A 144,179-nucleotide genomic window follows, 5' to 3' on the forward strand; every position below is an offset into this window, starting at 1 on the left:
TGAGCAAATTAAAAATATCCCTAGTGCCTACTACTAACGGGATGGCAGCCATAGGCCCGGGGGAGGAGATCCCCTCTTATGTAGTGCTGAAACAAGGGGCGCCACATTACTGGTGGTCCCTAGATCTGCCCATGCCTGACCCTGGACGCACAGGAGAGCAGCTCCTGCGCCTGCTGCCTGATCCTCAACCACCACACTCAGAAAGCCTCTCCCCAGAGCAGATGCATGTCACCCTCTATTATAAACACACTCCAGGTCCAGATTTTGACTATGTACGGAAGTTTGAGAAGTTAGGGCCACAGAGGATAACGCTTAAGACCCTTTATACTGATAGGAAAGGAAAGGCAGTCTGCTCTGTTAGTCTTCCTCCAGAAGCTAAGCGCCTCTTGATGGGATGGTCACCTAATCCTCATTTGTCAGTGTCTAAGACGAATGACATGTATTGGGAGGAGTTAAAGCAGTTTTTGAATAAAGCTGAGAGTAGTTGTGATTGGCATGAAGAAGAAGGAGGCTGGTTTAGTAATAGTGTGGGAAGCTGTTTTTACAAAAACTTAAATTGGGTTGTAACGGCCACTCCCCGTGCTCACATGGGGGAGGATGACCGAGAATGAGTGTTACTTCTGGAGGAGTTAGATCCGTGTTTGGCTGAGGTGCCTGACAGTTTCTGGTCTCGAAGCAAAACTGATGTAGGCCTAATGACCACAGCTCCAGAAGTTATTATTAATACACTTGAGAAGGGAAAGGATGATGTCATGCACGTCTACCTGGAAATCAGAAATTACATCGCTCCATCCAGTGAAACGAGACGTAGAGTTGATACATGTGAAGCTGTGACTAAAGACATTTCAAAAATCATTTTTGAAAGAACTGCGTGCCTAGAGGACTTTGAACAAGAAAATGTTAAACACAGCCTTCGTGAGTTGCTACATCAGGATTATGCTCACTCTGTGTACGGATCCACAGTTTCACGCTGTACTTCATCAAGCTCTACGGTCATGTCCATCGCAGCAAAGCGGGCAGATGCGGTAGCTGAATTAGCAGCCAAAGAAGTGGAATACTCAATGATACAAGAGATTGAAGCTAGGAAATATGAACTAGAAAAATTAAAAGCAGAGAAAAATCTAAAGGCAGCTAGAGCCAGACTGCAGGCCTATAATCAAGAAATAACTATGGAAGCCAGCATTCATTCTTCAGACTGGAACGCTGGGAAACAGCAGGATGTGAGAGTTACAGCACAGCAGCATGTGGTTCCATTTCCCATCCGATGTTCTACCAATGACACAACAACACGTCCTACTGACATCACGGCAACATCCTCATCGCCAACTGCTGACATATCTTATCTTGCTCAAGCTGTTCAAGCTAGCATATCCCTGAACAGGCTGCCTGCAACAGAACCATCTGTCTTTAGTGGAGATCCAATCCTGTTCATTGAGTGGAAGGCTGCATTTATGTCATTCATTGATGGAAAGGCCTGACTTTCTGACTTCCTGTATGCATGTCATCAAGCTATGCCTCATGTCAAAGGGCTTGAGATACTGAATGACTGTGATGAAAACCAGAAGCTTGTACACAAATTACCAGATTGGGCAGCAGCGCGGTGGAATCGTCAGGTCACACAGACACTGATTGAGACTCATGACTTTCCTAAATTTGTGGATTTTGTGACGTTCATGGCGATGGAAGCAGAAATTGCTTGTAATCCGGTCACCTCCTTCAGTGCTCTCCGTGCATCTGACCCCACTTCAGAAAAACAGAACCTCAAGGACATTAAAAGGAACAGGGCTAACGTTTTTCATGTTCAAGCAGCTACGGAAAATAAACAAAGTGACGAAAATGAACAGAGGCCCACTAAAGGAAATATTAAAATGTGTTTCTTCTGCAAAGACTGCAAGCATAAGATTCATGACTGTCCTAAATTTGTGGCAAAGGCATTAGAAGAGAAACGGAAATATGTGGAGGAGATATTTATTAATCCACATTTGACAGTTCTGTTTTTCTGTTCAATAAGAGGAGTGGTCTTAATTTTTATTAGGTTTTTATGAATAACTCCTCTTCTGTTAACTTCTGATTTATTTGATTTATATGTTCGAGGGGCAGACACAGTCTCTATGTGGTTTGAGAGGGGCGTCGGCTCTAAGGAAACTGCAGAGAGGCGTTTTAGACTGAGTCTCTGCATCCCGGTCCCCACCCTGGATTGTCAGGCTTTAGGTCGGCTAATAAACTCGGCCAAATTTCTAGAGATGAGAGCTGCACCATTCAAAGTGGGATGGATGCCATCTCTCGCTACCAGACCAGGTTTTCCCTAGAAAGTGGCCCAATTGTCTATGAAGCCCACATTGTTTGCTGGACAATACCTAGACAGCCAGCGACGGAACGACGACATGCGGCTAAACATGTCATCGCTGGTCAGATTGGGGAGGGGTCCAGAGAAAACTACGGAGTCCGACATTAATTTAGCACAGTTACACACCGACTCAACATTAATTTTAGTGACTTCCAATTGGCGTAATCGGGTGTCATTGCTGCCGACGTGAATAACAATTTTCCCATATTTCCGATTAGCCTTAGCCAGCAGCTTCAGATTTGACTCGATGTCGCCCGCTCTGGCCCCAGGAAACATTTGACTATGGTCGCTGGTGTCTCTATTTTCACGTTCCTGACTATGGAATCGCCAATCATCAGAGTCGGTTTCTCAGCGGGTGTGTCGCTGAGCGGGGAAAATCTATTAGAAACGTGAACAGGCAGGTGATGAGCCGTGGGCTTCTGCTTAGGAGTACGTTTCCGTCAGACCGTCACCCAGGCTAATTCTCCGGGCTGCTCCGGAGCTGCCCTTGGACCGCTAACAGACCCTGAGCTCGGTGGCTCCACACCAGCTAACGGGGCTAGGCTAGCTGGCTTTTGTTCGAAGGTGCGGAGCCGTGCTTCCAAATCAGTGATCCTCGCCTCCAAGGCTAACAGAACCTTACACTTATTACAGGTATCATTATCGCTAAAGGAGGCAGAGGAATAACTAAACATGTGGCACACCGAGCACCGAGTAGTGGGCCAATGCAAACTGCATTTCAAAGGGTGTCTGTTTAGCCCTATTGTACCACATCATGAATTTTACCTGCTCACTCTGGGACATTTTACCATAGCCGTAGGACTCCAGGTACAGACCTACATAAAATTAATTCTCAACTGTATTGAATTTATGTGGAAAGTACCCCTTGGTTAAATCGTCTTCAAATCCTAGAGCTGCCGGTGTTGTAGCCAGATTCATAGGCAGAAAACTGAATGAGTCTATACAGTGTTGCTGATAGTCCCTGTCGTACATGAGGATGACCCTGCTGCCCTTCATAATCACAAAAGGAGTGATGCGCTGGCGCACAAAGTATTCAAGTATATAAAGGTTGAGTAAAAAGCAAGGGTTTATCTTAATGTGTTTAGACTCACACCTTGCTGAGGAGTTAAAGTTCTGCACAAAAGTGAAGTGAACAATGTATTGCAAAGTTCTTACAGGCCACTGACACTGCCACAGTTCTATTGGATTAACATCAGGAAAAGTCCAGGCCTGGATGTTGTTAGTGGCAGGGAATTAAAGACGTGCTGATCAGCCTCATGGTTTCTTTTTCCTTTATTTTCTCTTGTGTCATGAAAACACTCAGTGATTGTTCCAATTTTTAAGATTAGCTAACGCTGTTTCTACACAAACACATTTCAGTCATCCATGTTTTCATTATATTTGCACATACAGTATATGTCTGAGTGCGTTTTTTTACTCTTCAAATTTATTTTCCTGTGTGTTTGTGTATTGGAATCTGATTGCTTCCAAAATACGGGGACACAACCTTGACATAAAACTCAACACCTCCCATGTGTGGATACATGTAGCTGATGCTCTGCTAATCTCCTGTATAGACACTGAACAATTGTAGACCCTATATCCTTCCTTTCTTAGTTATGAATTGCTTTACAGTAAACAGAAATAAATTTAAACTTCTGCAGTTTGCGTACAGGGTTGGTGGATGGTTGGTGGATGCCTTTCTTATTTTGCATCATCTTTACAAGCAGAAATAAACAGTGTTTTAATCTTGATTGAAATCAATTTGGCTGAGGAGGGGGTTTTTAAGTTTTTAAGTCAGCTGCAATGTGTGACAGTACATTGGTATTTTTCATAGACTGAGGCACTTCTCAACTTGTTCTCTGCAGGACTGCTGTTTATCTCTTCTTCATTAGATTTTGTACACTGTATAAGTGTATAAGAACAATCTGACAGTCTTAATGATCACCCAATATCAGCTATATACAGGGCCCTAATATCTCTGTAGCAGATGATCACAAATACCTAGTTTTTAACAGCTGTTTTAATGAAGCTGTTTTACTGCATTGCCACTGAACCTGCTTTATATTTTTCATGTTGTGGTGCAGTACAGGAGCCTCACAGCCTTGTCACATGTGTCCAGTAGAACCACTGTTGGATCAACTCTGTGTCAGCCATAGTGAGCCTGTTAGAAGGGCTGAGGCAAGATCACCCTTCCTTTGCTCTGGTGCTGCAGGATCACTAGACCCTGATGCTGCTTTTTCTAAACTGGATAGCAAATGTTTTTAGCTTTGGGCTTCATGGACACTGGGAAGGTCCTTCCTCCTCACTGATTGTAATGGCTGATGGCTTGTGCATGTTGTGTGATTCACCATTGGCACTCTTGTTTTTTAATTGTTGCTGCTTTTCTTTCTTTGTTAGCAACTGATGTCTGCCTGCAAAACTAATTACGCCCTTGGAGACAATAAAGATTGATAAGTGTGAGGGACTGAGTAATAAGCACGATCAACCAGCAGAGTTTGTGGGAAATGGAGTTTTAAAGTGTGAGATGCGAGTTTGTGCTTTGCTGTTTCAGATCATTAAAGTGTGTGTTTCTGCTGTAACCTCTCAGAGTCACGTCGCCCAATCAGAAGGAGAGAAAAAAATTGTGAGAAAGAGTCACATTCTCACTTTACTGACATTTAAATCAGGTACATCACACACAAACATGCACACACACACACAGAGTACTTGGCAGTTCATGGTGACTCAGCGTGTCTGTGGGTGGAGCATCTGAGTCAGCTTCAAACAACTACAGAGCCAGTAAAACATTCCTCCATCTATCCCTCCATCCCTACACATCCATCCTCCATGCACCAGGTTCAAGACAGCACTGATTATAAAAACAGATCTTTGCTGCACGTTGTCCTCGTCAGATCTCTTTGTCGTTGGGTTTTCTGGCAGATATTGTTGTTTCCTTCAGCGGACAAACAAACATTTGGTTACGTAACACAACGGCTCTGAGTTGAGCTTTTCACCAGTGTTATCAGTTCCCTTCCATTCGCACAGATTCTTTTATTAACGCACAATTAATAAAGTAGTCATTCATTTGTTTAGCTGAATGGCTGATTCACATTCGGGTATAATTTGTTTATTATAGTAATAATAGTGTAGTAATAACTGAGGATTTTCCCAGCATGCACTGAGGTGAAAGGTTGCTAAATGTGGTCAGTCATATAGAAAGTGCTCTGGTTGAAAAAATAATGGGCTAGTGAATGTTGACAGATGTTTTCACAGGCTTCTGTCATACTTCTGTCTTCATTTTTCACCTCAGTTTCTAGTCCATGTCACCATAGCAACATCAAACCCAAACACCAAACAAAGACAGCTGAAAACTTTCATTTGTGTGTGTGTGTGTATACATGTCTTTCTGATAGTTCTCAACCATCATTGTGAGGACATTTTGGATCGTCTTCTCACCTGAGGGCTGTTTGAGCAACTTGGTTGAAGGGTTCAGGGGAGAATCAATTTCCCATTTATAGCTATACATGTGTGTGTGTGTCTGTGTGTTATGCAACGGGCAGTAACTCTTACAGTCAGCCAACAGCATGACCAGACAATAAAGAAGGTTCATGGGGTAGAGAGAAGAGAAGCAGAGCCATCAGAGGCATGTCAGCCACTCAGACTGATGTAAGGGTCGAGCCATATGGGATGAGTGGCTCATTACAGATTGGAAAACCAACGTGGGAGGGTTGTGTACTCCTTATTTATACTGTCAATGGTACCTCAGACCTATCACAGTTCAAGCAGGGAGAAGATTAGGAATGGGGATGTCAGCCAGCTAAACATCAACTTACAAACAATTCCATGTTTTTTGCAGCAATTTGATTGTTTTACAAAAGAAACCAGCAGCTTCTATTTTGGCTAAAAATGATGTGGATTAACAAGAGGGACACACCCCTTGCTACTGGTTATGACAAAGAGGACAAAATAAAATAGTGGGGAGCCAGATAACATAAACACAGTGAATCAATTCAAGTGAAATATCAGAGTACATCAGAGACAGTGGTGTGGAAATCCCCTCCCAGTTCAACCTTTCCCTTCATGGTCTGGACTTCCTGCGTGGTTGAAGCTACGCAGGAAGTCAGGTTACCCGCGGTGAATCCCTCTCCTGAACGCAGAGAGGGGTATGCAGCATGTGGATGTCTGAAGCTGAAAAAAAGATCACAGTAACATAAGAAGAATAGAAGATATAGTGGCACAAATTATGAGGAAGCAAAAGTGCTGTGATTAAGAACAAGGTTCACATGCAGTATTGAAACCTAATCCACTCAACAGACAGAAGATGCATCATCCCATGTAAAGGTCCTGCATTTAAAAAGTCAGATTATTAAAGTAGAATCATGCAAAATCCTTCATTTACAAAGTAAATCGTAAAAAGATTTACCAGCATTAAAGCAATGTAACTGGGTCAATTAGAAAGTAGCATAGAATTGAAGTATAGTATAGTAGTATAGTACTTGGCAAAAGTACTTACTTACACACTACTGCTGGTCATCAGGGACCACAAAGTCAAATAAAATAAATCCATGCAGTTCACTCCCAGTGTTAACTCTAGTAAATGGAATACACAATTTATAAATTCACTTTTACTGATCAGCAGACTAGGAATTTTTTACAGGTCAGACACAAACTTGTAAACTTGGAAAAACACAATGTGATTCTCATGAAAAAAAAAACCCTCCACTTTTAACTGTGTGTTTAAGAGTGAATTCAGTGGAGCGACAGAGCAGATGTCTCCAGCGAGGTTTTCCAGGACCTGACTGCAGCTTTTCAGTTTCCGAATTCCATCCATCCATCCATCTTCTATACCTGCTTTTCCTGGCTCAGGGTCACGGGGATCTGCTGGAGCCTATCCCAGCTCTCTCTCGGGTGGAAGGCAGGGGTACACCCTGGACAGGTCACCAGTCCATCACAGGGCCACATATAGACACACAAAGACAGACAACCTCTTTCCGAATTCCACTCATATAAAAAGATTTCAGGAATGTTGCAGAGGTGCAGGAGCCAAGATTGGACAACAGAGGTCGTTTTATAATCAAAATAAATCTTGGTGTCAAACGTAACACCTAGATTTTCTGCTTCTCTGGAAATGAATGTAGAGGACAGATAACCTGCAGTAAGTCAGGGTGGGAGGTGTTTTAATCAAAGGTCCAAGTGTATTTTAGAACTAGCTACCTTTATTGCATTGCAAAAGTTCCTGTAAACATATCAAAGCTTGATGTAAAAGCCCTTTTGATTTCATAAAAAACTAGCGTAAGGCAGCAGTGCATGTTGGACTGAGGGTTTCTAAACATGCAAAACTACAATAACAGGCGCTGACGTTCACTGTCAGCACTCATTTATTCACAAACGTCTTTATTTTTAACAAACAAAATCATCAGAGAGCAGTATGACAGAGAAACAACAAGACAGCAAACACACCAATAAGGCATGGCACACTCTGTGTGTGTGTGTGTGTGTGTGTGTGTGTGTGTGTGTGTGTGTGTGTGTGTGTGTGTGTGTGTGTTGAGGTGTGGGTGGAGGGGGTATTAGTCACCAGAAATGGCACTCAGCCTCTCTCTCTTTCTCAGTAAGTGGGTCACTCCATCTGGAGCAGAATATGGAAAAACAGCAACACAACATTTTCTACCAAACAGTTTAGCACAAAAACACTTGTTTCTGTCAGTTTGAAGTCAGGCTGAAGTAAAAACACTGAAAACAATCAAATGTTGATGGGTCAGCTGGTTGGATCATTTATTTCTGTGAAATTCATATCACCACCAACCAAAAACAAATTTGATGTACCTTTTATATCCAGGTGAATTAAGACAAAGTTGTTTTAACAATAAGTTCAGAGTTTTTTTATGGAGATCCCTGAAAGTAAGAGATTTTCAGATGGATAGTTTTACTATGAAAACATTTTATAGACCTTAAATGTCATTATAAACCCTGAAACTAGGGTTTTTTGGGATTAATGTCATTATAATTGATGGTGTGTTTACATTGTATTTCCATTCACCCAGGCTTTGTGTTCATGTCAGATTGTCATTAATGCTGAACATCTGTCAGTATTGGTCATGAGTAAAAAATGATCTTTGAATTTGTTATGGGGTCAAGAATGAACTTTCATGTTTTGAATATTAAAAACAAAAACCTAAACTCAAATTCCCCTACAGGATTTTTTGAGTTTCTAGCCACATCTCATGGTCTTCTTCTGCAGATGTGTGTGAGGAGGTGTGCAGGGTATCACTCTACACTAACAGTACTCAATCTCCATCTACAGGAAGACTGGGTGGTGTGAAAGTAGTATAAGTGGTCTTTGAGCTGCTATTGTCTAAATGGAGCATATTATATAGGCCAAGCTATTGAAATGTAAATACTGATATACAAGGCTCTCACATGGCCTGGAGGGTAATATGTGACTCTTTAGCTCCTAAAAACTCCACAATATAGTATGTTCCCACAGCCTCTAACTGTGTCTGCTGGGCAGGTAGTGAACAGTGGACAGTTTTCACAGTTCTGCTGCTGATGGAGCAGGAAAGAGCAGTGAAGATGAACCCACACGCAATGCGGTTAGGTGATATTGACCTGTGAGTTTCTTACGACATACAGCATGTGACCCCATACATATAGACATTCAATATTAATATAGAAATATTGATTATAGCAATAAGGAGGCTTTTAAATTTAGATGAGAATTCATTGAATGTATTAATCAGCCTGAATGTAATGTTTGGTGGGAACACTATTCATACCATTAACTGCCTGCCATTTTTTGTGCTGCTAAGCTTTTAACACTGCAGCATGCAACTAAACTCCATACTGTGGATAAATAAATAAAATAAAGAAAAATCTTTTTCAGAAATGCAGCAAAATTGTTTTGATGTGGTAGTTCTTTGTGGGCACTCATTGCATGTCAGTCAGATATGTTCATATAAACATTTTTCTTAATATTGTTGAAAAGTAATGCATTCTCTGCCATTACATATCCTTCATAGCACAACTTTTTTGTTTTTGCACACTTGTGGAACATAAACACAAACTAAAATTTTGGGAAACAGGATTGGATTCTAACCTGGCTCATCAAGTTTGGCACAAAAACGTTTATAAAAATGTTCCTTGAATACAAAACCTCAGTTGTGCAACCTCTGCTGAGGTCTGCGTCATTAGATTAAAGGATGTACTATTATTTTTTTAAATTGTCAAACGTTGGTTTCATTTAGAGAGGTTTTCTGGACTGCCTATGTGTGGCTGATAACAGTCTGACTGATGTGTCATTGAAAGGTTTTCCATAAACATTGTCATTAACTGAGGTGACTCAGTTTGACTTCAACTTTGACAACAAAAACTGTAACCTATTACCTCTCTCCTACTTTGAACTGAGATCTCAAGCTCTATTAGATCTTAGAATTTTTGCTAATAATAATGTATTATGTATAATGTTTTAACAATGTATTCATCTTCAGTTAAACCTATGGTAGTAAGATGTCATACAGTTAGCGGTCATGAATCAACATTTCAGTTTGTGAAATCCCCTGATCACAGTGCTTTCCCTCTAAACATGTCAGCACTGCTTCCCTTCACTGTCTCATTCTTAATCATCATGTTTCAATGAAGGCAGGCATAGCAGGGCTGCGTCATTATGGTTACAATGATGAACATGGTTGAGGTTGCAGAGTGGTCATGGATAAAAGATACAACACTGATGGGAAACAGGACACAAATGGCTCCTAAGTCCTTTTTTTGCTGTCCCATCCATTTATCCAGCCCAACTTCTTAGTGTAAACTACATCACATTATATAGGACTGTACATCACCTGACTTCCTCATTTGGTGAATTACTGCATGCTGTCTAACTATAAAACCTAACTATGTGTGTAATAAGGGATGTTTTGTACAAGAGACAGACTTGTCATGTAGTATAGTAAGAAATATAAAAGAGGTGCTTCAGTTCTGAAGATCTGATTCACTGAAAGTGAAATCACTTCACCCTGATGACTCATCAATGAGTGAAACACACAGAGCACTCTGAGGAGAAATGGATAGATGAACCTGTAGTGTACTTTTGGTCTGAGTCTGTCTTAATGATCTTCAACCCCTTAATTCCAGCATCACTAATGAGAGGCTGTAAAACCGAAACCCTGACCCTAAAAGCCTTTGAATTAGATTATAACTTGTTATGGCTTTGTTACTTCAAGTGACCCCATCACTTTTCACACAGGCTGTTCATATAAACAGTTTCTTAAGATAAATCATGATTAAGTCATGCGATCATGTTAACTAATTTTAAATTGTCTTGCCGTGTGTCTGTGTTTTATGTATGTAAATTTATACTGTTCCTTGGTGTTGTTCTGTTTTACCTGCCTCAGGAGTGTCGTGGAAAAAACAGAGGCAAATCTCAGGTCAAATAATGGAAAATTTAATAGGCAAAGCAACAGGCAAAAACAACAGTCACAACAGAATATACGGCCTGTAGGACGGGTCAATACCGATTGACCACGAACACAGAAAATGATCAGCTTTTATATCAGTTGAACAGCATTAATTTACACATCAGTCACTCACATGTAAATCATGCTGGCAGGATGGCATACATAATATAATTAGCGTCTCTATTTTATTAACTGGCCCTTAAATGTGTGGGGACAGTATTCATATCAGCTTCTTACTGCAATCATCTTCTGATGGTTATCTTTCACTATTTATATAATTTGATTTTTACATTTTCTGGGGGTCCTGGGTGCTGTGAAAGGTTAGTCCTGTTGTAATTCAATTCAATTCAATTCAATTCAATTCAATTTTATTTGTATAGCGCCAAATCACAATACAAATCATCTCAAGGCACTTTACAAAAACTAAAACTAAAAACCCAACAATTCCCTTATGAGCAAGCACTTGGCGACAGTGGAGAGGAAGAAACTCCCTTTAACGGAAGAAAAAAACCTCCAGCAGAACCGGGCTCAGTTTGGGCGGCCATCTGCCTCGACCGGTTGGGGTGAGTGGATAGAGCAGAGAGAAAAGAACAGCAACAATAAACAACAAATAGACACTGCAAGTTGGTGGGGCCAGTAACTGCACATCAGCGATAAACAGCTCCAGGACCAGGGACACCTGCAGAAGGTACAGAGAGAGAGAGAGAGAGAGAGAGAGAGAGGGAGGGAGAGAGCACAAACTAGGGGAGAGAGAGAGCACAAGGTTAGTGACATTCAATGGTGGAATATACATGAGGTGGGAGAGAAGAGGGGGGGGGGGGGGGGGGGGGGGGGGTTAGGGTAGGGGAGCTCAGTGCACCGATGGTCCTCGGGCAGTCTAGGCCTATAGCAGCATAACTAACTAAGGGATGGTTCAGGGTTGCCTGAAGCCAGCCCTAACTATATGCTTTGTCAAAGAGGAAGGTTTTAAGTCTAGCCTTAAAAGTACAGAGAGTGTCTGCCTCCTGAACCCAGGCTGAGAGCTGGTTCCACAGGAGAGGAGCTTGATAGCTAAAGGCTCTGCCTCCCATTCTGCTTTTGAGAACTCTGGGAACCACAAGTAGGCCTACACTCTGAGTGGTGGTCTGTTGGGATAATATGGTACTATGAGGTCTTTAAGGTATGAAGGAGCTTGATTATGAAGGGATTTGTATGTGAGAAGAAGGATTTTAAATTCTATTCTATATTTTACAGGGAGCCAATGAAGAGAAGCCAATATAGGAGAAATATGATCTCTCTTGCTAGTTCCTGTCAGGACTCTGGCTGCGGCATTCTGGATTAATTGGAGGCTTTTTATTAAGATATTAGGACATCCAGATAGTAATGAGTTACAGTAATCTAGCCTTGAGGAAACAAATGCATGGACTAGTTTTTCTGCATCATTTTGAGACAGGATGTTCCTAATTTTGGAAATGTTGTGCAGGTGAAAGAATGCAGTTCTAGAAATTTGTTTTATGTGTGAGTTAAAGGACATGTCCTGGTCAAAAATAACTCCAAGGTTTTTTACAGTAGTGCTGGAGGCCAGGGCTATGCCATCTAGAGTAGCTATAATTTTAGAAAAGTTATTTCTGAGATTTTTAGGCCCAAATATAATGACTTCTGTTTTCTCAGAGTTTAAAAGTAAAAAGTTACTGGTCATCCAGGCCTTTATGTCAGTTAGACAGGCTTGAAGTCTGGTTAACTGGTTTGTGTTAACAGGTTTAATAGATAGATATAACTGAGTGTCATCCGCATAGCAGTGGTAATTAATAGAGTGCTTCCTAATGATATATCCTAATATCCTAAAGGAAGCATGTACAGGGTGAACAGAATCGGTCCTAGCACAGAACCTTGTGGAACTCCATAACTAACTTTTGTTCGTGTGGAAGGTTCATCATGGATATGAACAAACTGGAATCTGTCCGATAAATAGGATTGGAACCACTTTAACGCTGTTCCTCTGATACCAATCACATGCTCCAGTCTCTGTAATAAGATGTTGTGGTCAATGGTGTCGAATGCTGCACTAAGGTCTAGGAGGACAAGTATCGAAACAAGTCCATTATCTGAGGCTAAGAGAAGATCGTTGGTAACTTTCAACAGTGCTGTTTCTGTACTATGATGTGCTCTAAATCCTGATTGGAAATCTTCAAATAGTTTATTCCTGTGTAAGTGGTCTGATAGCTGCTTAGCAACAGCTTTTTCTAGGATTTTAGAAATAAATGGCAGGTTGGATATTGGTCTATAATTAGCCAAGACTCCTGGATCAAGACTCGGCTTTTTGAGTAAAGGTTTGATTACTGCAGTCTTAAAGGCCTGTGGTACGTAGCCTGATACTAGAGATAAATTTACCAAGTCCAATAAAGATGAGTTCATTAATGGCAGGGTGCCTTTAAGCAGTCTAGTCGGGATGGGGTCTAAGAGACACGTTGATGATTTCGATGAAGCAACTACTGATGTAAATTCAGAGAGATCTATAGGAGAGAAGCAGTCTAAACATAACTGAGGTCCTACAGATGATTCAAGAGCTACTGTAGTAAAAGATTCATTTATTGCAGGTATAGGAAGCATCTGCTGAATTTTATCTCTAATAGTTGTGATTTTATTTGTAAAGAAACTCATAAATTCATCACTGCTGAGAGCTAAGGGAACACTGGGCTCAACAGAGCTGTGACTTTTTGTCAGCCTGGCTACAGTGCTGAAAAGAAACCTGGGATTGTTCTTATTTTCCTCTATTAGTGATGAATAGTATGTAGTTCTGGCTTTACGGAGAGCTTTTTTATATGTTAGTAGACTGTTTTTCCAGGCTAGAAAAATTTCCTCTAAGTTTGTGGAACGCCACTTCCTTTCCAGCCTTCGTGATGCCTGCTTTAAGGTACGAACATGTAAATTATACCATGGGGCTAGTCTTCTCTGATTCACTAACTTCTTTTTCAGAGGGGCTACAGAATCAAGCGTTTCACGCAGTGAGGTTACAGCGCTGTCAACAACATGATCAATTTGGTAGGGAGTGGGATTGAAGCAGCTGCCCTCCACTATGTTTATACTTGGCATAGATGCAAATAAAGATGGAATCATTTTCTTAAATTTATTAACAGCGTTGTCGGATAAACATCTGCTGTAGTGGAATTTTCTTCCAGACGCTGCATGATCCATCATTTTAAATTCGAAAGTTATTAAAGAATGATCTGACAAAACAGGATTTGGGGGAAAAATTATTAGATGTTCAATTTCGATGCCATAGGTCAGAACAAGATCAAGGGTGTGATTGAAACAGTGGGTGGGTTTAGTAACGTTTTGAATGAAACCAATTGAATCTAATATAGAATTAAATGCAATGCTGAGGCTGTTATTTTCAACATCTACATGAATGTTAAAATCTCCCACTATAATGACTTTATCTGATCTAAGCACTAAATCAGACAGGAAGTCAGGGAATTCAGTTAAAAACTCTGAGTAAGGGACAGGTGGACGGTACACAGTGACAAGTAGAACTGGTTTTTGTGTTTTCCAGTTTGGATGCGAGAGACTAAGAGGGAGGCTCTTAAATGAGTTAAAATTGTTCTGAGGATGAAAGTTTAATAATAAGTTTGAGTGGAAGATTGTAGCTACTCCTCCACCTCGACCTGTGCTTCGAGGAACATGATATTTTTTATGACTGAGGGGGGTTGATTCATTCAGACTGACATATTCATCCTGCTGTAACCAGGTTTCAGTAAGATAAAGTAGGTCAATTTGGTGATCAGTTATCAAATCATTTACTAACAGAGATTTAGAAGAAAGGGACCTAATATTTAATAATCCACATTTGACAGTTCTGTTTTTCTGTTCAATAAGAGGAGTGGTCTTAATTTTTATTAAGTTTTTATGAATAACTCCTCTTCTGTTAACTTCTGATTTGATTGATTTATATGTTCATTACAAATAAAATCACAACTATTAGAGATAAAATTCAGCAGATGCTTCCTATACCTGCAATAAATGAATCTTCTACTACAGTAGCTCTTGAATCATCTGTAGGACCTCAGTTATGTTTAGACTGCTTCTCTCCCATAGATCTCTGAATTTACATCAGTAGTTGCTTCATCGAAATCATCAACGTGTCTCTTAGACCCCATCCCGACTAGACTGCTTAAAGACACCCTGCCATTAATGAACTCATCTTTATTAGACTGGGTAAATTTATCTCTAGTATCAGGCTACGTACCACAGGCCTTTAAGACTGCAGTAATCAATCCTTTACTCAAAAAGCCTAGTCTTGATCCAGGAGTCTTGGCTAATTATAGACCAATATCCAACCTGCCATTTATTTCTAAAATCCTAGAAAAAGCTGTTGCTAAGCAGCTATCAGACCACTTACACAGGAATGAACTATTTGAAGATTTTCAATCAGGATTTAGAGCACATCATACTACAGAAACAGCACTGTTGAAAGTTACCAACGATCTCCTTTTAGCCTCAGATAATGGACTTGTTTCAATTCTTGTCCTCCTGTACCTTAGTGCTGCATTCGACACCACTGACCACAACATCTTATTACAGAGACTGGAGCATGTGACTGGTATCAGAGGAACAGCGTTAAAATGGTTCCAATCCTATTTATCGGACAGATTCCAGTTTGTTCATGTCCATGGTGAACCTTCCACTCGAAGAAAAGTTAGTTATGGAGTTCCACAAGGTTCTGTGCTAGGATCGATTCTGTTCACCCTGTACATGCTTCCTCTAGGCTATGTCATTAGGAAGCACTCTATTAATTACCACTGCTATGCAGGTGACACTCAGTTGTATCTATCTATTAAACCTGTTAACACAAACCAGTTAACCAGACTTCAAGCCTGTCTAACTGACATAAAGGCCTGGATGACCAGTAACTTTTTACTTTTAAACTCTGAGAAAACAGAAGTCATTATATTTGGGCCTAAAAATCTCAGAAATAACTTTTCTAAAATTATAGCTACTCTAGATGGCATAGCCCTGGCCTCCACTACTGTAAAAAAACTTGGAGTTATTTTTGACCAGGACATGTCCTTTAATTCACACATAAAACAAATCTCTAGAACTGCATTCTTTCACCTGCGCAACATTTCCAAAATTAGGAGCTTCCTGTCTCAAAATGATGTAGAAAAACTAGTCCATGCATTTGTTACCTCAAGGCTAGATTACTGTAACTCATTACTATCTGGATGTCCCAATATCTCCATAAAACGCCTCCAATTAATCCAGAATGCCGTAGCCAGAGTCCTGACAGGAACTAGCAAGAGAGATCATATTTCTCCTATATTGGCTTCTCTTCATTGGCTCCCTGTAAAATATAGAATAGAATTTAAAATCTTTCTTCTCACATACAAATCCCTTCATAATCAAGTTCCTTCATACCTTAAAGACCTCATAGTACCATATTATCCCAATAGACCACTTTGCTCTCAGAGTGCAGTTCGACTTGTGGTTCCCAGAGTTTCCAGAAGCAGACTGGGAGGCAGAGCCTTTAGTTATCAAGCTCCTCTCCTGCGGAACCACCTCCCAGCCTGGGTTCAGGAGGCAGACACTCTCTGTACTTTTAAGGCTAGACTTAAAACCTTCCTCTTTGACAAAGCATATAGTTAGGGCTGGCTTCAGGCAACCCTGAACCATCCCTTAGTTATGCTGCTATAGGCCTAGACTGCCCGAGGACCATCGGTGCACTGAGCTCCCCTACCCTTACCCCCCCCAACCCCCCCCCCTCCCCTCCCCTCTCTTCTCTCCTCCCACCTCATGTATATTCCACCATTGAATGTCACTAACCTTGTGCTCTCTCTCTCCCCTAGTTTGTGCTCTCTCCCTCTCCCTCTCTCTCTGTTCTCTCTGTACCTTCTGCAGGTGTCCCCGGTCCTGGAGCTGTATATTGCTGATGTGCAGTTACTGGTCCCACCAACCTGCAGTGTCTATCTGTTGTTCATTGTTGCTGTTCTTTTCTCTCTGCTCTATCCACTCACCCCAACCGGTCGAGGCAGATGGCCGCCCAAACTGAGCCCGGTTCTGCTGGAGGTTTTTTTTCTTCCGTTAAAGGGAGTTTTTTCCTCTCCACTGTCGCCAAGTGCTTGCTCATAAGGGAATTGTTGGGTTTTTAGTTTTAGTTTTTGTAAAGTGCCTTGAGATGATTCGTATTGTGATTTGGCGCTATACAAATAAAATTGAATTGAATTGAATTGAGTATCTCCATAAAAAGCCTCCAGTTAATCCAGAATGCCGCAGCCAGTGTCCTGACAGGAACTAGCAAAAGAGATCATATTTCTCCTATATTAGCTTCTCTTCATTGGCTCCCTGTAAAATATAGAATAGAATTTAAAATCCTTCTCCTCACATACAAATCCCTTCATGATCAAGCTCCTTCATACCTTAAAGACCTCATAGTACCATATTATCCCAATAGACCACTTCGCTCTCAGAGTCTACTTGTGGTTCCCAGAGTTCCCAAAAGCAGAATGGGAGGCAGAGCCTTTAGCTATCAAGCTCCTCTCCTGTGGAACCAGCTCCCAGCCTGGGTTCAGGAGGCAGACACTCTCTGTACTTTTAAGGCTAGACTTAAAACCTTCCTCTTTAACAAAGCGTATAGTTTTGCTTGGCTTCAGGCAACCCTGAACCATCCCTTAGTTATGCTGTTACAGGCCTGGACTGCCCGAGGACCATCGGTGCACTGAGCTCCCCTTCCCTAATCCTCCCCTCCCTTCCCTTCCCCTCCCCTCTCTTCCTCTCCTCCCACCTCATGTATATTCCACCATTGAATGTCACTAACCTTGTGCTCTCTCTCTCCCCTAGTTTGTGCTCTCTCCCTCTCTCTCTGTTCTCTCTGTACCTTCTGCAGGTGTCCCCGGTCCTGGAGCTGTATATTGCTGATGTGCAGTTACTGGTCCCACCAACCTGCAGTGTCTATCTGTTGTTTATTGTTGCTGTTCTTTTCTCTATGCTCTATCCACTCACCCCAACCGGTCGAGGCAGATGGCCGCCCAAACTGAGCCCGGTTCTGCTGGAGGTTTTTTCTTCCGTTAAAGGGAGTTTTTCCTCTCCACTGTCACCAAGTGCTTGCTCATAAGGGATTTGTTGGGTTTTTTGCTTTTGTAAAGTGCCTTGAGATGATTTGTATTGTGATTTGGTGCTATACAAATAAAATTGAATTGAAGTGAATTAATTATCAGGTCACTTTATATGTAATATTTCTTATTGGAAGGTCAATGAAATGACTACAAGTGAGCCACACTTACGTTTCTACAAATGAATGAGAGCCAGACCCAGGAGTGCAGACTCAAACTGTGGAAGTTTATTCTCAAGATGCAAAAGACTTTGTAATGCAAATCCTAGACAACAGGACACCAAGACAAGGTGTGGACGAGTGGACAGGCAGGCAAGTGACAAGCTTCCAGAGGAGCTTCAGTGGATAGGCAGCAGACCCCAGGAGAGCAAGCAGGTAAGTGGCGATGCTTCAGATTATCTCCAAGGCCACCAGTGAATTTGCAGACAAAAGATTCTACAAAGAGGATGCTGGGCTGTCAAGTGCCACAGTCTGAGCCGGAAGTACAATCTGGTGACGAGTAGAAGTGAAACATCAACTTTTAAGTCACGCTGCTGATGAGCCTGATTGGAAGTCACTGTCAGTGTCCGACCTACACACACACACATAACTCTAAAGAATTGCAAAATGTCCATCAATACATGCAAAGCAGCTAACAACAGATGCAGTCTGGGTGTTTTACTCCTATGCTAGAGCGGTGGCATTGGGGTTTTTACATGGGTGTCATATATTTTTAAGAGTGCAGGGTATTTGAACAAGTAATATTTTTTTAATGATTATTTAGTATTGAAATATTTAAGTTGTTTAATTAGCATTCACTTATTACAGAAAATTAACAACTATAATTATTAACAATGTATTGTTCATTATTGCTATCTGTGCAGCAAGACATTTTCAATAACAGAGTGAACATTGTGTAAGGGCATGTTTATTGATTATCACCCTTTTTTTGCCCAAGGTTTTCTAATGAAGTGGCATTTTTGTATTAGTATTTTCCTGTAATTATAATAATGACAATCTAAAAGCTTCAGTGAATATCTGTTTCATTAAATCACCAGAAAGTATCCATCTGGTTCTGTCACATGTCTCATTTTACAGTAAAAACAAAACCTAGGAAACTTCCTAATAAGGAAGTGTGTGACATACTTTGTCATTACAATAATTCCCAAATTTCTCAATATGAAACCAATATGTTTTACCTGAAGTCCTGGCCCTGTCAACACTCATGCTAACATTTAGTGTGCTCTTTCAGACACCCTGCTAAAACCAGTGCGTTTTGTATTAGCAAGGTGTTCAACAAACTACACCCGTGACAACATGTGGCTACTGCCACGTGGGCAGCCGTAACTGTGAAAGAACAAAAAGCAAGCCAGCAGCAGGTGAATATTTCATCACTTATATATTAACACAAACATCTCAACATAGCAAAAGTGTGAAGAACACAAATACATCTGTTTAACAAAAATACTCATGATAAATAGAGACCAAGTGTTTGCCAAAATCACATTGTACACACACATTTCAGTATATTAATGACAATTTGTATACATTTTTTTTACAAAAATAGAGTCATTACAGATGCCAAAAGCCTTGTTCAAGTTTAAAAAAGTAAAAAATAATAAATATTTGCTTGATACCCACAACAATATTTCTGAAAGTCTCTTGTTTGTCAAACAGAAAACATATAACACCATCTTAAACTCATGTAATTCTTGAGTGTTGTAGCATTATAATCAGTTTTTCTGCTGCTCACAAAACCTCTTTGAATGTGTTTGTTTTTTTTTTTGGCAGTTACATGTTTTTCTATCTGCTCTGTTATATTGTAACATTACATAGACGTGCAGTAAAGTCAGTGCAAAACAGAATTCAAAAATATAAAGGGAAAATGTGTGAGAAACTAAACCAACACAGTGTGTGAACCACTGTCCTTAGAAATTAAAGACCCACTCTAAATTTTCACCATATTCACAAATAAAGAAATCCAAAACAAGATGTACAGTTATCAAAGAGTAATGCGCTCAGAAATACAATGTATGATGTGTTTTCAATATAGAAAAGAATCCTGGCTTCAGATGGGCTGTCGTACATGTAGACATCTGAAACAAAGTTCAACAGTTCAACTACAATTCTTCCAAATGGGTGCTAAAAGGAGTGTCCTCCACAAAAACCAAAGGACCTCAGGAGCCTCCTTAAGTACCTACTGGAGCCCCCTCACATCAGTTAATATCCCCTGAAGAACATCTACACCCTCAAAGTCCTCTTCTTTATTCTCCAGCACATAAGGGACCCTTTCAAGTATCCCCAACCTCATAACCTCTTCTAGGTCTTCTGAAACCCCCATAAGGACCTGTACAGCCTCCTTTTGAGGGACACCTAGAATGCCTACACAGTGTCAAATGACTCATAATGGAAACCAGGATACCCATTAAGGACCTCAAAACCTCATAATCCCAGCAAGTATTATTTTCATACACATGTACAGATCTGACATGTGTACAGAACAGGTCTGAGTGATTTAATTCTTATATACATTTTGATGTACAAGATCACTGTTTTGACCTTTTCCAATTCCATTTTTTACACTGTAAAACATGTCCAATTTATTGAGTAATGTAAAGCCAAATATAGATGGTGTGCAATAATAATAATAATAATAACTAATAAAGCAATCATTAGCACAACAAGAAGGTTCTGGTTTTGAAACCCACAACTTAAAGACATGTAGGTTAATTTCTGACTCTAAACTGCCCACAGGTTTGAATATGGGTGTGAGTATTTGTCTATGTGACAGCCCTGTGATAGACTGGTGATCTGTCAGCAGTAATCTGTTTGGTTGCTGTTTTCCCACTGAAGCGGGAGAAACACTTTTGATATTCAACTGAAATAATTTTGTTGCAAAATCAAGCTTAAAATAATTTTCAGTTCAGCAAAACCAGCAGTAGATGTATTTCTTCCTTTCAGAAATACATGGAAATCCATTACCAGCAGGGGGTAAAATGGATCAAATGCTAAGAATGATAAGAAAAACATGACTTCCTGAAGTCAAAATAGCATAATGAGAAAGTTTGTAAGTAAAATGATGTTATATCAAGTAAAAACCACTTCATGAGTATCATTTCTCATTATTCCTAAAATTTCATAACTTCTCTTCCTGACAGAAATAGGTACAAGGATAACCGGACAACATGTTTACAACATTATTCGAAAGGTATAACTTGTTTACACAGTATTATCATAAAATGATAATAAAGCAGATACTGTATGAAATGCATCATGTTCACAATAGCAATCTGACCATTTTCATCTGCATTTAAGTCCAAAATTTCTCCTGCTGCAAAAAATGTAAGTCAAAAAACAATTACACCATAACTACTTTATAAAATCTAAATTGTTTTGTCTTAAAATAAATTCTACCCCATGCTGAGATTTGATTACATTTGATAAGTTAAAAAAATATAGAGAGCTTTAAGTTCGATATTCTTCCCCAAATCAAATCCAACTGCCGACTGAACAATCTTGGTTTTGCACATGGTGACTGAATCCACATCCATATGTCCTTGCTGAGGCGTCAAACTTAAATTTAATTTAGTCCTGATTCCAGAAAGACTTAGACCCAGTGAGAAATATTTCCAGCAGCCGACAAAACACCAAACACCCGCGTGACTGGAAAGTTCTGAGAATTGATGCTTATTAATCTGAATTAACACAGTTAGATTATAGTGAAATACAAGAAGTTACAGATCAGAAGAAGCAATAACCATTTGAAGTGAGGTCTTCGTAGGATTAGAAAAATGTCAGTAAAAATGTCTCCTTCAATACACTGACTACTGTAAATTTTAACAAGAAAATTCTAATTAGTCCTTAAACTAATTAAAGGTTTTACTGATGGTTTTCCACATAGCTGACATCACTGATTTTAGGTTTTAAGTTTTAATCTTTCCTGACTATGATTCAGTGAAACTTTAAAACCATGCTAGTATAAATAAAAAAAATATTTACCACCGGTGAAAATTTGTTTCTGTTTCCAGTACAGTTTATTTGCTGAGATATAATGACATTGCAAAATAAAAAACATTATTCATATTGGTGTAATGTTTTAAATAAATGTATTGTGTCTGTTCACACACATACGTCTGAGGGTCAAACTCAGTCTCTTTAAATTAAACCCAACACTATCAAAATTCCAAATCATCCAAAGTTTGGATTTCTCCCATATCAGGAATTCATCCCTTTGTCTCCTCCCTCTACCAAACTCCGCCCCCTCTAGTTGAATGACTGGTTCACAAGGGCTCAGTGCGAATGCTGCTCTACATCTCTCTGTCCCATTGAGGCAGTACTAACACCAAGTCACTCCTTCACTGCTCGCACTGATCACAAGTGAGCACAAGCAAAAAGCCCAAATTTTGAACATTACCACTTTGGCTTTTCTGTTTATTATCACATCCTGGTTCTCCAGTGTCCCCCCTCTTCAGCAGTTGGACTCCTCGCTGCCAGTGCCTCCCCCTACCCCTCCGGATTTGGCAGTAGAGGCTGAGCTGACAGTGATCTGGCAGCCATTGGTAACGTGACTCATTACTTTCTGTTTGAGTTGAGCGACCTGCTCCCTCAGCATGGCGGCAGTGGAGGCCAGGTCTGAGTTTTGGCTCTTCAGAACCTTCACCTTCTCCTCCAGCCGTGAGATCCGCTCCAGCTTCCGCTTGCGACACTTGGACGCGGCAATACGGTTGCGGAGCTTCTTGCGTTCAGCCTTGATTCGTTCTTGTGTCTCCAGGTCAATTGGAGAAAGCGAAGGTGGAGACATGGGGTCACCTGGTGGGTGAGGCACCTCAGGGACTGTCTGAGGAGCATCTAGGCCTCGAGCATGCGACTGAGGGCCTCCACTGCTGCCATGACCTGAGGCACCACCATATGCTAATTGCCCACTGGAATATGCCATCTGGCCTGGGTTGTAGCTGCTGAGGTTGGTGTAAACGGGCATGTCAGCACTGGACATCAGGTTCCTCTGGTAGGATGTCTGTAGGGAGACGGTGGAGGATGAGGATGGAGACATGTGGCCACCTCCCACCAACTGGTTCTGCTTGTGAAGGTCTGCAAGTGCTTTGACGAATCCATCAGCGAATCCTTCTTGCTCATTGGTTGCCTGGCTGCGATAGATGAAGGGGTTTGTGGAGTTGGATACAGGGCTTGTGGTGACCAGTCCCTGATTGGACTGGATGATCAGATGCTCCAGGTCAGGGGATGCTAGTTTTAGCAGGTTCATGTCCGCTGAAGATGCTGCTGAGGATGCAGCTGATGCCATTAGAGAGCTGTTGCCTGAAAGCCCAAGGTTAGTAGGGTTTCCGCCCCTAACTCCTGTTGCACCACCTCCATTGCCAGAAAAGTGATGACTGCCCGCAACTGACATGGCCTTCTTGCTTAACAGCATCTTATTGCCTGGGTAACGCTCGTATTCAGTGATCTGGCCGAAGCCGGGAACAGCAGGAGTGTCGTCGTGGTAGAAAGGAGTATCCATCTTGGCTGTCACTGACGAAGAAGCATCTCAGAATGAATCTTCATAATCAGATTAAGCTGAATATCAGACGGGATTGAAACGTTCCACTGAAGTCAGCAGCTGAAGGCTGAAGGCAGGCTGAAGAGAGGAAGAAGAAACAAAGAGAAGAAGAGAAGCCAAGTTCCTGTGGGAAAACAAACACTCCTGTGAGAGGAAGAGGAGGACCAAGAAGACAGAAAGATTACTGATGTGGTGGTGCTGGCACTAATGACGCTACTGCTGTATCTGTGTGGTTATTAGTGTACCTGCGTGTTATTTACTGTGTGACGTGAGACGAAAGACAAATATCTAGCTCTACCATGTGATATTATTCAATAATAATACTGATTAATACTGTTAGTTCAATAATACTACTAATTAATACTTAGTTCAATAATAATACTAATACTACTACGTGCATGATGCTTCCACACTGGGGACACCCTTGTAAAAACTCTCAGTCATCCAGGTGAAGTTATCTGGAAGCTGAGCAACTGGGCTTGCTCAGTTGGTTCAATATTTATATAAATAATATAATTATCCAAAGTTATTTATCTGCACTCAGTCTCCTTTAATTTTATTTCAAGTTCATCTCCCAATATTTGCTGTTTCTTATTTTGATTTTTGTACTTTTCTATATACTTTTAACTTGTCTTTTATTTCTGTAAAGCACTTTGAATTACTCTGTGTATGAATTGTGCTATATAAATAAACTTTCCGTGACGTGCCTTGCCTTCTAGTAGTTGAGTTGAAATGTTTCACTACTCAGTAGCTTCTTTAGTCTAAGGGGAGCTACTGAGTACTGTAGTATAGTGAAAGTAGTGGTCCCAGGTTTCCTTTAAGTGTCTGTGTGGTACTGCACCACTCACACTGTAAATGCTGAGTACTGCTGACTGCCTGATTTTGACAAATGTACCACTGATGGTAGAAACATTTTTTCTGCAATCATGGTTTTACCATTCAGAGCTGGACAAAGAGCTATATATATATATATATATATATATATAGAGAGAGAGAGAGAGAGAGAGAGAGAGAGAGAGAGAGAGAGAGAGAGAGAGACATATATTTCCATGTCATGGCGTTCATTTGTTGACTCCATGCAGCAGTACAAATGTCTGAGAGTGAAAGCAACCCTGCTGCTGGCTCAGCTGTGGAGCAGTTGCTTCCAGAAAGGAACAACTTCTGTAATTGGGAAAGCTTTCATAACATTAATAGCATTACAGCTTGCTGTAATCATTCTTCCTGTCCACATTGGCTATAAAGAAATCTTTGTTAGGTAATTCCAATGTAAGTGAAGCCCCTCTTTGTGCATTAGCAGACAATAATTGACTGCTGACACTAATACAAGAAGGGAATTTGGTCCCAAAAGTGCTGGAGTCAAGTCAAAGTGCAGATGTGTTATATAAGAAGTTTAGAATATGTTTTTAGACAGAACAAGAGATGAGGGAGCTCTGTGACCATGAAAAGAAGATGTACATATGTGAGCATGTCATTACTGTGACCTGGACAAACATCACCCACCTTTCACGCTGAAAAAGCAGAGGCAGCATCACAATGCCCCACTCTGTCATCTAGTAACATGAGATGAGACGCGTGAGCACCGAGCTCAGGTTGATCATCATCACGAACATTTGCTTCCCGATAATGAATCACATCAGTATGCCAAGGAAAAAAACTCTCTGCATTTCCTGGCTAAAGTACAAATAGCTCTTCATGTATGTTCAGGAGAGGGACATAGGAAAATTTGACAGCACATTCAGTGGAGCACATCAGGTATAAGTTAGAGTGATAAGCAGCTGCATGGAGCCAGTTGATCAGCTGCTGAACATCTGTCTGTGCCAGTGCTCAGCGGGGTTTTTGGCAGCTCCGGCTCGCTCTGCACTGCTACAGTACCCTATTTATGAGTGCTGAATGTAACAGATCACACTGTTAATGCAAGAGATCTAGATCCACACTGCCCGCCTCTACCTTTCAATGCTCTCTGGTGGACACAAGCAGCAATAGCAACAGTATTTCTAAAGACTTGGAACAAATCAGTAATCACTTTGTTGCTCTATTCTGAGGTACTGTGCTTGTAGTTTACTTGAGCACCTCCTGTTTCTGCTACTACACAGACTAATTTTTACATTTCACAATGAATTACTGGACTTTTCACTCATTTAGCCTACAGCTGTTGAAATGTCTAATCAACCAATAATGAGATATGATTTATCTGTAAAAAGTCTTGCTACAAACCAGCTCCACCACCTACAGCATTAAAATAGTGCGTTCACAATGACAGCAATAAAACAATGATAAAATCCGTACCAGTAAATAAACATTCATCTTAAGAAGCTGAAAAACTCGTTGATGAGTGCGGTCTCCCCCTCCTGTCACCTGTCAGGACTTCACCAGACGGTAACCCTGGTCAGCCTGTTAAAGTTCCCGGTGCAGCTGCCGGACCGATCAGCCAACACAACCGCCCTGACTAACCAGCGGCCAGCACGGCGCGTCCTGCAGCGCGTCCTGTGCCACCCCGACACGACACGACGGCTCCGTGTCAACATGGACAATAAGACGTTTGAAGAAGGCTGATACTCACGGATAGAAGAAGCAGGGAGCCGCTTTGCGATCCGACAACAGACAGAGTGAGTCACACGGAGTCAGGCTGAGCGCACACACATATGCGCGCGCGCGCACACACACACACACACACACACACACTGTCATAAAGTGACTCACTCAGATGCTTTGTGTTCATTAGGGTATTAACACATTTCTAACGAATCAAATCATTTGATGTTTGTTCGTCATATTTATTAACTTCAGTGGGCCTATATTTAAATCTCACATTTTAAAATACAAGGGCATCATTTCACTTTCTCTGCTGGAACTGGGCATAAAATCCAGCATCATCATAAGAAGGGTCTGAGTTAGGCTCAGCTCAGGGACAGACAGCTAAATAGCAGAATAATCCATGGGATAATGGAATAATCATTTTACAAAGTGCACTATAAGTCAGTTGAGTCTGACTTTACATGGCCTTCTTATTTTTTACATTAGGCTTACTGTTGGTCCACGTTTTGCTGAGAAGCAAAATAACAGTGGGAGCAGCTGTAGTGATAAAAAGGAAACTTTTGGATAGTTTCTAATCAGCATCATCATCTTTAGATAGTTTAATGTAAATCAGAGCAATTTTCAATACTACGACTGTAAATTCCCCCCAACCCCTCCAACACATTGTCAAGAATATCACAGAATATCCTTTAATTTGAATTTAATTTAAGTTGATTGTTTTGCTCTAAAACAGTAAGGTACTAACTTTAAGACCATTGATGTGTGTAGTCATACAAAGTGAACTCCTCAGGTCATTATAATCATTTAATACCCAGAAACGATACAAGGTCTCTGGGAGCTCAGTGGTAGCTAATACATATAAGATAATAATGGATGCAGTCATTCGGCTGTGTATTCAATGAACATTATGTGTATTTGGCTGACTGATGATTGAACACATCAAACTTGACCAGATCCTGATATGAATCTGTTTGTTCTTATTGTCATTTTTGAGCCAAACAGTCTGAAAACCAACCAAGAAATAACCACTATGTGTGTGTGTGTGTGTGTGTGTAATGGCAGATAAGTGTGTTTACTTTGGCAGGGTGAAGTAATTATAGTTCTTGCTGTAGGTGGAGCAGCCAACACACACTCACACACAGCTGATGTGTTCGTGTCTGTTCAGAATCAGACGGAGAAGAGGAGGAGGAACAGAGTTGTTCTTCATTTGGAGGGAAACAGCATCATGTTTACTGTTGACATCTAACTTGTCCCGATGTCAGGCTCAGTTTGGTTTGATGGACGTCACCTCAGAGTGAATGTTTGTGGCCATTATGTGTAAACCAGGCCAACACTCTGTAATGATCTTCTGGACGCTGCACAGTTCATTGCACCAATTTTACATCTGCTACAGACGATCACTACTTGGTTGCAAATATTGGTCATTTCACATAAAAAACACACATACAAGTGACAAAATACCATGTACACATAGAGGAGAAGGAAATGAACACATGGAAGGAGAGAGAGCGGAAAAGAGGAGACGAGCCAGATCCAAAACATCTGGAATAAGGCAGCGTCAGACAGGGGAGAGGGCGAGAAAGAGATCCAGCACAGAGATCTATGGTGAAACGACAGGACAGGGACGTGATGAGAGAGAGGGAGGGATTTAGGCCCACAGCTTTCACACTCGTGTGTTTGAAGGAACCAGCAAACAGAGGGTAAGAGAGACACAGTGGTTTTCAGAAAGTTAACAGCAAACATGGACAATAGTTTAAATTATAGGTTTAATTAAATTCATGGACTGACCTGCGAGCAAGAGATAGCTAACAGGCATACAGGCCTAAAGTAATCAACGAGTAATGAGAGTTAAGGCCTAAGGTTAGCAGAGATGTTAGATTTTCATTAACAGCATGATAAAATCTGATCTGACATAGATCGAGAGCCAATGACGAGAACCAAATGTGCTGAATGTGGTCAAAATCTAGCTGCAGCATTCTGAACCTTTGGAAAGAGTTTAACACCCGCACACTGCAAACCTGGGTGCAGTAAGGGAGTCTGAATGACACAAAGACACTGGAGCCATGTTACGACAGTGAAAAATATTCATGCGCAAGACCAAGAGTCTTGGCTGTAGGACTTCACACAGAAATCACACAGTTGTCAAAGTGTTAATGTTATCTGATCGAAGTGGTGTCTGTGTCAGGCTGAGCCACTGAGCAGTGTCCCTGGGCTGCTCCATATCTCACAATAGATTATAATAAGTAACTCACTGCGTTATTTCCAATAACTACATCAGAGCCAGGGCAGAGACTCTAAATTGGTTTTCCAGTCATTCTAGGGGTATGCAGTGATCTGGGGTGTCAAAAGCTGAACTGACTGAAAATGCTGAAGAGCATTAGATAGGTTAGATATGTGGTTGAAAGCTGCTGAGAAACAATGTTTTTTAATACTTTTGAGAAGACGGTTAGAGGAGACTGGTCAAAGAGTCTCTGGATCAAGGTTTGGTTTCCAAAGTAGATGTTCAGCTACAGTAGTTAGTGAGGATAGTGCCAGCAGTAAGTGACAAACATTAGTCATCATCACAGTCTCAGAGCAGCCTCAGTTTAGCTGGTTGAGTCTGACGGAGACAGGTAGTAGAGGTTTGGAAGCCAACACCAGCTCAGACAATTATTTACAGTAAGATTATAGAGCTCGGCCATTTCTTGCATTAACACATCCAGTTGCCTGGCAACTAGATAGCGATGACAAGAGATGAGAGAATGTGGTCGGACAGTAAATAGTCCAGCAAGCATAATGAAAAGAGGACCAGTGTGTGAAACACTATGCAAAAGGCAGAAAGTGACTTCTAGTAGAGAAACTGTTTGTGTCCAGAGTAGCACTGACTTGCCTCTAGGCTTATTCAGCTGCTTGGCAAGAGTCAAACAAACGCAATGGAAAAACTCTCACCACATCTGAAAGTTATCAGCTGCCATGACATCATTTGAGCAATCAGGTGTGATGACATCATACTTTGCAGTCAGAGAGTGAGAAGGAGGCAAAGAATAAAGCAGAGACTAAAAGACTTAACTGCTTCATAACCACTTTAAATCAGAGACATTTTAACAGAAAGTCATTTTCATCTGCACAAGTTCCCAAGCAAACACATAAAATCTTACCAGAGCGCAAAGACACAATGTAGTTATTAGTGCTATTCATACCGGCTAAGTTGCTAACATGTACACGTACAGTGGGTACGGAAAGTATTCAGACCCCTTTAAATTTTTCACTCTTTGTGTCATTGCAGCCATTTGCCAAAATCAAAAAAGTTCATTTTATTTCTCATTAATGTACACTCAGCACCCCATCTTGACAGAAAAAAACAGAAATGTAGAAATTTTTGCAAATTTATTAAAAAAGAAAAACTGAAATATCACATGGTCATAAGTATTCAGACCCTGTGCTCAGTATTGAGTAGAAGCACCCTTTTGAGCTACTACAGCCATGAGTCTTCTTGGGAATGATGCAACAAGTTTTTCACTCCTGGATTTGGGGATCCTCTGCCATTCTTCCTTGCAGATCCTCTCCAGTTCTGTCAGGTTGGATGGTGAACGTTGGTGGACAGCCATTTTCAGGTCTCTCCAGAGATGCTCAATTGGGTTTAGGTCAGGGCTCTGGCTGGGCTAGTCCAGAACGGTCACAGAGTTGTTCCGAAGCCACTCCTTTGTTATTTTAGCTGTGTGCTTAGGGTCATTGTCCTGTTGAAAGGTGAACCTTCAGCCCAGTCTGAGGTCCTGAGCACTCTGGAAGAGGTTTTCTTCCAGGATATCTCTGTACTTGGCCGCATTCATCTTTCCTTCAGTTGCAACCAGTCGTCCTGTCCCTGCAGCTGAAAAACACCCCCACAACATGATGCTCCCATCACCATGTTTCACTGTAGGGATTGTATTGGGCAGGTGATGAGCAGTGCCTGGTTTTCTCCACACATACCGCTTAGAATTAACGCCAAAAAGTTCAATCTTGGTCTCATCAGACCAGAGAATCTTATTTCTCATAGTCTGGGAGTCCTTCATGTGTTTTTTGGCAAACTCTATGCGGGCTTTCATGTGTCTTGCACTGAGGAGAGGCTTCCGTCAGGCCACTCTGCCATAAAGCCCCGACTGGTGGAGGGCTGCAGTGATAGTTGACTTTGTGGAACTTTCTCCCATCTCCCTACAGCATCTCTGGAGCTCAGCCACAGTGATCTTTGGGTTCTTCTTTACCTCTCTAACCAAGGCTCTTCTCCCACAATTGCTCAGAGGGATTGGACGGCCAGGTCTAGGAAGAGTTCTGGTCGTCCCAAACTTCTTCCATTTGAGGATTATGGAGGCCACTGTGCTCTTAGGAACCTTGAGAGCTGCAGAAATTATTTTGTAACCTTGGCCAGATCTGTGCCTTGCCACAATTCTGTCTCTGAGCTCCTTGGGCAGTTCCTTCGACCTCATGATTCTCATTTGCTCTGACATGCACTGTGAGCTGTAAGGTCTTATATAGACAGGTGTGTGCCTTTCCTAATCAAGTCCAATCAGTTTAATTAAACACAGCTGGACTCCAATGAAGGAGCAGAACCATCTCAAGGAGGATCAGAAGAAATGGACAGCATGTGAGTTAAATATGAGTGTCACTGCAAAGGGTCTGAATACTTATGACCATGTGATATTTCAGTTTTCTTTTTTAACAAATTTGCAAAAATTTCTACATTTCTGTTTTTTTCTGTCAAGATGGGGTGCTGAGTGTACATTAATGAGAAATAAAATGAACTTTTTTGATTTTGGCAAATGGCTGCAATGACACAAAGAGTGAAAAATTTAAAGGGGTCTGAATACTTTCCGTACCCACTGTATGTTAAACCAGATTATCTGGATCAGCAATCTAGACAAAAAGAGTCTACGTTGCTGACTACAATGGTAAGAAAAGGTTGGTTCACTGTATATTCTTTATTTGGAAAGACTCTCTCAGAGAAAACAGAAGTCATTATATTTGGGCCAAAAAAATCTCAGAAATAACTTTTCTCAAATTATAGCTACTCTAGATGGCATAACCCTGGCCTCCAGCACTACTGTGTGAGTTATTTTTGACCAGGACATGTCCTTTAACTCACACATAAAACAAATCTCTAGAACTGCATTCTTTCACCTGCGCAACATTTCCAAAATTAGGAGCTTCCTGTCTCAAAATGATGCAGAAAAACTAGTCCATGCATTTGTTACCTCAAGGCTAGATTACTGTAACTCATTACTATCTGGATGTCCCAATAGCTCCATAAAACGCCTCCAATTAATCCAGAATGCCGTAGCCAGAGTCCTGACAGGAACTAGCAAGAGAGATCATATTTCTCCTATATTGGCTTCTCTTCATTGGCTCACTGTAAAATATAGAATAGAATTTAAAATCCTTCTTCTCACATACAAATCCCTTCATAATCAAGCTCCTTCATACCTTAAAGACCTCATAGTACCATATATTATCCCAATAGACCACTTTGCTCTCAGAGTGCAGGTCTACTTGTGGTTCCCAGAGTTTCCAGAAGCAGACTGGGAGGCAGAGCCTTTAGTTATCAAGCTCCTCTCCTGTGGAACCAGCTCCCAGCCTGGGTTCAGGAGGCAGACACTCTCTGTACTTTTAAGGCTAGACTTAAAACCTTCCTCTTTGACAAAGCATATAGTTAGGGCTGGCTTCAGGCAACCCTGAACCATCCCTTAGTTATGCTGCTATAGGCCTAGACTGCCCGAGGACCATCGGTGCACTGAGCTCCCCTACCCTAACCCCCCCTTCCCTTCACCTCCCCTCTCATTCCTCTTCTCCCACCTCATGTATATTCCACCATTGAATGTCACTAACCTTGTGCTCTCTCCCTCTCTCTCTGTTCTCTCTGTACCTTCTGCAGGTGTCCCTGGTCCTGGAGCTGTATATCGCTGATGTGCAGTTACTGGTCCCACCAACCTGCAGTGTCTGTTTGTTGTTTATTGTTGCTGTTCTTTTCTCTCTGCTCTATCCACTCACCCCAACCGGTCGAGGCAGATGGCCGCCCAAACTGAGCCCGGTTCTGCTGGAGGTTTTTTCTTCCGTTAAAGGGAGTTTTTTCCAGCCCATACTCGGCACAGATGTTCCTGTACACTATGCCGGCCACTTGGTTATGGCGTTCCATGTATGCTCTGCCTGCTAGCATCTTACAACCTGCTGTTATGTGCTGGATTGTCTCAGGGGCATCTTTGCACAGCCTGCACCTGGGGTCCTGCCTGGTGTGGTAGACCCTGGCCTCTATCAATCTTGTGCTCAGGGCCTGTTCTTGTGCTGCTACGATTAGTGCCCCTGTGCTGTCTTTCATTCCAGCTTTTTCCAGCCACCGGGAGGACTTTTCGATATCAACCACTTCTTGTATCTGTGGTGGTACATGCCGTGCAGGGGTTTGTCCTGCCATGATGGTTCTTGCTCTTCCTCCTCTGCATCGGTTTTCTGTTGCCTGAAATATTCACTAAGTATTCCATCGTTTGGGGCGAGCTCTGATGTACTCATGGATCTTTGATGTTTCATCTTGGATGGTGGCTCTGATGCTCACCAGTCCTCGGCCTCCTTCCTTCCTCTTAGTGTAGTCTTAGGATGCTGGATTTAGGGTGAAGTCCTCCATGCATTGTGAGGAGCTTCCTTGTCTTGACATCAGTGGCTTCTATGTTCTCTTTTGGCCAGCTTATTATACCAGCGAGGTATCTGATGATCGGCAGGGTGTAGGTGTTGATGGCTTGGACCTTGTTCTTCCCATTTAGCTTTTAGCTTAGGACTTGCCTTACTCTCTGTAGGTATTTGGCTGTGGCGGCTTTCCTTACGGCTTCTCCTTGGTTCCCATTTGCCTGTGGGATTCCAAGGTACTTGTAGCTTCCCTCAACATCTGCTATGCTGCCTTCTGGAGTATATATACATAAATATATATATATATATATATATACATATGTGTGTGTGTGTGTGTGGAAAAGGCTTGTGGGGCTGTGACCCCCAAACTGGGAGAGTGACTCCAACAGATCCCAGGGACTCCCAGGTTCCTGGGATCTGAACAACATCAGAGCTCTCAGTCCAGAAGAGCGCTGTGCTAGGAACAGCTAAGATACTGGGAAGACCCCTCACATCAGTGTGTAAGTAGAATAGCACTACTTAGCTATATGAGATGCAGCTAACTATGTATAGTTAGTTTAGTGGTTCTAGTGGTTCCAGACTCATCTGAAGGGTCCATAGATAATCCTGAAGGATTGTGAGGCGTTTCATGGAAGAGGAAAAAAAGAAAAACAAAGTTCTGAAATCAGTTTTATGCTAAAAGATTCTGAAATACTGAATGTTTAATGAAAGAAAACTATGGGTTTGATAGCAAATATCTCTTTTATAGAACCCACAGACACCTGAAATTTATCAAGGGGCCTCATATACAGTAGACACTGATTTTCTGTAAAGGGTCAAAACTAGTAAGTTCATCTGTCAAATAAATGTAATGAGCTAAAAAGTACAATAATTGACATGAGTACTTGAGTAACAGTTCTGACACTATCCACTCATATCAGTGATACAATGCTGGCTCCCTCCAGTGTTCACTACAGAAACTGTTAAAAGCAAGTAACAGATAAAGAAATGATGTAAAGTTCAGCAGAAGATTTAACAGTGCTCCAGTGAACACACTCTGGAGCAACCGGGAGGATTTAATCAAGAACAGATTTATTTGAGTAAATTAATGATTAAAAAACTGGACTCACAAAATATATAGGATACATGGAGCAAATTGTTACCATATATAAGGGCATCAGAAGTACTCTGTCCGTAAAACATCTCTAGTGAAAAGTTATCCTTTTATTACCATGCTGAAAGCCACAGCTGGATTTCCTGCATGGAATACATGGATTTCATATGTTAGTCATATGTTAATCAAGCAGCAAATGAATTCTTAAAGTGCGCTATTATACAGTGGATTGGATTTCAATTTTGCTTCATAAGAGATATTATTATTATCATTATTAAATGTTTTGTTTACTGGCAGAATTACCACACTTTTCATAATACTTAGGGCATATTGTGTCTGCATGTGGCACCTATTTGGAAGGTGACTGTGGTAACAAAATGTAAGTGGAGACACACGACATAGGGCTCTCTGGATTGTAATCTGTCTCCTCTAAGGTGGAAGGTTCTGTGTGAGTCTGAGGCTGGTATCCACCGGAGGTTCTCTCTAAAGATGTCCCCTCCAGAAGCTCAGGTCCCACGCTGGACTGTTGTTCCCCAGGCTGCACTAGCAGGTTGTATGATAGGTTAGGAAATACACCTCTAAATGGAGAAAGTGATAAACTCAACTGAGTTGGTGTGGCTGCAGTGGGTAAAGTGAGGGGTGGTTGGCTGCACCTTTTGAGTGGCTGGTTGTAGTAACCCTTTGAAGTTTGTGCAAAAACAAAAGGCATGTTGGCCTGGCTGAGATAATTATTTACTGTTGCTCCCGATTTACACTGCAGCTCAGGAACATCCATGTTTTCTGCTTCACTTTGGTGAGACTCATCCACACAGAGAGGACGACATCTATGCACACCCTGAAACACAGACAAAATGAGTTTATATTCATAGGAAAGATTCTGCTAATGGCTAATGCACCATGATAAGAACAAATGATAATCTATAAACTCATATAAAACATCATTTTATCACATACAAATATTGAACAGAGACTGTCATCTGTTCTGCAGGTATTTGGTCTTAAACCAAAGCAAATTTGATGACATGTTCATGGTAATCCTTTCAGAAGCTGTGGACACATTTTAATTGACCTCACAATGGTGCTGAAGGAAAAGTCATGGGGTCACCAAACTTTTTAGGATTCATCCTTCAAGGACCATGAGGCTGAAGGCTGAAAAGGCTGAAAACCTTGGATCATATACAGTGGGTACGGAAAGTATTCAGACCCCTTTAAATTTTTCACTCTTTGTGTCATTGCAGCCATTTGCCAAAATCAAAAAAGTTCATTTTATTTCTCATTAATGTACACTCAGCACCCCATCTTGACAGAAAAAAACAGAAATGTAGAAATTTTTGCAAATTTGTTAAAAAAGAAAACTGAAATATCACATGGTCATAAGTATTCAGACCCTTTGCAGTGACACTCATATTTAACTCACATGCTGTCCATTTCTTCTGATCCTCCTTGAGATGGTTCTGCTCCTTCATTGGAGTCCAGCTGTGTTTAATTAAACTGATTGGACTTGATTAGGAAAGGCACACACCTGTCTATATAAGACCTTACAGCTCACAGTGCATGTCAGAGCAAATGAGAATCATGAGGTCGAAGGAACTGCCCAAGGAGCTCAGAGACAGAATTGTGGCAAGGCACAGATCTGGCCAAGGTTACAAAAGACTTTCTGCAGCACTCAAGGTTCCTAAGAGCACAGTGGCCTCCATAATCCTCAAATGGAAAAAGTTTGGGACGACCAGAACTCTTCCTAGACCTGGCCGTCCAGCCAAACTGAGCAATTGTGGGAGAAGAGCCTTGGTTAGAGAGGTAAAGAAGAACCCAAAGATCACTGTGGCTGAGCTCCAGAGATGCTGTAGGGAGATGGAAGAAAGTTCCACAAAGTCAACTATCACTGCAGCCCTCCACCAGTCAGGGCTTTATGGCAGAGTGGCCCGACGGAAGCCTCTCCTCAGTGCAAGACACATGAAAGCCCGCACAGAGTTTGCCAAAAAACACATGAAGGACTCCCAGACTATGAGAAATAAGATTCTCTGGTCTGATGAGACCAAGATTGAACTTTTTGGCGTTAATTCTAAGCGGTATGTGTGGAGAAAACCAGGCACTGCTCATCACCTGCCCAATACAATCCCTACAGTGAAACATGGTGATGGGAGCATCATGTTGTGGGGGTGTTTTTCAGCTGCAGGGACAGGACGACTGGTTGCAATTGAAGGAAAGATGAATGTGGCCAAGTACAGAGATATCCTGGAAGAAAACCTCTTCCAGAGTGCTCAGGACCTCAGACTGGGCCGAAGGTTCACCTTTCAACAGGACAATGACCCTAAGCACACAGCTAAAATAACAAAGCAGTGGCTTCGGAACAACTCTGTGACCGTTCTTGACTGGCCCAGCCAGAGCCCTGACCTAAACCCAATTGAGCATCTCTGGAGAGACCTGAAAAAGGCTGTCCACCAACGTTCACCATCCAACCTAACAGAACTGGAGAGGATCTGCAAGGAAGAACGGCAGAGGATCCCCAAATCCAGGTGTGAAAAACTTGTTGCATCATTCCCAAGAAGACTCATGGCTGTACTAGCTCAAAAGGGTGTTTCTACTCAATACTGAGCACAGGGTCTGAATACTTATGACCATGTGATATTTCAGTTTTTCTTTTTTAACAAATTTGCAAAAATTTCTACATTTCTGTTTTTTTCTGTCAAGATGGGGTGCTGAGTGTACATTAATGAGAAATAAAATGAACTTTTTTGATTTTGGCAAATGGCTGCAATGACACAAAGAGTGAAAAATTTAAAGGGGTCTGAATACTTTTCGTACCCACTGTAGTTCTCACAGTGGCATCTGTCAGAATCTTAAATCTTTTCAGACTTCTTACATTACAAGAACCTACCGGTGATGCCAACCACTCATCTGTCAACACTGGCTTTGGGACTGGAGGATAAACCTTCTGGTGGATACTGTTGGAGGTAGGAATACATGCAAATCAATCTCAAATAAAGGTATGGCAACAACATGCAATGTTCACACCACTGTCAGAAGCAAAAAGAGAGAGCTTACCATGCCCATTGTCTGTAGCAAACAACAGTGAGGAGGGAAAGGAGACTAAAAACCGTGACCAGGGAAATGAAGACTGTCTTTATCAACTTATCAGCTGGTGAGTTCAGAAAAACAGGCCATATGAGGAACAAGTCAACCAAAGAAAAAGTTCCTTTGACTTAATAAAGAAAATGGATTCCTACCATCAGGTCAGAAAGTGAAAAGAAGCAACATACTTGGTGAATTCAACGTGGCAGTAATGAGTGTGGTGCCACATTCTCCCACTGCGGTCTGTGCCTTCACTGTGAAAGTATAGGAGCTTATTTTCAGGTTTCTTGCTGTCAGGCTGGTGGCCTCCGGGTTGCCTTAACCAAAAAAGAAAAAGACAAGCACAGTCACGGCCACAGCCTACTCCATCTAGTTATGTTCCTGTTTATGTTTGTCTGTGTATTTTTGACACAGTAAAAATCACTCCTAGCATTTTCTCCCTTGCTATACTTGTCAGTATAGCACTGCCTGCTGCAATGAAACCAGACATCCCACCCTAGAAATCATCATTTCAATAAAAGAACTCCATAGCATTATTTGTAGCCCATCATCTGAAAACAACTAGCCTTCACAATACCTGTGCTCACATTGCAGACAGTGTTATTGTTCTTGTAGTCCGACCAATACAGAACATAACCTTGGATGAAAGCAGTTTGTTCATTTAGAGATATTGGATCCCAGGATATCTCAAAATCTGAATCCTGCTGTTTCCCTTTCAGTGTCTTAAAGAGGCCATCTTCTATTCCTGGCAAAGAGACACACTGTTGAACAAAATGCTCAATGTGGTACTGCTACATTTATTAAGCAAACAGCATTGGCACAGTAAAGTTAAACCATTCCGTCGTACTTTCCTCTTTGACATAGCCCTCTCTTCGCTCCAGCAGCACTGGAGCTCCCTGGGTGCAGGCATATACAGACAGTGAATATCTCAGTCCCTCTTTAAAGTTTTCTGAGAAAGAGAAATAACGCAAGATGTGTGGTGACCCAAGGAACTGTAACATTATAAAGGTGCAGCTGTTTTGTGAATGAAGAATAAGACCTACTTGAAAATATAGTGGCATTTGTTTCATGAGGAGGCACTCTTAGCCACTCTACACTGCAACGCCCTGAGGTAGGACACCAGTCCACTACGTAGCCACCGCTGGCTTTAGGACTGGCAGACCAGGACAGGCTGAAGCTACCATTGCTGACAGTGATCCTGGAAGTGTTCACTCTGCTTATGCCTGAAAATGAAGACTCTTAGGGTTAGACTTGTCATGAATGTAAAACTGGAGGTCAATGTGCCTATTGTGGCTGAGAAGATAATATCATAAAAGTATTACTAATTTCATAAATGCTGTTTGTCACTGTAAAGAATAAAAAGACCAGAGTGTCTGTGCAGTTCTGTTAGCTTCATACCTGAACTGAAACACGGGGTGGTGACGATTGAATGGGAGGAGTTGCCATTTTTATTCCTAGCTATAACTGTGACGACATATTCTTTGGTGGTGTCCAGATTGAGGGCAACCTGGTGCTCTTTGGGAGCAACTGTGGTTCTGTTTTGTTGTTCTGGCTCTGTGGTCTCTACCCAGGTCACTGCATAATCTGTGATGGCTCCATGACTCTGGCTGGCCAGCAGCATCTGCAGAGAGGTAACACCAGCTCTTTAGACCATGCCCTCATCAACACCATTGTCTAACAAGACACCCTTTAATAGGCTTTAAAAAAATTCTCCTTAACTCTATTACTAATGTGTTATAAATTAGTTATAAATCATACTTAGACCCTCTTTTAAGGTTGTTACGCTGTGAAAAATCCCTCAGACTATTTTTAATAAAGGGCAAAGAAATGATTATTTTGACAACTTTAACCTCATATCACAATTTTTTGTGGTATTAGTTTGACTTTATTTTTTGTGTTATTGAAGCAGTTGAATAGATCTATGCTGGTTATTTCACTGAGTCAGTAAGTTATCTGTAATGATTATTATATAATAATAATATAATCATATTAATATTTAAGGGTTTTTTTCACCAGTTCATTAAACCTTTATGTTAGAAAGGCTGTTAATGCTTATCTGCCCTCTAGTGGCAAATGTGTGTAGCTGTGCTATTGAGCACATGAGCTACAGCGTAAGTTTTATTTATATGATCTTTCACAGTTATTTCTCTTATATAAATGACTCATCCATGCATTGGTTTCCATTGTTTTAACACCACTGTATTTGTAGTTGTCATCTCAAATCCTCAGTGGTTGCAGTACAAAGTTAAATTGTTATGAGTGGTCATGTGTTGTGAACAGCATGATTTTGCTTCAGATGCTATGCAGTGGTTTTCTAACAGGTTAAAGGTAAAACAGTCCACTGGGGAGGTTTACTTAATGAGAAGCTGAAAAACTAATCATCCTGCTGCAGGAGGATAAACTGCAGCCAGATTTTTCACATTCTGCCAGTCCAATATTCATTCTTTTTAATCACTAGTAATCTATTAAGCATTAGTAAATGGTTTTCTGATTAATTCACCAATGAATCTATTAATTTCAGTTAATTTATAGACTTTATAAAGGATACCTTGTTTTAAAGTGGAACCTATTGATCTGACTTACCTTCCATATGATAATAATCTGGTTTTCCTTCATCTGCATCCATACATCAAGAGCATCTGGAACTGTGGGACAAAAGTAAACACTGTCTATTAAATAGCCAATATCACATAAGATTTTGGTTAAACCTGCAGTTGACACTCAAATTCTATTGCATTAACTAGGCAGCAATAAAATACTGACCAAATGCAAGTACTATTTCTCCTTTTTTACTTAAATGTCCAACTGTTACTCCCTTGTTCCCCATAGTCTTGTTTTCTTCCACTGTACTCTTATTTAAACATTAGTGGCACTACAATTAGAGTTGTAGTTTTAACGTTTGTTGGTTCCTTTTTTTTTACATTCTTACCATCACCCTTTGTGTGGAAGTTGACTCTTGCGCTCCAGTCACTCCATTTCCACAAATGTGTTGTTCCACATCGTAGTGTCACATGATAGTCCCAGTCTGGTATCAGGTCATTCAAAACTGCTAATTTAAGGCCAACTCCAGCTTTTTCAGTCTGGGAACACAACATGGACACCATGATTTTACTTTAAAGGATTTTACTTTGAAAATCTTGGTACAGTAATATGTCAACTCACTATGGTACTTGTTCCATCATAGCTAACATTTAATTGGCATGTTATATTCAGGTCATTGTACTGTTGCACCGTCCACCTCCACTCCAGGCTGGCATTTCTGGCATTCACAGCTGAAGTTGTCACTTGCTCTGGAGCAAACATGTGCACTGAAGACACAGTATAGTTAGTAGAATTAAATCATTGGAAAAAGATATGAAAATTGTGATGAAGCTGTACCTCTTTTAGTCATATCTGCCCTGTCTGACAGCTCCAGCCTCCCAAGCTTGTTTACTACTGTTAACGTCCAGTTTCTCTCACCAACATCCACTTGGGCTTTTGTGGAGCAGATCCCACTGTACCCATGTGGACATGGACTACAAGACAAATGCAAAGAGAGTAGAACTTTTAATTCAGTTCATATAAATTACATATAAATTATTCCCCATAGTATAAACAGGACCAGCTTCACTGCAGAAGACAAAGACAAAAATATTTCATTTGTAAGCAACTCTACAAATAATTATTAATCTGAACAGCCACTGAACACTAATGTAAAAATAAGAATACCACTGTATTGATACCATTGAAATGTTTTATTTTGAAAAACATCTGTCAGAGTTCATGTGATTTGAATGCCCTTCTTTGGCATTTCCACAATTTACATCTGTTATTTCTGATTTACAGATCATGTGACATAACATAAAGTGAGCAGACCTGTAACATGATCCGGCATCAGTATGAGCGTGATTGTGCGCATGAATGGGTGAATGGGAAATAGTGTAAAGTGCCTTGAGTGCACTTGAGTGTAGGAAAGTGTTATATAAGACAATTTATCATTTTGATCATCTTTGATTTGAATTTCACCAATCCAATTTGAGCAACTTGATTTTCTGACTTAAGTCATGTGCAAGTGATGTTTAAATATGAACATTAAATGGGAATGCCAGTGTATTTGCACTGCACATCAGCTGGTTCTGTCACAGCATACCTTCCCAGAAGCCAATATGCTGTTGATAATTTGGGCAGGAATGTGTTTCTTCCAGTGTTCCAGTGACAGTCGATTGATTCCAGATTTTGCGTTTCACACTGAAGATCCTTATCATCAGGTGGGTCTGAGTCATGGCAATTATAAAAAAATAGCCACTTTAATTAAGAATTATTAAGAAGACATTTTAAACTCTAGCGTTACAAAAATCAGAACTACACTAGGTCATACTTACAGTCAACATAAGCACAGGCTCCATAGCGAGATGTGGTTGTATGACATTTTACATCAGTGCAACTGTTTTTCGATGCCTGGTTCAGGTAGACATTCAATTCATATGTCTGATTGCTGATCTTGGTAATGTTCATATCAGCAGTATTATAGCCAGTCAGATACATTTTGTCAAAAACTTGCCCTGCTGGCAGAACGCAGTAGAAGGTGACTCTGCTGCCGACTTTAAACACTCTGTCCTCTGGATAAATCTGTATCTTTTCGGAGGTCACTGCAAAAGTGTAATAACAGGACACAGTAAGCCTCTGAGGGAAGCCCTTCACTGTCAAATATGTAAGAAAATATGTAATTTGAATATTTCTAATGATCAAAACATTCAGCTAGCTGAACTTTAACCTGGGGCAATCTGTTCTTGTTTCCATGGGCTTTTCTGGTTTTTGTATCGGGAACTGAGCCTGACTGAAAGAGCAGCACACTCCAAGGCCAGATGGGATGTCCAAATCCAGAAGTGAGTAGAGCCAATTTGGTCAGGTGTCACAGCAACTTCATCCTAAAGCAATCCCATAAACAAATGAGGGGTAAATTTATTTGGCTATTCCAGAAATAGAAATGACTGCTATGGCAGTTAGCATGTGAGGTGTAAAATCAGCTCGTACATAATGTACTTGCGTGTCTGCTATGAGAACTGACAGCTCATAGGTCAGTATGTCATGTACTGCAGAGCATGAAGGGTCATCTTCCCATATTAACTGGATCACCTGGTCAGAGTTGCTAAATGTCAGATTCTGAGGTCCACAATGCAAAACACCTGAGGAGAATGAGCATACATTTTAAAGGATATGAGAAATGTGTGCAGGAAGGGACACGGCATGTTGGAAGTGTTGATGCCAGAGAGTGTTAGACCAGGCCTGTGGATGCCCAGTTTTCTTACATAACGTCAGTGTCTGGAATAGAAGTTGTATGAGCCCAAAAACACTAGAGTAAATTCTGCTTCTCAGTGTGGTCAGGATCCACATTCTGTGCTTTTTGAACTTTGTAACAGAAATCATATGTTCGTGGTCTGACCTCAGAGGGCATGAGAACTGAAGACAACTGGAACTTGCACAACTTGCACAGCCTGAGGGAATTTAATCGATGAGAAGGTAAAGATGTGAGCTTTTAATAAGTGATGGAATGAGAAAATGCTCTCTTTGCAGTAATGTGGATAAACATTAAAGCAAGGCCAGTGCCTAATCAGATGGCTTTCAGATTTTTTTATAGATGCTGAAGTTGGAGTCATAGCTAATTCTGTTGATGCAGATCATAAAAAACAGGCACAAATGTGTTATTTTTAGCCATGACAGAAGCACAGATCTAGGCAATATCAGGTTTTGGGTGTGTCCTTTTTTAAAATGTTTCATATACTGCTAGACAGTGCATATCTGGAAACATAACACAGCAGAGTAACACAGACACTCCAAGATGATAATGATAATGGCAAAGGTTTTACCTTTTGTCACAACAGTCTGTTGGTGAACAGCAGAAAAACTGCATTCCCAGCAGACGGAATCAACCAGAAATGTATGCTTGTTTGTGTGTGACTGGCCAATATGGCACAGTCACACATGTCAGATTGTAAAATAGCTAAACATCTATTTGAGTGATTACCACTGTTTTTTAATGAAATTCATGGTTCCCACAGGATCCAAATGATTTGGTTGATCCTTGACATCTAGAGCTACCGAGGTTTACAGTTGTAACTCAGTTAAGTGTCTCCTCTGGATGAAGTGCAATGAAATGTGGTGATCTGATCACAGTGCCATCAATTTAAAAAATTTACTTGTCTAATACTTTGATTTATGACTAACACTAATAGCAATCCCATCAGCCTCGGGTATAGTCTACCTTTTGTGCTAATAGGCACATTAAGGTGCTAACAGGCTAAACTGCTGTACCTCACAGAGCCAGCGGCTACAGGCACTCAGTCCTGTTGTATGGTTATTATACATCACAGTTTTTCACTTTGAAGAATATCTTCAAACATGCAAGCTATTACCAGGTAGAGGATGATATACTCACCATTTTCTTGGCCATCTTGTGCACTCTTGCAGAACAATGAGACCAGTAATAGCCATGTGATCATTATCATTATCTGGACAATGACTGTTATTCCTTAATGGAAAACTTGTCAGATGGTCTTCATGGATTTACAAGTTATCATAGAAAAGGCATCAATACTGCTAATCACGCTTTGATACCTGTGAAAATAAATATCTGTTAGACAATTCACTGAAATAATGTACATCTTCCAGAAGTAAAAATCTAAATACTTACTTGACTAGTTGTTACAGATCTCTTAATTCAACTTCACATTTATGAAGGATAAGAATCAAACAGAAAAATGAAACAGAAAAAACAGCCAAGTGTCAAGTAGCTCCCTGAAGCAACACTCCCTTTCAAAGTAACCAAAGATAAATGCTCTGACAACCCATTTGTTGCAGAGCTCCTAATGATTGCAAAATCCATGTGGACCTCTATGCAGGAAATGGAGTAGCTGCTTTCTGGTAATCATGAGTCACAGGAGCTAGATCAGACTTGCCCAGTATGCACTCAGTCTGTTTTCATATGTCATAAAAAGCTACTTTCCTACTTTGTCACAGTGGTGCAACCTAATCACAAATTAAAGTAAATTCTTTATTAAAATATTTATCATGGGTCACAGAGCCAGTCCAACTGAAAGAAATCAGGAATCTCCTCTTTTGGAAAGGCTCAAAGGCTTTGGAAAAATTATTTTGTTTTATGCAAAATACATACACACAAAGGCTCAAAGTTCCCCAAACATTTTCTGCAGTGAACGTGACACCAAAGTCAAGTAAACATAAAAGGTGAAGCCTCAGGAAAGAGCAGCACAAGGTAGAAGCTATGCCAAGGAAAGGTTAGCATTTAATAAATTACTGCACAACATTTCAAAACAGACAGAAACCCCCAGCCCCAATCAGCCTGTTCTGCTGAAAGCTGAACTAATGAGTGGTGAACCAGGGGCGTCTGCTTGGCCTTATGTCTCCTACAAATCTACAAACTAGTGGTGGAGCCTGACAGGAAGCAACATACAGTGGGTACGGAAAATATTCAGACCCCTTTAAATTTTTCACTCTTTGTGTCATTGTAGCCATTTGCCAAAATCAAAAAAGTTCATTTTATTTCTCATTAATGTACACTCAGCACCCCATCTTGACAGAAAAAAACAGAAATGTAGAAATTTTTGCAAATTTATTAAAAAAGAAAAACTGAAATATCACATGGTCATAAGTATTCAGACCCTTTGCAATGACACTCATATTTAACTCACATGCTGTCCATTTATTCTGATCCTCCTTGAGATGGTTCTGCTCCTTCATTGGAGTCCAGCTGTGTTTAATTAAACTGACTGGACTTGATTAGGAAAGGCACACACCTGTCTATATAAGACCACAGTGCATGTCAGAGCAAATGAGAATCATGAGGTTGAAGGAACTGCCCAGGGAGCTCAGAGACAGAATTGTGGCAAGGCACAGATCTGGCCAAGGTTACAAAAGACTTTCTGCAGCACTCAAGGTTCCTAAGAGCACAGTGGCCTCCATAATCCTCAAATGGAAAAAGTTTGGGACGACCAGAACTCTTCCTAGACCTGGCCGTCCAGCCAAACTGAGTAATCGTGGGAGAAGAGCCTTGATGAGAGAGGTAAAGAAGAACCCAAACATCACTGTGGCTGAGCTCCAGAGATGCAGTAGGGACATGGGAGAAAGTTCCACAAAGTCAACTATCACTGCAGCCCTCCACCAGTCGGGGCTTTATGGCAGAGTGGCCTGACGGAAGCCTCTCCTCAGTGCAAGACACATGAAAGCCCGCATAGAGTTTGCCAAAAAACACATGAAGGACTCCCAGACTATGACAAATAAGATTCTCTGGTCTGATGAGACCAAGATTGAACTTTTTGGTGTTAATTCTAAACGGTATGTGTGGAGAAAACCAGGCACTGCTCATCACCTGCCCAATACAATCCCTACAGTGAAACATGGTGGTGGGAGCATCATGTTGTGGGGGTGTTTTTCAGCTGCAGGGACAGAACGACTGGTTGCAATTGAAGGAAAGATGAATGTGGCCAAGTACAGAGATATCCTGGAAGAAAACCTCTTCCAGAGTGCTCAGGACCTCAGACTGGGCCGAAGGTCAGGACAATGACCCTAAGCACACAGCTAAAATAACAAAGGAGTGGCTTCGGAACAACTCTGTGACCGTTCTTGACTGGCCCAGCCACAGCCCTGACCTAAACCCAATTGAGCATCTCTGGAGAGACCTGAAAATGGCTGTCCACCAACGTTCACCATCCAAACTGACAGAACTGGAGAGGATCTGCAAGGAAGAATGGCAGAGGATCCCCAAATCCAGGAGTGAAAAACTTGTTGCATCATTCCCAAGAAGACTCATGGCTGTACTAGCTCAAAAGGGTGCTTCTACTCAATACTGAGCACAGGGTCTGAATACTTATGACCATGTGATATTTCAGTTTTTCTTTTTTAATAAATTTGCAAAAATTTCTACATTTCTGTTTTTTTCTGTCAAGATGGGGTGCTGAGTGTACATTAATGAGAAATAAAATGAACTTTTTTGATTTTGGCAAATGGCTGCAATGACACAAAGAGTGAAAAATTTAAAGGGGTCTGAATACTTTTCTACCCGCTGTATGGTCTAGGTTGGTCTGACCCAGCTCACAGGACCCAACTAGCTAAGTTGTTATCAATGGTGTGGAGACTTGCTTTCAGTTCAGCAATTCTACAATCCACTTATATTATACAATATACAAATATTAGCATCACTAAAAGGCAAAGAAAAAACAAAACGTGACACGTGAGAGGAGAGAGAAGGAGAGTACCTCTAGACTCTAGTGGAGGTGAAGTAGTAAATTAACTTTGGAATTTATAAGATGTAAAACAGGTACTTTAGTGGTACAGGTGTATGTTACAGGCATATTAAGAGGAAGTTGTACAGTGTTTACTGCAAGACAGGAAAAGCTGCTTTTTTTCATAGACAGCGAAAAGATTGCACACCCACAGGATAGAAAATGAAGAAGAAAGGAAGGAAGAATAAGAAAACATAAGGAATCTTGTATCTATAAAAATAAACAAATTTACAGTTTTGGATATAAAAGAAAAATAAGTCAATTGTTTCTTGCCATCTTTTGTAGCAATGCATACATTTAATGGAGAAGTAATGACATCTGAAAATTGGGGGATCACCTTGTTGTGGGTCTTTAGTTATAAGGATTCGTAAATATGTGACTTGATATGTATTACATTAATGAGACATTATGTAAAGGATGGTTAGTAGTTCACGTGTTTATGCCCCTTCAATTACAAGACAGATACAGCTATGTGACTGCTCATCACTGATTCGAAAAAAAGCAACAACCAATCACAGCCAATCAAAAGGCATTAATTGGGAAGAAATGCATTATGAAATTAAACTTTAGGAAAAATACACTTAAAAATAAAAACTGCTTAAAATAGAAGGTGACCTGTAATAAAACAGGTCTCCAAGTCAGTTTGGGTCTACATACAAACACAGACTCCAAGGCTTGCTGTTTATGTTTAAATATGTTTCTCCACAAGTCAGTGAGTGTTCTGGAATGGGCTGGGACTTCCCACAGCTGAATTCAGGGTGACTCAGTCTAACACTTGCTGACAAGCACCACGGCTTCCTGTGGCCACATGGAAAGAATAACACAGGCAGTTAATTACTGTGTGTGTGTTTACATTAGCATGGAGAGCATGGACTACCAATAAAAGTCTGTTTAATTACACTTTTGTAGTACAATCTGCTGAAATGTGTCAGCATTTAGGAAATTTCCATCATTAGTTGCTTCCTAAATACTGAACATCTCTACATTAAGTAAAACAAAAACTATAATGATAATGTTTTGCAACTAGTTAGAAAACTTTGATCTTGTATTAACATTTCTGCATTTGTTTTTGTTTCTTTGAAATCTGAAATGTATGGGTGTTTACAAGACATCCGCTCCTGGTGAGTCCCTGATACCAGACATAATGCAGTGCTGAAGACGACAATGTTGCTATGTGACAGCATACGAGAAATAATACTGTAACTGTACAGCAAGTACTTTAATAATATATTTAATTTAGGAAGAAACAAACAATTTCAACACCAACAATCACCCCCACATCCTCCTTGCTATTATGCAATGTCCCTACTGGACAATCCCATAATAATACATTTAATTTCCACATTCATAATAATTACCTCTTCCATTAAACCTACTGGCCATTAAGCTTTTTAGCTGGCCAGCACAAATCAATCAGTCATGTCTGATGATGATTTTGCAATTGAAAACAATTTTTAAATTCAGAAAACAACATGGCATGGTACTTTACAGAGGAAAGACAAGAAAACATGGCAACTTCAAACTGATCAGATTATTAAAAATTTTTGACAGGTTGGATTCTGACTTTGGTGACTCCTTGTGGAGGTAGCCCAGCAGATGTCATTTATAAGCATACAGATGAATAAACTAAGACCTTGGATTACTGTCTGTAGCAACCTGCAATTGATGTTGGATAAAAGTAACAATTCTCCAACATATATAACAGAACACTGTGAAGTCCTGCTAAAGTCCTGTAAAGTCCTGGACTGCTAAAGCATTACGACAAAGAAGAGGACTAGGGAGATAGTTTGAGATACAATTTGTGCTGCAACAACAAAAAAGTACACCATGACTAACATTTTACAAAATTACAATTCCCTGGTCTTATTCTGAATGCCTAACATATACTGCATTTTCCAGACTATAAGTGGCTTTTAGCAAAACCAGCTTTGTTGATCAGAAAAGTACATATATAAGTCACTTCAGTGTATAAGTCACATTTCTAATTATACTAATTATAGGCTAAATTAGCCTATGAAGAACGTAGGCTAGACATGACAACAAGCAACCTCTAGTGGTCTCTGTGCAGTACAACAATGCAACAATAAAATTGTCATCTAAGGCTAATATCAGAATAACCCACACTGGCCATGTTGACTATGATGAACCAACATGTCACCTAATGCAGCAGTGCATCAGAAGATTGAACTCTTTAATAATTCATCACTTACTAAAATATTAGTTACAGCTCTAGAATCTACTGGTTGGTTGGTTTAAGTCTTAAAAATAAAATATCCAACTATTGTTTTCTGTTGAAAAACATTCTAGGCTTTCTGTCAAAAAGGCTGATGCTTAATTTTGTAGGTAAAAAAAACTTCACTTAACTTACTTAACTTTAATTAATGTGTGCATTTTAACAACCAGAGGAATAGCACCTTCTAGTGACTGCACAGAGGCATCACGGCACTGTTTAAAGTGCATCATGATAATCAACAGTAAAAAATCAGAATACTGGATCAGACTGCCGACCTCAGATTGATGAGCGTGGGCAGTCATCCAAATGTCACTTAATAACCCTGCTAGTGGCGTTCCTAAAAAGTCTGACTTATCGCAGTCGTCAGTGAAACTAATCTTCTACCATCCCATTCATCTACATAAGCCTGGAGAAGCTTCACAGTTTGGCTCTTGGAGTTTGTTCCAGCAGTGTTCTCATGTCCAACAGCGCATCCTCCAGAGCCTGAGCCAGAAGTGCTCCATTTGTTTCTTTACAGCCATTGAAAGATGACACAGCAAAGTTGATGTGATCATTCATGGGGTTGTAGCAGACGCCATATCCGTTAGGTACAACAGGTCCGAAGCACATGACACAGTCCGTTTTGGATGGTACCTTGTGAAGACATGATAATGTAATGGTTGCTTAGCGATCACTTTTCGATCCACTACCATCACTTTTTTTATTATCAGTTTTTTAATTCAGTACTAGGTCATACCCTCATAGAGTGCCATTTTTCTACTTTTTCCTCAGTTTCACCCAGTGTGGGATTCAATAGCATTTTATCAGATCTATAATCCAGTTCTAAATCAATTTATTAAATCTGAATCTTTTTTGATGCTTTAACATCTGAATAGCTAGTTTGCAGGGAATTAAGATAATGAACAAATGTTACAAGTGTTATCTGACACTGTTACAAAGATACAGGTCACAGAGCAGATAGTAGATACTAAAAGAAAGGCTCTGTCAGTCATGCATCTGTCATGACTATCCACCTACATATGTAACATTTTACAGTTACTACATTAGCTTTGGAAAGGTTAAGCTAGTTCACCATGTCTGTCATTAACCACATCATGTCCTTGAAAAGGTCAACAGTATTTTTACTTAGATACCACAGATTAGGAAAAGGCAAATCAGGCTAAATGGTGACAGGGAAAGAAGGACTTAATAAGGGGTTGGTTGGCCATAAAGCTCAATCAGTGCAGGTATTTTACCATCTTGCCATCCTTACTTAAAGCCTGGCCCATACCTGACTTGTGGATAGGTGGTAGTGTAAGGCTTTATTATAGGCAGAATCTTTGAAGATATCAGGCACGGAGATCTTGTCCTCAACAGCCTGCATCTTAAGACCAAGGAGGTGTCTGTCTATGGCCTGGCCACTGATTGCCTGCAAAGAAGAAGAAAAATATCATGCACTAGATGTCACTAGATGTTAACTAGTGACAAATAAGGGTAGCAGTAAGGGTTATGCTATATTTTTCTTACCTGTCAATAATTAGCAGTAAACACAAAACCGACTGGACAAACCTTTTGTGCATTTTTTTTCATGATAATGAAAGAACAAATGAAACACTGTGGGTAATTGATGGTTTAGACAACAATGGCACAGAGCAACAGGATATACAATACAGTGGGTACGGAAAGTATTCAGACCCCTTTAAATTTTTCACTCTTTGTGTCATTGCAGCCATTTGCCAAAATCAAAAAAGTTCATTTTATTTCTCATTAATGTACACTCAGCACCCCATCTTGACAGAAAAAAACAGAAATGTAGAAATTTTTGCAAATTTATTAAAAAAGAAAAACTGAAATATCACATGGTCATAAGTATTCAGACCCTGTGCTCAGTATTGAGTAGAAGCACCCTTTTGAGCTAGTACAGCCATGAGTCTTCTTGGGAATGATGCAACAAGTTTTTCACTCCTGGATTTGGGGATCCTCTGCCATTCTTCCTTGCAGATCCTCTCCAGTTCTGTCAGGTTGGATGGTGAACGTTGGTGGACAGCCATTTTCAGGTCTCTCCAGAGATGCTCAATTGGGTTTAGGTCAGGGCTGTGGCTGGGCCAGTCAAGAACGGTCACAGAGTTGTTCCGAAGCCACTCCTTTGTTATTTTAGCTGTGTGCTTAGTGTCATTGTCCTGTTGAAAGGTGAACCTTCGGCCCAGTCTGAGGTCCTGAGCACTCTGGAAGAAGTTTTCTTCCAGGATATCTCTGTACTTGGCCACATTCATCTTTCCTTCAGCTGCAACCAGTCGTCCTGTCCCTGCAGCTGAAAAACACCCCCACAACATGATGCTCCCACCACCATGTTTCACTGTAGGGATTGTATTGGGCAGGTGATGAGCAGTGCCTGGTTTTCTCCACACATACCGCTTAGAATTAACGCCACAAAGTTCAATCTTGGTCTCATCAGACCAGAGAATCTTATTTGTCATAGTCTGGGAGTCCTTCATGTGTTTTTTGGCAAACTCTATGCAGGCTTTCATGTGTCTTGCACTGAGGAGAGGCTTCCGTTGGGCCACTCTGCCATAAAGCCCTGACTGGTGGCGGTTGACTTTGTGGAACTTTCTCCCGTCTCCCTACTGCATCTCTGGAGCTCAGCCACAGTGATCTTTGGGTTCTTCTTTACCTCTCTCACGAAGGCTCTTCTCCCACGATTGCTCAGTTTGGCTGGACGGCCAGGTCTAGGAAGAGTTCTGGTCGTCCCAAACTTTTTCCATTTGAGGATTATGGAGGCCACTGTGCTCTTAGGAACCTTGAGTGCTGCAGAAATTCTTTTGTAACCTTGGCCAGATCTGTGCCTTGCCACAATTCTGTCTCTGAGCTCCTTGGGCAGTTCCTTTGACCTCATGATTCTCATTTGCTCTGACATGCACTGTGAGCTGTAAGGTCTTATATAGACAGGTGTGTGCCTTTCCTAATCAAGTCCAATCAGTTTAATTAAACACAGCTGCACTCCAATGAAGGAGCAGAACCATCTCAAGGAGGATCAGAAGAAATGGACAGCATGTGAGTTAAATATGAGTGTCACTGCAAAGGGTCTGAATACTTATGACCATGTGATATTTCAGTTTTTCTTTTTTTAATAAATTTGCAAAAATTTCTACATTTCTGTTTTTTTCTGTCAAGATGGGGTGCTGAGTGGACATTAATGAGAAATAAAATGAACTTTTTTGATTTTGGCAAATGGCTGCAATGACACAAAGAGTAAAAAATTTAAAGGGGTCTGAATACTTTCCATACCCACTGTATAAGGGCTTTATACAAATATTCTACTTGTTAGCGTTACATCACAGATAATATCACCAGATTTCTTAAACACTTTACCAATACTCACCATGTTTGTATATGACTTGTGAGCTTTTATAGCTTTCCCCATTAGATCAACCTTCTCAGTGTTCTGTGAACAACAAGAAGAGGAGAGGAACATTTCAACATATCTACAGCCAATCACTGTTTAACAGTGTTGACTTAAAAACCACAATTATATTCCTCATTTTAAAAAGTAGTCATTAAAAGGTTGCAAGTGAAACCATGGGAAACATTTGGAAAAATCTCTCCCTTTACATATATATAAGTATATTTTAAAAAAATAAAATAAATACACAGACCCTTATCTAAGTTATGATGAGCGAACACAACCTATTTGAACCAATAAGACACAGATTATACAGATACTGTTATTGCTCATATAGTATACATCCAAATATTCACAATTTGAATTACACTAGTATTTGGCCCCTCATCTAACCTGTCTGCTGTGGTCATCAAAGGCCTTGACAAACGCAGCTGAGGCACTTGAGGCTGATCGGATGGTATCTGTGCGGCCCAGTCTGAACATACGCAGGGAGGCACTTTCATATGTGGAACAGCATCTTTGGTACATTCTGCCAAGAGGAGAGCCTTTGAGAAAATCTTTAAGAGGATCTCACTGTCCTAATTGAAAGCATCACTGGGACCTTGATGTATGAAGCTGCTCAAGGAAACACATTGGTCTTAATCTCGTCAAATCTCTAAAAACGATAAGGTAGATGTCACGTACAAACTATTTTAAGTGTTAACTATTTTGTTTCAGACCACAATAGAAGAGAGTTCCAGGTGTCTCCTAGAGTCATCTCTAACATTACATGAAGGAATTAAAATAATAACCCACAACACGGTGACCTCACTGTGAATACAAATGCTCACAATTTGTTCTTCCTTATGTTCACATTAAAACAGAACATATAATGAATACAATTTCAGCCATGCTATAATAAGATAATAAATAAAAATAAGATGTATTTGGTGATGATGCGGTGATGGTGAAAGAGCAATAATAACACAAAAAACAATCACATGCGTATCTGATTAACATACACAGATTTTTAGGAAACTCACTTTTCCTACTTACTACTACTTTTAATACTTCCTATTAAACACCTACTTTTTGTGTTTAATATATTCTTCTTATTTAAGATTGCCAGAGCCATATGAAGACAGTCCACCTATATGAATACTGGTCACTGGTCTCACCTGTAGTAGGCCAACTGTAGTGCCATTTGTATGAAGGCATCAGGGCTGATCTTGTGTGCCTTTGGAAGATTTTTCCCAAAGTGACTAAAAACCATAACTCTCATATCCAGATCTTGGGCCAGTCTGTGGTAGAAGAGATGCTATGACCGTGAGTTATCATATGGCAAGCACTGATATTTAAGGGCTAATTTATGTTTGTTGGTCTTTAACCTTAAGAGCATGGGTAATTTCTCAGTCACTCCTACATAACTTTAAATGTACTTCTGTGTGGTTATAAAAGCTTTCCTCACTTGTTCATACTGTGTTTGGCCTCCTCAATGTCCTTCTTGATCTCAGGAGTTATGTTGAAGTGTAGTTTCTGGGGCATGGGCAAAGGCACTTTGGGAGACTGTGCAGTTTCTGGCTTCCTTCTGTTACCATACGCAAGAGAAAAGAAACGATACATGAGTTTCAACAAAAACAAATGTAAAATAACAATGTCACCATTAGCTGTACATAATAGAGGCATGGTTTTGTAGGCAAGGCAAGGCAAGGCAAGTTTATTTATATAGCACAATTCATACACAGAGTAATTCAAAGTGCTTTACAGAAATAAAAGACAGGTTAAAAATACATAAGCAAGAATAAAAAATAAAAAGGCATGCCACCACTTTGTTACCATATTTGGCCCTTGTGATATCGACTATCGGACCACGCTGACCCATATTTGTGGGTCCCCTACTTTCAGTTTGTCCCATCCCTGATGGACTAAAAGTACCTCAACACAGACTATCTGCGGAGACGATCCTGAGTCCCGGACACTTACGTCTAGGATAGAGTAGACTACAGCTGGAGGTTGGAGCTGCATTTTGAAGAGTCACGATGTCTTATTGCTGATTTTATAGCAAGACTATAAAACAGATGCATACAGAGCTTAAATAGTCTCTGACCTACAGTACTTACGTATATTCGACAACATGGTCAATCAAGGCTACAATAGGTGGGCCTTCAGCTGGGGCATGCTCATAGTTTGCACCACACATTCCATCTTCTCCAACAATAAACTGAAACAAAAGAACACAATACAAAACAAGAACATGCAATAAATCCTGCACAAGCAATCTGTTGACAAGGTTAAAGGGATCTATAATCTAAGGCACATTACATTCCAAGCAAGGGGATTGAAAAACAGTGTGTTTAATGCACTTTGCTAACCAGGTTAGTGAGAGCAACCAGGTTAGGCAGGTAATAGGAGAATGCATTTACTGGCAGTATATTAACCTGGTGACTCTAAAGTCACAGCATCCCAATAATTAAGACTTCTCTCCTAAGCACAGAGCTTATTTTGGAAATATGGCTCATGTAACTGTATTAATGACATAATATTCTCTGTCTGTCTGATCCATCCTTACATTCACCAGTCAGCTGTTACTTTTCTTGTCTGCAGTCTATTGTGATGCATATGTGTACTTGTAAAAACTTTATTAGATATGTGGTTACTTATATAAATGACAGGTAAATCAGCATTCGTCAGGAGATCATCTTATTACAGAGACTGGAGCATGTGACTGGTATCAGAGGAACAGCGTTAAAGTGGTTCCAATCCTATTTATCGGACAGATTCCAGTTTGTTCATGTCCATGATGAACCTTCCACTCGAACAAAAGTTAGTTATGGAGTTCCACAAGGCTCCGTGCTAGGACCGATTCTGTTCACCCAGTACATGCTTCCTCTAGGCTATGTCATTAGGAAGCACTCTATTAATTACCACTGCTATGCAGATGACACTCAGTTGTATCTATCTATTAAACCTGTTAACACAAACCAATTAACCAGACTTCAAGCCTGTCTAACTGACATAAAGGCCTGGATGACCAGTAGCTTTTTACTTTTAAACTCAGAGAAAACAGAAGTCATTATATTTGGGCCAAAAAAATCTCAGAAATAACTTTTCTCAAATTATAGCTACTCTAGATGGCATAGCCCTGGCCTCCAGCACTACTGTAAAAAACCTTGGAGTTATTTTTGACCAGGACATGTCCTTTAACTCACACATAAAACAAATCTCTAGAACTGCATTCTTTCACCTGCGCAACATTTCCAAAATTAGGAACATCCTGTCTCAAAATGATGCAGAAAAACTAGTCCATGCATTTGTTACCTCAAGGCTAGATTACTGTAACTCATTACTATCTGGATGTCCCAATAGCTCCATAAAACGCCTCCAATTAATCCAGAATGCCGTAGCCAGAGTCCTGACAGGAACTAGCAAGAGAGATCATATTTCTCCTATATTGGCTTCTCTTCATTGGCTCCCTGTAAAATATAGAATAGAATTTAAAATCCTTCTTCTCACATACAAATCCCTTCATAATCAAGCTCCTTCATACCTTAAAGACCTCATAGTACCATATATTATCCCAATAGACCACTTTGCTCTCAGAGTGCAGGTCTACTTGTGGTTCCCAGAGTTTCCAGAAGCAGACTGGGAGGCAGAGCCTTTAGTTATCAAGCTCCTCTCCTGTGGAACCAGCTCCCAGCCTGGGTTCAGGAGGCAGACACTCTCTGTACTTTTAAGGCTAGACTTAAAACCTTCCTCTTTGACAAAGCATATAGTTAGGGCTGGCTTCAGGCAACCCTGAACCATCCCTTAGTTATGCTGCTATAGGCCTAGACTGCCCGAGGACCATCGGTGCACTGAGCTCCCCTACCCTAACCCCCCGCCCCCCCTTTCCCTTCCTTTCCCCTCTCTTCCTCTCCTCCCACCTCATGTACAGTGGGTACGGAAAGTATTCAGACCCCTTTAAATTTTTCACTCTTTGTGTCATTGCAGCCATTTGCCAAAATCAAAAAAGTTCATTTTATTTCTCATTAATGTACACTCAGCACCCCATCTTGACAGAAAAAAACCAGAAATGTAGAAATTTTTGCAAATTTATTAAAAAAGAAAAACTGAAATATCACATGGTCATAAGTATTCAGACCCTGTGCTCAGTATTGAGTAGAAGCACCCTTTTGAGCTACTACAGCCATGAGTCTTCTTGGGAATGATGCAACAAGTTTTTCACACCTGGATTTGGGGATCCTCTGTCATTCTTCCTTGCAGATCCTCTCCAGTTCTGTCAGGTTGGATGGTGAACGTTGGTGGACAGCCATTTTCAGGTCTCTCCAGAGACGCTCAATTGGGTTTAGGTCAGGGCTGTGGCTGGGCCAGTCAAGAACGGTCACAGAGTTGTTCCGAAGCCACTCCTTTGTTATTTTAGCTGTGTGCTTAGGGTCATTGTCCTGTTGAAAGGTGAACCTTCGGCCCAGTCTGAGGTCCTGAGCACTCTGGAAGAGGTTTTCTTCCAGGATATCTCTGTACTTGGCTGCATTCATCTTTCCTTCAGTTGCAACCAGTCGTCCTGTCCCTGCAGCTGAAAAACACCCCCACAACATGATGCTCCCACCACTATGTTTCACTGTGGGGATTGTGTTGGGCAGGTGATGAGCAGTGCCTGGTTTTCTCCACACATACCGCTTAGAATTAATTAATTAAAGTTCAATCTTGGTCTCATCAGACCAGAGAATCTTATTTGTCATAGTCTGGGAGTCCTTCATGTGTTTTTTGGCAAACTCTATGCAGGCTTTCATGTGTCTCACACTGAGGAGAGGCTTCCGTCCGGCCACTCTGCCATAAAGCCCCGACTGGTGGAGGGCTGCAGTGATAGTTGACTTTGTGGAACTTTCTCCCATCTCCCTACTGCATCTCTGGAGCTCAGCCACAGTGATCTTTGGGTTCTTCTTTACCTCTCTCACCAAGGCTCTTCTCCCACGATTGCTCAGTTTGGCTGGACGGCCAGGTCTAGGAAGAGTTCTGGTCGTCCCAAACTTTTTCCATTTGAGGATTATGGAGGCCACTGTGCTCTTAGGAACCTTGAGTGCTGCAGACATTCTTTTGTAACCTTGGCCAGATCTGTGCCTTGCCACAATTCTGTCTCTGAGCTCCTTGGGCAGTTCCTTTGACCTCATGATTCTCATTTGCTCTGAAATGCACTGTGAGCTGTAAGGTCTTATATAGACAGGTGTGTGCCTTTCCTAATCAAGTCCAATCAGTTTAATTAAACACAGCTGCACTCCAATGAAGGAGCAGAACCATCTCAAGGAGGATCAGAAGAAATCGACAGCATGTGAGTTAAATATGAGTGTCACTGCAAAGGGTCTGAATACTTATGACCATGTGATATTTCAGTTTTTCTTTTTTAATAAATTTGCAAAAATTTCTACATTTCTGTTTTTTTCTGTCAAGATGGGGTGCTGAGTGGACATTAATGAGAAATAAAATGAACTTTTTTGATTTTGGCAAATGGCTGCAATGACACAAAGAGTGAAAAATTTAAAGGGGTCTGAATACTTTCCGTACCCACTGTATATTCCACCATTGAATGTCACTAACCTTGTGCTCTCTCCCTCTCTCTCTGTTCTCTCTGTACCTTCTGCAGGTGTCCCTGGTCCTGGAGCTGTATATTGCTGATGTGCAGTTACTGGTCCCACCAACCTGCAGTGTCTATTTGTTGTTTGTTGTTGCTGTTCTTTTCTCTCTGCTCTATCCACTCACCCCAACCGGTCGAGGCAGATGGCCGCCCAAACTGAGCCCGGTTCTGCTGGAGGTTTTTTCTTCCGTTAAAGCGAGTTTTTCCTCTCCACTGTCGCCAAGTGCTTGCTCATAAGGGAATTGTTGGGTTTTTAGTTTTAGTTTTTGTAACGTGCCTTGAGATGATTTGTATTGTGATTTGGCGCTATACAAATAAAATTGAATTGAAAATTGAATTGAATTGAGAAATTTACCTTGAGAAAGCAGTGATCTCTAAAACCCTACCCCAAGTACAGTAACCAGATTTATTGTTTACATGACAGTTAAGAAACCAGCTTGTTGAGCAAAGTTCACCGTAACTACCTTAACGTTGCATGTAAATAAATGCAAGGAGCTCTTCATTTTTCCTGGCAAAAGGAAACCAGGGTTCCCTACAGGTCTGAAATAGGGCAGGTTTAGAGTATCTGGCCCTCTTAAAATGTTTGGGAGAGGGGCTGGACCAGGAGAATCCAGACTTTTCCAACTTCAACAATTGTTGAAAACAAAAAAAACCTAGGCCTTTTTAAAACAGGATGCTGCTTTGTTACTGGAGCAGTGAACAAACACCAAGTTTTAGCTTGTAGAGTTCTGTTTACTAACATACATTGTCCGTAAAACTTTTGTAAAATCTGTGAAACTACTGATAGTTGCCCCATCCTCTGTAGTGCATTTAAAAGCAGACAGAATATGTTTAAAGATGTAAGTTCAGAGGTGAAGTAGATGCTGCCCATGTGAAAATGTTGGTTTAGGGTTAGGATAAGGGTAATGGTTAGGTAAAGATTAGGGTCAGGCTTTGGGACAACATCTAGGTCAGCAAGAATTACGGAACACGGAACAGTCAGTTAAGAGAACAGAGATGTACCCAATTTAAATAAAAGTAAATGTGTATGTGTAAAATGCCTCACCTGCAGTGTCTTGTCAAACCAGCGGTTGCCACTGTTCCACTGGCTGCCTCCTCCATGCAGCATCTGGATGGCAGCACAGCTGTGGTGTGTTGCATCAGACACCTGAGGCATCGCTCCATCCAAACACAGTGTGAAGATGCTTCTTTGGATAGCTAACACAGATTCTTTGTTGGTCTGATCTGGACAGGTTGAGTATGAGTGTGCACGCACACATACAGACAAAATGTAAGCATGCTGTTATTATCTAGTCTGACTGCAAACTTTTATGCACACTGCTTTTTGGCAGTTTCATAGAATTGCAGCATCCCTTTATGGTGCTGGTTGTCTATTAGCTCACCCTTGATAAGACTGATGTGGGCCTTGCCCCAGGAGTCGCGATGCAGGGTGGTGAGGATGCCAACAGGCTCGATGTTGGTCTGTAGTGAAGAGCTATAAATCCTATTCAGCTGAACACAGAGCTGATCAGCTGTCAGTGGACTCCCATTACTGTTGTACACGTCCAGCACAAAAAACTGATTCCAGATAGAGAAAAGACAAAGTTTGGTCAGGCTTTGTATTTTTAGCTGATAACAGCCATTTTCACAGACAGCAGATTTAAATAATTAATGCCGATTCAATAAGTCAGACAAAAGGTATCATAATGCAGCTGGTTATTTTGTTTAGTGTGGACAGTGTGCACTCTGCAAGCAAATATCAATACAATTCATGGCAAATTACAGTTTCTTAGATAGAAATGCTGGGTACAAAAACTCAAACATGTCTATCTTGAATTTCCCTTCATGGATTAATAAAGTCCATCCATCTGTCAAGAAGTGAGTATCAGAATCTGTGAGAAAAATATGCTTGTATTCCTCAAATTAAAGCATTGTCCAAAGAATCACTTCAGTTGTTTTGTCCTAGCTCCACATTGTTGCTTCTGTTACTCTGGTGCATTGACAATTAAATGAATAATGCAGTTAACTGAAAATTCAAGTGATAATATAACAGATTGTTTTCCAAGAGACAAAGCACCCAATTGTCACTGTTCTACTAAATCTACTCAATTCAATTCAATTCAATTTTATTTGTATAGAGCCAAATCACAATACAAATCATTTCAAGGCACTTTACAAAAACTAAAACTAAAAACCCAACAATTCCCTTATGAGCAAGCACTTGGTGACAGTGGAGAGGAAAAACTCCCTTTAATGGAAGAAAAAACCTCCAGCAGAACCGGGCTCAGTTTGGGCGGCCATCTGTTTCGACCGGTTGGGGTGAGTGGATAGAGCAGAGAGAAAAGAACAGCAACAATAAACAACAAATAGACACTGCACAAACTAGGGGAGAGAGAGAGCACAAGGTTAGTAACATTCAATGGTGGAATATACATGAGGTGGGAGGAGAGAAGAGAGGGGAGGGGAAAGGAAAGGGGGGGGGGGGTTAGGGTAGGGGAGCTCAGTGCACCGATGGTCCTCGGGCAGTCTAGGCCTATAGCAGCATAACTAAGGGATGGTTCAGGGTTGCCTGAAGCCAGCCCTAACTATATGTTTTGTCAAAGAGGAAGGTTTTAAGTCTAGCCTTAAAAGTATAGAGAGTGTCTGCCTCCTGAACCCAGGCTGGGAGCTAGTTTGGAAACTCTGGGAACCACAAGTAGACCTGCACTCTGAGAGCGAAGTGGTCTATTGGGATAATATGGTACTATGAGGTCTTTGAGGTATGAAGGAGCTTGATTATGAAGGGATTTGTATGTGAGAAGAAAGATTTTAAATTCTATTCCATATTTTACAGGGAGCCAATGAAGAGAAGCCAATATAGGAGAAATATGATCTCTCTTGCTAGTTCCTGTCAGGACTCTGGCTGCGGCATTCTGGATTAATTGGAGGCTTTTTATGGAGCTATTGGGACATCCAGATAGTAATGAGTTACAGTAATCTAGCCTTGAGGTAACAAATGCATGGACTAGTTTTTCTGCATCATTTTGAGACAGGATGTTCCTAATTTTGGAAATGTTGCGCAGGTGAAAGAATGCAGTTCTAGAGATTTGTTTTATGTGTGAGTTAAAGGACATGTCCTGGTCAAAAATAACTCCAAGGTTTTTTACAGTAGTGCTAGAGGCCAGGGTTATGCCATCTAGAGTAGCTATAATTTGAGAAAAGTTATTTCTGAGATTTTTTGGCCCAAATATAATGACTTCTGTTTTCTCTGAGTTTAAAAGTAAAAAGTTACTGGTCATCCAGGCCTTTATGTCAGTTAGACAGGCTTGAAGTCTGGTTAACTGGTTTGTGTTAACAGGTTTAATAGATAGATATAACTGAGTGTCATTTGCATAGCTGTGGTAATTAATAGAGTGCTTCCTAATGACATATCCTAAAGGAAGCATGTACAGGGTGAACAGAATCGGTCCTAGCACGGAGCCTTGTGGAACTCCATAACTAACTTTTGTTCGTGTGGAAGGTTCATCATGGACATGAACAAACTGGAATCTGTCCGATAAATAGGATTGGAACCATTTTAATGCTGTTCCTCTGATACCAATCACATGCTCCAGTCTCTGTAATAAGATGTTGTGGTCAATGGTGTCGAATGCTGCACTAAGGTCTAGGAGGACAAGTATTGAAACAAGTCCATTATCTGAGGCTAAGAGAAGATCGTTGGTGACTTTCAACAGTGCTGTTTCTGTACTATGATGTGCTCTAAATCCTGATTGAAAATCTTCAAATAGTTCATTCCTGTGTAAGTGGTCTGATAGCTGCTTAGCAACAGCTTTTTCTAGGATTTTAGAAATAAATGGCAGGTTGGATATTGGTCTATAATTAGCCAAGACTCCTGGATCAAGACTCGGCTTTTTGAGTAAAGGTTTGATTACTGCAGTCTTAAAGGCCTGTGGTATGTAGCCTGATACTAGAGATGAATTTACCAAGTCCAATAAAGATGAGTTCATTAATGGCAGGGTGCCTTTAAGCAGTCTAGTCGGGATGGGGTCTAAGAGACACGTTGATGATTTCGATGAAGCAACTACTGATGTAAATTCAGAGAGATCTATGGGAGAGAAGCAGTCTAAACATAACTGAGGTCCTACAGATGATTCAAGAGCTACTGTAGTAGAAGATTCATTTATTGCAGGTATAGGAAGCATCTGCTGAAATTTATCTCTAATAGTTGTGATTTTATTTGTAAAGAAACTCATAAATTCATCACTGCTGAGAGCTAAGGGAACACTGGGCTCAACAGAGCTGTGACTTTTTGTCAGCCTGGCTACAGTGCTGAAAAGAAACCTGGGATTGTTCTTATTTTCCTCTATTAGTGATGAATAGTATGCAGTTCTGGCTTTACGTAGAGCTTTTTTATATGTTAGTAGACTGTTTTTCCAGGCTAGAAAAATTTCCTCTAAGTTTGTGGAACGCCACTTCCTTTCCAGCCTTCGTGATGCCTGCTTTAAGGTACGAATATGTAAATTATACCATGGGGCTAGTCTTCGCTGATTCACCAACTTCTTTTTCAGAGGGGCTACAGAATCAAGCATTTCACGCAGTGAAGTTAAAGCGCTCTCAACAACATGATCAATTTGGTAGGGAGTGGGATTGAAGCAGCTGCCCTCCACTATGTTTATACTTGGCATAGACGTAAATAAAGATGGAATCATTTTCTTAAATTTATTAACAGCGTTGTCGGATAAACATCTGCTGTAGTGGAATTTTCTTCCAAACGCTGCATGATCCATCATTTTAAATTCAAAAGTTATTAAAGAATGATCTGACAAAACAGGATTTGGGGGGAAAAACTATTAGATGTTCAATTTCGATGCCATAGGTCAGAACAAGATCAAGGGTGTGATTGAAACAGTGGGTGGGTTTATTAACATTTTGAATGAAACCAATTGAATCTAATATAGAATTAAATGCAATGCTGAGGCTGTTATTTTCAACATCTACATGAATGTTAAAATCTCCTACTATAATAACTTTATCTGATCTAAGCACTAGATCAGTCAGGAAGTCAGGGAATTCAGTTAAAAACTCTGAGTAAGGGACAGGTGGACGGTACACAGTGACAAGTAGAACTGGTTTTTGTGTTTTCCAGTTTGTATGTGAGAGACTAAGAGTGAGGCTCTCAAATGAGTTAAAATTGTTCTGAGGATGAAAGTTTAATAATAAGTTTGAGTGGAAGATTGCAGCTACTCCACGACTTCGACCTGTGCTTCGAGGAACATGATAATTTTTATGACTGAGAGGGGTTGATTCATTCAGACTGACATATTCATCCTGCTGTAACCAGGTTTCAGTAAGATAAAGTAGGTCAATTTGGTGATCAGTTATCAAATCATTTACTAACAAAGATTTAGATGAAAGGGACCTAATATTTAATAATCCACATTTGACAGTTCTGTTTTTCTGTTCAATAAGAGGAGTGGTCTTAATTTTTATTAAGTTTTTATGAATAACTCCTCTTCTGTTAACTTCTGATTTATTTGATTTATATGTTCGAGGGGCAGACACAGTCTCTATGTGGTTTGAGGGGGGCGGCGGCTCTAAGGAAACTGCAGAGAGGCGTTTTAGACTGAGTCTCTTCATCCCAGTCCCCACCCTGGATTGTCAGGCCTTAGGTTGGCTAATAAACTCGGCCAAATTTCTAGAGATGAGAGCTGCACCATTCAAAGTGGGATGGATGCCGTCTCTCGCTACCAGACCAGGTTTTCCCCAGAAAGTGGCCCAATTGTCTATGAAGCCCACATCGTTTGCTGGACACCACCTAGACAGCCAGCGACGGAACGACGACATGCGGCTAAACATGTCATCACTGGTCAGATTGGGGAGGGGTCCAGAGAAAACTACGGAGTCCGACATTAATTTAGCAAAGTTACACACCGACTCAACATTAATTTTAGTGACCTCCGATTGGCGTAATCGGGTGTCATTGCTGCCGACGTGAACATGCTGAAAACACCAACCATTGAAACACATTCAATATGCTTATTGCACTCAACAAAATCTCACAACTCAGATGGAGAAGTGGCTTGGCTGCTCACCTGAAAGTTGTGTACTACAGTGATGTGTTTAGGGGGTGGTGAGCTCTTAGCATGGTTCACCACAGTGTCTCTCTTCAAGCCAGGGATACGGCAGGATGATAGCACTTCATAATACTGATTCATACATAAGGGCTTTCCTCCCAGGTACTCCACTGGTAGTGTCTCACTGCAAAATATGAAATACATAAGCAATATCATTACAGTATAGGGCTTGATACACAGGCAATAATAGTGAGAAACTCTGTCACTAGAGATCGATTTTATATTTCTGACCTAAAAAATGTAAAAAGCATGACAGCTTTTCAGAAACATGTGAGAGCTCAAACTTCAAACTAATAAAAGTTGTAGGATGTCTGGGGTTATACATGCCTGGTAAAAGAAGATCCTTTTACACATAATACTCACTTGTCAATCATTGTCTTGAAGTCCAAAACACCAGCTATTAGTTTGGCAGCAAACCTAAACACACAGAATGATAATTTATTTGAATGTAAACTTGTATTTACATCCCTAAGATGGCTTCATAAAAGAAAAATAATGAAACATAATGCTAACCGATCACCTTATTTGTCCCTGCTTGTCACTGTAGTCCATGCGAGGCAAGACCAAGCCAGGACTTGAATGGATCACAACAGGCATCCGGTAGTCAAGATAAGCGACCTGCACCCACCACTCTGACAACTAAAAGGACACAGAGATATGTTTATAGGCAGATTCAATCAAAGATCAATATATTGGCAGCAAACTCAAGCCCACTAAAAGCAAATAAAAACTGGATACAAACCCTTGGCTTTGAGTAGGTTTACATCAGTACTGAAAGAAAGATGTGAGAGTTTTAACACGTAGCACCCACTTTCATGGGTTCAAAAGTAAGTGGGCATTTGGCTAATAAATGTTGCTTAGGCAGCTGTGTATTGTTTCATTGTCAGTTGAGAGAGAAAAGGGCCTGACTGAACACAGAGCAAGCCAGGGATGCTCCCCAGCATGTAGGTGAACATGTTTCCCTTAGTCATCAAGATTAGTGACTAGAACCTCAGAAAATTTAGCACAAGATGCAGTCTCTTGGTAAACTCTGTACAACGAGGGCCACATCTCCCACAGAGCTGTTTTTATAATGATATAAACCTTCTCAAAATAACACTGAGACTGAATGTAGTCTCCATTATTTTGTTTTAAAGCCAAGGTGCTGGCAGGGTGGCTGTCCAAATCAGTCTGGACTGCATATGTGTCAGTTTCAATATATTTTATTTGTATAGTGCCACCCCTCCTTGAACCACCACCATATCGTGGTGGAGGGGTTTGCATGCCCGTCTGATCCTAGGAGCTATGTTGTCCGGAGCTATACGCCCCTGGCAGGGTCTCCCAAGGCAAACAGGTCCTAGGTGACGGACCAGACTAAGAGCGGTTCACTGACCTCTTATGAAGCGAAAACAGAGGACCGTGACGTCGCCCAGCAATAGTTAGCATGACAGCAGTGGTCGAGGATGGGGACCTCGGCGACCCGATCCCTGGATGCTGAAACTGGCTCTAGGGACATGGAATGTCACCTCCACACACAGCCTGGGCTCTGGAACCCAGCTCCTTTTACCGGCCGTTTTTGGAGTCTCTCGGGGGGGTGCTGAAAGGTGCTCCTACTGGGGACTGGGATAATTCTGTTGGGGGACTTCAACGCTCACGTGGGCAGCGACAGTGAAACCTGGAGGGGCATGATTGGGAGGAACAGCCTCCCCGATACAAACCCGAGTGGTGTTCTGTTGCTGGACTTCTGTGCTAGTCACAGTTTGTCACAGTTCATCCATAACGAACACCATGTTCAAGCATAAGGGTGTCCATCAGTGCACATGGCACCAGGACACCCTAGGCCGGAGGTCAACGATCGACTTTGTAGTCGTGTTGTCTACAAACTCGGGTGAAGAGAGGGGAAGAGTTGTCAACTGATCACCACCTGGTGGTGAGTTGGATCCGCTGGCGGAGGAGGAGGCGGGACAGACTTGGCAGGCCCAAAAGTACAGTGAGGGTCTGTTGGGAATGTTTGGCCGAACTCGCTGTCAGAGGGGTCTTTAACTCATACCTCCGAGAGAACTTCTACCAGATCCCGGCGGAGGCTGGAGACATTGAGTCCGAATGGACCATGTTTTCCACCTCCATTGTCGACGCGGCGGCTAGGAGCTGTGGCCGTAAGGTTTCGGGTGCCTGTCGTGGTGGCAATCCCCGAACCCGGTGGTGGACACCAGAGGTAAGGGGCGCCATCAAGCTGAAGAAGGAGTCCTACCAAGCTTGGTTGGCTTGTGGGACTCCCGAAGCAGCTGATGGGTACCATCGGGCCAAGCGTGCTGCAGCTCAGGCAGTGACGGCGGCGGTATGGGAGGAGTTCGGTGAGGCCATGGAGAAGGACTACCTGTCGGCCCCAAAGAGATTCTGGCAAACCGTCCGGCGCCTCAGGAGGGGGAAACAGTGCCCTACCAACACTGTGGCAAAGCACCGGGGGTGGATGAGAGCCACCCCAAGTACCTCAAGTCTCTGGATGTTGTTGGGCTGTCATGGTTGACACGCCTGTGCAACATCGCGTGGCGTTCGGGGACAGTACCCCTGGATTAGCAGACCGGGGTGGTGGTTCCTCTTTTTAAGAAGGGGGACCGGAGGGTGTGTAGCAACTATAGAGGGATCACACTCCTCAGCCTCCCGGGGAAGGTCTATGCCAGGGTGCTGGAGAGGAGGATCCGGCCAGTGGTCGAACCTCGGATTCAGGGTTCCTCTTGGATCTGAGCTTTCTCCGCAGGGTGGCCGGGCACTCCCTTAGAGATGGGGTGAGGAGCTCGGTCACCCGGGAGGAGCTTGGAGTAGACCTGCTGCTCCTCCACATCGAGAGGAGTCAATTGAGGTGGCTCAGGCATCAGTTTCGGATGCCTCCTGGGCGCCTCCCTGGGGAGGTGTTCCGGACATGTCCCATCGGGAGGAGGCCCCGGGGAAGACCCAGGACACACTGGAGGGACTATGTCTCCCGGCTGGCCTGGGAACAGCCTCGGGCTCCCCCCATAAGAGCTGGAGGAAGTGTCCAGGGAGAAGGAAGTCTGGGCATCCCTGATTTGGCTACTGCCCCCGCGACCCGGCCCCGGATAAGCGGAAGAGGATGGATCGATGGATGGATAGTGCCAAATCACAATACAATCATCTCAAAGCACTTTACAACAAAACAAAAAACAAAGCTGATAAAATAGTTAATTACCCAGTTCTTAGTGTTGCTTGCTCTCTTTTCCAGGCCTTTCTGCAGTCGCTCTCCAACCCCTCCTGGTTTCTGAAACTCCTCCATCAGTTCTCTAGTGTGCTTCAGCTCATCCACCTCCATGATGGGCTCCAGGGCAGTGATATAGCGATCACAGGTCTGCTGCAACGGAGGGACAGGCAGGCATGGCAGACCACTCTGATGGGTGAGGTATCTGCCAGTGACACGAGTAGCTGATACAGGTTTCACCAAATGACACGGGTTCACTAAGCCATGGGGTTTCGCCAGCCCCACCTTTACCTGAGGGACAAAACAGTTCTATTAAGTTTTATACTGACTACTGTTGTTGGAATAGTGTGTTGTGGGGTCCTTGGCAATAATGTGACAGAAATCACCATTAGAGGGCAGTCTGTATTCACTTTCTAACAGAAGCACTAAGAAGGACAATGGTTATGGAAAGTATTCAGACCCCTTTAAATTTTTCACTCTTTGTGTCATTGTAGCCATTTGCCAAAATCAAAAAAGTTCATTTTATTTCTCATTAATATACACTCAGCACCCCATCTTGACAGAAAAAAATAGAAATGTAGAAATTTTTGCAAATTTATTAAAAAAGAAAACTGAAATATCACATGGAACCATCTCAAGGAGGATCAGAAGAAATGGAGAGCATGTGAGTTAAATATGAGTGTCACTGCAAAGGGTCTGAATACTTATGACCATGTGATATTTCAGTTTTCCTTTTTACTAAATTTGCAAAAATTTCTACATTTCTGTTTTTTTCTGTCAAGATGGGGTGCTGAGTGTACATTAATGAGAAATAAAATGAACTTTTTTGATTTTGGCAAATGGCTGCAATGACACAAAGAGTGAAAAATTTAAAGGGGTCTGAATACTTTCTGTACCCAATGTAGACAGACAGAGACAGTTACATAGAGACAGACAGACAGATAGATAGATCTAGATACAGATAAATAGACATAGATAGATACATAGATAGACAGACAGATAGATGGACACATAGATAGATACAGATAGATAAAGACAGACATATACATAGATAGTTGAATAAATAGACAGATGGATAGATGGACAGAGAGACAGATGGGCAGACAGAGACGGACAGATGCATATAGATAGACAGATACATAGAGAGACATAGATAGATAGATAGACACAGACAGACATATACAAAGTTAGATATATAGACAGATATAGATGGATAGATGGACAGAGAGAGAGACAGACAGACAGACATACATAGATACATAGGTAGACAGACTGATCGGATGGATGGACAGATACATAGATAGACAGATAGATAGATAGACAAGATAGTTAGATACAGACAGGCAGACAGACAGATACATAGATAGACAGACAGATAGATATAGACAGACACATAGACTGATTCAGATAGATAGAGAGAATTTTATTTACCTAATTTTGTGTAATGTTATCAGACTCGATTGGTTGATTGTCTTCATCGTTACTGTCATGACATTTTTCCTCCGATGTCAGTCCAACAAGTCAAGATAACTAGTTAGGTACCATTACTTTCTCGTGACACCACAGTCACCTTTGACCCAGTTATGTAGCAGGTGGCTAAGCTAACGCTACTTCGGTTCATTACGAGCTAGCTGCCTTTGATAACAGCTAATAATCAATCAGTCGTCCCCACCAGATCGATCACCAATCTGTAGCACAGTCTGCTGTCGGCTACAGCAGTTTGCAGCTCCATTTAAGTAAGGTTTTCAGTCAGTCACAGGAGGCTTTAGCGTAGTTAGCTATAACCTTACTGAGCTAGCGGCCCATTACTCACCATAACTCTGCTGCAGACGGCCCACATTGTGGAGGAAACAGCACACGGGGGTCTGGTCGCGGTCAGTCCACTTCACAGGGCTGGGTCTGGTTCTCTGAGGACTGGGTCTAACTCCCTGAGACCTGGCTCTGTTCTGTCAGGCCCACCGTAGAGAGACTAGCAGACCTAGCTCAGCTGTTCGGCTGCCAGGGTTGAGTTCGACTGTTGAGGACTGTCAGTCCAAGGGCTGATACCGAAAGAAACAGCGCTATAAAACATTATCCCATAACCATACACCAGTCTGTGTAATGTGCACATAAAGGGGTCAAGCTACGTTAAGGGCACTGATATTACCTTTGTGCTGAGGTCAGTTACATGACATATATGTGTCTACTTGCAGTAGTAACAGGTTTGGTAAAAGGTGCAGTACCCTGTGGTGCCACCGACTCGGCCGACACTAGGGGGCAGTAGTGAGCCGTGGTTGTCTGGAGTCAGCCTGACACCGACGAAGAGGACGGTGAGCGCTCGCCATGGCGGAAACAGAGCAGCGGCCAGGTAAAGCTCAGCTGACTGCTCCTGCTCGGTGCTTTGGCAGGACGTGGCCAGGACTGTGTCTTTAGCAGCTGCACCACACGACTACACAGGACTAACGACGGTTCTCTTGTTCTGGGATAAACCCGGAAGGCATCTGTCTCCGTTCTTCTAGGGCAGTGCTATCATATGCATTTGCTGGTGTGCACTGGGACTTATTCACTATGTTCTGGCTATTAATTACTCTTATTCACTATGTTCTGGCTATTAATTACTATTATTCACTATGTAGTGGTAAAGCAACCTTACAAAGTTTACTTACAAAGCACTGTTTTGGCAGCAATCTTAGTTCTGACTTGGAGGTTGGGCAGCACAGTGACTTCATTTCTCTCATCATCAGGACAAACCATATTTAAAAGTCTTGCACTTTCTTACTCAAACCAACCAGGCACCGACTCTGATAAGACAAGTATAGACAAATGCTCAATCCATTGATTGAACTCTGATACTACTGCGGCAAATTAGTTAGCGCATATTTAAACATGACTTGTCAAAATTGAAGTAGTAGAGACTGATAGGTAATTCATAGTCTGGGTTATGCTTTATAAATACTAAGTCCTACATTTCCCATAATGCAACTCAAAGTAATCTTTCTATTTGACCTTCCCTACCTGCCAAAAACTCATTTAAACTGCATGTTGTACAGGATTGATGTTATATTTATGTCTGCAGTCAGAACAGAATATGCATAACTTAGATGTCTGTGAATTTAGCTGCCACAAAACTATAAGACATTTGCTTCCATATTCTTACCGGAATGATTTCTGAGTTGTCTTTAAATCAATTTTTAAGAATCCACTCCTGAAGATGAAGCACCTGCAGACACAGCCAATGTTACCTTCATGGTGCCCAAGAAAGAAATCAGCATGGTGCCAGACATGGGCAAATGGAAACGGTCTCAAGTAGGTTCCTGCGTGTGGCTGTGTGCATGTATTTCATAATCTTAAAGGTTTTTTGTTTGACTGAATAGAAATGACACACAGATTGTGTCTAGGTCTAGTTCCCAGTGTAAAACTTTGACTGGGACCAGCACACATCTCCCTGGTCAGCCTGTAATACCTACTGGTTTCACCCATCCCTCTTTAAACAGGCATATGCTGACTACATGGGCTTCATTCTGACACTGAATGAAGCTGTGAAGGCAAAGAAGCTTACGTGTGAATATCAAGTGTCTGAGGTATGTTCTTCCTGGGTCTGCTTCTTCTTGTCACAAAGCTTTTAAAAGCCTGAAGCTAGTTCAGGTGATCTAGCTCAGTCTGGGTTTATGACCTCAGTGTACCTAACAATGGCCATCCTTGGTATCATGAAGCTGGTTATAAGAAGAGTTTTCCTATCCAGGTATGAATGCCTTCACGTGAAAGAGGCGGAATAGTTAAGAAAAAGAATCATGAATGAGGTGTTTAATATGAGATGCTATGGTGATAGCCATGGGCATTTTTGTTTATAGTGACAGCAGATATATAAAGTATATATACTTTATATATAAAGTCTTATATATAAAGTATATGGTATACAGTGAGTATTCTTCACCCTCTGTTTGATGATCAAACTATTCTGAATATCTGATGCATATAAAGTAGTTAATGAGAAGGTATATATGACTGAAACCTTACATTTCTATTTGTGAAATATTTAATAATCTGGATCGTTTTTCTAACAAATTATAACTAAGTGTTGGCAACTGATCTGAACAATTTCTGCTACTTTTTATTGTTTCTAACTCAACTCAGTAGCATGTTTACGTTAGACCTTGCCTAGTAATCACCCATTGATAAAGCACACGGTTGATTGTCTGTGTGGAGTTTGCGTGTTCTCCCTGTGCTTGCGTGGGTTTTCTCCAGGTACTCTGGTTTCCTCCCACAGTCCAAAAACATATATGTCAGGTTGATTGGTGACTCTAAATTGCCCATAGGAGTAAGTGTGAGTGTGTGAGGTTGTTTGTCTTCATGTGGCCCTGTGATGGACTGGTGACCTGTCCATGTTGTACCCCTGCCGTTAACCCAAAGAGAGCTGGGACAGGCTCCAGCAGATCCATGTGACCCTGGTTAGGAATAACCTGGTATAGATAATGGATGGAAGGAGGGACGGAATAAGGTTAGCTGCCACATAATTACAAGATGTCCATGTATCTCTCTTATCTCTCTATTTGTTATTGCCAAGCACACATTTTAACTTTTATGTAGCTGATCATAGTGCAGTTGCTGTCATTGACATATGTATATGTTTATACTATCAGATGACTTCACTCTCTGAAGCAGTGTTCTGTCTGAGATTTATTTTCCTATAAGAGAAGATAAGATAAACTTTATTCATCCCCAAAGGGCAATTCAGGAAATTCTTTATGCTCATTAATAATAATCATAAGGAGAAGAATATAAAAGTTAATTACCCTGGAGCTACAGTCATTGATGTCTTTTGTGACAGACAGTGGAGAAGTTGCTAGACCTTTTGGAGACCCTGGACCGATGGATAAATGAGACCCCTCCTGTTGACCAGCCATCACGCTTTGGTAATAAAGCCTACAGAACCTGGTTCGCTAAACTAGACAAGGTTAGTACACACACAATGTTTTTTCTCTTCACATATGTTCATGTGTTCAACCACATGAGCTGTAAGTAAAAGCTTTGCAGCTGCCAGGTGATGTTGTGGTGTGTGTGTCTCTGTAGGAAGCTGAGGCTTTGGTGTTGCCAGTGCTCCCTGCTGACAAATGTGCTGCAGCTCCAGAGGTAGCAGTCTATCTGAAAGAGTCTGTGGGCAACCCCACCAGGATAGACTATGGAACAGGTAACAGTGCTGTGTGTCCATGTTCGTTATTTATACTGTAGTTCTGTATCAGACGCTCTCACTGTGAACTTTAGCACAAGATATAACAAATAACAAACATAAAAATTTGTTCATAGGATTTCTACTTTTTGTACAGTAGTTCAGTTTAGTGGTTCCCAAACTAGGGCTTGTGAGATAATTCATGAAGTAGGAAGCAAGAAAAACAAAGCTACACAACTATTCATATTCATATCTTTGACATTTCTCTAATTTGTTATTTTTATGAGAAATGTGAAAATTTGACCTACTTTATTCTATTTTTTTGTAACATGAAATCATTTGAGAGACTAACAGAAAACAAAATGTGGTTTCATCTTTAAAAATGTATTTTAAAAGCTTATATTCAAGTAAAGCACAAATTGGAGTAGTAATAGTAATTGAGTAAATGTGCTGCCACATTCTTATCCCTACAACTTCCATACAAAACCACACCAAAGCTGTACATAGCCCCCACCACCTCTCTGTATTGACAGCTGACTGATTAAAGTAGAAGCGTATCAGTTCATCTCACATGCATGAGCTTGCATCAAAACATATTCTCACCTTTTATGATTCATATCTAAATGGGACTATTTTTAAACAGTTACCCATTCCCAATTTTCTAGTTTTGGGGACCAAACACTTTGCTCCAAATTCCTACTGGGATCTGTCATGATTCAAGTCAAAGTATGGTCCTTTCTAAAAATTGTATCACACAGCAGACATTATTATATGTTTGGCCACTGGGAAGTGATACTACACTGCCAAACTAGAGGAGGAAAAAGACGTGAGCCAAATGTTCAGCCTACTTGAATATTTTTAAATTGAAAGGAAGGTTGTAATTATGTAAGAAAAAAATTGTAAGCCTTGGTCATAAGTTATGTAAAGAGAAAAAAAAATTGCTTTGCACACAGAGTGTGTTGATGTTTGCGGATCTTCTCTGTATATGTTTGACTTCTCAGGTCATGAAGCTGCTTTTGCTGCATTCCTGTGCTGTCTCTGTAAAGTTGGAGCTCTCAGGGTAGATGACCAGCTGGCTATAGTTTTTAAGGTTTTTAACAGGTGAGCTCTTGCTGCTGTGGTTTTCATCATGTTTACTCCTACTATGTGATTAGTCTTTTTTGTTGGCAGTATTGGTCAATTGATCCACCATTTCGGCCCAAACTGAAAAATCCCAACAGTGCGTGCGTGCGTGTGTGTTTTTTTTTTTCAGGTATCTCTTGGTGATGAGGAAGTTACAGAGGACCTACAGAATGGAGCCAGCTGGAAGCCAAGGTGTGTGGGGGCTGGATGACTTCCAGTTTCTGCCCTTCATATGGGGCAGCTCCCAGTTCATAGGTAAGAGTCTGACTACCTGACTACATCAGGGCAGTGAAAACTAAAACTTAAAAAAGAAACAGCACAACAGAGCTGTCTATGTCTGAGGAGACACACATGTAGAGTCACTGCTGCTGGCACATGGTGCATGGGTATGGGTAAGATGTTATACTGCCAGTTTGTGCAGGTGATACAAAGAATTTTACATCATGTTGTGGAATCATTTACATTTAGAGTTTTAAAGGTATGAAAATGTGAAAGGTGACATTAGTAAATGCAGGTTTTTGCTTTGTATTATTTTACTTTAATTATGTCATAAATAAGTTTCATAACAAACTGTAAGAAGTGTCAGTTCTGTAAGAAGTCGGTATGAGTTTCACAGATTATGATGATAACTGTCACCAGCACCTGCCTTTTTCAGCTGTAGTTTAATGTTAAATCTGAGTTCTCAAAACTAAACTGCATCTTGGCTCTTGGTCAATTAATAAACCTTCTGCATGCTAGTGTCTGTACATTTGCTTGGACAAAGATGGTTTTGTCAAATAATAAACAAATAAACCTTATCTAGAGGAGAATAGCAGCAATAGATTAGATAGAGATACTTCCCAGAGGAAATTCAGGCATCCAGCAGCAGCTTACAAAAAGACAAGAATTATCACAACACAGTACTAGTACCCATATTATAAGCAATAGACCCTGCACTCTATAGAGTTAAGTGTAGGCCACTTAAGTTAAAAACCAATGCTGCACAGTAGCATTGTCGATGAGGCACATCACTCTCTGTAAGTAGGTAGTGCAGGTACAAGCAGGTTCTCTACAAGCAGTGGGGTGAAACATGCAAGTGAGGTGATTTAAAAATGTCCATAAATGGATCAGACTTGGATTCTGCATTGGGTTCGAGTCCACAGAACTAAATGGACCTAGTGGGGAAAAAACACAATTTCATATTTTCCTTAAATTGGACATTTAATAGGAAGATGAATGGTGACACCTGGTGGTAAACATGTGTACTTACACCTGTCCTGGTCCAGATCATCCAACATTGGAGCCTCGCCACTTCATTGATGAGAGGGTGGTGAATGAGCATCACCAGGACTACATGTTTCTGGAATGCATCAAGTTTATAAATGAGGTGGGAAACAGACACACTTAAGAAAAAACTAAACAAATTATAACAAATCTGATAGCCATCTTACTTCTCTTCCTTTGTATTCAAACAGACAAACTGGCCTTTACACACAGACAAACTAGCTTTTACACACATTTCCTTGTTTCTCTGGTCCTGCTGTGATATGTCTGTACTCTCACTGTATTATCACACGGTTTCTATGCATTGTTGTGACTGAAGCTAAAGGGAGTGGTCAAGATAACAGTTTGATGCAATACAGTCTCCCTTGTTATGGGTCTATTTGTAACCATAGCAGCATTGTACCATACTGAACTTTACAAGAGCACAGTGGAGGCAAATCAGATTTTGCTCACAGTCTGTACTACATTCATCAACATTTTTATCCCGACAGCCCATTTAGTTTTGAGCCGTTACATTTGCACATACTTCTCAGTGTAGGTCTGCAAAGATTTCTGTGTGCATCTTTGAAGAAGTGTAACTCTGCCCACACTGTGGATAATTCACAGAACACCTTCAAAAATTTTGTTTAGGACTATTTCTCCAAAAGAATATAGCGTTCATAGATCTGTTGCTGAGGTTTTGTTTCTTTGTGTCATGCTACATGTGAGTGATCCAACCTTTTAAGTTCCCCATTGTTTCTCAAATGTCAAATGCAAATATTTTTTCTGGTATATTATTTTTGTGTAAACAAATTCAAAATGTAAAATGAACACACTGGATTTTGTTGCCTTAGCCCATGGCTGATTGAGAAAATTCTGTCACAACAAAGTGTGATTTCCAAACAGGGTCTACAACCCTGTAATTAACATAAATTTCACATTGTGGTTGTATTCTGCCAATCTTTAAATCTTTTTAGTGCAGTTTTTCTTGCTCTATCCTGTCCCAGTTATTTATAATTAGTTGCCTAAAGAGTATGTAAAATACTGACATGAATACACAGAACTGATTTTGCTGATTTTGAACTGATTTTTGTGGAGGTTTAGTTGGAATTAAGCTGAATTATGGAACATCTTTCTTAGGAAGAGGAAGACCATGAAAAGGCAGGCGGATGCTGTTGGTAGTGTGCCAGAGCAGGAACCGTGTGCTTTGTTTTTAGGTTTTGGAGGAAAAGGAGGGAAGGGAAATAGAGAAGGGCGTTGATGGAGCAGCTACATCCTTTTCCTTCTTCCGAACTCAGACGTACCACCTCCTTCCCTCCTTCCCTCTTTTTCCTCTTCCTCCTCATGCTGTTTGATCTCTCCGTCCTCCTCAGGTTCATTTGAGGATGCTGCTGTTGTGTCAAAGAAAGGAAGAAGGGCCTCATACATTTGTCACAGTTCTTATTTTTTGTGACCTTACGCTGCCTTTTTTTTAGTTCATGTTTAATATTGTATAATATAATATATTTAATTTAGTATCAGTTTGCTGAGTGACAGAAAACAAATAGGCAAATAGTGTAATAATCAATTACTTATTTTGGGTGTTTCTTTCCTAATAAGCCAAGTTTTTCCTTTGTTTTTTGTAAAGTCTAAATGAAATATGAGTTAACATCTTCTAGAAAACTTGGTGACATTGCAGCGTAAAAACTCTATTCTTTTGATGAATATTTTTAATTTGCCTTTAGCTAAAAAGCTTTTAAGAAACGCAGTGATTAGAGCTCCTAATACAATTTATTTTGAAATCAACAATGATCAGAACTCATGATTGGCTCAGTGTTGTTCACTTGTTGTTCCTTCAGTTTATAAACTTTCTTCAATATAGAATTGTTTAAATGTAAGTTTAGCATAGCATCAGTTCTTAATGCCATGTTGTCTTTTCTTTTTTTGAGTCCCATAGTCAATTTAAGTCTTTATTGTCATTCCCCCTAAGACACTCACCATGATCTAACTAACTGTGAATAAAATTGTACTAATGCAGGTTTAGTCTTCAGAATTCATGTTTCAGAAACAGCTCCAGATAAATTTTAAACTTGCTTTGATGGACTGAAACATCCAGGCCTGTCAGATATTAAAAAATATAATCAGCCAAACTTTCATTCCATTCCGTTCATTCCAAAGACCAGGGCCCTGGTGTAAATCGGACAAATGTCATGACATCAGTGTTAAGTTCAGCAGCTCACCTATAGATGAACCCCTGCCCTTGACTCTCCTTAATATTTTGTTAAACACTGCACACTGTTACAGTCACTAAAAAGTTATTGAAGAGGGAAAATAAAGCTCTCTCAACTAGAGAAAACTGTTTGTTGGCAAACAGTAAGTTTACACAGTTTAGACCTACAGTATTTTGACCTTTGACTCCTGCCTCTTAGACTATCTGCAAATCATTGCACGTTTGTCAAATAGTTACTGTAACAGGGGGGGGTTAAATTAAGTGAATACTGCAGCAAAACTAATAAGCTGCAATGGCTTCCTCTGTTTTGGACTCCTGAGCTCTCCATGTCCCTAAAGGAATTAACTATACATATTACTTTGCCTCCTTGAGTGCATCCTCTTATCACTGTGTTTCTTTTGAGCTGAAATGAAATCACCACCAGTTCATGTTGTTTTAAATGATGGTGTGACACCTACACACCAAATCCTGTCCACAAACGTATTTAAGTGGACAGGATTTCCCAGAAGCTTGGCAGGTCAAAAACTGCCTTGATAATTAAGTAAAGGTACTTTCTCAATACAACCAGCTTTCTACTAGACGCTGTAATGATGGAACTGTAATTTTCCAAGTACTTAAATCTAAGCAGTCGAATCCATTATATATATTTATAGTAAGGCATGTATTTCCTCTGTGAGTGGTACAGAATAAACATGATAACAGACTCAGAGGCATTCTTTCTGAGATTTGTAGCTCGCCTGATTCAGTCTTGGCTACAGGCTTGTTTTTCCTCTTTTGTTTACTGTTGCTCAGACAGGCCTGTGAGCATGCAGCACTCCATATGTGCACCCAAGCATTTTCTTCTGATTCACACACACATGTGGATCCTTCAAACTCAAGTTCTTTTTTTAATTCACACACACAAGGTTCTAGTGTGTGTGTGCATGTGTTATCCTAAACATGAGTCACTTCCTTCCCCACATACTGCTGTGAATCAGTCCTTGCTCTAGGGAATATGGGCTGTGTCCACCCTCTTTCCTCCGTCTTCCATGCCCTTCCCCCTTATGTTGTCATTCGAGCCCCTGGAAAGTGTGTGCATGTGTATGTGATGGAGCTGGAATTTTTTTTTTTTTGTTTTTTTTGGTTGATTGATGCTGCAGGGTCTGGGTTTGGGTTCCTAGGCCTCTTGGGTGGAAATGGTGGGAAAACAGGCACTAGTCCTCGTTTCATTGATACATTTATAAAATCCATAGGTTTGTTTTTCAGTCTTTCTTTTTACAGAGTAAGCATACTTGTTTTTTTTTTCAGTATATTTTTACTATTTAGAGTCTGTCTTTAAGGCAAGGCCAGTATTTCATTCCAGAGTTTATCATTGTCATTTAAGTGATTGCTCAAACAACAATCAGCCTTTTGTTCTCTTTGGTCTTGTCAGTAATTCAGCAGCGTAATTAAAAATACAGCAGAGCCAGGTAACAATTTTCTGTGGGTTTGTCACTATGAGTGACCACTTTCACAAATTATTTTGAACTTGTAGTCTTGTCCAGGACTGTGGGATGAATCAGTAACAGTACCTTTGTACACAGAGGATCTGATTCCTTACAGGACGTTTTAAGATATGGACAAATCACTGCTGCATTTCTCACATTCCCTTGCTCAACCAGTAGTGCCTTTCAAAACTACAATTAACTAATGCTATACAAATCTGATGGGGGTCTGAGGATGTTTTGGGGCCCAGGACAAGTTTTGATATGCCCTGACATTTGTGCTTTTTTCAGTTGCTTTTAAACATATAAATGGCTAAAGTCTGATAACACTGAAATCAGCATAAACTGGGCTACAATATGTGAGTATGTTTATGCATGATTGTGTTTTTGAGAAAACAGCGTTTATGCATGGTTATTGAAAAACTGAAATTTTTAAGTCCCTGAAATAAGACCATAAAACACATACAGAACATTGGTTCACAAGACTTTTGAGAAATGCATCTTGTAGCCTAAAGTGTTTGCTTCACAATGACGTGAAAGTCATCTTGTTCACTCATTCACAGAAAACAATACACTGATTTAAATTTTCTAAGACACTTTTTGTTTAGAAAAGACATATGCAGGAAGGTGTGTCTGAGCATGAATAGTCATGTGATTTACCTGAGAAGACAAAAGACGTGCTCAACGACCAGCACAAAGAACCGCATAATGAGTCTTTCAGTCAATGTGGCTGAGAGGGGATTACTGCAATACAATACAGTACAATGCGGATCCAAAACTTCATCATTTGAGTTGTGTTTTTACTCTGAGGACAAACTAAACTATTTGCCCCTGTGTGAAATATAAGAAGCGCTTCTTCACCTGCGTAACGTGCCATCATCCAAACGCACAGAAAAAGTGAGTAAATTCTATGATGAAGTTTGACGTTTTATGTCATTTCTCGCGGGCGTGCTCATATTTACCTGGTTCACCTGAGATTATTTACATGTGAACAGTGTGCTCAGAGCGAGGCAGGATCAAATTGGCTGTTATGACGTGAGACAGGAGAAAACGTACTTCTCCTTACGTTCATACGGATTAAATAAAAAGTGATGATTTGTTTTTGACTTGAATTGTTTCATTTAAAAGAAAACATTTCAAGCTTTCTAGTCATATATTTCTTATTTTTATGAGACAAGTATTCACTGAGATTCAGGTTGTGTTATTTACGTGTCTGTGAAGAGAGATGACAGAGACAGAGTGCACCCTGTCTGCTTTCTTTATTTAACAAAAGCACAGCGTTTTGTTGTTATTATGAATGTATACAGCTAAAACTAGACCCTTTACAGATTCGAATATATTGCTTTTATCTGTACGATCAAAATTGATGGAGTAATTTAAGTTTGTTTTGGCGTTATCAGGAGGAGATGCCTCAAAACGCGCCGGCGCGTTCGTCGACCCCTGTGGGTTAAAGATGGATATAAAAAGTTCATGTGTTTGCTGATAAGACAAAGGCAGCCTAAAGTCAGTTATCTTGTATGGAATCCACTGGTGACCCAGTTTCACTGTGTAAAATGGTATGATGTCCATGAAAACATCCCAAACTACTCCTACAGTAGGAAAGCTCACTGCTCAAGCACATATTGAGATTAGTCACCATCATATGCCAACTTAGTCTGATCTGCAGTAATGGACATTTTATTTATTTCCTTGTCATACTTCAACATAATTGGCTGTGTGAAATCCAGTGTCAGTTTTCATTTGGAGCTTTGTCGTAAAGTTAAAGTCCTGTGTGAGTTAAAGTCCTTTACTTTGCTTTCCACTCTATCTCTGTTATGTAGATGAAGACGGGGCCATTTGCTGAACACTCCAACCAGTTGTGGAACATCAGCGCTGTTCCTGCTTGGTCCAAAGTCAACCAGGGCCTCATCAGAATGTACAAGGCCGAGGTACGCATGCTTCATTTTCCCTCTTTGATTTATCAGCGAGTAACTGGTCCATTAAACACTTGGTTGGAAAAGTTTTACAGCATCAATTCACAAAAACAGACCGCAATTTAAATAGAAAAGCGCAAAATTTCAACTGCAGAAATACAAAGAAATGGTAAGTCGTCAAAGTTTCATTTATGCGGTAGAACTTCGGCAATACTGTATTTCGCATATTACTTCATCTGCACAAACAGTTCTATTAATCATTGCAGTCTGAGGAAACCCTATGCGTTTTCAGAACACACAGTTCTAGAGACTCATTTCTAGGAACTACCCCACTAAGGAACTGATCCGAGAACTACAGACCTTAAGGGCTTTTTTTTTTTATGTTCGCATTCACATCACTATTGTTGAAGTAACGTAAACTGGCTGATGGTCGCTATAGCATTGTCACTTCTCCATGACATTCAACAATGCTAGCAAAAATTTTCATGTTTTGCTGTAATCCATCAAACGTGCGTCACTTGTAGTTGTATTTAAAAAGTACCTACTCCAAAGTAGCAGCTAAAAAAGTGCCCCAAATCAGAGTTCTAGGAAGTTTTATAGTTCTCTGTTCCTGCAGTGCAGGTGCACAAAAAAGCAGAACTTCCTACAAGAGTAGGCCTGTCAAAGTTTTTCCATTAGTTTTTTCAGCAAGCTTAGACCGTTTGATAGATTCATTGTTGAATTATTATATTACTGTTAAGTACAGTAATAAGTACAACCTCACAGAGCTGCTGACATGGCTGTGAATGTTGTTTTCACCTTATAGATTACCAGAGTATTTTGTGACACCAAAACTTTTGTTTTTTTCTTACTTGAAACTTCTTGACTTGGTTTGAGGTTTGAGTTAGAACTTATTTCTTAAAGTTTAGAAACAAAGAGGCATTGCTGTCTGTATGTTTTCTTTCCTTGCTGTGCCCTGCTGTTACAGTGATATTTTCCCTGTGAAGGAAAAAATGCCAGTAACAAATCCAGGTAGGCAGTACACGGCAAAGAAAGTAGAAACAAAAATGTAACCGTGTTTTCTTATTTACATGACATTTAAGAAATCAGGTTACTGCTGAAAGCCACTGTGGTTAGTACAAAGAGGGGCAGGAAAGGGTTAAGTTAGGAATGGTCAGAATGGAAGTGTGTGTGGAGGAGGGGGGGGGGGGGCAAGCCTGTTCTCTCCCTGCCTGCCCACATCCTGTGTTTTCCAGAGCAGCCTGCAAGTCTTCCCAAAGAGCACAGGGGCCAAGCTGTCTGCCTCCCCATCCCCCTCCTCCTCTGCCGTTCCCTTCATTAAATCCTCCCCTCCCTCTGTCCCGACCTTCCTCCGAGCCTGGAGCAACCATCAGCAGACTTGCATTCCTCTCTCCCTTTTCCTGGCCCCATACAGGGTTTCAGGCAGAAAGTTGTGCTAGACCCAGAAAGATTAGAATCCACCATTTTCCATGTGAAGGACTTGATTCTGGGATCTTGCTGCTGGTTTGCATTTCAATGGGCTTATAAAGTGCAGTGTCTCATGTCCATGTCCACCGAGCTTACATTTGAAATGCATCTACTGTTAGTTTATGTTGTAGCTACTTAGTCCGAGTTGTTTTCCTTCGTCTCAATGCAGCCATTGGGTTCAGCTCATTATGAAAACTCCACTTATGCAGACACAAAATATTCTTGAGACACAGTGTCACCAAAGACAACTCAGTTTTAAGACTGAACAAGTTCATTTAGATACTGGAGGGAAAGAACAGGGACCAGTGTGGAAGCTAGGAAACACTTACAGGATAAGGCTGATGGTGGTCTGTATATTTTTGTGTTTGTTTTGGCATCAGTTCTGTGATTTAGTCTTACAGCTGAGAACCGAAATCCATGTTGGTTTTAGTCATATTTATCCATTTTAAATTTTTTTATATACATTTTTAAAAAGTGCATAGCCAAAGAAAACCATAAACATTTTAGTCATCAAGAAATTTGTTGGCAAAATATAGTCCAGAATGTCATATTTTTTTCTGAATGATTTTAGGCTAAAAAGAAAGGTCAGGATTTTATTCTCCACTGTTGTATGCCCAAGCTGTAGAGTTGTACCAGTTGGTGTTGTACAGTTTAAAATATTATAAACACAGGTTTGAAAATGGTTACACACTGCCACACCTAAAATATTAAGTGAACTTCAAAACAAGATGAGACTTAATTCCTTTGTCTGTGGCTCTCAGGCCAACTGAATCCTACTGAAGATATAAATCTTTAAAAATTGCTCCTGAATATAGTTCTATTTAAAAAATGAAAAAAAGAAGTCTACATCATTTCTTAAAACAGCTGGACATTGTAGTTTTCAGTAAATCTACTTGTACAGGAGGAAACCGTGTGTTTGTTGGGGACTATTTTCAGCTGAGGGTTAATCCACATTTGGTGCTCTAGTAAGTATTTGGGGCAGCAGGACATTGTGTGTGGAACTGAGTCAAAATAAACCACAGTGTGTGTGTTCATGGCAATAAAGGAACATGTCACCTAGTGGCTCACTGATGTGATGTTAATAGTTGAGCTGCGTGGCACTGAGGAATAAGACAGCACATGAATGATCTTTTTTGGATGAAGAGTTAATTTTGACCAGGGGTTGTTTCATGGTTTCAGTTGATGGAATATCTGTTTAGACTCAAGTTTCTCTGAGGCACATTTTCCACCCCAGATCTGCCCAGATGATCATGACCAATAATGTCCCCATACATACAGAATGTGCACAATGAGAGTTCAATTCCACGGTGTTCCCCCAGCACAGCCTCCCAACCCCCACTTGCAAACATCCAACCCCCACCCCTACTCCCCAAAACTGGGTCCATGTCAGTGTGCACAAAAGGCCTCCTCTGGGCTGGTCCACAGCCATTTTGAATCAGTGAAAGGCCAGAGGGAAGAATGTGACGCTCCCTTTCAGTCAAGGTGAACTCTCGGATTTGTTTAACATTGAATAATCAGTTCAGATTGAGCAGTAGGCTCGTTCAGAACTGACTAATACAAATATGACTTTATGTGGCTAGCAAGCATTAGCTATGGAGAGCTGGACAACCTGAACAACACGATGGACAATGACAAGAGTTTGGAGTTCAGTGAGGCCTTGTTCATCTTTTGAGTGCTTGGTTGTTGTTTTTGTCGTGTTAAAGGTTCTTCTTTCCTGTCTCCTGCCATGTACAGTGTTTGGAGAAGTTCCCTGTGATTCAGCACTTCAAATTTGGTAGTCTGCTGTCCATCCAACCAGTGAAGCCTTGACTCTCATCAAAAAATGCTGCGCATATGATGGAAAGACCACAATCCCAACAGTTTTCCCTTTTGTCTGGCATCCTCATGTGCAAATACAAGCAGTAGCAGAAATCAGCCACATGTACTCTGACATGTATTTCCACCTGTGCTTGCATGTGAAAGCCTATAAGTCATCCATAACTTGAATGCAGAGCATTTTATGGTTGTAGTTGGACGGAGCTTTGGAATTATATTTTGTCATCTTATTTATATAATGAATAGAGTTGTGACTTTTTTTTGAGGGATGGGAGAGTGTGCTTTAGAAGAGTGCCCATTGATGCTTAATGCTTAAATTTACCTTAAAGATTGGATCCTCATGAGCAATAGATTTATTCAGTGTGACATGAAACAAAAACAAGTTTGTGTTACTTCTTCAAAATCTTCTGCCATAGTTTCTTTTTCAATTTGAACTGTGTGTTTTTGTGTTGCATTTAAGGCAAAATGATTTCATATCTGTGCAAATGTAATCCATCTTTTATCACAACTTGCAGGTCACCCTTAATTGTATTGCAGTGTGGTTTCATAAACAAATGTCTTGGAAAATAAAAGAATTGGATATTTTAAGCTTTCACCTACCAGCTCATCCGAACTGGAATGTGCAGAAATGTGGTCTTTCTCTGAAGCTTTAATCTCACCACAGTCTATGACCCCAGATCACAACAGGTCAGAAATTCATTCACTAATTTTTAAATTGGTTCAGTTATGCTAAAGACTGTAAATTGACAAATTATACTTGAATAAATTCTTGTGCTAGTGCTGTGCAGTGTTTTTTTTTTCTCAAAATTTCCAATTCAAGTAGAATACTGTAGTTTTTTTACTCCAGATTTGACTCTAATTTAAAGTTACTTTTTTGTTCACATGTAAAAGATAACTTCATATGTTTTTTTATTTAATAAAAGTATTATTATATTGATCTACTAAGACGGATTCAGTAACTATCTGTTTTCCTCATATTTTATCAGGTGACACCACCATGTACTTGACATTTGTTCACTGGTTTTGTCACATTTTTAAAGCCAGTGTGCAAACAAATGTCCTTTACAAATGTTCCTCCTTTGGACCCCCTGGGTGTCTTAATGTCAGACTCCTAATTTGAAAGATGTTATAATCGCACGAGTTTGTAAGTTGTATTCATTCTTGCTTGAAATAAGAAGTGGTGTTTTGTCTCTGCATCTTCAAGCATTTTTGTTTAAATCCTTTCCATCTCTGAAAAGTGTTTTAAAACAGGCAATTTTCCTCATGCAAGAACATTTGTAGACTGTTAATATCGAACCCTTTCACAGTGAGGTTTATTTGAACAAGTGGTCCAAGTTCATTTCACACGGAGGAGTACCACCTATTTACAGGAAATATAGTTAGAATAGTTTAGAAAATATGTTTTTTTATTCAAAATATCTTCTGAGATGCTGCAAAGCTGCTGTCTGAAATAAGCAAAGAAAAACCTAACCAACTTCACAGTGGAATTAACTAATAATATCAATAATACACCTGACAATGTGCTCTGACAAAAATAAAGACTGATTTCTCTTTCTAAAGCAAAGCGGTCCATGACTAATGAGGGAGCTACACAGTATGTGACAGTCATGGAGATGTTAGAGGAGAGAACAATAAAACCTACAGAGGGTGATGCTAGATAGAGTCAGCTCTGTGTGAGAGCATTTGCTATGCTAAAATATACATATGCTAATAAAAGTAAAATCTGTCTTACTTATAGATTCAATTTCAGTTGGTTTTGGAATCACATTTAACCTACAAAGTCTTTTCGGTTAGAGCGTTATGACTCTAAAGTTAAACCAGCGTTTTGTACAGACGGCCAGTCCATGATTTGTATTGTTTGGCCACTTGTACCTTTTGCTTGTACCTGAGATAAAATCCAAAATATGAGAAAATCCTTGTAAATAGCTTCTATGTTTCACTTCAAAACAAATCTGTTTATAGGAGTGTTTGCAGGCAGCCAAATGTTTTATTGGAAATAGACTGTGTTTCCTGTGACCCAGAGATGAACCCAACAGTGAGGCAGATGGATTCTGAGATGAGGTGGGGGTAGTGTTGAATATTGCATGAATCAAGATACTTTATACTACTCCTTCATGTGAAGGATGATGTGGTTAACGAGAACTTCACATCATTTCAGATTTACATTTCTAAGACACTGTGAAACGTTTTTTTTTTTTAAATTTTCAGTCCTACCGTTGCTGGTACGGACTGAGCTGGAATTCCCCTTACATACAGGATGCTGGACTGCAAAGCTGGGAGCAGTGGAAGAGTTTGTTCCGGTTAACAGCCTGAACATGTTGTTCAACACAGTGTGTGGGCTGCTAGACCGGCAGCTTTGCTCAGCTTATCAACCAAAACAACTGGACATGTTCTTACAAGCTAACATTGTCATATAGTAAGTGTATTATGTGTAGCTTTACATTCATATACACACATTATTTTACAGATACTGAATTTGTACTGACAGTAATTTGCCAGTGTAAGCGACCTCTATCTCATGACGACTGCCTGATTTCACCATTCATAAGTGAGTGTACATGATGGAGGGTACGAGGGTACAAATCTGAGGAGAAAAGGCTGAATTTTTGGGCCTGTTTTGAAGAATTTTTGGAATGGGACAGCTGCATGGACCTGTTCTGGCATGTCTGGGTTTGAAACATGGAATTCATTGGAGGCGCTATCTGAAATGGGATGCAACTGCAGACTTTAATACAGTGGAGTGCAGTGGTGGAAAGTAACTTCGTTCTCTTAAGTACAGTTTGAGGTACCAGAATATTTTCATGTGATGCCACATAACACTTCTACTCCACAACATTTCAGAGCGAAATATTTTACTCTTTGTTCCACTGGATGTACCCAATAAAGCTTATCTCATCTCATTATCGTCTCGCATGTATATGTATTAAACCAGTTGTTTCCAAGTGTTGGGATTGCCATCCCTTACTTGGGGCCCCTTATGAAATGTGTGAAATTCCTGTGAGCTGCTAACAGCTCCACCAAAGAATGATTTTCCATCTAAATGTCTCAGATTGGTCCTCTGTAGTAACTGATCCAGGATTTCGGGGGGAAAAAAATGAAGACTGTAGAATAGAAAAATAGGTTCACATTTGTGTATGAGATCTTCATGAGACAGACTTTTAATTTGGACTGGGAATGGGATACATGGAACCAACAAACCTGTGAAGAATGACCAAGCCAGTCAACCAATAAGGCTACAGCTGCTTCACAATTATCAATTATTAAATAATATTATCAGGATGTTCGTTCATTGTTTTGTGTTTGTTGTTGTAAACTAAATTTCTTAGCACAATTATAAGTACAAATGTGCATGAGTGTGGCCTATGTTTGTCCTTTTCATGTACAAGACTGACTTTTGGTTTTATTATACATATTGTTTTTAAATATGAAAAAAACACAACCTACTTTTCAACATGCAACAGATTCCGTTGGATGTGGTGTATTATTGCCATTTTAACTAGGGTGAGGATGACTGTAGTTGTCAGAGACATGTCATGCAAATAGCCTGTAAATAAGAAAAGGGTGCCCCTGTTTTCTTATTCAATTGTTTGTGTATATGTGTATGTATTGGGTCTATTGGATACATTTCTGTGTATTTTATGTTAAGGTCACCTAAAACAGTGAACCTGCAGAAGATGACCTTTCTAGTTTATTGTAAACATGTTAGCAGGGTGTAAAATGTCTTCACAGTGTTCTCTCACATGACTATCTAAGAGCTAAACATGTCATTACAGTTTCGTGATGGTGGTGTGTTAGGAACTCTCCCAGCATGCACAGGGGCAACAGACACATAAACAGAAGTCTCTTTATGTGTGTTATTTTGTTGTATATTGTGATATGCAGTGTTTGTGATATTACCCTGAATGTGGTCAGTGTACGAGTGATAGTGATCATAAACCCACTGTCAAAGTGAAACCTTTTTAAAATTTGTTAAAATGCAGCTTGTATTAACAGCTTTCAGCAAGTGACTTTTGCGGTTAACAGTCAGAGTAACAGAGTTATTTGGTCCTCATATTTATTTTCTTTATTTAAATTGGACTTGTTTTTTTATGTGTAATGTATACTGTACATTATTCTACAACAGCCTGCAACTTCCCATCTAAACTCCTAAACTCCTAATTATATGATCATTCTTTCATTATGAATCTGAATTCTGCTCTGACAACAGCTCCAGGTACATTTCAAAAAGCCACAAGCTCCAGACGCATGTCAAATTATTAACACTGTCATCTGAATAACTCCTGCTTTCCACAGATGATGAGGAGCTCTGGTCTGCAGCAGTTTCTCCTGACACAAACCCCTTCCCAGCCCTCCCCCACCGATCTCTGAGCAACCAGACTGACCTGTGCTCTGCTGCCACAGTCTGCTTCCCCCTCTCAATAGACCTATTCCTTACAGTCCACCCCCCTGACGCTGTACCTCATACACACACACACACACACACACTGCCCCCCACCCCCACCCCTCGAGAAAGCATGCCTCCTGCTTCCCGACCCTCCCCCTGTCTCATGGAAACCCCCCTCCTACACACACTCACACACCCTGCACGCTGCCTCCCCCCTCCCCCTCCTCCTGCCAGCACCCCCAGACAACAAAACTAGTCAAATTAAAAGCTTGTATTTTATTGAGGTTTTAGTTTTTTTTTAATATCCATATTTGCCAGTACTAAATCTGTGCTCTTTGTTTTGCACATTGTGGATGTTTTTAGGTATGTTTCTTGTTGTTTATGTTACAATCAAATAAGACAAAAATGCCCATCTAAATGGCAAATATGAGAAATGAAATCAGTAAGAAATCACTGCTGCCAAAATAAGAAGTTAAAGATTTTGACTGTGTTCATAGGTGTCAGTCTTTCCCAATCCAGATGGAGGAGCTGTGTATACACCAATGAGCAAAACCATTGTCCACAGCATTGGTCAGTAGTGGAGATGGCTGTGGTTAGTTTGTGATATCATTTCAGTCTTTTGTTGTTATCATTATATTCTAGCAAAGGTTTAGTGGTTTGATGCAGTAGTCAGTTGCTGTCCATGAATAATCACATTTCTGCAGAGTTACACCATGCACTGCCTCATCATTTCCATTCCAACCTACTTACAACATGTTACCATGGGTTCTGGTGGCTGCAAAATAGCCTTCAAGAGTTGGGGTTAGTAAACGAACAACCACGATGTATGGGATGTGCTGGGGTAGAGCAATGCTTCACACGAAGATGCAGAAAAAATGAGCCAGCCCAGAACAGGAGGAGGAGGAAGAGGCTGTCAGGGCTGCTGAGTGGAGACTTTGAGGCAGGGTCAGCTTGAGATAGCTCTGCTCTACATACACACCCCTACTGATATCTCCATTCACTGATTTTGAAGAACACCACCAAGTGGCACAGAGTAGACTTAGCAGGACTCCAAGTTGTGCTAGGGGCAGGAAATCCCAGGCTGGGATGGGAAAGTCACATAGGGTGACAGTAGTGCATCATGGGAGCAAACATAGCATATATAGTGTGACAAACCAGCTTATATCTTTAGATCACTGACCTTAAGATGCTTTCTGAACTGTAACTGTGTAAGGATGTAAGAAGGATGACACTGAGATGTGGCAAAATGGAGTATCATTGCAGTACATGCTATGCTCTGTATGTACACTGTGACTGAAAAGCACCTCTGTAAATTCAATCCAATAGCCCTGTGCAATAAGTGGGGCCTATTTGAACTTACCCTCTAGACTTTGGTTGGACTGCGTGTTTTTAGACACTGTAGTTAAGTTTTTGATTAGGCGTTTTACTGCACAGGATTATTTTGTGTAATATTATATAATAATAATGGTTCCATTTTCAATGGGCTTATACATTGCATCTAATGCCTTTATCACTGATAAAAGATAGATCAATTATAAATCATTAAAAGCACCAACTTTAAAATCACTAGGTTGTAAAAATCATTCACATCTGTAAAAGGCTTGTAATCTGGACAATTACTTTATTAATAATTTATTAAAGACTTTCTAATATAGAGTTAGATTAGAAGACTAATACTACCCTCATACCTGTCCAAAATGTAAAAGCGAGCACTGATTTTTTACACTGGAGGTAGAGTTGGACCATTTTGTAGCTGCGACCAATCAGTGACTGGTGTTGTACTGCAGTGATGTTCTGGAGTCCCTGGCTGGCAAATGCTCAGAGCCAACAAAGCAGGCTGTGCTAAACTTACTGATTTCCAAAATGTCAAACTCTTTCTCTAACATTTCAAAATGCAGAGCTGATGCAATGTGGTTACAAGAACTGTGACATGTTAAGATTTCTAACCATTTTAACAATTCATCACCAGCCAAAGGACTTTTTTAGTAGCCAACATGGTGCTGTCACTGTTACCAGTATCACAATATAAGCATGACCAAAGCTTTATTACAACGTTACATTTAACAGTCAAACACCAGTTAAAATTAAGGTCTTTGTTTTTTATTAAGATTATAAATTTTTAACAATTATTTCTGAAACAGTTTTAACCGGTGATCTACAATTAAGCACAAAAATACAATAACAACAAAATATGTAGAGAATGGCTGAATACTCTCTTTATTTTGGTACACATAGTGCTCATAAAGCTAATGCATGGATTCTCAAGTCATGGCTAAATCATGAGGTTGCCTTTTTAAAACAAAAGGACTATGATCATTCTTTTACAAATTAAAGTAAAACCCAGAAAACCAAAACATGTTGGAAATATGAATTGCTGTGAAGGCTTTGAGCAACAGCCAGAGGACGTCAAACTGCCAAAATACCCCGGACTGGCACGAATGGAGGTGGAGGTGGACTACTGATGGCAGTAATAACCCAAAAAGTGTCACAGAATGAAGTTGTTGGCACTACATGAAAGATATGAGCTGGTTTAGAGTCAATGTACCTCAAAGGTGTTTAGGGAGTCTTGAATGTGTGTTTCACATGACCTGCTCAGAATGTGCAAGTTCCTTTTTAAAGTGGAAGTGTTTTAACAAAAGGCTCCTCAGCCCCGGGACAGTAGAGACAGCAGACACATTCAGTCACATTCAATGTACTTTCAATAATGACAATAGCTAGCAGTACTGTGCATTGAATTTAAGGCAGCAAAAGTCAATCCATTTAAACAGATTTAGGTTACAACGTGTATTCTTCAGACGCATTCTTCAGACGATTCTGACACCGTGACACATATGGCACAAGCTTGATCCTCTCCCTGTCAAAATTACTCTCAATAGATTGCTAATTTTTTAAAAGCTTTTCTGTTTCTTGCAAAAATATATTCAATTTAAAGATTGCAAGGGAGACCGGGTTCAGCTGTAACGTCTAGATTTCTTCCAATCAGAAGTAAGTGAGAGTGATGTCACTTGTAGTGCACATCACCCTGTGGCCAGTCCCATTATATTATCCTTGACTTTTTTTTAAAGAAAACTGTGCATGTTCAAACACTGCTTTTGTAGCAATTGTGTAAAGCTACTAAGATTAGCTTATGTCACATCTAATTTTAGCACACAGTGGCTGACACTGGGTCAGTGGTAACACACGCTTACATTCCTTGTTGTGTGCAGAAGAGAATATTGCCACTTTAGCTCAGAGAATAATAATTTGCCAAATTTAGTTGTTTTTACACATTTGCATGTTAAAGGCTCTGTTAATTACAATGCACTGTGCTTTGAACATACACCACCACACATTCTCTATTTGCACACAGACAAGATGTGAAATGGTTAATGTCTCCCACTACATTTTCACAATTCAGGGATATTTGCTGTAACTTTCCAAGAAAGTTCTGGCTAGATTTGATTCCTCAGAGAACATTTCAGGAAAGTGTCAGCAAACATTTTTACATAAATATTACTGCGTTGACTGTGTTGTCATCTTAACAGTGTCTCCAAAGAACATCTGGAGACTTTGAAAATGCTTTTTTTTAATATTCAGGGATATGCCCCAATGATTTTGTTCCCAAACAAAAACTGGTAGGAGGACGCAGTTCTCTGCTGAATTGTGTTTACTAGTTTTGGTGGTGTAACGTGTTGCAGCTGACCCCGGTCCTCCAAAATAAAAGTTTGATTTAAAATGCCACAATCGCCCGGGTCCATGCTCCAAGACTGGCCAAGGCCTGTTTGCTACAGATCTGTTCTAAGTCCGCCTGTCTGCTCAGCAGCCCTGAGAACCCCGAGCCGAAGATGGAGATCAGGTTTGAGATGTTGGAAATGTCCGTCAAGTCCGGATTGGAGTAGGAACAGTCCTCGTGCTTCGCCCTTTTGCGAGCAGTTATAAAATCAGACACTTCCTCCACGTCGGATGCGCAACCGAACTCAACCTTCCGCTTTTTGGCCGGGGACTGCGCGCCTTGGCCGCACTGGAGCGCGTCACAGCAGCAATCCTGGTGGAGGTAGCCGTTCTCCACCGTGGTCACAACATGCGTGTCTAAATCCAGCACTGTAGTTTTGTTGCAGTGCCTGATGTTGTTTGCGGGGAACTGGTCAAAGTGTGATACAGGAGACGCCTCCATACAGCAACTTCGGTAGTCGGACAGCTCCGGTTCTTTGCTGCCTTCCTCCAGAGTACAGCAGCCGAGGAGTGCGCTCCCTGTTCGGACGTGCGCCGCGCCTCTGTGGCATGCAGACTCGCACAGACTCGCCTCTTCGCCGCAGCAAGCAGCCCGCTCCGGTTCCTCGTCGTCGGCGTCCTCTGCGTCCAGATCCAGCGGGTTGAGCTCCTGGATTTCGTTGCAGACTGTCATCACCTCCTCGTACTGCTGCATCCTGTAGATCTCCGCGTATTTCTCCTTGATGTAGACCTGCCTGGCGTTTCTCAGCACATAGGAGACCAGCAGGTTTTTGTGCAGCTTGATGCCTCCCCTCTGTGTTCGGGAGTTGTGGATCTTCATTAGGGAAATGGAGATGAGGCTTTGCGCGTCCACTGAGCACTCCATGGTGTGGATCATTGCTATGTTCCCCCGGGCCACCTCCAGCTCCTCTCAGAGAGCGGAAAACCGACTCTCAGCTGTTTGAGTGGGAATCGTTTTGTTTGAGGAGAAAGGTTCAAGTCAGCTCTATGGAGAAACATTGGACACGATGATCCACCTTCCCGTGAAACCCAGCAATAATTTGCAGATGCACTGGAACCAGAATATGTATATAGTCCGCTAGAAGGTCCGCCCTCCCCAGGACGAGCCAATCAGCTCCCTGGGATCGACTCAGTGACAGTCAGGCCTTAGAAATATGTTGTTCTCGACCAATCAGCGATAGGCGGTTCCTCTGTGTTATTCAAACTCCAACCTGGCTGTGCCACTGGAGTGTCCTCCTTTCAGCTGCTAGTTAGTCCTGGGTTATGTGTGTTACAATAGACACGGTTTCATTTCAGCACATAACTAAGTTCATTTGTTAGTCTTTTTAGTCTTTTTATATGTAAATAGCTTAAGGATAAATATGAACTTCATCTGTGACTGTCAGACTGTAGGCTGTCACTGACATGGCCTAATCACAAGAAACAAGCTGTTAGATAAAGTAATTTCAACAAATCATGTGAGAATTATAAGTCCATCTATGATCTGTACCATCCATCCATCCATCCATTGTCTATACCCACTTATTCCCTAACCAGGGTCACAGGGATCTGCTGGAGCCTATCCCAGCTCTCTTTGGGTGAAAGGCAGGGGTACACCCTGGACAGGTCACCAGTGGGGGTCATTGTGTGTATAGGAAGTGCTCAGTTGTCTGCCACATTAGTAGGAAACTCTTACAAACCGAAAGCAAAAGCAAACTTGTAGTTGTTTACTTCTTTTATACAAAGGGTCAATTCACCCAACTCACACATATGTTACATATGTCATGTCATTTCATGTCATTTCAAAATGACATTTGAATTTTCAAAAGCTGTGGTTTTCTAGAAACCTCTGGATAATCCACAGACTCAGTCAACAGTTTTCACTGAAACTACTTTATAGAAGAAAATGTTCATGTTACATCCATAGTACTCAAAATTTCATTTGCAATCCTCATTTTAGGGTGGAGGCAGAAATTTCAGACATTTATCGAACACCAAAGTTTGTCCTGCTTCATTTTTATCTGCAGGGAGAAGTTTCACTTAAGGATGCAGTGAAAGCACTATTGCTGAAAACTGATGTGGATTCAAAGTGCCACTATTGGCCACTAGATGGTGGCTCCTAAATAATCTGTAACTGCACAGGACTGCACTCAAAATACCCCGACTCCACTCTCAAGAAGAGAAGAATATAATCTCAGTGGATTATGACACAGGTGGTTTAGAGCTTCTGCCAAAACTCAGGGTTCACTTATTTGTGTTATGGTGAGGCTGAAGTTTACAGGTGCACTGTTAAGAATTTGTAGTTTATATCAGCAACAAAACAGGGATCACCCTTGGTGAAGATTACAGGGGAAACCCTCTGTCAAAACACTTCACTAACTTGTGGCAGTGGGTTTTTTCAGTCACAGCATGGTGACCTACATAAACAGAGACAAGAAGTTTAATGTGATAACATAATGGTAGAGGTTGATACCTGTAACAGTTAGAAATCATCCAGCTTTCTCAAACGATTCAGCCATGATGACAGAGACCACACAATGACCAGGTAACATGCATGAGTCTCAGTAATTACACACAAAAAACAACCAAGTGACAGTGCAGGGAAGGAGCATTGCAGTGCCTGATTTATCATAGTTCCTGATGCTTGTCAAATGAATGCAATAACCTGTGTTGAACCTGTAGAGGCCAGTGCAGCACCAGTTTTGTGCTTTGTGTGTGATTAGTTGTGTTTTTTTTAACTGTGTGGTGGGCCGGTTCTTCTACAGCCTAGAGAGTAACAAGTAACAAGATCATCATTTTCATGTAGGATGAACCAGAAGTCACAAAAACCCAGAATTCCCTCTGGATAAGAAGAAGACCATGCTGAGAGATGTCTGGAGCACAGCTGACTGTAATGTTCTTTATGAATGATGACTGTGATGCAGAGCAGGACAAAGACTTTTGTCCAGAGGGGGTAGCTGTTTGCACAGACGAGTGCACCACAGAGGGTCAGTGTGATGCAACAGGTTTCCTCCCATGTAATATCACTGCAATAGGATCACTGCTGACTAGATTAAGGTTTGTTGGAGGTAATGGAGCTGAGATTCAATGTTTAATAAAAATAAGAGCATACTTCCCACACTCCAGTGCCATATTCAGTAATTTGACAGCTGACACATTTTTAAGTACAGTGAGTTAAAAAAGAACATATATTCCACAATAGTAAATCTGACAGAAAATAGGAACATAACACAATGCATTATAATAATGCACATGTAGTCACATTATGACATAAGTGCACACTGATATAAACCATATGAGTCCACCAGCAGTGATGGGTCTGTGAGGCTGGAGTCAGGCAATAGTTTGTCTAGTTTAGTATGAGGACAGGAAGCAGACACAAACAGTCTTTGGACAAACTGTCCAAAGATCAAAAATGTTACATACTAGATTCTCAATCCCAGGTTAAACACATATTCTTTGTTTACAGTTTAAACTTGTGCAGTGGATGCACAAATTAAAACAAGTGGATGCACAAGTGAGTTTGCTTCTGCTTCTAGGTGGTGGTGGCTCAGGAGGTAGAGCAGGTTGTCCACTAATCAAAGGTTAGGTGATTTAATCGCTGCCTCTTTAGTCCACATGTTCAATTCAACTCAATTCAATTTTATTTGTATAGCGCCAAATCACAATACAAATCATATTAAGGCACTTTAAAAAAAAAAACCCAACAAATCCCTTATGAGCAAGCACTTGGCAACAGTGGAGAGGAAAAACTCCCTTTAATGGAAGAAAAAACCTCCAGCAGAACCAGGCTCAGTTTGGGCGGCCATCTGCCTCGACTGGTTGGGGTGAGTGGATAGAGCAGAGAGAAAATAACAGCAACAATAAACAACAGATAGACACTGCAGGTTGGTGGGACCAGTAACTGCACATCAGCAATATACAGCTCCAGGACCAGGGACACCTGCAGAAGGTACAGAGAGAGAGAACAGAGAGAGAGGGAGAGAGCACAAACTACGGGAGAGAGAGAGTACAAGGTTAGTGACATTCAATGGTGGAGTATACATGTGAGGGGGGTGGAGAGGAGGGGAGGGGAGGGCTAGGGTAGCGGAGCTCAGTGCTGCCGATGGTCCTCAGGCAGTCTAGGCCTATAGAAGCATAACTAAGGGATGGTTCAGGGTTACCTGAAGCCAGCCCTAACTATTCGCTTTGTTAAAAAGGAAGGTTTTAAGTTTAGCCTTAAAAGTACAGAGAGTGTTGAAGCGTCCTTGGGCAAGACAACCCCAAGTTGTTCCTGGTGGCAGTTCCTTGGTGTGTAAGTGTGTAAACAGGTCTATGTGAATGGGTGCTTTGATTGCACTTGAGTGTAGCTCAAGCCCTATATAAGACTATGTAGCATTCTTTCTAATGAGTTTGTATGTGCACTATATGTAAAATTTGCTTCACCCTCTGCACACAAATTAACACAAGCTAAATACATTAACACCAGCCACAGCTACTTAACAACACATCAGAAATGATTCCCTTAATTCAAAAACTCACTGCATGTTTTTTTAAGTACTCGTTTTATTGCCACACGTTAACATACTAGATAAAATTAATCACATTTTATGACATTTTGACAGTTGTGGGTGCAGTGGTGCAGTTTTCTTTGTAATTAAATGTAATGTAAATGTAATTAGGATAGTGCACCAATACACAATCGTGCAGTGTTTTATCCTATTAATATAAATTGTTAATACTGTTAATCCTGAAAAAGGATACTTTGAATTTTTTTAGATGTTCATTTTCACAAAACGTAACGCTTTCATGCCATTACCATATTACTGGTGGTTCCTCTCATTCTCCCATTACACTGCAGTCAATTTTCACTTTCTTCATTGTATCTGCATTCACAGCCATCTTTCCAGCCTCACCCATCTCCTCTGTTTTGTTCTCCCCCTCATCTTTTCAGCCTCACTGCTCAATATTCTCAGGCTCCTTTTACCACTCCTCTGCTTGCTCTACTGACATCCTCTTATTTTCTCAGCCCCTGTTTCTTCCTAAGCATGTTTATTTTTTCTCTGTACCTCAGACAGGGAATGCAGCATTGAAGTATAGTTGCAAGTGTCAGCAAAGCAGATACTGTTTTCATCCAGCTTCCCTTACATGCATGGTCAGCACTGGAGACCATAGAGATATCTGTCTGCACTGCTGCTATAGCCCCATATTCAATCTCATAGTTACTCCACCCATACCACTCTGCTTCCTTTTTCTACTTGTTTTAAATGTCGAAGAGCAATTGATTGCAGCAGAACTTTCAGAAATTAATTATAATAATGCATTCCAAAGAAGGAGACAATAAACTATAAAAATTTGGTATATGAAGACATTGAAGAATCAATTTCCCCTGCTGTGAAGCTTGGGAAGTACTTCTCCTTGCAGTCCTGTGTGTCTATCAAACAACATACATCAGAAGCTGCCGATTGGATTTTAATGAAGCTTTGGGGAATAATGCGTGCAAGTGATGACCTGAGTGGAAAAATGTTTGACTGGATGCATCACATGCAATATATGATGCATACAATCATAACAGATGTAACATATCTAATATTTCTTAACATTAGCAAGGCAATGGTATTTAAAGTTAGTTTATCGATTTATTATTCATAAGAAGCTGCCCTGTCTTTATCAGATTCACTGATAGACATTAATCTACACTGTTTTCTTTGGCTACAAGCTCAAAGTGTTATGAGTCTCCTTTAGGGACTTCCTGCCGGGGGACTTTTATACTGAAGGGACTTCCTCTTTTCCCCCTGGCATCGGTCCCCAGCAGCTTTACGTTGTCATTGATCATTTTCACCTGTGCTCAATTATCTGTTGTCTCAGCCTCTATAAGTTCTCCCTGTACTCCTTTGTTCTCTGCTGAAGCATTGACTTGTGTAGATTGTTGCAGATTGTTGAGGACAGTGAGTTTTTGTTATATGCCTCTTGTGGCAGACTGTGCTGCCTACTATTTGTTTACCGGGATACCCGGTTGTGTTTATGTTTCCTTCCTGATCCCTGGCATTTCCAGGAGTATTATTAAAACCTTGTAGTCCTGCATTTGGGTCCTGTCTCTCCTTCCTCCTTCCAGCACCCCAACACGTAACACAAAGTGTATTTGGGTGAACTTACCCTTCAGGCATCTTATTCTGTGAACAGCCAAAGACAACACTAGGAGAACAAAGTAGGAGGATGAAATTGTTATTGCTGATTATGTAAAAAAGTATATCAACTATTGGCTTGCCATTCAATGGGCTGTTATCAGACTATAGTTATGGTTCCCTACTCCACCTACTTGATGGGTCAAGTTGACAATGCTTTACACTGGCATCAAGCAAAAAATCTGATGGTTTCTGACCCAACATCCACCTCATCAGCCTCATAGTGTGGACATTCCTGTTATGCTATATCACCTAATTTCTTCCTTTGCATGTGTTATTACAAAAATTTACTACTATTTACTCCTATTTTCAATACAGTTATATCTTGAGCCATCGGAAATCATCTCATTACTACATCCATCACTACTGTGTGGTGCTGGAGGTGCCTCCTCAACCTTTTTTATGGATTTGACAACAGTATACTTCAGTTGGCTGTGTTTCTATTACACTGTTGCTCATGACTGTATTTTCTCTTGTATATTGCTAGCCACTGACCAAAACACAAGATTTTTTGGGGTTTATTAGTAGAACTGCAGCATCAGCTGATGAAATTTCAATGATGGCTAGCTTCAGAAATAGCCAATCATATCTGCTTTTATAATCCCTTTTGGAATAGTAACTGCACCCACCCTGAAAATCCTGCTTATGCTGCCTTTAACAGTTTGGGGATGTCTCCAGATGTAACCACTTACACTTAACCACACCCAGCTGTACTGTTAAGGTGTGATCAAAACCATTTTCAGCATAAGACCTCAGTACTCTACCTACAGAGCAGATTTTGTTCTGAAATCAGCAGAGTTTCAAAGGAGGACTCTGGCTTCTTTGGAGAAAGCCATTATTCTTGCAACAAATGCTTTCTTAATCTGGGTAAACATCCCAACTGACTGTCCAACAGCTGACTGTGTTTCCCTGATGGATCTGTTTTATTGAGGTTCCTGCATTCCCCAAGTTCAGAAATTTCATTTCAGTACACATTGCTACTAAAGTTCTCTGATGATTCTGCAATCATCGGCCTCACAAGGAAAACCCAACAAATCCCTTATGAGCAAGCACTTGGCGACAGTGGAGAGGAAAAACTCCCTTTAACGGAAGAAAAAACCTCCAGCAGAACCAGGCTCAGTTTGGGCGGCCATCTGCCTCGACCGGTTGGGGTGAGTGGATAGAGCAGAGAGAAAAGAACAGCAAAAATAAACAACAAATAGACACTGCAGGTTGGTGGGGCCAGTAACTGCACATCAGCGATATACAGCTCCAGGACCAGGGACACCTGCAGAAGGTACAGAGAGAACAGAGAGAGGGAGAGAGCACAAACTATGGGAGAGAGAGAGCACAAGGTCAGTGACATTCAATGGTGGAATATACATGAGGTGGGAGGAGAGGAAGTGCACTGATGGTCCTTGGGCAGTCTAGGCCTATAGCAGCATAACTAAGGGATGGTTCAGGGTTACCTGAGGCCAACCCTAACTATATGCTTTGTGAGGTATAGCCATTGTACAGTTCAAATTACTAGACAATACACCATTAACATGATTCTATCCTATTAGATAAGTATGAAGACCCATTCCAGAACTCTATGTAAAAAATTAGATTTAAAAGCTTTTGAAATAAGAACAAAATGATTAACCAAATCAAATGCTGAGTGCAAATCTAAGAATAGAGCACAAACTACTCCCCCTTTATAGAGATAAATTAGAACTTAAGTTGTTTGAAAGTGTAGTTAATATACATAATGCATGCTTCACTCTCACTAGGCCTACTTGTTTATCTTTTTATGTTTTGATATCTTTACCTTCTTAAGGGTAATTTAATTTAGCACCATGTAAAGGTCAGTCTGTCAATCTGGCTGCCGGTCCAACAGTTGTAAGGGAAGAAACCTTAAATCCTTTGCAATGAAGGTGCGGATGTTCAGTGTGTCCAGAGGATGATTCCCAGTACTAATTCCTGCAACAGTACCATCAGTCCTAACAAATACCTATACCTCAGACAAGTATGGACACGTTAATGGTCCATTTCCACGATACAGTTTTAGCACTACTAGGCTCAACTTGACTCGGTTTTGGTCATTTTTCATTACAATCGAGTACCACCTCAATGTGGGCAGAGTCGTCAAAGCACAGCTACGTCAAACTGCTTTTGATGTCCTTTATATGTAGGACCACGGTGTTGTTTTGGAGTAGAATTAGCCATTTGCCTTGCTAAATACGATAAAAATAGGAAAACAAACAGTCGATGTTGCCGGTTTTTAAAAATGGTGGGTTTGATTCATGTGTTGGATGTGGTCAGACTTCATGATCATGACTCTTCTAGTGACGTCACTCCCTGACCAATTAGTGGCCCGCAGTCTGTTGACGTCACATTTTAGTATCAGCTTGGCTTACAAGGAGGTACTAATAAAGTATCTGCTACCAGGTACTATCCCCTAATGGAAAACATAAAAAAACGGGTGGAGTTGAGTAGTACTGGTGGAAAAGCCCCGTGAATTTACTGAGCACATCTTGCAGATCAGGGAATGAGCCCAGAGCTCCTCTCGCACCCCTCTTAGGACAAAACTTTTATTTTTATCTCCACTACCAATACCACCTCCATACTCTGGGGTGTAGTGAGCGTTGCACATTAGCTCTCTTCCTATCTAACAACCCTCTACCTCCCTCTGTTGTCCACAAGATTCACATCCAATTTTCTGTTCCAGCATTTGTCCTTGCACCATCATCATTTACTGAATCTCAGTTTTCTTAAACTTGCATTCTCCCTGTTGATCTTTTTTGAGGTCTGTTCCTTATATAAAAACATAAAAGGTTCTTTCCCTGCTGTTAGTAAAAAGAAAATCTTTTTTTTGTCTGGGTCCCCACTGTTTTGCTCTGTCTCTCCCCACTTCTCCCATCCTCCTTCCTCTTTCCCCTCCTCCCTCCCTTCCTCTGCTTTTGCTGGCTGTGCTTTCATTTCTGCCTCCTACTCCCCCCTCAGCTCTCCCAACCCTCTATCTTTTCTCTGGAGAATAGGGGTCATTGCACAAATGATTACTCAGACCCCTGTCGCCATGGCAATGCTGCCGTAACAGACGACAGGCATGCATCAAGCACAGCAAAGACCAAGCGATTAGTAAGCTGGTGATAGAGAAAGCGAGCACTGCCATTGTTGCCTCCATTTTTCCCCCAAACAGCCTCTGTTTTTCTGTGTCTCAAGCTAACTGGGGTGGAGGCAGTGAGGGAGGGGAGCAGTGGAACAGAAAGAAAGCCTGCAAACATTCTGCTCACAGCCCTCCAGTTTTGCCTGCCTTTCTTGCTCACCTTCTGTGTCTGATTGAGGACTGCTGTTGGTTTATTTCAGCAGACATTTAGAAACAATTCTCTTAATATTATAAAATGTTGCCTGAAAGCCAGGAAATGTAGGGCAAGTTCTTACAAATAATAGTGTGTGTTTTTGTACAACAAATGGAAAAATTCCTGTTTATGTATGAGTTGCCCTGGTTCCTCATTGCTTTTTTCTGCATTGGGAGTTTGTGAAGCTCATTGAACTATTTTAAAGGCTAGTTTCACTCAAATATCTCAATATCTAATTTTCTCACTTAGCCATCTTTGCTGCTATCTACCAGTGCAGACAGTTTTAGTTTAATTTCTGCTGAGATATCTGAGATTTCTGCTTTCACCTTTGCTTGCTTTCATTTGTCATTTGGGTGAAATGACCTTTTACTTTGTCAACATGACTAACAGTTATCCATCCATCCATTCATCCATCCATTTTCTATACCCGCTTATTCCTTAACCAGTGTCACAGGGATCTGCTGGAGCCTATCCCAGTTCTCTTTCACGTGGAAGGCAGGGGCACACCCTGGACAGGTCACCAGTCCATCACAGGGCCACATACAGACACACAAAGACAAAGAATCACACACACTCACACTCACTCCTATGGGCAATTAGAGTCACCAATCAACCTAACATGCATGTTTTTGGACTTTGGGACAAAACCGGAGTACCCAGAGTAAACCCACGCAAGCACAGGGAGAACATGCAAACTCCACACAAAAAGGCTTGCGAACCCACAACCTTCTTGCTGTGAGGCTAACAGTTATCCAAGAAATCCAAACTCAAAAGTACCGTATTCTGCAGAAAATCGTATAGCCTACAGTATTTACACACAGTGAAAGAAGTGTGAATGTGAGATGCTGCAATAGCTGATTTTGTGAATATGTGGAGCTTCACCTGAAGAATCACTGCAGACAAAAGCTGCTTCTCCTTTCAGGGCCTGCATCCTTCAAGGGCTGCATTTGAAAACCACTTGAATCACAGCATCGCACCAAGGTTGTCCCGTTTTGAAGACTCTTTCAAATGTGGTTAAGAAATGTGGCCAACCTATCCCAACATTCATTGTCCACTGGTGCTGAAAGGTTTTCTACTGAATTAGGAAAGTTATAAATTGTATGTGAAAGCGGATGTTTTTACATACACTCGGTTCAATTGATGACCAAGCTGCAGCATTTGTTACATTTTCAGCTGATCCGAGTTGACTTTCACACTGCACTTTGCCAAACAGACCGGACCTTTTGAATAACAGATTTCCCCCCCTCACCTGTGGTAGCGTTGTACCAAGAATTACTGAAGGAGACGATTCAAACAATGAACAAGAAACCTCGCTCATCTATTGGTCAATGCAGTTCATCTTACCAAGGTAACTTGCCCTTTTTGTCTCCAGAACTGCCACTTTTTCAAAGCATGTCACATATTTTTATGTGGCATGCAAGTTTTTTCTTTACTTTAGTACAGCATTGCTCTACTGTAAAGATGAATCTCAGAGCCTTCATTTCCCGCTAATTAGTGTGAAAACGTTATTTTTGTGTATCACAGCTGTGTTACCGACAGCTGTGATATATTTCAGTCTGACCATATTTCAATCAGCACTTTTACCTCATCCTTCTCCACGTCTGACCCCAAGCCATTTTCTCCCTGGCTATCATTCCACATGCACGCTCGTTTAGGTTTTGTTTACCCACAATGCCCATGTTGTAGTCTGCTCCTGCTTTTGGTTCACTTGAATCGAGCCGAGACCTATGTTTTTAGGTGTACCAGAGTTCACTTCTTTGATCCACACCAGAGTTCGATTGCGCATTCACACCTCCCCAAATGAACCGGACTAGAGTTCAATTAAAACAGACCAAACAGGGCTGGTGTGAATGCACCCTAATAGTATGTCAGTATCTGTTTATTCAAAACATTATCTTGTAACAGAGAACCAGGAGGGTGGGTTATCAGCATTTGGCTAACAATCAGCACTAGTAGGTGAGCCAAATATACTGTAATATTTCAATAATGGTATATGTTTTCTTATAAACTAATATAAAATAGTAAACAACAGAAAAAAGCTCCAAGTTGCAATATATATATTTGTTTTATTTTGTTTTTAGAATTTTCTGGGAGAGGACATCTAAGCCCCTGTTTTGATATTAACCAGAGGTGGCAAAACACACATTTTATAATTAAGTACAAGTACAGATACTTGTGTGAAAAAAGACTCTGGTAAAAGTAGAAGTACTGACTCAATGAAATATAAGTAAAAACATGAAAAAAATGAAAAGTAAAAAAGTAAAAGTGATTTTTTTTCCATCAGTGATACACAATACATCTTTTAATAACTCCACAAAACTAAAAAAGTTAGACACAAAAAAGGAATTTCAAGCTGCACAGTGCTGGTACAGGGAACAAAACATAACACATTCACCATGAATCATTCTTGGAGCTGACAACATTGAACAGTTCTTTTTAATCTGGCCATGGATGGGGAATGTCTTGCATTTCCGAATCAGCTGCATCATTGTCAGACTCCATATGGGCCCCCACTGGAAACTAGTGCTGAAGGTGTGCATGTGATCTGCTTGTGGACCCTTGCATGCAGGGCAGCTGTTGCAGCAACAGCAATAGTCCACTACAACCCACCTCTGTTGGCCCCAGTAGAATCCTTTCTGGAGGTGGCAGAGTGTCTTGGAGACCCCAGAGTGACCCGATCTAGGAGCTACATGCGCTGCCTGTAGTACCACCCCAAGCTGAGCCTTTGGCACTACCCAGTTTCCCTGTAGCTGGATCTTTTCACTCCCTCTGTGGTATCCTGTTGCACAACCGTAGGGTAGCAAACATTGAGCATAGTCTATTGGTGGCACACAAAAGCATGGCCACCTTCTCCAAAGACGACGTGCACCCTGATGCCTCCCATGCCGGCACTGGTCTAATGTCAACATCCCCCTCTTGTTCCAGCACCTACTTGGCTGTTTCCACCTGTGCCAGTTCAAGGTTCATTATTGATCTCTCCAAGGCCACTGCTCTGAAGCTTACACCAGGAAGTGAAACTTGGCTTTCCCGTCGCTCCTTTTATTCACAGTAAAGGCAGTTGTCTGCACTGCAGGGATGAAGGGACAGTGCGACTGTGATTCTATGCTGTGCCACTGGTCTGTGGACCACCGTTAAGTTATAAGCCTGGATCTGTTTGATTGCTATGTCCTGACTTAGCGCTCGTTAGCCTACCGGTTAGCTTAGCTAGCTAGTTAGCTTAGCTAACATGGCCTCTCTCTCTCTCTCTCTTTCTTGCTCGGTGTGCCACATGTTTAGTTATTTATCGGACAGATTCCAGTTTGTTCATGTCCATGATGAACCTTCCAAACGAACAAAAGTTAGTTATGGAGTTCCACAAGGCTCCGTGCTAGGACCGATTCTGTTCACCCTGTACATGCTTCCTTTAGGATATGTCATTAGGAAGCACTCTATTAATTACCACTGCTAGGCAGATGACACTCAGTTATATCTATCTATTAAACCTGTTAACACAAACCAGTTAACCAGACTTCAAGCCTGTCTAACTGACATAAAGGCCTGGATGACCAGTAACTTTTTACTTTTAAACTCGGAGAAAACAGAAGTCATTATATTTGGGCCAAAAAAATCTCAGAAATAACTTTTCTCAAATTATAGCTACTCTAGATGGCATAACCCTGGCCTCCAGCACTACTGTAAAAAACCTTGGAGTTATTTTTGACCAGGACATGTCCTTTAACGCACACATAAAACAAATCTCTAGAACTGCATTCTTTCACCTGCGCAACATTTCCAAAATTAGGAACATCCTGTCTCAAAATGATGCAGAAAAACTAGTCCATGCATTTGTTACCTCAAGGCTAGATTACTGTAACTCATTACTATCTGGATGTCCCAATATCTCCATAAAAAGCCTCCAATTAATCCAGAATGCCGCAGCCAGAGTCCTGACAGGAACTAGCAAGAGAGATCATATTTCTCCTATATTGGCTTCTCTTCTCTTCTTCTTCCATAACATGGAAATGGTGTTTCTCTCTTATGATCTGTTTGGATCTGCAGTGTGATATGTTTATGGACCATTTGTTGCAAAAGTGCCCTGCTCTGTGCTTGCTTTAGAGCCTAGAGTGGTCTTTTGCCCGATGAGCTGAGGGAAAACTGTGACAGGTGACATTCAACATTTTAAGGACAAAGTAACTGGCAGATTAACTGTTATCATTAATTGAACTGTTTCACAGACATTGTGAGAGAGGAGACCTACTGTAATTGAAACATGTTTAGCTATAAAGTCAGTAAAGCAGAAGGCAGCACTGCATATGAAAAGTCATGTCCACTAAGTATAGGCCTTTATATACATGCAAAAGTGATCCTCCAGACACAATAGCCTGTCTTGGAAAAGAGATGGATAGAAAACAGGATGCTCTGCATGAATCCACTGGACACTGCTGGAGAGGCAGTGGATCAGGTCCAGGACCGGTGGACTCTGGGAGTGACAGAAGCAGTGCATGGGGGAGTAAGTGCTGTTCAGTGAACCTTTACCTCAGGGAAGATAATGTAAAACAGGAAAATAAAAATAAGTGTGGTGTGTTTTCATTTTCTCTGGTTCTTGGTTCTAGTTTCTCAATTACTCAACTAGAAATAAACAATAAATGAATAAATAGAAGGTGAATAGATGCTGCGATAGATAGATGCTCAGGCCCTATGTAAAGTTTTTTATAGACGTCATTAAAATGGAAATGGCAAAATCATTTGGCAAGACAATATGTCCTGGGCAGCTGGTATTTAACCAGCTAAAATCCTCGAAAGCTAAAGATGTGTATTTCTTAAAAACGCACGAAGACACACTGTTATGTCTGCTAATACACTTCCTGAATTGATCAGTCAGGATGGAAAGTGGCTACAGCCTCAGCAATTTTCAAATCTGGAGATAAATATTTGCAAACTTTCAAACTATCCCCCCATCAGCATCCTCCCAGTTATGTCCAAAGTTGCTGAAAAATGGGCAGCCAGGCTGCTAAACAAACATCTGTCTCAAAATAATGCAGAAAAACTAGTCCTTGCATTTGTTTCCTCAAGGCTAGATTACTGTAACTCATTACTATCTGCATGTCCCAGTATCTCCATAAAAAGCCTCCAGTTAATCCAGAATGCTGCAGCCAGTCCTGACAGGAACTAGCAAAAGAGATCATATTTCTCCTATATTAGCTTCTCTTCATTGGCTCCCTGTAAAATATAGAATAGAATTTAAAATCCTTCTTCTCACATACAAATCCCTTCATAATCAAGCTCCTTCATACCTTAAAGACCTCATAGTACCATATTATCCCAATAGACCACTTCGCTCTCAGAGTGCAGGTCTACTTGTGGTTCCTAGAGTTTCCAAAAGCAGAATGGGAGGCAGAGTCTTTGGTTATCAAGCTCCTCTCCTATGGAACCAGCTCCCAGCCTGGGTTCAGGAGGCAGACACTCTCTGTACCTTTAAGGCTAGACTTAAAACCTTCCTCTTTGACAAAGCATATAGTTAGGGCTGGCTTCAGGCAACCCTGAACCATCCCTTAGTTATGCTGCTATAGGCCTAGACTGCCCGAGGACCATCGGTGCACTGAGCTCCCCTACCCTAACCCCCCGCCCCCCCCTCCCTTCCCCTCCCCTCTCTTCTCTCCTCCCACCTCATGTATATTCCACCATTGAATGTTACTAACCTTGTGCTCTCTCTCTCCCCTAGTTTGTGCTCTCTCCCTCTCTCTCTGTTCTCTCTGTACCTTCTGCAGGTGTCCCCGGTCCTGGAGCTGTATATCGCTGATGTGCAGTTACTGGTCCCACCAACCTGCAGTGTCTATTTGTTGTTTATTGTTGCTGTTCTTTTCACTCTGCTCTATCCACTCACCCCAACCGGTCGAAACAGATGGCCACCCAAACTGAGCCTGGTTCTGCTGGAGGTTTTTTCTTTCGTTAAAGGGAGTTTTTCCTCTCCACTGTTGCCAAGTGCTTGCTCATAAGAGAATTGTTGGGTTTTTAGTTTTAGTTTTTGTAAAGTGCCTTGAGATGATTTGTATTGTGATTTTGTGTTTTGCGCTATGCAAATAAAATTGAATTGAATTGAATTAAAATTGAATTGAATTGAATTGAATTCAGTGTGCCAACTGGCTCTCCAGATCTCTGAAAGACATGAGCCACTGTAGACACGAGTGATCGGGTGGAGCACTCCAAGGTAGTATTTGAAACTGTCAGATAGCGCTGACCACAGCAAGGAGCTCCTGCCTAATGACACAGTAGTGGTGCTCAGGATTTGAATGCCCTGCTGTAGCATGCTATCGCACGCTCTCCATCTGGGGTCTCTTGATCCAGCACGGCCCCAGAGCCAATGTTGCTAGTGTCCGTGTCAAGGACAAAGGCCAGTGTGGGGTCAGGAGGGAAGAGAACTAGGGCCTCAACAAGAGCCTTCTGCAGGGAAGTAAAGGATGCATGGCACTCACCAGTCCACAAGAATGCCTCCCCCTTCAGTAGGAACTGGAACAGGGGTGCAGCTATGCAGGAGTATCCCTTCATTTCTGTGGTTTGAGTTTCAGTCCTGCTGTTGCCACCTTCTCCAGTACTCGTCTGAGGGCCCTGATCACTAATTGGAAGGAGTCTCCATGGACGAGTATGTCATCATGATATACAACACACTCTTTATGGAGACTGAAAGCACTGGAAGCACCTTGAAATGCCACAAGCCCACATGGCATATTCACGGGCATTAGAAAATCTGACTTACTACTGTAACAGTGTGTTTACTAACTCAACTATTCACAATAGAGCAATCAACAATAACATCTTGTTCTGTTTCATTATTATATAGGTCTCAAGGTTGGCAAGTTAAATAGATATAAGGTAATAACTTCGTCTTAGTTGTAACAGATGTCACGGCTTGTGTGAGGATTTTGGAGTCTAGACCAACTCACAAGTTCTTTCATCAATGGACATGACTCAGTTACATTTGTATTTTTACATGACCCTGGTTTCCCTCCACAGTCTAAATATATGAAGTTTGGGGTTAGGTTAATTGGTTACTCTAAATTGCCCGGAGGTGTGAATGTGAGTGTTTTGTTTGTCTCTATGTATCAGCCTTGTGATAGATCTGCAATCTGTCCAGGGTGTACCCCACCTCTGGTCCAATGTCGCCTAGGATTGATTCCAGCCCAACACAACCTTGAATTGGACTAAGCAGTCCTGAGAATAGGTGGATGGCTACAAAGGTAAGCATGTGTAGATGTTCTGCTGGTCACAGGCATGTATTAATGTATTAATACCTTAATGTAATAAGCAATATCTGTCTTTTCAGAGTGGTTGAAAAGCTGGGCCATACACATAAGCTCAAATAACCTGCTTCTTTTGCTCCGACTGAAAGCTATCTACTACAAGTGCATGTTCTCTATAGAATATTGAAGTTTCTCAAAATTTACACAAGAGCACAAAGTCCAAAGTAGAAAGGAGTTGGGCAAGATTGGTTGGTCAGAAAACACAAGACTTCTATGCGGGAGTCTTTTGTTCAGTTACATCTTTGTTCTACAACCTTAAAAGCATGTTTATTATCATTGCCATCAATATATATATGGCTAATTTCTAACCCTAACCCAGTATTTTTTGCTGTTAAATTTTAATCTCTAATCATCACTATGTGTTTCCAAAATGACATAGTTTACAATCAGAAACCTGCCCCTAACCCTAACTATAACCATAACTCCAACACTACCTACATATTTTAATACAAACCATCTTTCCCTAAACCTAATCATGCCATATGAGTTAAGTAATGACTTAGACTAAAGGAAGTGGAGATGGTATCGGAAACATTCCATCAAATTGCAAGGTTAGAACACAAATGTAAATTTATGTTGACTCTATGAGGAACAAAAATATGAATATCTTGACCATTGCTGGTTCAATTTTGATCTTATTTTTAAATCTCTATCATGTCCTCCACTTTGTCCATTATAATGGGTGCAGTGCCCCTTTCTGTGGATGGGTGAAGTGACTGACAAACACACTCTCTACTACCACTAAAATCAGATATGAGGGATATACAAAAAGTAAAATAAACTGTGCAAAAGAGTGCAGCTGATGCTCAGTATTCCTGCAAGAAACCAAATGCACAGTAGGCTTTTTCACATTTGCTGCTTAGTTCAGCTTGGCGTGTTTGTCTGTGTGGTTCTGTCAGCTTTGTCCCTCAAAGAGCTTTTTTCCCTTTCCTTTTTCCCTTTGCTTTTCTTTTCCTAAGAGACAGAGCAAATGGGGGGGGGGGCTGGAGCCAGCAGTCTGGAACAAGCATGACAGAATTTGAATTATAGAAGCAGCACAGCAAAGAGAAGAGGGAACAAGGGAGGAGTAGAGGGTGCAATGTGTGTGTATATGTGCCTGGTATAACTAACATTGTGGGGACATGATGAGACCCTCCTCAAAGTCTCCACCATGTAAATCACTGAATTTAGACAAGTAGTACTTATCATCAGGGATACTGTACAAGTCTTGAGGAAATTATTGTAAGTCAATGTGAAGTCCCCACAAAGAATTAAAAACAAACACGCGTGTGTGTGTAACTTGTTTTTCTGTCCTGGTGGAAAAAGTTTTAAAACAGTATTTAGACATACCCAAGCACTTTTTTTTAGAAGTCCTCATAAATGTTTGTACACCTATGCATCCCTAGAGGTCACACAGAGTATTGCAGTCCCCATTTGGTATGTTAAAGAAGTGTGCAGTTGTGGCCTAATGGATAGGGAGTTGGACTTGCAACCTGAAATTTGCAGATTCAAATCTCAGGTCCGGCAGGAGATTGTCAGTGGTATGATTGTCAGTGGTCTTTTTCTGATAAGGCCGAAACAAACTTAAATTACTCCGTCAATTCTGATCGTACAGATAAAAGAAGTATATCATTCAAATCTGTAAAGGGTCTAGTTTTAGTGGTATACCATCATAATAACAACAAAACGTTTTGCTTTTTTTAAATAAAGAAAGCCGACAGGGTGCGCTCTCGGACTTTTCTGTCTCTGTCATTTCTTTTCACAGACGCGTAAATAAAACAACCAGAATCTCAGCGAATACTTGGCTCATAAAAATAAGAATTATATGGCTAGAAAGCTTGAAATGTTTTCTTTTGAGTGAAACAATTCAAGTCGAAAACAAATCATCACTTTTTATTTAATCCGTATGAACGTAAGGAGAAGTCCGTTTTTTCCTGTCTCACCTCATTACAGGTAATGCGGTCCCGCCTTGTACACTGTCCACTGTTCACATGTAAATAATCTCAGGTGAACCAGGTAAATATGTGCACGCCCCCGAGAAATGACACAAAATATCAAACTTCATCATAGAATTTACTCACTTTTTCGGCGCGTTTGGATGATGGCGCGTTACGCACGTGAAGCGGCGCTCCTTACATTCCACACAGAGACAAATAGTTTAGCTTGTCCTCAGAGTAAAAACACTGATTTTAACTCAAATGAGGATCGTTTGGCTCCTCATTGTGTTGTATTGTACTGCACTAATCCGTCCCATCTACATTGACTGAAAGGCTCATTATGAGCGCCTTTGTCTGGTCGTTCAGTGCGTCTTTTGTGTTCTCAGGTAAATCACATGACTATTCAACCTCAGACACACCCTCTTGCATATGGCCTTTCTGGACAAAAAGTGTCTTAGAAAATTTAAATCAGTGTATTGTTTACTGTGAATGTGTGAACAAGATGACATTCGCAGCACTCTGAAGTAAACACTTTAGCCTACAACATGCTGGTCTCCAAGGTCTTGTGAACCAATGTCCTGTTTGTGTTTTATGGTCTTATTTCAGTGAGTAAAAAATTGTAGTTTTTCACTAGCCATGCATAAACACTTTTTTCTCAAAAACACAATAATGTATAAACTTGATGCTCACATATTATTGTAGCCAAGTTTGTGCTGATTACAGTGTTATTAGACTTTAGACATTAATATGTTTAAAAAACACTGAAAAAAGCACAAGTGTCAGGACATGTCAAAATTTGTCCAGGCCCCAAAAACCCCCTCAGACCCCAGAGGGTTAAATGCAGAGCACAAATTCGGAGTATAGGTCACCATACTTGGCCAGTTAAGTCACTTTCACTTTCAAGTGTGTGTTACTACACTATCTTGTGCCCACTACTGGTCATAGGTAGTATTACTGTTTGAGGATATATTTCAAACTTGTTTGTTGTTTTTGACCACACATACAGTGGGTACGGAAAGTATTCAGACCCCTTTAAATATTTAATTCTTTGTGTCATTGCAGCCATTTGCCAAAATCAAAAAAGTTCATTTTATTTCTCATTAATGTACACTCAGCACCCCAATCAGCACCTGAATACTTATGACCATGTGATATTTCAGTTTTTCTTTTTTAATAAATTTGCAAAAATTTCTACATTTCTGTTTTTTTCTGTCAAGATGGGGTGCTGAGTGTACATTAATGAGAAATAAAATGAACTTTTTTGATTTTGGCAAATGGCTGCAATGACACAAAGAGTGAAAAATTTAAAGGGGTCTGAATACTTTCCGTACCCACTGTATACATGAATGAATTATAAAATTATTATATATATATATATATATATACATGTATATATATATATATAATAATTTTATAATGTATATATATGTATACATTATATATTTACATATATATATATATATATATATATAGTCCATTTTTAAACTTCTCAATTTGTGTTACTCACCATGAGTTAATAAATGAATGAATAACACATTCACTTAATTTCAGTCTTTTATTACATATTTTCAGAACGTGCCATTTCTTCATATTAGCGGATGGAACATAAGTCAAATGCAAAACTTATATACAAAATAAATAAATCATCCCTTTGGAATTATAAGGTTCTAGCTGCATTAGGAGGTTTAAAGTTTTTATATAGTAAAACTGATATATCAAAGACATTTCTTTAATACATGAGAATTAAAGACACCTTAAATTCCATTAAAATCTTTGAAAATTTGGAAGTGTGCATTTTTGGAATTTGTGAAATTCAATTCAATTCAATTCAATTTTATTTGTATAGCGCCAAATCACAATACAAATCATCTCAAGGCACTTTACAAAAACTAAAACTAAAAACCCAACAATTCCCTTATGAGCAAGCACTTGGCGACAGTGGAGAGGAAAAAACTCCCTTTAACGGAAGAAAAAAACCTCCAGCAGAACCGGGCTCAGTTTGGGCGGCCATCTGCCTCGACCAGTTGGGGTGAGTGGATAGAGCAGAGAGAAAAGAACAGCAACAATAAACAACAAATAGACACTGCAAGGTGGTGAGGCCAGTAACTGCACATCAGCGATAAACAGCTCCAGGACCAGGGACACCTGCAGAAGGTACAGAGAGAACAGAGAGAGAGGGAGAGAGCACAAACTAGGGGAGAGAGAGAGCACAAGGTTAGTGACATTCAATGGTGGAATATACATGAGGTGGGAGGAGAGAAGAGAGAGGAGGGGAAGGGGGGGGGTTAGGGTAGGGGAGCTCAGTGCACCGATGGTCCTCGGGCAGTCTAGGCCTATAGCAGCATAACTAACTAAGGGATGGTTCAGGGTTGCCTGAAGCCAGCCCTAACTATATGCTTTGTCAAAGAGGAAGGTTTTAAGTCTAGCCTTAAAAGTACAGAGAGTGTCTGCCTCCTGAACCCAGGCTGAGAGCTGGTTCCACAGGAGAGGAGCTTGATAGCTAAAGGCTCTGCCTCCCATTCTGCTTTTGAGAACTCTGGGAACCACAAGTAGGCCTGCACTCTGAGAGCGAAGTGGTCTATTGGGATAATATGGTACTATGAGGTCTTTAAGGTATGAAGGAGCTTGATTATGAAGGGATTTGTATGTGAGAAGAAGGATTTTAAATTCTATTCTATATTTTACAGGGAGCCAATGAAGAGAAGCCAATATAGGAGAAATATGATCTCTCTTGCTAGTTCCTGTCAGGACTCTGGCTGCGGCATTCTGGATTAATTGGAGGCTTTTTATTAAGATATTAGGACATCCAGATAGTAATGAGTTACAGTAATCTAGCCTTGAGGAAACAAATGCATGGACTAGTTTTTCTGCATCATTTTGAGACAGGATGTTCCTAATTTTGGAAATGTTGCGCAGGTGAAAGAATGCAGTTCTAGAAATTTGTTTTATGTGTGAGTTAAAGGACATGTCCTGGTCAAAAATAACTCCAAGGTTTTTTACAGTAGTGCTGGAGGCCAGGGCTATGCCATCTAGAGTAGCTATAATTTTAGAAAAGTTATTTCTGAGATTTTTAGGCCCAAATATAATGACTTCTGTTTTCTCCGAGTTTAAAAGTAAAAAGTTACTGGTCATCCAGGCCTTTATGTCAGTTAGACAGGCTTGAAGTCTGGTTAACTGGTTTGTGTTAACAGGGTTAATAGATAGATATAACTGAGTGTCATCCGCATAGCAGTGGTAATTAATAGAGTGCTTCCTAATGATATATCCTAAAGGAAGCATGTACAGGGTGAACAGAATCGGTCCTAACACAGAACCTTGTGGAACTCCATAACTAACTTTTGTTCGTGTGGAAGGTTCATCATGGACATGAACAAACTGGAATCTGTCCGATAAATAGGATTGGAACCACTTTAACGCTGTTCCTCTGATACCAATCACATGCTCCAGTCTCTGTAATAAGATGTTGTGGTCAATGGTGTCGAATGCTGCACTAAGGTCTAGGAGGACAAGTATCGAAACAAGTCCATTATCTGAGGCTAAGAGAAGATCGTTGGTAACTTTCAACAGTGCTGTTTCTGTACTATGATGTGCTCTAAATCCTGATTGAAAATCTTCAAATAGTTCATTCCTGTGTAAGTGGTCTGATAGCTGCTTAGCAACAGCTTTTTCTAGGATTTTAGAAATAAATGGCAGGTTGGATATTGGTCTATAATTAGCCAAGACTCCTGGATCAAGACTAGGCTTTTTGAGTAAAGGAAATGCAGATTTCCTTTTGATTCTAGGATTTCACAGTCAGCTTGGAATTATAAGGTTCTCAATATGAAAGTTGTGCTTGTCAGAATGCTTCATACATGAGAAGTTTTACAACCTTTTAGGATTTATTATTTTCATATTCCAGTGTGTCTTTTTTTTTTTTAGAAAATACTGTATATTAATTGTGGCGGGCAAAGCTAAATATTTAGTCCAGTGCAGAGGTCAACCGTACATACCTTTATTTTAAGTCTAATATATATGGCAAACAGTTCCTTAGGCATTTTACCAGAAAGCATAGATATATAGGATTGGATATTGAATAGGATTGAATATGATTTCATAAAACACCCCCAACTCATGCCATCAGACTTGCCTGTAGGCTTGGCTCATTATTTCACCATATTTGCACAGCTTGGATTCGTGCTCTGGTCTGTAACAGAACCAATAAAAAAATAAAATACTGAATGGTCTAAGTTGTATTAAACTCTAAGGTGTGTTGATTACTTTTATCACAATTTCATGTCATGTGACCTGAAAAGTTGCTGAAAAGTTACCATTTCAGCAGCACAGTAAATATTACCTACCTGAACAGGCAGCAAAACAGCTTTTATTTTTAAAACCACTGAAATGGTAAACATTTCTGAGGATGTATTTAAAAAAACAAAAGCATCCCCAGCTACAAAAAACCATACCCTAACGCTGTGCAGAACGAACCCACACAACCCCTAACTGCTCCACCTACATCCCCCGACCCGACAGGTGTTGACTCCCTGCAGTTTGCCTGCAGAGGAAACAGGACGGTGGAGGCTGCAGTTGACATGACTCTGCATTATATCCTGCAAACCTTGACTCCTAAGGAACCCATGCAAGGCTATCATAAGTTGTTTTAGTATTGTGTGTGCTCCTGTTGCTGGCAGAAACTGTTGTTGTTACTTCCAACAATATTACAGGTCATGTCACTCTGCATGCAAACTCTATGTTGAAGCACACTCTGAGATACTGTCTCATTTTATTCAGGGTCATCACAACCAAAAGAAGGAAGTGGACTGAAGAAGTAGTCCAGGTTGTGGAGAAATCATCCATGAACTACATAAGGTCGGGGAAGGTTCCAGTAAAGTCGAGTGTCTGAAGTGCATTGAGATTTCACCATTTGGACTCAAAGGTAGGAGTTGGGAGGCAGTGAAATTTTATGTGAAAAACTACATTGACACTTTAAAGCGAGTCTGTGAAAAGATTTAATGGTTGATGTATGGTTGTTGTGGATGGAGTGTTTCCTGTTTCCTGTTCTCTGGTAAAACTGACATTTCTTGATGTGTGATCAAGAAATGAAAACCAAGAATTGTTGCATATGCATTGCATTTTTGTGTTTGCTACTATTTCACAGCATATATATATATATCTTTTGGAAAATCTGCAGTCATACCGGAGATCATAATCTATGTTTTTGTTGAATGCACTGTTTCACAGTACAAAGTAATACTGTAAGTATTTGTAATCTTAATGTTGATCTTTAAACTGGTGACACTATAACATGCAAGTGCAGTATTTTTGCTACTGTCTTTTGTAGCCAGCTGCTATTTAAAGGTCTTTAGTTCAAAGAATTTTAGTATGAGTGGAGACAAATATATCTATATCATTACTCAGTACCAGAATGCAAGAGATGATATACTACAGATACATGTCTTTAAAGTGAAGATATTTATATAAAAAAACATACCCTCCAGTGTTTACCTTATTGATCTTTCAAGTCTATATAGGTAATTAAATTATCTACAGATAAATTGTAAGAGTGTAACAGTGGCACCTGGTGGTGGTTTGTGGTCTGACACAATAGCAGTGTCCCCACTAGTGCAGCAAAAGACCCCATGCCTCTATTTCATCTAATTCATTCATTCTAATCAAATTAATATCCCCACCTGCAACATTTTAGTCAGGAGTCCTCATGATGTAAAGAAAACAAGTGTGTGTGTGTGTATGTCCACATCTGTTTCTGTGTGGCACAGATTAGTGGCAGTTTTTAAATGAAGGTTTTTATTATTAAGAGAAAACAAAATCAAAAAATGCATGGCCCTGTGTGAAAAAGTGTTTGCCCCCTAAACCTAATAACTGGTTAGGCCACCCTTAGCAGCAACAACTGCAATCAAGTGTTTGCGATAACTTGCAATGAGTCTGTTACAGCGCTGTGGAGGAGTTTTGGCCACTCATCTTTGCAGAATTGTTGTAATTCAGCCACATTGGAAGGTTTTCGAGCATGAACCGCCTTTTTAAGGTCATGCCACAGCATCTCAATCGGATTCAGGTCAGGACTTTGACTAGGCCTCTTCAAAGTCTTCATTTTGTTTTTCTTCAGCCATTCAGAGGTGGACTTGCTGGTGTGTTTTGGATCGTCCTGCTACAGAACCCAAGTTCACTTCAGCTTGAGGTCACAAACAGATGGCCAGACATTCTCCTTCAGGATTTTTTGGTAGACAGCAGAATTCATGGTTCCATTTATCACAGCAAGTCTTCCAGGTCCTGAAGCAGCAAAACAACCCCAGACCATCACACTACCACCACCATATTTTACTGTTGGTATGATGTTCTTTTTCTGAAATGCAGTGTTACTTTTACGCCAGACGTAATGGGACACACCTTCCAAAAAGTTCAACTTTTGTCTCATCAGTCCACAGAGTATTTTCCCAAAAATCTTTGGGCTCATCAAGATGTTTTCTGGCAAAACTGAGATGAGCCTTTATGTTCTTTTGGCTCAGCAGCGGTTTTCGTCTTGGAACTCTGCCATGCAGACCATTTTTGCCCAGTCTCTTTCTTACAGTGGAGTCATGAACAGTCATCTTCACTGAGGCAAGTGAGGCCTGCATTTCTTTGAATGTTGTTGTGGGGTCTTTTGTGACCTCTTGGATGAGTCGCTCTTGGTGTAATTTTGGTCAGCCGGCCACTCCTGGGAAGGTTCTCCACTGTTCCATGTTTTCACCATTTGTAGATAATGGCTCTCATTGTGGTTCGCTGCAGTCCCAAAGCTTTAAAAATGGCTTTATAACCTTTTCCAGACTGATAGATCTCAATTACTTTCTTTCTCATTTGTTTTTGAATTTCTTTGGATCTCGGCATGATGTCTAGCTTTTGAGGATCTTTTGGTCTACTTCACTTTGTCAGGCAGGTCCTATTTAAGTGATTTCTTGATTGCAAACAGGTGTGGCAGTAATCAGGCCTGGGTGTGGCTAGAGGAATTGAACTCAGGTGTGATAAACCACTGTTAAGTTATGTTTTAATGGGGGGGGCAAACACGTTTTCACACAGGGCCCATTTTCCCTTAATAATAAAAACCTTCATTTAAAAACTGCATGATGTGTTTACTTGTGTTATCTTTGACTAATATTTAAATTTGTTTGATGATCTGAAACAAAGTGTGACAAACATGCAAAAAATCAGAAATCAGGAAGGTGGCCACCACTTTTTCACACCACTGTACAATATAGTAATACTGATTGTGTGTTGCAAATCTCTAAAAAGCACACTGATGATATTTTTTAATGAACCAAATTATAAAATGTCTAAATAGCAAAAAATTGTGCGTTGATATTTTGATGTTTGGTAGGTAAAGTCTGCTACTAGCACCATAGCATTTTTTTATTTTTCAAACCATACAAAAGCCAAAGTGCAGTATGAGGCAGATGGCAATACCATTATGAATCCCTAAATCAGACTTTATTTAAATCCATCCAATAGTTGTTGAGATATTTCTGTCTGAACCAAGAATGCTGAGTTATTTGCTCAATTTGGCATATTGGGATATGTCTCAATTCCCATAATTAATCGTTCCTCATTCCTTAATCTTCTCTCAACCTGGAAGTAGTTCCAGTTCCCTATCTTGAAGACTGTCCCAAATACTCGCAATGGACAATGAGAGCCAATGCTATCAACCGGATGTTGGGTACTTTTATTGCTCACAAACATATCAGCACATCACAACACAACCCACGTGTGTTTTTAATGTATTGTGCAAGACATACCACAATTGGGATGACGAGGAAAATGTGTGGATCATGAAGTCACATTTGATCACGCAACTTTTCTGTGAAAACTCGTGCCTGTGGAATCGCCAACATGAGATCATTACTACAGACGGCAGTTGTTTGGTCACTCAGTCTGGTCGAATCATCTAATGTGTGCCTTCAGCAGATTCTATTGCTAAAAACGGGTTGAAACTGTCCATATCTTTGCTCTCCCACATGACACTTCAAATGATTGAGCAAAGGGAAGGATATGTCATGCCCTTATTGCCCTGCATTGTTTCCTGGCCTCTTACATAGATGGGACTAGCAGATGGCGAGTGGACAATTGACATGTACCCTTAGTAACTCAACTTGTATTGTACTGCGGAGAAAGATAAAGCTATTGGAATGGCAGTATTTTCTTTCATTGGTCACACAAACATGTAAACCAGTCTCATAAAGCACTTGTCCTGCTAGATCTTAGTGCTGCCTTTGATACTATTGACCACAGCATCTTATTACACAGACGAGCATGGGACTGTAATCAAAGGAACAGCATTAAAAATGATTCCAATATCTTATTTATCGGACAGATTCCAAATTGTTCTAGAGCTTAGATTGGTCCCAAAAAATGAAACCTGACCCTACCTGAGCCCATGCTCCTTGTGTCCGAGCCTGGCCCAGTCCAACACATTAACAGTAATTATGAGCCCGAGCCCGATTTAAACCCGACAATTTTTTAATATGTGGGCTGTTATAACAGACGTTCTCAACTACAATTCTGAGTTATTGTTTCTTCAAAATATTCGTATAATATTTCTAATTATGGCATAGCTCCCCACCCAACTATGCTAATTAAGTAATGATAAAAAAAAAACACAAATGCTTGATCACGGCCCGGCCCGAGGATAGTGGCAGGAAATATTGGCCGGGTCGGGTCAAGCCCGGGCTCGGGCAGAGAATCTAAACTCTAATTTGTTCACGTTCATGATGAACCTTCCACACACAAAAGTTAGTTAAGGAGTTCCACAAGGTTCTGTGCTAGGACCGATTCTGTTCACCTTATATATGCTTATATATGCTTCCTTTAGGCAATGTTATTACCACTACTATGCAAAGGACACTCAGCTTTATCTATCTATGTAACCTGATGACACAAACCAGGTTAGCTAGACTTCAGGCGTGTCTAAATGACAAAGTCCTAGATGACCAGTAACTTTCTACTTTTAAACTAAGAAAAAACAGAAGTTATTGTATTTGGACCTAAAAACCTCAGAAACAACTTTTCTACTACTTTACATGGCATAGGCCTGGCCTCTCTCTGTTCCTTCTGCAGGTGCCCCTGGACCTGGAACTGTATATTGCTGATGTGATTTTTTCTTCTGTTAAAGGCAGTTTTTCCCCTGTCGTTAAGTGCTGCTCATAAGGGATTTGTTGGGTTTTTCTTTTTTGTAAAGTGTCTTGAGATGAATGAATTGTGATTTGGCGCAATACAAATAAATTGAATTGAACTGCATTAAAACACAGGGTAACAGGGACAGCGGCTGCATATTCTAGCTTCTTTTTAATGAGTTGGATCAGAATAACACCTGGAATTTTACAGTGTAGTTAGACAGGTTGCTGCTATCACTAACATGATGTGAAAGAGAATGATTGGATTTTATAGTGATGTTTCCCAAAAATCCAATTTATTTGTGAATCACGTGGATTATTATGTTAATGTTTTAATATAAGTGTCATAATGTAAAGATTAGGCAACCATTTCATTATCAGATTGTCAGCATTTATTTCCAACAGTGTTAAAGAATTAAACATTACAAAGAAATAAACAAATACAGCATAAAATAGGCTGCATTTTAGATTCTTCTTTCACTGCATGTGTAGCACTAAGGGAGTCTTTGTCCAACTACTTTTATGCCTCTGAAATGTGCTCTATGCATAAAAATGGCTGTAATTCGTTACACATTTAATGTAATATTTTTGCTAAACCACTTGAATTAAACCTGAAAGTCTGCACCCTGATTGCTTCATTCCATGTCGATTATAGTGGTGTACAAAGGCAAAATTACAAAAACTGTGTCACTTACGCAGTCACAGATCAGATATGAATGAGACCTAGGACCATACAGGCCATTAAAATCAGATTTTGGCCACTGGAGGTATCAGGTAATGTAAAATGATCCTTTAATTAATGTGAGGCTAGCTCTATCAGGCAGTACTTAGACCTGATCTGAACTAAATGCTAACATCAACATGCTTACAGCGACAGTGGTAACATTCTGATGATGTGTAATGTTTACCATGTTCATCATCTTAGGTTAGTGTGTTAGCATGCTAATATTTGCTTTTTAGCACTAAATATAGTTAATGTGAAAGTCCAAGGCATTGGACAAATTGACTGTCTGTCTTACTGTTGATTAGGCCACCAGGTCAAAAGTTAAGGGATGGGGGACATGAATGTATCTTTACGATTCATTCTAAAAAATGAAATGGTACAGTTTGGTGGTTTCTAGAGATGACATGGCAAGACAATGTCACAGAGAAAAATGATGATGTAGAGGAAGGAATCATCAGAAGGAGACAATGAGATGGACTCACTGCACAATTACAGCAGCTGTGGTAGGTCAATACTGAATCAGGGAGTGGGTTTGGACATTGGCTTGTTTCCAACCTGTTTAATTTGACTATTTGTGTTTGTTGCAGCAACATCACTGCAACATCACATTCAGATCTGTTATTACTGATAAATAATACAGTAAAAAGACAGATGTGGATGGACAAGTGGAGAGGTAAACAACTGAACGTTATCCCCCCTCAGTCTTTCCACTTCAGTGTTTAACTCCCACTCTGTTTCGCACTGTCTTTCCACATTCAGTCAATCCTGACAGCACAGCAGGACAGAGCATACAGTTGTTCTGTGGTTGATATTCATGGGTATATAATCATCAGCAGTAACATCAGCCAACACACACATACACCCGTCAGAGGGTTATGATGTGCTATGATTCTACCAGCTTCCCCATCCCAAACGTATCACCTCACATTACACTTTAATACAGAGTGAAAGTGTGTGTGCGTGCATGCGTGTGTGTGTGTTGGAGAGAAGGAACATTCCAGAGATGGCAGACAAAAAGAAAAATAGAGAAGGACAGACATCATCATTGTAATGACTGCATGCAACTCAATACCCTTGCATACTGAAATATTCCCCCAGAGGGCTTTTTCCATTACCCCAGAACAGTGAAGTCGTTTAGCTGATCCAGCCCAGCTTTCTCCCTTTCTGTCTGCACCCCCACCCTCTCTCTCCTTTGCTATTTTTTTCACCGATTCATTGTGCAAATTTAACCTTCTTCAAGCCCCAACCCACCCGCTCCCCATCCCCAGGAAGTTGGCTAGCACTTTGCTGCCAAGAAATATGAAAAACTGGCAGGCTGCCTGTTTCATCTGCAAACATACAACGGAAAAAGGGAGGGAGGATGGAAGCAGCAGGAGATGGAGCGAGGGAGGGAGTGGAGGTGACAAAGGAGAAAGAAATGCTGCTGCTGTAGTTTCCACAAGGAGAAAAAGAATCAAAAGCAGAGCAGAGAGAAAGATGCTGAGAGATAAGGATGAATTTTGCTTACGCTTTACTGACTTAAACGCTATCACGTGGATGTTTTCTTAGCAGCAGCAAGCACCGTACAGCTGCTAGTGAACAGAGTGAACTGGCTTTACACAGTCATACACCAAACTAACACACACATACATGTATGCTAGAATCATAATTATTGTACCTATTCATAATTCCTTATTTATCTCATCAATGCTACTTTTACACTTTTATACATTCACCTCTGTTGTAAAGAATTGGGAAATGGAGAATCTATCAAAACAACTACGGTACACTGGATCAAACACAACCAACCTTCTAACACTTTCTAGATAAGTAAAAATAAGTATATAAATCATTTCAAATACTTGTCTCTCAATTCACCTGAAGCTAGAACAAAAATTAGCTCACAGTTAAAAGAATAGCTAAGTATTGAGATCTGGTTCTGGGGCAGATTTCCACATTGTTATTTATCTATTGTGCTTTACATATGACAGCAATTCTTAGTGGAGTATTATGAAGGAGATTTTCCAGCAGTACAAATATTGTGGGAAAAATGCTTTGCTGCTCAAAACCTGTATAAATCTAATAAGATCTGAAGGTTCAATTAGCCTGAATTCTGTGCCCCTTTCTTAAATGTTTCATAATAGCCAGGGCTAGGTTTCCACTGAGGATATAATGACAGTCATCAAGTGACTAATGCCACTATGAATGACCTACATTAAGGAGAACCAGCTCTAATTAGCCTACCATTTAACGGCATCTCCTATAATGTCTTGCATCCTCCTGTCTCCCAACACCTGCACTGGGTCAAGGGGACTTCCCAGTACAGAGCTGGCCCTCTTGATCAATTTGTCCAGTTTCTCCCTGTGCGGTGATGCAGATGCTGCTGCCCCAGCAGACCACTCCATAGAAAATGGCTAATGGCTCCACTGTGTCAAAAAAGGTACTCAGGAGTGTCCCTTGTACTCCAAAAGACCTCAGTCTCCTCAGCAGGTAAAGCTTGCTCTGGCCTTTCTTGTAAAGGGTATCGGTGTTCTTTGACCAGTACAGTATATTGTTTAGGTGAACACCCAGATACTTGTAAGAGTCCACTCTCTCAAAGTCTATTCCTTGGATGGTCACTGGTGTCAGTGAGGGTTGTCTGCAGCTGCAGAAGTCCACCACCAGCTCCTTGCTCTTCCGTGTTGATCTGGAGAAGGTTCCTTAGGCACCAGTCCACAAAGTGCTGGATCAGTCCTCTGTACTCCCGGTTGTCCTTGCCGACAGTCGGAGAGTCATCAAAGAGAGTCATCTGAATCTGTAACAGAATGACAGAGAATTCTGTAAAGACTTCTGTCTGGGCACCTGTGATTAAACCTGAGATGACACTTGTGTTTATTTCTGAGAATTAGCAACTCTCAAACCTAATGAAATTTCCATGACATTAGGTTTTGGGAAGGATTGTGATAGCCACTTACTAACATACAGTAACCACACTGATTGTCAGTTTGAGAGTTTGGATTTTGATTAAACTTTGCACAAGAAAAATAGAACATGATAAAGGACCTGGTAAATTGAGGAGCACAAGTCTTATGAAAAATGGTAAAATCATTTACATGCTAGAGAAAATTCTGTTTGAGTGGACAGCCAGTCAGGAATGCTCTCCAGGATACAACATGTTTCCTTGTCAGAAATTTTATGACTAAAACCTCAGGATTCAGCACAAGATGCAGACTCCTGGTAATTCTCAAAAACAGAAAGATCAGGCTGCTGTTCACACAAACATACAAAATGAAAGTACTACAGTTCTGAAACAACGTTCTCTGCCCAAATGCTTTCCATCTGTACCATGTAGGCTCTGTTTTGGATTACAAAAAAATGTGCTCCTTTTGCTTCTTACAGCATGTTCCATGTACTCAGGTATTGACATATTTCCTGGACCCAATTACATTTTCCATCAGGAAAGAGTGTAAAAAAGGAGAAAAAATGTTTTTATATTATACAGCAAGGCCCTGGTTCACTCACAGAACATCCGCGTGATGCATCTCTCTGCAAGCTCTTCCTGTGGTTTTGACATCTCCAAGTGATTCTCTTCCTGTCTGTTGCCTGGCAACAGAAGAGGAAAAATAGTTGAGGTGATGAGTGAAGGTGAGCCGGAGGGAGATTGGAGGAGACCAAAGAGATCGAGGGGGATTGGGGGGCAAAGCGCTGGTTGTTATTTTCTTCTTGACAAGCTTTCACTGATTGCAGCGTTTCTGTTCTGTAACTCATTTTAAAGATAATTAACAAGGGATGTGATGTGCTGCTCAATGTGAGATCATAACATAAACAAATATATGTCAGAATGTGAATTGTATATCACATTTAAGCTCCTGGAAATATATATTTATCATATGGGTAGTAAGTATTGCTTGATTGACATATGCTTCGTATGTCTGCCTATGTTTTTCTCTCTTTATTAGGCGTCTTTATCCTCCTTCAGTGTTATGTGATAATCTTTTGGCTGCTATTTAAGAATTTCCCTCCTGTGGTCCATTAATCCATTTATCTTCTGGAAAAAGCTGCAGAGCACCCAGACCAAAATCAATGTATAAAAAGTTAACACATTTACATTGTATTGTAAAAGCTGTTAGATTTATGTCAAAACGTCATTACTGTAAGTTAGGATCTAATATGCTGTGCAAAGAAATGTAAACAGGGGAAATGTGTACACACATATAACACAGAGCACCTCTTGATGCCTGTACATGTAGCTATTCTATATGAAGGTCTATGATGAATGTGTATGGTTTTGCATTGCTTTACTAGAATTAATACAACATACTGTAGCATTTCTGCTACAATTTGACACGTATCGTAAGGTGGTACAATGTACAAGGTAATAAAATGGTTGTAATGCAATCTTGGTTTGAGATGAGATGAGAGGAGATAAACTATTAATCCCAGAAGGGACATTCAGGTCATTTGTGCTCAATACCATAAACAAGTAAAAGCTAATAGAATGCTATTTGTAGTTTGTGTAGTTTTAATGAAAGTGCGCAATGAGAATGACAAACTCTTACTGTTGGGACATAAATGTTGATTCTAAACTATGGATGAAATGCTCTGTTCATTATGGATGTGAAAATATAGAGAAATGCATGTTAGCAACTGCAAAGAACTGTACTTAAACCATTCCTTACTATTTATAAATCCTTAACGAAGTATACCTCATTAAAGCGAGTCTTTTTATCCACAGTGGTGAAGTGAGACTCACCTTGGGAGGTAAACAGTTTAGTGGCCCTGTATGTAAATGGAAGCCTACATTGCCTCACTTTATTTGAGCCTACATCTAAATGTGACATGAGCATGACAATTGATGGAACTTTCAGCAACACAGGAAATATGCTAATACACTTATTTATAAATACTTGTCTGTTAACTATGGAGCTTGGCTTTCCATAAAGACTGCAACCCAGGACAGTTTTACTGTATTTCTTGACTAACAACTTCCTGTGCTTCAAATCATATCTAAATTGTAGCAGTACTGTCAAAGGATTGTGTGGCCCACACTCAGCCTGGCAGCAGTGTACGCATATTCCCTTCTAAAGGTTTTCTGTGAGCCTCACCCTTTCAACCAATCAGAAGAAGCTAAAGTTAGGGGTGGGACCTTATAGCTGTCAGTCAATATGTGAACAACAGCTTCTACTCCTGTCACACCAAGGCTTTAGTAGCTGGAAGACGACGCTATGGTTGATTCGGAGTCTAGCACTGAATGTGACTGGAGTTTAGGTGGAGTGCTGGGTGGAGCAAGACAGGGAGGGTGGGAGGAGCATATTGGTTTGCTTTATAGTCTCATTTCAGAGCTAGCTTGATTAGCAAAACTTACATACTGTGTTATCAAAGTGCTACTTTTTTTTTTTTTTGTCAGAATAATCAGTCAAGCGGCTGCACCCGAGTGCGAGTGCCCAATAGTATCTGCTCTCAGAAGCTAAGCAGGGTCCTGCCTGGTTAGTACTTAGATGGGAGACCATCTTGAAAGACCAGAGACCACTACCCTCAGCTACTGAGGTTGTATCAGGAAGGGGATCTGGTGTAAAACTTGTGCCAAATCAATCGTGGATAAATTGATCCAATGTGGTGACCTTGAATGGGAGCAACCAAAAGAAAAACAAATTAGTCAACTTTACAATTCAATTCAATTCAATTTTATTTGTATAGCGCCAAATCACAATACAAATCATCTCAAGGCACTTTACAAAAACTAAAACTAAAAACCCAACAATTCCCTTATGAGCAAGCACTTGGCGACAGTGGAGAGGAAAAAACTCCCTTTAACGGAAGAAAAAAACCTCCAGCAGAACCGGGCTCAGTTTGGGCGGCCATCTGCCTCGACCGGTTGGGGTGAGTGGATAGAGCAGAGAGAAAAGAACAGCAACAATAAACAACAAATAGACACTGCAAGTTGGTGGGGCCAGTAACTGCACATCAGCGATAAACAGCTCCAGGACCAGGGACACCTGCAGAAGGTACAGAGAGAGAGAGAGAGAGAGGGAGGGAGAGAGCACAAACTAGGGGAGAGAGAGAGCACAAGGTTAGTAACATTCAATTGTGGAATATACATGAGGTGGGGGGGGGGGGGGGGTAGGGGGGGGGGGCTCAGTGCACCGATGGTCCTCGGGCAGTCTAGGCCTATAGCAGCATAACTAACTAAGGGATGGTTCAGGGTTGCCTGAAGCCAGCCCTAACTATATGCTTTGTCAAAGAGGAAGGTTTTAAGTCTAGCCTTAAAAGTACAGAGAGTGTCTGCCTCCTGAACCCAGGCTGAGAGCTGGTTCCACAGGAGAGGAGCTTGATAGCTAAAGGCTCTGCCTCCCATTCTGCTTTTGAGAACTCTGGGAACCACAAGTAGGCCTGCACTCTGAGAGCGAAGTGGTCTATTGGGATAATATGGTACTATGAGGTCTTTAAGGTATGAAGGAGCTTGATTATGAAGGGATTTGTATGTGAGAAGAAGGATTTTAAATTCTATTCTATATTTTACAGGGAGCCAATGAAGAGAAGCCAATATAGGAGAAATATGATCTCTCTTGCTAGTTCCTGTCAGGACTCTGGCTGCGGCATTCTGGATTAATTGGAGGCTTTTTATTAAGATATTAGGACATCCAGATAGTAATGAGTTACAGTAATCTAGCCTTGAGGAAACAAACGCATGGACTAGTTTTTCTGCATCATTTTGAGACAGGATGTCCCTAATTTTGGAAATGTTGCGCAGGTGAAAGAATGCAGTTCTAGAAATTTGTTTTATGTGTGAGTTAAAGGACATGTCCTGGTCAAAAATAACTCCAAGGTTTTTTACAGTAGTGCTGGAGGCCAGGGCTATGCCATCTAGAGTAGCTATAATTTTAGAAAAGTTATTTCTGAGATTTTTAGGCCCAAATATAATGACTTCTGTTTTCTCCGAGTTTAAAAGTAAAAAGTTACTGGTCATCCAAGCCTTTATGTCAGTTAGACAGGCTTGAAGTCTGGTTAACTGGTTTGTGTTAACAGGTTTAATAGATAGATATAACTGAGTGTCATCCGCATAGCAGTGGTAATTAATAGAGTGCTTCCTAATGATATATCCTAAAGGAAGCATGTACAGGGTGAACAGAATCGGTCCTAGCACAGAACCTTGTGGAACTCCATAACTAACTTTTGTTCGTGTGGAAGGTTCATCATGGACATGAACAAACTGGAATCTGTCCGATAAATAGGATTGGAACCACTTTAACGCTGTTCCTCTGATACCAATCACATGCTCCAGTCTCTGTAATAAGATGTTGTGGTCAATGGTGTCGAATGCTGCACTAAGGTCTAGGAGGACAAGTATCGAAACAAGTCCATTATCTGAGGCTAAGAGAAGATCGTTGGTAACTTTCAACAGTGCTGTTTCTGTACTATGATGTGCTCTAAATCCTGATTGGAAATCTTCAAATAGTTCATTCCTGTGTAAGTGGTCTGATAGCTGCTTAGCAACAGCTTTTTCTAGGATTTTAGAAATAAATGGCAGGTTGGATATTGGTCTATAATTAGCCAAGACACCTGGATCAAGACTAGGCTTTCTGAGTAAAGGTTTGATTACTGCAGTCTTAAAGGCCTGTGGTACGTAGCCTGATACTAGAGATAAATTTACCAAGTCCAATAAAGATGAGTTCATTAATGGCAGGGTGCCTTTAAGCAGTCTAGTCGGGATGGGGTCCAAGAGACACATTGATGATTTCGATGAAGCAACTACTGATGTAAATTCAGAGAGATCTATGGGAGAGAAGCAGTCTAAACATAACTGAGGTCCTACAGATGATTCAAGAGCTACTGTAGTAAAAGATTCATTTATTGCAGGTATAGGAAGCATCTGCTGAATTTTATCTCTAATAGTTGTGATTTTATTTGTAAAGAAACTCATAAATTCATCACTGCTGAGAGCTAAGGGAACACTGGGCTCAACGGAGCTGTGACTTTTTGTCAGCCTGGCTACAGTGCTGAAAAGAAACCTGGGATTGTTCTTATTTTCCTCTATTAGTGATGAATAGTATGCAGTTCTGGCTTTACGGAGAGCTTTTTTATATGTTAGTAGACTGTTTTTCCAGGCTAGAAAAATTTCCTCTAAGTTTGTGGAACGCCACTTCCTTTCCAGCCTTCGTGATGCCTGCTTTAAGGTACGAACATGTAAATTATACCATGGGGCTAGTCTTCTCTGAATCACTAACTTCTTTTTCAGAGGGGCTACAGAATCAAGCGTTTCACGCAGTGAGGTTACAGCGCTGTCAACAACATGATCAATTTGGTAGGGAGTAGGATTAAGGCAGCTGCCCTCCACTATGTTTATACTTGGCATAGATGCAAATAGAGATGGAATCATTTTCTTAAATTTATTAACAGCGTTGTCGGATAAACATCTGCTGTAGTGGAATTTTCTTCCAGACGCTGCATGATCCATCATTTTAAATTCGAAAGTTATTAAAGAATGATCTGACAAAACAGGATTTGGGGGAAAATTATTAGATGTTCAATTTCGATGCCATAGGTCAGAACAAGATCAAGGGTGTGATTAAAACAGTGGGTGGGTTTATTAACGTTTTGAATGAAACCAATTGAATCTAATATAGAATTAAATGCAATGCTGAGGCTGTTATTTTCAACATCTACATGAATGTTAAAATCTCCCACTATAATGACTTTATCTGATCTAAGCACTAAATCAGACAGGAAGTCAGGGAATTCAGTTAAAAACTCTGAGTAAGGAACAGGTGGACGGTACAAAATGACAAGTAGAACTGGTTTTTGTGTTTTCCAGTTTTTATGTGAGAGACTAAGAGTGAGGCTCTCAAATGAGTTATAACTGTTCTGAGGATGAAAGTTTGACACATGTCATGCTATTGCAGATGCGTCGCTCCATCAAAAAATCAAAGCAGGGCCCAGTGATATTAGTAGATGGGCACAGCTTGCTACTGATTAATACAGTGGGTACAGAAAGTATTCAGACCCCTTTAAATTTTTCACTCTTTGTGTCATTGAAGCCATTTACCAAAATCAAAAAAGTTCATTTTATTTCTCATTAATGTACACTCAGCACCCCATCTTGACAGAAAAAAACAGAAATGTAGAAATTTTTGCAAATTTATTAAAAAAGAAAAACTGAAATATCACATGATCATAAGTATTCAGACCCTGTGCTCAGTATTGAGTAGAAGCACCCTTTTGAGCTAGTACAGCCATGAGTCTTCTTGGGAATGATGCATCAAGTTTTTCACACCTGGATTTGGGGATCCTCTGCCATTCTTCCTTGCAGATCCTCTCCAGTTCTGTCAGGTTGGATGGTGAACGTTGGTGGACAGCCATTTTCAGGTCTCTCCAGAGATGCTCAATTGGGTTTAGGTCAGGGCTCTGGCTGGGCCAGTCAAGAACGGTCACAGAGTTGCTCTGAAGCCACTCCTTTGTTATTTTAGCTGTGTGCTTAGGATCATTGTCCTGTTGAAAGATGAACCTTCGGCCCAGTCTGAGGTCCTGAGCACTCTGGAAGAGGTTTTCTTCCAGGATATCTCTGTACTTGGCCGCATTCATCTTTCCTTCAATTGCAACCAGTCGTCCTGTCCCTGCAGCTGAAAAACACCCCCACAACATGATGCTCCCACCACCATGTTTCACTGTAGGGATTGTATTGGGCAGGTGATGAGCAGTGCCTGGTTTTCTCTGCACATACCGCTTAGAATTAACACCAAAAAGTTCAATCTTGGTCTCATCAGACCAGAGAATCTTATTTCTCATAGTCTGGGAGTCCTTCATGTGTTTTTTGGCAAACTCTATGCGGGCTTTCATGTGTCTTGCACTGAGAGGCTTCCGTCGGGCCACTCTGCCATAAAGCCCCGACTGGTGGAGGGCTGCAGTGATAGTTGACTTTGTGGAACTTTCTCCCATCTCCCTACTGCATCTCTGGAGCTCAGCCACAGTGATCTTTGGGTTCTTCTTTACCTCTCTCACCAAGGCTCTTCTCCCACGATTGCTCAGTTTGGCTGGATGGCCAGGTCTAGATAGAGTTCTGGTCGTCCCAAACTTTTTCCATTTGAGGATTATGGAGGCCACTGTGCTCTTAGGAACCTTGAGTGCTTCAGAAATTCTTTTGTAACCTTGGCCAGATCTGTGCCTTGCCACAATTCTGTCTCTGAGCTCCTTGGGCAGTTCCTTCGACCTCATGATTCTCATTTGCTCTGACATGCACTGTGAGCTGTAAGGTCTTATATAGACAGGTGTGTGCCTTTCCTAATCAAGTCCAATCAGTTTAATTAAACACAGCTGGACTCCAATGAAAGAGCAGAACCATCTCAAGGAGAATCAGAACAATTGGACAGCATGTGAGTTAAATATGAGTGTCACTGCAAAGGGTCTGAATACTTATGACCATGTGATATTTCAGTTTTTCTTTTTTAATAAATTTGCAAAAATTTCTACATTTCTGTTTTTTTCTGTCAAGATGGGGTGCTGAGTGTACATTAATGAGAAATAAAATGAACTTTTTTGATTTTGGCAAATGGCTGCAATGACACAAAGAGTGAAAAATTTTAAGGGGTCTGAATACTTTCCGTACCCACTGTACATAACATAATAGCATTGGTAAACAGTGGTTTCTAACAGGAGTTATCACAGCCTAGTGCATGTTGCAATTTCAAATGTTTCTATATCAGTATTATTTTATGAACTGTAGGTGCCTATGTTATTGTAACGGGTACCGTGGCAACGGCACCGTGGTGAACAGATTGACTCCTGTAACACAGGAGAGAAACGAGGAGACAGCGTGTCAGGTTCGAGCTCTCTGCAGTAATTTATTTAAGAATTTTCTTCAGCGAATGCATCTCTATTGTTAAGAGTCATTTTATGTTTCACGTATTACATATTCAATGTCCTTTTAACATTACAATGAATTTCAGTGTACACGTCCATACAAAATCCATAATAAAATAAATCTCTAATCACCAAATGCATGTTCACTTGCTCTTCGTGCTTGTATTTTACTCTATCTTTGTGTTCATATGCACGCGGGAAAGTGTGTGTGTTGAGCTGACTTGCTCTCTAACGTAATGTGTGCGTTGTCAGAAAACAGTTCCTTTGCCCTCTCGTTTCAAACTCGTTACAAACAAAATCAAAAACAGGCTCTAACGAAGATGGCTTCACTAAAACAGTCCATTCTTATCCCAAACACATTTCAGCATTGCTAAATCCTAGCTCTGAGGTGTTTTTGTACAGTTACCCATCTGTAACACAGGAGAGAAACGAGGAGACAGCGTGTCAGGTTCGAGCTGTCTGCAGTAATGAGAATAATTCACAATTCACGCAGATAAACCCGTCACCCGACCCTGCCCCCTGTTGGCATGGAGCAAACACCACACAATTCACTTTGAAGGAAAGTCACATTGAAATGCAAACCCTTGGGATACTTTGCTTCCAAAATAAAATGCAATAACTTGTGTTCAAATAAAAGACAATAATTCTGAATATTCTTACACAAATACAACACTTTTGTGGTCGTCACACACTCCCCGACGAAAAGAAATGGGTCCCACCATTTTCTGCTCAACTTTTCATAACTTAAATTCTCTTTTCTCTGTCTAACAGTCAACGGGAACTGGTAATATGTATGGTGGTGATGTTACGGTGTAAGGCATGTATGTAAATGGGGGATAAAGGGTAGAATTAAGGTTAAGTGGATATGTTAGTGTGAGATAGGGGATAAGTGAGTGCAGGGGTTGGGTGGTATGAGGTACAGTGTAAGCAGGTGATTGTAAGTGTGTGTTTGCCATATTAACTGTGGCTTGTGTTGTCAGTGTAGGCTGGCCAAGATTCTCGTATGTAAAGATCTGTCTAGGTCGTCAGTCCCGACTTGACCTCCTGACCTCTGTCTGGTTGTCTGGCACCGTATTGACTAGAAGCTGTTCCTCCTGAATGGGCTCTGGGGTCTCGTCATATCCATCTTGTTCCTCAGGTCCAGCAACAACAGACTGGTCTTCATCCTGTTCGGGTTCCTCTATCTCTGCGTCTCTTTCAGGCATCTGGTCTACTTCAGGTAAGTAGTTTATCCTAACTTTCTCTTCTTCCTGTGCAGGTACTGGAGTTGGACGACTCAGAGTAATGGCAGGTCGTTGTTGAAGAGCTACAGCGGGTACCTCCTGTATCCTTTCTGCTGGTACCCTCAGCCAATAATGATGGCCCTCTGAGTCATCATCAGAATCTGAGTCTGAATCTGATTCTTCCTGCAGGTCTGTACGTTCTGTGATGTTGGTACGTCGAGTCTGGCGTTTACTTCTGTGTTCTCTTTTCAGGAGCGGCATGGCATGGAGGAGCTTCAACTGGAAGGTCATTCGCTAATAACAGCAGATTGCGGTGTAATGTTCTTGTCTTCTTATTGTCCCCAGACTCAGGGTACACTACATACACTGGGTATCCGCGAACTGTTCTTTAACATTGTAGATGGATTTCTCCCAGTACGACCGCAGTTTTCCTGGTCCACCACGCTCACTGAGGTTCCTGACTAAGACCCTATCACCAGGCTGCAGTACCACTCCTCTTGCTTCCTTGCCGTAAAGCACTTTGCCTTTGGCACTGGCCTGTTTGCTATTCTCATTGGCAATTTGATAAGCTTCAGACATCTGCTTTGCCCACTTCTTTGCATACCCCTTTGGCGAGTCAGGCCCTGTGTCTTCAACCAACCCAAACAGTAAATCAACGGGAAGGCGAGGATGACGGCCATAAAGAAGAAAGAAGGGTGAAAAGCCTGTCGACTCGTGCCGAGTACAGTTGTACGCATGTACAACTTGTGGGATTTGGTCTTTCCATCGTTCCTTTGCTTTCTCTGACAATGATCTTAACATCTATAGTATCGTCCGATTAAACCGTTCTGCAGGGTTTCCCTGGGGATGGTATGGTGATGTTCTTGAGTGACGCATACCTGACAGCTGATGAAGTGTACGAAAGAGCTCATTCTCAAATTCACGGCCTTGGTCGTGGTGCAACTTTGATGGGTATCTGAAGCGGAGGACAAAATCATTAAAGATGCACTCAGCTGCCGTCTTCCCACTTTTATTCTTTGTTGGATAAGCTTGAGCGAATCTTGTAAAATGATCAACGACCACCAGGATATATTCATAGCCACCACGGCTGGTCTCTAGATGTAAATAGTCGATACACACCAATTCTAGTGGCGAGATTGATGTGAAACCTTCCTCTTTGACAAAGCATATAGTTAGGGCTGGCTTCAGGCAACCCTGAACCATCCCTTAGTTAGTTATGCTGCTATAGGCCTAGACTGCCCGAGGACCATCGGTGCACTGAGCTCCCCCCCCCCACCCCCCCTACCCCCCACCCCCCCTTTCTCTCCCACCTCATGTATATTCCACCATTGAATGTTACTAACCTTGTGCTCTCTCTCTCCCCTAGTTTGTGCTCTCTCCCTCCCTCTCTCTCTCTCTCTCTGTACCTTCTGCAGGTGTCCCTGGTCCTGGAGCTGTTTATCGCTGATGTGCAGTTACTGGCCCCACCAACTTGCAGTGTCTATTTGTTGTTTATTGTTGCTGTTCTTTTCTCTCTGCTCTATCCACTCACCCCAACCGGTCGAGGCAGATGGCCGCCCAAACTGAGCCCGGTTCTGCTGGAGGTTTTTTTCTTCCGTTAAAGGGAGTTTTTTCCTCTCCACTGTCGCCAAGTGCTTGCTCATAAGGGAATTGTTGGGTTTTTAGTTTTAGTTTTTGTAAAGTGCCTTGAGATGATTTGTATTGTGATTTGGTGCTATACAAATAAAATTGAATTGAATTGAATTGAATTGATACTACCCCTTGGAGCGCGAACATGAGTAACTGGCTTCTTAGACTTTATGCATGGACATTTCTTAGTGATATGGTCCTCGATCTCTCTGGCCATAAAAGGCCAATAGAATCTCTCTCTGGCGAGGTTAAGGACCCTTTCTGTGCCACCATGGGCCATTTCGTTATGGAGTTTTTTCAGGACAAGGTCTTTATACTTGGCAGGGAGCACCAACTGCTTCCTTTCATTAGCACGCCTGTATAGGAGACCATTCTCCAAGACTAGCTTTCCCTATTCATGGAATAGTCTTTGGTGGCTCCACTAGCAGCTTTCCGTATCTCATCCATTAAAGGCGTACCAGTCTCTTTTAACTTGATCATTTCACTGATGGCTTCATCTGCATGTTGTGCTTCCACAAGCTCATCATGGCTGATTGCATTTAAGTGATCGAATTTGGGAGACGGGTCAGCTTGGGAGGAGATGTTGAGAGCTGCCACCCAGGCTACATCTTTCGGTTTGGCTACTTTACTTCCATCCCATACCACGCGAACCACATCTTCGGTACACTCTTTGGTACAAGACTCTGTATAAGCCTCAATGTCTAAAGGGAGACGCAACAGTGTGTCAGCGTCTATATTAGACTTTCCTGGTCTGTATTTTATGTCAAATCTGAAATCGGAGAGCTCCCCAACCCACCGGTGGCCTACAGCATTTAGCTTTGCTTTGGTCATAACGTAGGTCAGTGGATTGTTGTCTGTGTATAATGTGAAGTGAGGTGCATAATATAAGTAATCGCTAAACTTTTCACATACAGCCCAATCAGGGCAAGGAACTCTAATTTCCCACTATGCAGATGGTAGTTTCTCTCAGCTGCAGTTAACCCTCTGGGGTCGACGAACGCGCCGGCGCGTTTTGACGCATCTTTTTCGGATAACACGAAACAAACTTAAATTACTCCGTCAATTCTGATCGTACAGATAAAAGAAGTATATCATTCAAATCTGTAAAGGGTCTAGTTTTAGTGGTATACCATCATAATAACAACAAAATGTTTTGCTTTTTTTAAATAAAGAAAGCCGACAGGGTGCGCTCTCGGACTTTTCTGTTTCTGCCATTTCTCTTCACAGACGCGTAAATAAAACAACCAGAATCTCAGTGAATACTTGCCTCATAAAAATAAGAATTATATGGCTAGAAAGCTTGAAATGTTTTCTTTTGAGTGAAACAATTCAAGTCAAAAACAAATCATCACTTTTTATTTAATCCGTATAAATGTAAGGAGAAGTCCGTTTTTTCCTGTCTCACCTCATTACAGGTAATGCGGTCCCGCCTTGTACACTGTCCACTGTTCACATGTAAATAATCTCAGGTGAACCAAGTAAATATGTGCACACCCCCGAGAAATGACAAAAAATATCAAACTTCATCATAGAATTTACTCACTTTTTCTGCGCGTTTGGATTTTGGCGCGTTACGCACGTGAAGCGGCGCTCCTTACATTCCACACAGAGACAAATAGTTTAGCTTGTCCTCAGAGTAAAAACACTGATTTTAACTCAAATGAGGATCGTTTGGCTCCTCATTGTGTTGTATTGTGCTCCACTAATCCGTCCCATCAACATTGACTGAAAGGCTCATTATGCGCGTCTTTGTCTGGTCGTTCAGTGGGTCTTTTGTGTTCTCAGGTAAATCACATGACTATTCATCCTCAGACACACCCTCTTGCATATGGCCTTTCTGGACAAAAAGTGTCTTAGAAAATTTAAATCAGTGTATTGTTTACTGTGAATGTGTGAACAAGATGACATTCACAGCACTCTGAAGTAAACACTTTAGCCTACAACATGCAGGTCTCCAAGGTCTTGTGAACCAATTTGTTTTTTAAGGTCTTATTTCAGTGAGTAAAAAATTGCAGTTTTTCACTAACCATGCATAAACACTTTTTTCTCAAAAACACAATAATGTATAAACTTGCTGCTCACATATTATTGTAGCCAATTTTGTGCTGATTACAATGTTATCAGACTTTAGACATTAATATGTTTAAAAAACACTGAAAAAAGCACAAATGTCAGGACATGTCAAAATTTGTCCAGGCCCCAAAAACCCCCTCAGACCCCAGAGGGTTAAAGTCCTAGACCCATACCCAATAACTCTCAACTTGCCATCCTGGTGTTGATAAAGAATCGCGCCCAGCCCCTGGTCTGAAGCATCGGTGTGTAATACAAAAGGTGAGTTGAAGTTAGGGTATGCTAACACAGGGGGGCTAACAAGGAGAAACAAGTTGGTCAAGGGCTTTCTGATGTTCAGCGGCCCACTCTACAGGTGTTCTGGATGGTAGCTGTGGACCTTTGCTTTTACCACGCGCTACAGCTGCCTGTCCTGGCTTCCTCACATCTCCAACTGTCTGTAGTGTCCTGCTGGCTAACGACCGCACTGCATCCGGGTCTTTAGGATCGATCCTCACTCCCTGAGCTGACACAAGACGACCAGCATATCTTACTTCCTGACGAAATAGCTCACATTTCTCAGGTCTCAACTTCACCCCATGTCTCTGAAGTGCTTGGAGTACTTTGCGGACCCCTTCCACATGCTCATCAAAGGTTTTTGCATAGCAAAGTAAGTCGCAGGGGCGTTAGAGAGGCCAAATGGGATACGAACCCATTCATACAGCCCCCAGGGGATAATGAAAGCAGTGAGGTGCTGGGAGTCTTTGGCGATAAAACCCTGATGATAAGCCTTTCCTTGGTCGAGGATGCTGAACCAGGAATAGCCACCGAGGGTGTCAGTCAGGTCTTGTATCCTAGGTAAGGGATGTCGATCAGGGATGGTCTTCTGATTCAAGAGGCGATAATCTATACAGAGGCGGAGTGTACCATCTTTTTTTCGGACGCAGACCACTGGTGCAGCATAAGAGGACTTTGATTTGACAATCCAGCCTTTCATGAGCAGATCTTGTACATACTCTTTCACCTCTTTGAACAGTGGTTTGGGGACCGAGGAGTAGGCTCTCTGCACTGGAATCTCGTCTTTGAGGGTGATTGACATCTGTAAACTAGGAATACATCCAATATCATGACTGTCTCGTGTGAAAACAGCTGATTCATCCCACAGCATTTTCTTAACTTTCTCTTGTTCCTCATCACTAAGGTGTCTGAGGTCCACAGGAGGCTGCCACAAGGCTGGAGCAGTTTGAGCAGCCGGTGTTGTTGCGGCACTAACTACTACTACTCTGGGCCTAGAACTCTCTAGTGGATTGGTCTCAAGCACCCTAGCCACAGTCTATACCGAGGACTGTCTTCCTTGGTATAGTGACAGAATGTTTTGTGCTATTTTTCACTGGTATAATGACATAAGGTCTCTTTGCAGTCTGTATTTCTAGTAGGCCCTCCTCAATCTCAAACTCTGTGAGATGGGCACTATTTTCATCAGGTTCAAACAAGAGAAGAAGGTCTGACTGATCTACAGCGGATGGGATCTGACACTTAACCCAGGCTACTTGTCCGGCTGGAACTGTACTATCATAATTTCCAGTTCTTAACAGTCTCTGATACATGGAGGGTTTGTGAGTCAGAATGAAGTTCACCAACAGCTCAACTTTATCAGAAGGGACAGATATTGCATCAGAAAGGAGCGTGATGAGGGCTGGAACAAGTTCTGCTGGCTGATTCTGAATCACTTCCTCTAGCACATTAAATCCAAGTAGTGGCTGTGCAAGCGGGATGCTACAAATGAGGAAAGGCACCATGATAGACTGGCTAAGAGCACCATTTCCACTGAAGCTGACTGCGATGAGGACCAAGCCATCAAAAGGGAGGATTTCGCCATTCACAACTGTTAGAATAAGGGCATTGTAAATCGCTGACTGTGTTATGAGAATTGTCATTTTGCAGACAGATTTATGTAAAGGGTGCAACCAGACATTCCTCAGTCAAGGATGTTCTCTGGTTTTCTGTGCAAATCACCAAGACATGTAAATGTATGGATGTGAACTCTGTATGAACTCTGAAGTTAACCTATGTTTCAACTTTCCCCTGTTGTGTAAAGTGAGACGGTGCCTGGAACCCATGTAACCACCTCCAGATATAAATTAAAGTGTTCTAAGCGGGCTCGGGGCTGCAGCCGGAGATAGCAACAAGTTTGCATCTCCTAACAGTCACGAGCTCAACCTAGAACAAAGAAAAGAAAGTCTCTGTGTAAATGTTTGATTAGAACCAACATTTATTGGTGTTTCCGCCCGGTTTCCAATACAGCATCAACGGTGAAGAGGAGGACGAGGACGCTGGAAAACTGTGCACAGTCGGTCCCATAGGGGACCGAGGAAAATCCACCCTCGTGAATTCGACGGGAGGTCGGTGTCTACTCGCCTGAAAAGATCCTCTTCACTTCTGCTGCTTGACGGAAGCCGGACAAGAGACGTATCTGCAGAAATAGGTGAGCTGCGTTGACTTCTATGTCAGGGACATAGCAGTGTCAGGGACACTAGAGAGCAGCTGCAGAGTTCGTCAGGGACGAACCCTATGTCAGGGACATAGTAGTGTCAGGGACACTAGAAAAGTAAAAGCGCTATTCGTCAGGGACGAAAAGAAAGTATCAGGGATACTGAAACACGTGTGAGTGAATGAGAACGTGTGATTGATGGTAGTTGACGGACTATTGTCGGCTGAATAGAGCAGCGTCACTACCTATTAAAACTGTGTGTTATTTGTTGGGCACAAGTAAAAATTGAGAAGTTGAGTGTGGTGGACGGCTGTATCCGCAGGTAATTAGTACCTGTAGAAGCTTGATACAGTGGACGATCCCCACGCTGTTGTGACTGATCGTTTGCTTGTGCCAAAAGTTGCAACTATGGGAAAGGGAAACAGTAAACCCCAATTAATAGGGGATCCTAAATTTATGAACACTTATTCTCCTGGATCAGCGAGATATTTAGGAGAATGGAAGAAAAAGTATGAGTTTCCTGGAAAATTGGAAACCTGCGCATGCGATAAATTGGTAACTTAGTTAAAAGCAGAAATGGCCATAGTAGAACCTAGGAAAATTGATAAATTTAAACTTCAGCTCATTGAGGCAGTAAAGTGGCAAGAGCAAGCTGAGAAGAGAAGAGAAGAGATAAAAAGTCCCTCATAGCAGCCCTCCAAGAGGACCCAGCTGATTTTGTAGGGCGTCCACAAGCGTTAATTCAACAAGAAGAAGCGGCTGCTGCGGCTGCCGCACCTGTGATGGGGGCAGCGAGGACAGCTGCGACCCCGCCTCCTACGGCTGGACCTGCTCTAATCAGTCCTAGCCGCACTAGATCAGGAAATCTGTATGGTCCTTTAATTGATGAGGTCCAGGGACTGGCAGAGGCTATGTCAAAATTAAGTCCGTTTAGGGACTTCCAGGGCGATGGGTTAAGGATGGGGCCCCGTCCTGATCCGCCGCCCTGGCCACCATTGATTGACCCAGCCAGCATCTTTCCAGCCATAGAAGTGCCTAACCCTCATTTTGGAGTAGGGAATGACAACAGGCCCCTTCTCCTGGTAAGGAGCTGGAGGATGCAGTAAAAGGGCTAGGGGACCCCCTTGCTAATGTTCGTCAATGGATTGAAAATCTGCAACAACTTAGACAAACTTACAATTTGGACGGGCAGGAGATTGACTCAGTGTGCAGGAAAGCTTTAGGACACAGATATGGAGGAGTGAGGGGAGGATATACAGGGCGGACTCCGGTGGGGGAGGTTTTGGCCCACGGAGATCCAGTCTTAGACAACCAAGTTGCATTACTGACAGACAGAGTAAAAAATGCATTTGTTAAACCTCCTGACTATCAAGCTATTGCCCAATGTAAACAGAAAGAAGGTGAGGATGTGCAGGACTATAGAGGACGGCTAGAGGAGGTGTTTAAGACAAACAGTGGTTTGGATCCCTCTGACACTGTCGCTTCCCCCTATCAGCAACAACTGAAACAGGCCTTGCTGAGTGGGTTTCTTCCGTCCATCACCCACCACATCCGAAAGCTAAATATTAATACACCCACAGATGGAGTGACTCGAATAATGAATTATGCACAGCATGCCCAAGACTTACAGAAACATAAATCAGAACAACAATCAAAAGCTGCAGTGTTTGCACTACTGGATGTCATGGGTGACAGGGGGAGAGGAGGTCCTTCACAGTACAACAGGAGAGGATTCAGAGGAAGAGGCAGAGGTAGAGGGAGCTCAGGAAGAGGTTCTGGAAATAGGAAATGGAAGGATGATGTATGCTATAATTGCGGTAGACCAGGACACTTTGCCCGTGATTGTGATGAGCAGAAACAGAGCTCAGGGAGAGATGAAGGCAGACGATCAGAAGAGTATAGGAGACCGGGACCCTTTAACCCCCAAGCATGACTAGGCCCTACTGTAGATGAAATGCTGGACCTTGAAGAAATTGTAGACACTTATTATAATTCAGAAGGGAATAAGGTAATGCCCATTAGAATGTTAAAAATTAATGGAGTAAAAATAGAGTTCTTGTGTGACACAGGAGCAGACAGAACAGTTTTGAGGGATAGAATTCCTGGAGTGACAAGAGGTGATAAAAATATTTTTGTAAAGTCAGCGAATGGACAGGTCACCCCTTGCAGTTTCTCCCAAAGTTTTATGATTGAGGATGAGGCATCTGGCTTTCAGGAAAAGGTAATGGCAGTTTTGTGTCCTAACTGTCCTGTGAATTTATTGGGCAGAGATCTGTTGAGCAAATTAAAAATATCCCTAGTACCTACTACAAACGGGATGGCAGCCATAGGCCCGGGGGAGGAGATCCCCTCTTATGTAGTGTTGAAACAAGGGGCACCACATTACTGGTGGTCCCTAGATCTGCCCATGCCTGACCCTGGACGCACAGGAGAGCAGCTCCTGCGCCTGCTGCCTGATCCTCAACCACCACACTCAGAAAGCCTCTCCCCAGAGCAGATGCATGTCACCCTCTATTATAAACACACTCCAGGTCCAGATTTTGACTATGTACGGAAGTTTGAGAAGTTAGGGCCGCAGAGAATAACGCTTAAGACCCTTTATACTGATAGGAAAGGAAAGGCAGTCTGCTCTGTTAGTCTTCCTCCAGAAGCTAAGCGCCTCATGAAGGGATGGTCACCTAATCCTCATTTGTCAGTGTCTAAGACGAATGACATGTATTGGGAGGAGTTAAAGCAGTTTTTGAATAAAGCTGAGAGTACTTGTGATTGGCATGAAGAAGAAGGAGGCTGGTTTAGTAATAGTGTGGGAAGCTGTTTTTACAAAAACTTAAATTGGGTTGTAACGGCCACTCCCCGTGCTCACATGGGGGAGGATGACCGAGAATGAGTGTTACTTCTGGAGGAGTTAGATCCGTGTTTGGCTGAGGTGCCTGACAGTTTCTGGTCTCGAAGCAAAACTGATGTAGGCCTAATGACTACAGCTCCAGAAGTTATTATTAAGGCCAAATCTGATTATAGACCTAGGATAAAGCAGTATCCCCTTAAACCAGACGCCCTTCAGGGAATCAGGCCTGTGGTACAAGAGATGCTTGATGCAGGGATCCTGGTGAGGGCACCAGAGGCTCAGTGTAACACCCCAATATTTCCAGTGAAAAAGGCTGATGGGAGGAGTTGGAGGATGATTCAAGACTTAAGGGAAGTAAATAAAGCAGTTGAAAGTAGGGCCCCGTGTGTCCCAGATCCTCACACTTTGCTGAACCATATAAAACCTGAAATGAAGTGGTTCACGGTTGTGGATCTCAGTAATGCTTTTTTCTTTATCCTAGTACATCCAGACTCACAGGGATGGTTTGGGTTCACCTTTGAGGGAAAGAAACTCACCTACACCAGGTTGCCACAGGGTTATGTTGATAGCCCCACTATATTTGTATCAGAATTGGAAAATTGCTTATCTACATTCCATGTGCCCTCACATAGCCAAATTTTGACCTATGTGGATGATATTTTAATTACATCAGACACTCAGCAGCACAACAAAGACACGGCGATAGCACTGTTCAAACATTTAGAAAGAACAGGTAACAAAGCATCTCCAAAAAAGCTACAGTGGGCTGCTGCTGAAGTTGTATTCCTGGGTCATAAGCTAACACCAGAAGGCAGAGCCCTGACTGAATCCAGGAAAGCAGCTATTCAACAAGCCTGTAAGCCTATCACTAAGCAACAGATGATGCAATTCTTAGGGCTGTGTAACTATTGTCGACAGTGGATTCCAGATTATGCTCAAGTAACACAACCACTGTTAGACCTGATTTATGAAACACCGATGGCCATGAAGCAGGAAATACAATGGGCTCGCAGAGGAATGAAGACAGCTGGAGGACAGTCAGTTAGACATGCCCCACTCTTAAAAGAGTTATTACAAGCTGTCATGTTACCAAAACGACTCGCTGTCTGTATATGTGCCGCACATACGAGGAATATAAATCCAATATCCAAAGGAAACAATAGAGCAGATGCTATAGCAAAAGCAGCAGCGCAGGGACAGTTTGAGAAATGTAACCTTTACCTCATGGAAGACGTGAAACAGCCTATAGATCATGAAGTACTTTCAGACATGCAGAAAAGAGCCCCACCGGCTGAACAGCAACTCTGGCTCAAAGGAGGAGCCATAATTGAGCAAGACCTTTTTAAGATTAAAGACAAACTTTGCCTACCTAGAAGTCTCTATCATACGGCAGCTATTTTGACGCATGGGCCTTGCCATGTGTCAACAGGAGGGATAGTATATGCAGTGGAAAAGTATTTTTATGCACCAGGTTTTAATAACTACTCAAAAAATTTTTGTAAATCCTGTTTGACTTGCTGTAAACACAATCCACAGGGAAATCTCAGACCAAAGAGAGGGAGATTCCCCAATCCGGACTATCCATTCCAAGTTATTCACATGGATTTCATAGAGTTGTCACAATGTCAGACATACAAGTATTGTCTTGTTTTGATAGATGCATACTCTAAGTGGGTTGAGATTGTGCCCAGCAAAAGTGCTGATGCACTGACAGTGGCCAAAGCGCTGTGTAAAAGTATAATCCCAGATCATGGGATTCCACAGCGAGTCTACAGTGATAATGGTCCACATTTTGTAAATGAAGTAGTTACGCAGATGTCTAAATATCTGTGGGTTTTGAGTTGAAAAACCACTGTTCATACCATCCCCAAAGTGCAGGCCTGGTAGAAAGAACTAATGGCACTATAAAGATGAGACTGAGGAAAACTATGGAGCAAACGGGAAGAACATGGGTGGAATGTCTCCCCCTGGTGAAAATGTATATGAGGGTCACGCCAACAGACAGAGGCCTGACCCCGTTTGAAATCCTTTATGGAAGACCTTTTACACTTCCCATTTGTGACAATGTGTGTGAAAAACCTCAAGGAGAAACTACTCTAGCTGAATGGATGAGCAAGATGTTGCAAACTAGAGAAGTCATGAGTGCAAATAATCTGCCAAGAGATGTTTTGTCTCCACAGGTGCAGAGAGTCAAGCCTGGTGACCAAGTTCTGATAAAGGTCATCAAGAGGAAGACCTGGTCCACTCCTAAGTGGGAGGGGCCCTACACAGTGATCCTGACCACTCCCACTGCAGTGAAGATTCAGGAGAGACCTACGTGGATTCATCAGAGCCACTGCAAGATACTACAGCCACTAGGAGCCGAGTAAGGTGGAAGTCGGCCGGTATCAAAACCCTTGGCTGCTGAAGAGACCATCTGATCCTTACTCCCAGCTATGGCTCTCCATCGGCTGATTCTGTGTCTAGGGACACTAAGTATTGTCTGTTATGTAAGCACAGAGGTGACTGTAAATACCACTTGCTCCCTGGTCGAACGCCTAATACAGCGAGCGTTGGGCCCGGTGGAGCAACAGGTGGATCAGCTGTACCCTCTCCTCACAGCCTTGGACCACTCTGATGAAGATGATAATGAACAGTTTGTGTAAATACTGACTATGTGTAACTGATTGTGCTCTGATAGAGGACCAGAGGTGGTCACCCAGGAGTCTGGGGGCCGGTTGGGAATTTTTCCTTTACAGAAGGTTTTCGCCCAACCCCTCACAGAGCCTTGCTTCTCCAAATCTTGTTTAGTCATAATGACGAGTTTCCAGAAAATCCCACAAGGAAGATGGAAAACTCTGATACCATGGTGAAAATGACAAACAGGAGGGAAATGTTAGAATAAGGGCATTGTAAATCGCTGACTGTGTTATGAGAATTGTCATTTTGCAGACAGATTTATGTAAAGGGTGCAACCAGACATTCCTCAGTCAAGGATGTTCTCTGGTTTTCTGTGCAAATCACCAAGACATGTAAATGTATGGATGTGAACTCTGTATGAACTCTGAAGTTAACCTATGTTTCAACTTTCCCCTGTTGTGTAAAGTGAGACGGTGCCTGGAACCCATGTAACCACCTCCAGATATAAATTAAAGTGTTCTAAGCGGGCTCGGGGCTGCAGCCGGAGATAGCAACAAGTTTGCATCTCCTAACAGTCACGAGCTCAACCTAGAACAAAGAAAAGAAAGTCTCTGTGTAAATGTTTGATTAGAACCAACAACAACGTGTACTTCCAGTTCTTCTCTCTCATCAAATATTTCACTGAGTGGCCTAATGGGTGCGTCAGGTAGATACTTCTCTCTCCAGCTTTTATCGATCATGCTCACCTGAGCTCCAGTGTATAGTAAGGCGTTGACTGTGAAGCCATTCAGGTCACATCCTTTGGCTCCTATAAACTTGATTAGACGCCTACTTGTTTGGGTGGGTAGGGAAAGGGGTGATTGGGGATTGACATGCTCATTGTTTTCTTTCGGCCTCTGATCGACTAAACTTGTCTTCGCATGACTCTCAGAGCCCCATACGTTACACTCAGCACTGTGGGACTGAACGGGAAGCCCAGTCACTGCTTGTCCCGTGGCCGGGACTGGCTCCAGTTTTCCTGGTGCTTGGGCTTCTTCAAACAGCCTACT

General features: G+C 41.2%; 5 protein-coding genes across 11 annotated transcripts; 1 reads left to right on the forward strand and 4 right to left on the reverse strand.

Moving 5' to 3' along the window:
* Positions 1–18,913: 18,913 nt before the first annotated feature.
* Positions 18,914–26,112, reverse strand: june (JunE proto-oncogene, AP-1 transcription factor subunit). Of its 3 annotated transcripts, none has more exons than XM_026298434.2 (2): positions 25,933–26,112; positions 18,914–23,496 (listed from the first exon to the last, which is right to left on the reverse strand). In XM_026298434.2, the coding sequence occupies exon 2, from the start codon at positions 23,331–23,333 to the stop codon at positions 22,290–22,292; it is 1,044 nt and encodes a 347-aa protein (XP_026154219.1). In that variant the 5' UTR covers positions 23,334–23,496; positions 25,933–26,112; the 3' UTR covers positions 18,914–22,289. The 3 variants fall into 3 exon arrangements, with proteins under 3 accessions (XP_026154219.1, XP_026154220.1, XP_026154221.1); XM_026298435.1 differs by having other exon boundaries at positions 25,659–25,970; XM_026298436.1 differs by lacking the exon at positions 25,933–26,112 and adding an exon at positions 24,873–25,098.
* A 7,121-nt stretch (positions 26,113–33,233) lies between these two features.
* Positions 33,234–43,264, reverse strand: LOC113125015 (leukemia inhibitory factor receptor-like). Of its 2 annotated transcripts, none has more exons than XM_026298259.2 (17): positions 43,112–43,264; positions 41,710–41,811; positions 41,450–41,603; positions 41,058–41,324; positions 40,826–40,949; positions 40,075–40,211; positions 39,859–40,004; positions 39,626–39,776; positions 39,280–39,341; positions 38,095–38,317; positions 37,740–37,919; positions 37,544–37,645; positions 37,274–37,441; positions 36,885–37,013; positions 36,670–36,763; positions 36,503–36,569; positions 33,234–34,459 (listed from the first exon to the last, which is right to left on the reverse strand). In XM_026298259.2, exons 1-17 carry the CDS (start codon positions 43,124–43,126, stop codon positions 33,974–33,976), a joined length of 2,607 nt encoding a protein of 868 aa, XP_026154044.1. In that variant the 5' UTR covers positions 43,127–43,264; the 3' UTR covers positions 33,234–33,973. The 2 variants fall into 2 exon arrangements, with proteins under 2 accessions (XP_026154044.1, XP_026154043.1); XM_026298258.1 differs by having other exon boundaries at positions 33,235–34,459; positions 41,710–41,861; positions 43,112–43,246.
* A 3,922-nt stretch (positions 43,265–47,186) lies between these two features.
* Positions 47,187–68,718, reverse strand: crata (carnitine O-acetyltransferase a). Of its 3 annotated transcripts, XM_026296886.2 has the most exons (15): positions 68,620–68,718; positions 68,287–68,512; positions 66,468–66,764; positions 63,804–63,922; positions 63,647–63,700; positions 63,242–63,407; positions 58,574–58,748; positions 58,237–58,415; positions 53,683–53,783; positions 53,031–53,150; positions 52,741–52,863; positions 51,977–52,112; positions 51,563–51,625; positions 49,475–49,612; positions 47,187–48,837 (listed from the first exon to the last, which is right to left on the reverse strand). In XM_026296886.2, the coding sequence occupies exons 2-15, from the start codon at positions 68,311–68,313 to the stop codon at positions 48,622–48,624; spliced, it is 1,914 nt and encodes a 637-aa protein (XP_026152671.1). In that variant the 5' UTR covers positions 68,314–68,512; positions 68,620–68,718; the 3' UTR covers positions 47,187–48,621. The 3 variants fall into 3 exon arrangements, with proteins under 3 accessions (XP_026152671.1, XP_026152672.1, XP_026152673.1); XM_026296887.2 differs by lacking the exon at positions 52,741–52,863; XM_026296888.2 differs by lacking the exons at positions 58,237–58,415; positions 58,574–58,748.
* Positions 68,719–68,730: 12 nt separating this feature from the next.
* On the forward strand, positions 68,731–83,631 carry ptpa (protein phosphatase 2 phosphatase activator). Of its 2 annotated transcripts, XM_026296889.2 has the most exons (10): positions 68,731–68,820; positions 69,649–69,758; positions 69,947–70,033; positions 71,281–71,406; positions 71,523–71,640; positions 72,621–72,720; positions 72,872–72,996; positions 74,007–74,107; positions 79,476–79,583; positions 82,770–83,631. In XM_026296889.2, the coding sequence occupies exons 1-10, from the start codon at positions 68,796–68,798 to the stop codon at positions 82,842–82,844; spliced, it is 975 nt and encodes a 324-aa protein (XP_026152674.1). In that variant the 5' UTR covers positions 68,731–68,795; the 3' UTR covers positions 82,845–83,631. The 2 variants fall into 2 exon arrangements, with proteins under 2 accessions (XP_026152674.1, XP_026152675.1); XM_026296890.2 differs by lacking the exon at positions 79,476–79,583.
* A 7,168-nt stretch (positions 83,632–90,799) lies between these two features.
* Positions 90,800–91,993, reverse strand: ier5l (immediate early response 5-like). The gene has a single exon (XM_026298357.2). It carries the CDS (start codon positions 91,820–91,822, stop codon positions 90,944–90,946), a length of 879 nt encoding a protein of 292 aa, XP_026154142.1. The 5' UTR covers positions 91,823–91,993; the 3' UTR covers positions 90,800–90,943.
* Positions 91,994–144,179: the final 52,186 nt, after the last annotated feature.

This window comes from Mastacembelus armatus, chromosome 12, assembly GCF_900324485.2.
Source record: "Mastacembelus armatus chromosome 12, fMasArm1.2, whole genome shotgun sequence".
Classification (NCBI taxonomy): domain Eukaryota; kingdom Metazoa; phylum Chordata; class Actinopteri; order Synbranchiformes; family Mastacembelidae; genus Mastacembelus; species Mastacembelus armatus.

What these genes read in the sequence shown, in the direction of transcription:
- june (XM_026298434.2), bottom strand. Translation starts at nt 23,333, where the DNA reads ATGGATACTCCTTTCTACCACGACGACACTCCTGCTGTTCCCGGCTTC.
- LOC113125015 (XM_026298258.1), bottom strand. Translation starts at nt 43,181, where the DNA reads ATGATAATGATCACATGGCTATTACTGGTCTCATTGTTCTGCAAGAGT. An exon ending in CAGACACGCAAGTACATTAT is followed by an intron (nt 41,604 to 41,709) that starts GTACGAGCTGAT and finishes GGATTGCTTTAG; the next exon opens with GATGAAGTTGCTGTGACACC. An exon ending in ATGATGGAACAAGTACCATA is followed by an intron (nt 39,777 to 39,858) that starts GTGAGTTGACAT and finishes TTGTGTTCCCAG; the next exon opens with ACTGAAAAAGCTGGAGTTGG.
- crata (XM_026296886.2), bottom strand. Translation starts at nt 68,313, where the DNA reads ATGTGGGCCGTCTGCAGCAGAGTTATG. An exon ending in CAAGCAACACTAAGAACTGG is followed by an intron (nt 63,923 to 66,467) that starts GTAATTAACTAT and finishes GTGTCCTTTTAG; the next exon opens with TTGTCAGAGTGGTGGGTGCA. An exon ending in TTGATGACCACAGCAGACAG is followed by an intron (nt 51,626 to 51,976) that starts GTTAGATGAGGG and finishes TGTTGTTCACAG; the next exon opens with AACACTGAGAAGGTTGATCT.
- ptpa (XM_026296889.2), top strand. Translation starts at nt 68,796, where the DNA reads ATGGCGGAAACAGAGCAGCGGCCAG. An exon ending in GCATCAAGTTTATAAATGAG is followed by an intron (nt 74,108 to 79,475) that starts GTGGGAAACAGA and finishes TCTGTTATGTAG; the next exon opens with ATGAAGACGGGGCCATTTGC. An exon ending in TCAGAATGTACAAGGCCGAG is followed by an intron (nt 79,584 to 82,769) that starts GTACGCATGCTT and finishes TGCCATGTACAG; the next exon opens with TGTTTGGAGAAGTTCCCTGT.
- ier5l (XM_026298357.2), bottom strand. Translation starts at nt 91,822, where the DNA reads ATGATCCACACCATGGAGTGCTCAGTGGACGCGCAAAGCCTCATCTCC.